The sequence below is a fragment of the Cynocephalus volans genome, chromosome 6 (assembly GCF_027409185.1).
Source record: "Cynocephalus volans isolate mCynVol1 chromosome 6, mCynVol1.pri, whole genome shotgun sequence".
Taxonomy (NCBI): domain Eukaryota; kingdom Metazoa; phylum Chordata; class Mammalia; order Dermoptera; family Cynocephalidae; genus Cynocephalus; species Cynocephalus volans.
Window position 1 is genome coordinate 141,251,575 of NC_084465.1, and position 144,179 is coordinate 141,395,753.

The following is a 144,179-nucleotide window of genomic DNA, read 5'->3' on the forward strand; positions in this document are numbered from 1 at the left end:
TGGCTTTGTGGAAATTTATCATTCAGTAGGGGAGATGCCATATACACAATGACTGAAATTCAAAATAACACGTATTAGGAAATATAAAAGAGGTTTGAACTGCTATAACATCTGCCAATTTCAGCAAGATAACAACTAAGCAATTATACCATTTATAACAATAAGCCAATCTTGATAATGGGTGTCATCCAAATAGAACAGTATAGATTAATTGTTTTTCTTCAATGTAAGAGGAAGACTGATATGAGCCTTGGAGCGGACAGACCTTGAGTAGGCTTGAGAAGCTGCTCAGCAATTTGCTTGCCATATGTGTCAATTAATTGTTCAATCAGGGCAGCAGAACTACTAGCCGTAATACGGACTAAGGGATTCATCATAGGGATTAGACTTTACACAACTGTGGGAGATGTGAATGTAAAGGTCTTTAAAGGAAGAGATAGTTGGAGGATCACAGAAAGTCACTAACCTGGGAACATGAATGGGAGCTTGCAAAGGACTCTATGTTGTCTCTGCTGGTGTCCTGAAGCCACTGAAGATAAGCCAGGCAGGCTGCTGGCCAGGAAAGCTGGACATGAAGTGTTGGGAAGCAAGGACACCTACTTGAGGTACCACAGTGTGGTGGCTTTATACCGCCTCTCATTGCATCTAACCTGGCCCAGGATTGAGAACAGCCAAAGCAGGAGGCGGGCAGGAGCCGAGGGAGCTGTGAAGCCAGCCGCTGCCTCATGCCCACAAGGTGACCGAGGACATCAGTACCTGCGTGCTTTGAGCGTAATGGCTGCCACTTCCCTTTCGCATCTGAAATCTTGCACAGGTATCTCTGTGACCACCTGTAAGTAGGAGCCGTACAATCAGGGAATTCTGGGAAGCATAATTCCAGCTTAGCTCAGCTGCCACAAAATAAAGCCACCTCACAATGTCACCTCAACGCAGAGACTAAAACCATTTTAGCCTCATTTCCTCATGAGTGAAAAAGGAGTAATAGTACTTACCTGGGAGAGTTGTTGTGAGAATGCATTGGTTATAGTATCTAGTACATAGTCTATAACATTGTTTATCCCGTGAAACGAATTAATTTAATGTCTTTAATAGAAGTTTTATGGCATTTCACTCTATTTTCCAAATTATCCTCTTTTGATAAGATTACTATTATGATTTGCTATTTCTAAAAGAAATTACATTTAATTTTCTTGAAATATACTTTAACATCATGTTTAGTGGGTCATTTCCTTTGGTTATAGATGATTTTTAATATTATTCAGAGTAAAATTCAAATGTGGTTAACATTTGTATTTATGACCTCAAACTTGAAAATAAGCATATGATTTGGATAATATGAGTTCTCTTCAGTCATCAACAGCCTGGTCCTCAACCTATACTGACTGGAATTTCGAGATCCCTCCAAAAATTTTGAGATCTTCTCTCATGATGTGGTCTCTTCCATTGAGGCCCTTGGGACTATTGTCTACAAGGAAATCAAAGTACTCAGATCGTAGGGTTGCCAGAATTAGCAATAAAAATACAGGATGCTCAGTAAAATTTGAGCTAAAGATAAACAGTGGATTAATTTTAATATAAGTATGTGAAATGCAATTATTTAGGACATTTTTATAAAAAATTATTTTTCATTAGAAATTCAAATTTCTAATCCTGTAGGCATCCTGTATTTTATATGGCAATCCTCTCTGATTCTTCTTTCCTCCTGGGGCACCCTGACCTCACTAATTCAGGAATCTCTTCTACTGCCATACTTTCTAATACTATTTTTGCTAACAATTCCCATAGCAATTCACTTCACACTCAACACATCCCAAGATGAAGCATGACCTTGACCCCTAAAATGGCTTCTACATCAAGCCACCTGTGTCTGCAGTATTATCACTCTCCCGTCTCTCCAGAGGGAATCTTAGGTTTATTCTTGAGTGCCCCTCTTCATCTTTACCTACTTCCAGACAGTTACTAAGTCCTGTCAATTCCTTCTTTAAAATAACTCCCAAGTGCTCACCTTCCTCATTTTCATTACCACCACCTCTGCCCTGACTCCTATTCGCTAGATAGTCTCCGTATCTCCAGTCTCCTTCTTTGATCCTGTCTAAATACTACTTATCTTCCTAAAACTCTACTACTGCTCCCCCATACTGTGCTGCTTAAGAACTTACATTTCTTACCATTGTCTATTATATTAAGAACTATGAGCAGTGTAAAATCTTTTGCTCTGTGAAAGACACTGTTAAAGAAATGAAAAGACAAGTGGCAGTTCTCTTAAGAAAAAATAGATAACATGAATTGTACTATATCCACTTCAAAAATAAACTCATAGCTAACAACCTTATAACAAAGAAAACTGCAGGGTCATAATACTTCCCTTGTGAATTCTACTAAATATTTAAGAAAAAATGATACCAATTCTACACAAACTCTTTCAGAAAATAAAAGAGGAGGGAGATCAGCATCACTCTGGTACCAAAAGTAGACAAAGACATCAGAAGAAATCTACAGACCAATATGCCTCATGAACACACACACACAAATCCTCAACAAAATATTAGCAGATTACATCCAGCAATATATAAAAAGGATAAAAATCAATACTAGTGGGCTTTATTGTGGCAATGCAAGTTAGTTTCAAAATTTAAAAATCAATCAATGTAATTTACTATATGAACAGACTAAAGAAAATTTTACAGATCATCTCAATAGATACAGAAAAGAGCTTTAACTAAATTTAACATCTCTTCATGATTTAAAAAAACAAAACCAAAAAAATAACAAACCAGGAATATAAGAAATGTTGCTCAATCTAAGTAAAAGCATCTATGAAAAACCTACAACTAACATCATACCTAATGGTGAAAGACCAAATGCTTTCTCTAAAGATGAGGGTCAAGACAAGGATGTCCACTTTCACTGTTCCTATTCAACATCCTAGTGAAGGTACTAGCCAGTGCAATAAGGCATAAAAAATAAATAAAAGACGTACAGATTTGAAAGGATGAAATAAAACTATGTCTATTTATAGAAGACATGATTATCTACACAGAAAATCCCAGAGTCTATTAAAAAGCTACTAGAACTAGTGAGTTTCAGCAAGATCATAAGATATAAAGCCAATATACAAAATCAATTGTATTTTTATATGCTCACAATGAAGAAATTAAAAATCTTAAAAGTATATTTTCAAATAGCACCAAAAAGTATAAAATATCTAGGTATAAATCTAACAAAATATGTATACTACCAGCATGCTCAACTATAAAACACTGATGAGAGAAATCAAAGAAGATGTAAGTAAAAATAGAGATACACCATGTTCATGGACTGAAAGACTAAATATTGCTGTTGTTTCTCCTCCATATTGCTCTATAGATTAAATGTGGTCTCAATCAAAGTCACTGTAGGATTTTTTTTTTTGTAGGAATCAAGAAGCTGATTCTTAAACTTACGTGGAAAAACAAACAAAGTGAAATTGCCAAAACAGCTTTGAAAAAGAACAAAGTTGGAAGACTCACACTGCTAGGTTTTAAGACTTACTATAACTCTATAGTAATCAAGGCTACATGGTATTGGCAAAAGGATAGACACATAGATCAATGGAATAGAATAGAAGACCCAGAAATAGACCCACACAAATATGTTCAATTGAATAGTGACAAAAGTGCAATGGTAATTCAATGGAGATCAAATAGTCTTTTCAAAACATAGGGCAAAATAATTGAATATCCATATGCAAACAAAAACAAGAAAACCACAACTTAATTCATATGTCACACCATATACAAAAACTGACTCAAATAGAATATAAGCCTAACTGTAAAATCTGAAACTATAAAACTTTTAGAAGAAAACATAGGAGTAAATCTTTGTGACCTTCATTAGATAATGATTTTTTAGAGACAACACCAAATGCATGGTCCATAAAAGAAAAAAATTGGACTTAACCAAAATTAAAATTTCTGCTCTTTGAAAGACACTCAAAAAAAAAAAAATACAATCCATGAAATATCTACAAAAATATTTGCAAAAACATATCTGATAAAGGACATGTATCTAGAATATATATAAAGAACTCTCAGAACTCAATAATAATAACAAAAAAAACCCCAGATAACCCTGTAACAAATGGGTGTGAAATTTGAATAGACACGTCACTAATAAATATATATGGATAGAAAATAGGCACATAGAAAGATGCTCAATATCATTAGTCTTTAGGGAAATACAAATTAAAACCACAGTAACATACCATTAGATACCCAAAATGTCCAAAATAAAAATAATTGATAACACCACATATGCAAGACGATGTGAAGCAGGTGAAACTCCCCTGCAATGCAGGTGGGAAGGCAGTATGATGTAGCTACTATGGAAAACAGTTTAGCAGCTTCTTATAAAGTTAAATGTACACATATCATATAACCCAGCAATCTCACACCTCAGAATTTATTTAAGAGAAATAAAAAATATGCCTACACAAACCAGCACACAAACCTTCGTAGAGGCTTTATTCATAATTGCCAAAAAACTGGAAACAATCCATATGTCTATCAAGAGGTGAATGGAAAAACAAACTGTAGTATATCCGTGCAATGGAATACTATTCCCCAACAAGAGGAAATGAAATGCTGATACACCAACAGGGGTGAATCTCAAAAATGTTATGCTGGGTAAAAGACACCAGACACAAAAGGCTACCTACCGCATGATTTCATCTGTATTATGTTCCAGAAAAGGGAAAACTCTGGTGAGACAAAGTTGATCAGTGGTTTCCTAGAATCAAGGATAGGACAAAGGGGAACAGGGAAATTTGTTGGGATCATGGCAATGTTCTGTATCATTCCATGACTGTATACATTTGCCAAAACCCACTGAATCGTTTAAACTCATAGAGTTTAAGCCTCTACATTCTGTGTCCTCCATTCCATGGTAGGTGAGGGTTCTTACTGTTTTTAAATTCACTTAATCTTCTCAATGCCTTATGGAGCACTTGACTCTTTGTAGAAGATGTTTCCAGCAGAGTCCAAGGGACCACAAGTTATGGATCATTCTGTGAAACCAGACAAGGGACATTCCAGAGGAGAATGTGAAACCATCTTGCTCCCTGAGACTCTAAAGAGCTGCTAACCAAAGAAAATTATTCAAGTAAGAACCAACAGAAAGAGAGGAAATGGAATAGTCCACTAGACTTTCTTCAGAGGGAGGTGTCCACAGGTAGGCTGACCATCATGGACATTGGTGGACTCAGATTCCTGATAGGTCAAGAGGTGGGGGGGTAAGATAATTATTGTCATCTTTGGTCTTTGAGGGTATCATATGATTGTTGTTATTGTAAGAGCTCTGTAAAATTCACTGTGGAGTTCCAGAAAGTGAAGAAGGACCAGACAACCCAGAGGTTTTAATTTTAATTTTCTAAATAGAGTCTGATGTTCTTGGGGTCTTCAAATGGCTATATCACATGCACAACAGCTGTAAATTTAAATGAAAAGGAAAACCTATGCCAGTGAAAACAAAATTCATGATCATAGACTTACATTATTTGGTTATAACTGCATGCATGGAACATATGTCTTAGCTCTGAATGCTTTTCAAAAGCTATAGGAAAGAGATGCCATTATTATTTCCACTGCACATGGGAGGAAAACAAAACTTATGGAAAAAGAAATCTTTAGTCCAAGGTCTTAGAACTGGAAGCAGGTGGGATAGGGGTCTGAGCCCAGTTTCCTCTGCTCCGTGTTTTATACTACCTTTATTCATTCAACAAATATTCTTGACTATAATGTATGGATCAGCTACTTGCCTAATAAAAGGACTCTATATGAATAACAAAGTAAAAAAGTAAGGAAGTAACAGCGCATGTTACTTTTTTTGTAATCCATGTTATAAATCCCCTGATCTTCAGTATACTTTAAGAAGGCATTGTAACTTATCTATATAACTTTATTGTGATATTCAGTTATTAAGATAAAAATAAACATTTTAAGAAGTTATAAAAATTTCCCTACCCCCGCCAAAAGGAACACATCTCTAGATAAATGCTTCCCCAAAAATATTTTTTAATATTCCTTTTCAATAAATCTTGTTATAATTGAGCATGGTGTTAGAAAAATTGATATTTCACTTAAAACTAAAGATAAACTCTAATACTTAAATTTGCCACCTAAACCCTTACATTTTCCAAAGTATTTACTCTTATAATTACCCAGATATCTTAAAGAAAAAAGAGAGAAACAACTATTTTCAGTCAAAGAATGGTACAATATTATTACAATACACAAAGTAGTATTAGCTACTCTCCTATTACTATATTTAGCTGGAATGGTCATTTAAAAATTTTGCATGACATATGACTATGCCTGAGATTCTGATGATATGTCTCTATAAACATTTTTATTTTTTTAAAACCATCTTAGAAATCATACTAAATATATTCAAATCTAACCAAGTCTTTATTTTTACACTATTTTCTGTAACTATAGAAACTACAACTGTAAAATAAAAAGAAGCTAAAAGAAAAAGCTTACACAAACACATTTTGATTGTCTTTATACCATTTATGTCACTGGATAGATACTTAAGGCTTATTTAAAAATTTAACTCTGTTGCTTTATGACATATGCTTCCCCCCCTTACATGGCAGGATGTTTGCTTGCAAAATGACTACTTTCCTATAGTCACTCTTGATTTCAATAAAACAAGACTATCATTATGACTCAAATTGAAATTAGTAGTCATCATGGAATGTTATAGTCTCTACAGACAGACAAATACTGATCATAGCAACTTTAAAAAACAGAATAAAAGCAAAATGAAATTACAATTAATTTAAAAGTATTAGTTTGAAAATGCTCTTTTAGGTTTCTAAAAACACTTTAGTCATTGGTTAAAATAGCTCATGAACATCTGTACTTTAGGTTTTTATTTATATCCACCTTGTTACAAAAACTATTTGAGGCAACCTTCAAACCTACATAAAAAACATATATGAAAGAACAAACATATATGGTAAAATATTATTTTCCTTCTATTATAATTGACAGATGCAAAATCAATATTTCCCAATATTTTCAGTGTATCCTGTTGAAAGAAAGAGTTCTTCATAAAGAATAATGCATATTATCTATAGAAATTTATAAGACAAAATGTCTTTATTGAAACATTTGACCTTATCAGACTATCCTTTATTTCAATTCACAAACATTTTAATTAAATTATTATTTTAACAAAATTAAAGTTTTCTTATACCTCTGTCAACTGCTACTTATGTGTCAGAGTTGGATCTCATTTAAAATTTTCTGTCACTTTCAAATTTTAAGAAGCATATGAAAATTCAGTTTTCCTAGGCCTCATTTGCCCACATATTTCTATCTACATTATTATTATTTAACACGTTTCTTCTCATTTCTTGGTCTGTAATTGATAGAGCACAGCAAGTCAAGTAAAAGTTGCCAATTATCTGATTAATTTTGATTTAGAATACTGTTGCTCCAAATGATCCAGGCCAATTTCCTTTAGCATAAAAAAAGGAAAAGAAAAGAAAAGAAAGCTGAGTAATTACCCAGAATCTAGTAACTCATGTCCCAGTTTCTAATTACATGGACTAAATTGACTATATAAATACAATTGTCCCTTTCATCCTGTTACTGGTCATTGTTTTCTTGGTATTTTATTACATTAAAAAGATTTTATAAAACTTGCCCCCCAAAACCCTTTCCATAAAATACAGATTAAAATGCTTACATGAAGAAATCTAATTTTGAAAATAACTTTTGAAAGAGTTAGAACAATAATGTTTATGTTTTAACCTTAATAAAACAGTCAAAGGAAAACAGGGAGAAAAAACTGAGTCTATGGAAAGAAATGCAGTGGAAAAGTTTTATCCATTTTCTGAGTGCTTATTTTCTCAACCGTCTATAAAATTACTCTGAAGATTTACCATGGTGTAAAATCAGTTATGTATAAACAATTCCAAGTATTTTCTAAATTGTTCTATCTATGCAAGAAATGTGAGAAAGTTGGACACAATTAATCTACTAAGGTTTTTTTTACAAGAATCTTTGAGTGAATTTCCATAAAATTGTTTTAAGTCTATATTTTATTTTGCCAAGGGAGATAAAATATATACTTGTTGAAAACAACATATTTATAACAACCATAATTAAAATATTAAATTCTTAACCAATATATTTTAAATGTTATATGTATTTCAAAATATTAAAACACTTTTATCTAGGCCTTTCTTAGCTGGATAAGCTCTTTTAAAATATTAACTTTGGTTTAAATGTTTAAATGAGCTAAAAGTACATTTAGTATAGTCTTTTTTAGTGTTTAGCATGTATTTAATTCAGATCATCCCTTCTTATACACATAACTTCATTCTGAAATGCTTCATTTGGTATGTGAAAATACTCAAATCTTTTGGTTTATAAGCAAGTACAGATTACCTGAGTTTTAATCTGTAAAATATAGTATTCATTTCATTTGTTTCTGTTTCTGTTTTTCTTTGTAAAATTCTATTCCCTTAAACAAAATAAATATGAATATTTGCACATTACATAGATTTCAAGTTTTAATCTGTAAAGAGTATGTTCTCAAAATACAAACTTGTAAAAATTATTCATTATAGACAGTAATATTCCATAGCATAGGCCTATTTGCTCAAATTTTTGCTGGAATTCTAGGATCTGGCCAAAACTTTAATTTGCAAGGTATGAGAAAATACAGTGTTAGAAGAGATATTCTAAATCCACAACCAAAAAAGGAAGGGAATCTGTTAGATATTCTCTGCTGTTGTAGTCTAAATGTAGGACATCTTGAAACTGATTAGATCCTGGACAGGACAGATGATCTTCTAGTCTATTTTGAGCATTACTGTGAAGCTCAGTTGAATTCGCTGTAGCTGCGAGAATCTTGCTGTAATGAATTGTGTCAGAGAGAATCAACAGTAAACAAGCTTTCTGTGATATTTCTCCCCATGGAAGGAAAAAACTTTCTCCCCTTCCTCACTCTCTCCCCCTTTCCCTACCTTTTCTCTCTTTCTTTCTGTACCTCTCTCCTCCTTCCTCTGTCCCTCCCTCTCTCTCTTTTTAAAAACATGCTAACAATTTAAAGTATAGTCTGCATATATGTGTGGAAGAATTTGATATATTCATCAAAGTAAACTTGTTTCAATATGTTTATGCTCCATTTTTACCCTGTTATAACTAAGCCCCTTGGTCATTCTGGACAATACCAGATCAATGATGTAGAAGATGGAAGTGGTGATCTTTATAACTTAAGTAGAGAAGAAAAAAATCAACCTGCTGTTGAGGGGGTAACTGTGCTTGTTATCTAAATTGTCTATTTTAAAGTAAAATTAAAAAATAAATTGTATGTTTGACAGCATTTATTAGATGATTGGTCAGCTCCTAATTTTCACATTAATTCACTGGTGAAGTAGATCTAAATTATGTGATTGAAGGAATAAACTTGCTTTTTATAACCCATACAAAACATAAGTAAATTGTAATCATTTAAATTCCTTACGGAATTTAAAGGCAAATTACTGTTTTTTATTTGTCTATGTAGAGAAATTCTAAGACACATAATTCAATCTGTTCTTTTTTCATTGAAGTTACATGAAATATAATTTCTTCCTAATTTCCTTACCTTTAAATTAAAATTTGCTCTCATCTTCTGCTAAGTTACATTTATTTGTTTTCATTTCTTTTTCTACAAATCAGTTCCTTATTTCTTTCTCGATGAAAACGTCACAATTTTAGTCTGTACAATTCAGTATTCCTATGTGACATTAATTGCTTTGCTTAAAAATAAGGGATCAAAGTTCCTAAAGTGAGTTTCAATATGATACACTAAAGCCCTAAAGGGAAAACATGACTTTTCTCATATGCACAAAATCTTTTTAAAACTATAGACTGGTTATATACTAAGACTTGATATTAAAAATTATAATTTGATTCCTATGAATTTATTAAAATAAATTCTTAATTTTAGAGTCACCTTATTCTGACTCAAGTAGCTAACAAAATCATGCCGTGGCACCACTGGTGATAGCTTCCAAACTTTGCTTCAGAAATTCAAGAGTATACTGCCTGTATCTTGACTATAGAATTTCCTGTTGGCAAAATTTAACAAAATTTTAGTTTCCTAACTTCAGGAAATGCTTTGAGATTTTTCTTTTTAAGAAGGTCAATTTCTTAGTAGCATGATAATTTGACCTTTCAAAACTTAGATTTAAAATATTTAATTTTTCTTACTGTTATATTTTTAAGTTTTATATTTTGTTTCCCTGACACAACTGTATGAAAAATGAAAAATTTTAAATGGTACTCAGTGTTGCAAATATGACTTACATAGAAATTGTACCATTTACTATTTAATCCAAATGTTCTGAGTAAAAATTTTAGGGAAAGAATCCAAAACACCAGTGCAAAACCATAAGCATACATTTTCTAAGTGTTTTAGAGAACATTGTATCATTAATTTTCATACCTCTGGTTCCAGTTTCTTTAATATAACTAGCATTTTCCTTTCTTTCACATATTGAGACACAAACATCATTAAAATGAATTTCAGTTTTATTTTTAAATCTCCTTGTAAAAATTAGGCTATATTATGTGAGAGAAAAAAGGTTATATTTGCCTGAATTAATTATTGGAGCAATGACCATTTAGAAATTATCAGGGATTTGGATTACAGGTTTACTTTGAAAATAAAAGCCTTGTTGTCCCTTTTCAATACCCAATTTGGTGTCTGACAATGTAGGAGATATAAGATGCAATTTGAGACTACTGAACTCTGTGATCGTGAATGTGCAAAAATTTAACCATTCAAATTCCAATCTCAATCTATTTAATTTAAGATATTTATTTAAGATACTTAATAAAAATAATGTAGGTAGGTTTTATAAACTTCACTAAAATGGTTTTTGACCTATACTCTCAAATGTCATGCATAACTCAGTTGAATATTCCTCCCAACTGTCTATTTGTGGTTAAAGTAGCTTAAAAACAGTAAATTCTATTTTCATTAATAAATATCTCTAGATTTTAAGATAACTAGCCGTCAAAGAATCAGTATTAATGGTTAGAGAGAAGATGTTTTCCTACATACAGGTAGTTGTGTTGGTTATTTATTTATTTATTTATTTAAGTATTTTAAACTTTCTTCTCTCTAGAACATGAGCAGGTATTTCATGGACAGGAGTAACCTAGCTCCGCATTAGAATACATGGTATATAGACCAGTGAAAACTGAATGTCTCATTGGCTCTTAGGCAAACTGGTTTTTGTTTTGTTTTTTTTTTTTTTCTTTCTATGGATGTTCAATGGACTCTTCAATTTAAAGTAATATCTTCTTTCAGCTTTCTTTGCACAAAAGCAAAAGTACTCATACAATCTAAAAAAGAAAATATTTTAATTCATAAAGCTAACAAATGTGGCAATGAGGCCTTTGGAAAAAGCTGACCACATGGATCCTGTAAAAGCCCCAGCCCATTTTAATTGTAATCACGGTGAAGGGACTAATATTAAGTTGGTTTCTAAAAAAGTTAACTAGCCAGTTCAAAGGACATAATGTATTCTGAAATTTAAAACATTGTTTAAAATGATACTTTCTAGTCCTTCGCATGATGTCTAGACTCTCAAAAAGAAAGACAGATTTATCAGTATTGCCTACCTTAATATTTGCAATTTAGAAGGCAACACATATTAACATGAACATGTTTGAATATCTATTTTGTTATTTTCAGCTGCACATAATTGTTCTTTTAAAAGGCTCTTTGAGGTCAAATGTAGTCTATTGGCTTTGAGCCTGAAGAGTTTTTTAACGTTTAGTGAAAGTTTCAATGCTGTTTTCAGTGACCAAAACAAAATTTTTAAATAATATTTTTCACACTTTCAGAATATGTTCATACATAGTTTTTCTAATAATATAAAATGCATTGGTTTTATTGCTGCAAACAAGAGAGTCTACATCTGGGTAATCATGCCTTTTAATGATCATGCATCTATATATTTCAATGGCTTGTCAAAGACAAACATGTTCTACATTTAAACAAATAATACTGTGCTTCCTTCAAAGAGAGTTGAAATAAATATACCTGTAGTAAAAAAACTCAGTTTTTCTAGCATTAGAAAACATTATGGTTAAAATTTTTGTGTGAGCTGGAAATGTACCCATCACTTAGGCCTAATACTCGTATATGAGTATATTTAGGTGGAAGAGGACATTCTATAAGAAAAGGTACTTTACATATGGGCAAGAGAGTAACATGACAGCTATTATGGAAACAATGCTTTTGAATTTCCTAACTTTTACGCCCTCAAACTCACAACCACTTGTGTTTACTTTCCTCTTTTAAAGTAACATTTTAAAATTTGTGCTCACACATTAATGCTTTGTCTTTTTTTTTTTTTTGACACTAAATTGTGATTAGAGTTACCAACTCAAATTCTATTAGAGAATTAACAATCAGTGTTATGCTAGGTCATAAAATATATGTATAATAAACACAATGAGCTTGGGTGTTGTTAATATTAACATTTACACAACTCTGCCTTGTAAAATATTCCCAATTTAAATCAGGTATCTTGAAATTTTTCAACTGACCTTTAACTACTGATGAGAAACAAAGAAATTAGAAAGAAAACGAGAGATGGAAAGAAAAGATGAGCATGATTAATAGGTGTTTGTTTCATAAAGACCCCAAGGAATCTTTCAAATCCTTCACTGGGACCCCTCCTATATCCCCACCGAGTAAAGAGATGGTAACGTGCACACGCCTTTCAAAGCTATCACAGGACTGAGTAGAGTTACTCAACCTGTTACTGATGCTACATGACGCCACTTGCGTCCTGTTTTGTGAAGTGAAGTACCTCTATGTATTGGTGCAAGGTTAAACACTGTATTCAGTAAGTACATTTTTTTCAAATAGTCACCTAAATTTTGCCAAAGAAGAGAATGTTTTACATTGAGTCTAACGTTGCAAAAAATTGCTCATGAAGTCAAAAACACCCTCTTGTTCGGTGTCCCTTCCCTACACTTCAAGAACTTGCATGTTTTACTTTCCAAGTTCTTTTGATTAAAAAAAAAAAAAAATGACTAATCTGCTTCGCGGTTTTTTTGAATCACTCTTTTTAAAGAATCACTCTTGTTCTCCAAACTAACTTCGTAGAAATTGAGGGGAAGTTACACTTTGTACAATATTTGAATCTTTAAAGCTATGGGTATCCGAAACAGAAATTCACTTCTAATAAAGATCTTGCCGTTCACAACTGTACCAAGATAACTGTCTAATATATTTATGAAGATTCTGTTGGGTAATTAAAACTGGACCCATAGACGTAGTGAGTACAGTAGCACAAAATGTGTATCGCAGTTTGCTTTTGAAAGATATTTCTTTGCAGCGGCATATAAAATTTTTAATAATCCTGTCAAATAGTTCATGAATAATTTATTAACCTCCAATTGTTGAAGTACAGTACGTAGACACACACACGACATGTGTACATATATGTGTATGTACACACACACACACACACGCCCCGTGCAGGAAGGACTCTATTGCCGTATTCCAAAAATGACAAAGAAAAGTCAGAATAAACAAGAATTTTAATTAGATGTCTACAATCTCACTCATTAAAGGGCAGTGCTGCGGGGTTAATAAGCTGGTATGTTTAAAAAAAACAAAAACAAACAAAAACCGGTTGCCTTAAATCGGGGCTTCCCGCAGGATTTCGCGCTGAGCTACGGGCGGGAGGGCGTATCTGCGGGGCGGTGGGGGCCGGGACCCCGACACCTTCCACCCCGTCCCAGGGTCTCTCAGGGAACGGAGCTGGTGACAGTCCTAGGTGAGCTCCGAGGAGGGGATAGAGAGCCGGAGTGCGTCCACAAAGCGCCCGGGGGCCGCCCCTCTCGCCGACGCTCCGCGGCTCCCGCGGCCCGAGCTGAAGCAGGAAAGGAGGACAGGGAAAGGCTGCGGGCGACGGCGGGGGGCGCGGGGGGCGCGAGGCCGCGGGGCGGATGGAGAGGCCGGCGGGGAAGCCCCGCAGCCCGCGCCACCCCGAGCCGCGTGCGCGCGCGGCCGCATCAGCTGAGCGCGCGGCGCGTGTCACGTGGTGCGCGTGTCGAAGGTCACGGCGCGCTCACAATGGAGCTCTCGGGTTCTGTGCAGAAAGGCTTCCAGATGCTGGCGGATCCCGGCTCCTTCGACTCCAACGCCTTCACGCTTCTCCTCCGGGCGGCTTACCAGAGCCTGCTGGACGCCCAGGCGGACGAGGCCGTGTTAGGTAAGCCGCTCGGCTCCGAGCTGGATCGGCCAGGGAGGAGGGGCGCTCGGAGCCAAGGAGCGAGACCGAGCCAGAGGGGGAAAGCCCCGGGAAGAGGAAGTCTCCGGGCTTTGCCCTTCGCTCCGGACGGAGTGTGGGGACGTGACTCTGCCAGGACCCCGAGCGGACCTTGAGCATTGTTCTATCCCCACTTGGCACCTGCACGTAGCCAGCTACACTTTCCTGGCCTGATTCCCCTCGCAGTCTCTTTGTTCCTTTGTAAAGCCCGTGTTCAAGTCTTGTTTGTGGCCTAAACAATCGGAGGTTTTCAGCCTGGTCTGCTGCAGCAGCTGTTATGACATTTGGACTTCATCTGGGGAGCTCTCTGCAATTCAAGCTTCCAGGGCTAGGCTGGCAAAGGTTTAAAGGAGTCTGTTTCCGAAGTAATTACTGAGTCAAACAGTGTTGACGTTTTCCAACTTGGAGAATATCTCAAGTTCCTGTGACCACTGCAACATTCTAGTTCAGCATGTTTTACACAGGTTCTACGCCTAGAACCTTAAAACATGGTGCATAATGCTTTGTTCTGCATCAGACCGGGAGGCAAGTCTCTTTTAAGCGGCCCGGTCAGTGATTGCGAAGTGCAGTGTCAGTATGGATTGAAGGCATATTTTAAGACAACGCTTTTAGATAATTTTCTTAAATATAAATATTCCAACCGTTCAAAAATTTTTTTCTGTAGTTTCGTGAACTAAACACTTGTACAAAAAGTACTAAAGTGGAAGTTCTTCAAATGAAAATAGTAACCACCACCTGGGTTAATCTCAAGAAAAAAAGTCTGTCAAAACCTGAAAATACTGATATAATTTTGAAATTTGTATTTTATATTCTGAACTCATGCCCTCCCTTCTAACCTCTTGATGTGTTAATGTCCACGAGACATTTACCCTAAAATTCATCATATTTAAAGTGAAAGTTTATTCATTCTAAAAGTTACACTATGTAAAATATTTTTCTGGTTTTTCCTTTGAATTTACTACATCTAGTACTAGAATGACCAGCGTATTGTTATTGGGGGGGGGAGGGGCTAGAATTTTTTTTTTTTAAAACAGTAAAAATATTAAGGGAAAATAAAAGAAGATAATTGAAACCAAATAACAGCAGAACTATTGATATGTTCTCTTTATTGTTTTGCAATTGACCTCGTTGCTAATCTTATTTACTTATAATTGACAGTCCTTACAGTTGAAATCTTTTTGTTATCTTGTTAGGAGTTTTTACCCAAATTAAAATATCCTTTTTAGAAACATGACTATAAAGAATTTATTATTACAGGCATCACTGGCAATTAATTTATTTTAGATCACCCAGACTTGAAACATATCGACCCAGTGGTTTTAAAACATTGTCATGCAGCAGCTGCAACTTACATACTAGAGGCAGGAAAGCACCGAGCTGATAAATCAACTCTGAGGTACAGGATTTATTTAAATATCCATTTGTTTTCAAATAGTACCTTTATGATTCCAATTTCAGTTTTAAAAATGGAGACTAAACTTTGGTTTTGTCTTTTTTTTTTTTTTTTTCCTCTAGCACTTATCTAGAAGACTGTAAATTTGACAGAGAGCGAATAGAACTGTTTTGCACGGAATACCAGGTTACTTACTTTAAAATGTTAAATTTAAAACAATTTTTAAAAATTAACAATTACTATTTTTTTTTCCTACTCTGTTTGCAAAGATGTGTTTTCTTTCTTTTTGTCTTTCTTTTCCTCCCCAGAATAATAAGAATTCCATAGAAATCCTACTGGGAAGGTAGGTACTGTATAAGGTGTCAAGCTGAGGCACTTTTCACTTGCAGGTATGAATAAAGTGCTGGTGTGAAACAAAACAGGGCAGAAAACCCAGGGATCTTGACCCAAAGAGAAGGGGCCAAAGGGCAAGTGAAACAATTGAAATTAAGCTTATGTTTTTAAAGATCAAGTTTATTGAGATGATTTTTAAATGCTCTTTTATTATTTAGAACTTGAAAATAAAGTTTAACAGTGTTTTTAATTCAGAATGGATTAAAATGAGGGGTGGTGGAAGATAGACACCATTCTTAGCAAAGATAAATACTGAAAGTTTTTCTGTAGCTATTGTGTACAAAATTATCATTGTATCTTTCAGTATAGGCAGATCTCTTCCTCATATAACTGATGTTTCTTGGCGCTTGGAGTATCAGATAAAGGTAATGCTTAACAAACTGTTCTCTAGGGAGATTTAGGGAACTTAGAAAAATAGGGTTAGAGGCTGATTTGTATGTGTTGTGTTGTTTTTAGACCAATCAGCTTCATAAGATGCACAGACCTGCATATTTGGTGACCTTAAATATAGAGGTATTTATAGATAATCCCTGTCTAAAAATGAAATGTGTAATAAAATTTAAAATTAACTTGATTTAAATAAACAGCATTTTTTTCTTCCCTAGAACACTGGTTCGCGATCTTACCCAGAGATTAGTTTTAGTTGCAACATGGAACAATTACAGGTACAGTATCAGGATCTGTGAATATTCCTTTTAGTAGATGTTTAATTGAGAATTATGTTTATGGAAATTTCAAAAGAAGAACGATCTAAACAACTGGCAGCAGATAAGGAAGGTTGGTTAAGGATTTCATGGGAAGAAGGCTTCAAAAGCAGTATTTTGACATAGGCTTCATTTTTGAAATTAAGATGTTACTAATAGAGAATTGGTCTGTATTTGCTATTCCCCTGATTAAAGTAAACTTCTGAAGTGTAGTGTTTAGTGTAAATTCCTCCTATTCATGATGAGTTTGATCCAATAAGATAAAGCAGAATGAAGAGCATGGCTTTGAAAATGTCTTCTTTGCTTTCAGAAATTGAATTAAACTTTCAAAACTGGATTTTTTAAACATCAGTTTTAAATGACTTTTTAGAAAGGGAAGTGTAGCTAAAATTCTTAGACTGTTTATATTGCCAACTTAAGACTGGGGAAATTCAAAACTACATGATTAATGGATATGACAACGAATTTATTTCTTACCACTCAAAAAAATGAAGATCATTACTGAAAATTTAGATGAAAATGCATTTTTCAAAAACATCTCCTGCAGAATCTTTATAATGTAGCTATTAATCAAACTTTAAACTTTCAGAACATTTGTATACAGCATAATCTTTGATAGATAACTTGAGAAATTTAATTTAGATATACCTTGCCTGTTAAGAAGATTCGGTTAGAAATCATTTTCAATCTGAGGGCAAATAGCCGATTTGAAGATGAGATATTTTAGAAGAAACGCTGCTTTTCATAGATAGTGGTTTGTCAAAAGTTAAAATCCTTGTGAATTTTAAACTTGTTTAGAAAGTGTCTCCCGACTTTTTTCTTGCATTTTTCTCAAACTTGGATACTCCTTTTCGTGATTCATCCTAAAAAGGTGGCATTATATACGTCTTTTAGGACTTGGTGGGGAAACTTAAAGATGCTTCGAAAAGCCTGGAAAGAGCAACTCATTTGTAACTCGGGGGAGTTCACGATCCACCCCAGTCTAGAGGAAAACCAGAAACGTCTTGCCTTCAGAGGAACCACCGTTTGTGCGAGCCGCATGTCCTTTTCAGCAGAGGAAAAAATTTTCCTTTTGAGTTTATATCACTCATCTATTTTGACATTTTTTTTTACACGTGTGAAAGAGTTGAGGGACATTCTGCCCAAGTATTTGAATCATTTTGTTTTAGCTGTACATTTTCCCTATATTTTGATCTTTTTTAAGTCTTATGAAGCAAAGTAGACAGTATTACACTCTGAATAAACAAGGTGGTGTTCCCACAAAAAGAATGGTGATATTGTTTGGATTTGAGTTTGTGTGTTAATTATTACTTTGTGTGAAGAGCTGCGTACGGTTAGCGTGAACTTTTAACGATCCCCTTTTCTCTGCATTGAAGTTAAGCACAGTGGGAAGGATGCGATCTCGGGGGTTTGTTGCAGACCCCCGCTTCGGGACTCGGGAAGCGGGCGCGATCGCCTCGCGGCGGGAGGCGGCCCGGCCCGTTACCTGCGCCGGGGGCTCGCCCGCAGCCCGACCCCCGGCCGCCCGGCCCCGGCGCGGAGCCCTGCCCGGAGCGAGCCGCTGCCCGCGCGCGCCCCGCCTCGGCCGCGGGAAGACAGGGGCGGGCGCTGTTGTTTCCGCGAGCCCAACTCGGGCGCAGGTTCCGCGCCGCGGCGCCGGAGTCTGGGCCGCGGCCCCTTGGGCCGACCGGTGGTGGCTGGGCGCCCTGGTAGCGGGAGCCGGCGGACATGGGCGCCGCGGGCGGCAGAAAGAAAGGAATAACGGGGGGGGCGAGGGGGCTGCGTGGCTTGCGGGGCCGGAGCGATGCCCGCGCCGAGAGCAGGGTGGCGCGTGTGGCGCTGTGGAGAAATGTCTCCGCAGCCGCTCCAGCGCCGCGGCGCAGAGCGGGGTGGGGGGGGGGAGGGGGAAAGCGGGCGCGCGGCTCGGAGGGGAGGGGGCGGCCACGGGCCCGAGTACACCGACACTAATTCCCAGACCTCCCTTAAGGAATGAGGGGAGCACGTGACCCGGTGGGGGGGGCGGCGGGGGGAGGGGGCGGGCGGACTCTGAGCCATTTTGGAGCCGGTGTCAGTTTCCACTCTGCCTTCAGCGGTGCATTTTTTTTCCACCCTCCCCTCCCCCCTCCTCATCCTTCCTCCCCTCCCCCCGCCTCTCCGCACGCACACACACGGCGCCCCCCACCGCTCTCCTCCCCCCCACAGCAACTATGAAATAACCGTAGTATTAAAGGCAGAGATCGGGGCGAGACAATGGGGATGTTGGCGAGGGAGCCCCGATCCGGATTAGAAACACCTCCCAGCCCCGCAGAATAATACCGCTCGCGCCCCCTCTGCGCGCTCCCTCCCCCGAGTGCGGAGCGGGAGGAGGCGGCGGCGGCCGAGGAGGAGGAGGAGGAGGCGGCCCCGGAGGAGGAGGCGTTGGAGGCCGAGGCGGAGGCGGAGGAGGAGGCCGAGGCGGAGGAGGAGGCCGAAGCGGAGGAGGAGGAGGCCGGGCTGGGAGGCAGCATGAGCCGAGAGCGGCGGCCGCGGCTCCTCTCGGCCGCGCTCGTTGCCCATTGACAGCGGCGTCTGCAGCTCGCTTCAAGATGGCCGCTTGGCTCACATTCATTTTCTGCTGAACGACTTTTAACTTTCATTGTCTTTTCCGCCCGCTGCGATCGCCTCTCGCCGGCTGCTTTTTCCGGGTACGTAGGAGGCGAAGCGCCTCCGGGACGGGGCCGGGGGGCGGCGGGGGCTGCGCGGGGCTCGGGCCGGCCGCGGGTGGACGGGGAGCGGCCCCCCCCCCCCGCGCCTGGCCCGCGCCGGCCGGAGGGCGCTGACAGCGTGGGCGCCGGGCCCCGCGCCGCCCGCCCGCCCGCCCGTCCGCCCCGCCGGCCCCCGCGCCGCTCGCCCCGCGCCCGCCGCGAGCGCGCGCCCGCCGACTCCCGCGGCGCCGGGACCGACCCGCAGCCCGCGCTGCGCCGCCGCCGCCGCCAGCCGGGCTCGGCGCCGCTCCAGCCGCCGCCGCCCGCTCAGCCCCGGCCGCGCCGCGCGCAGCCCCACGATTTAGTTCCTTTCTCCCCCGAGCGCCCCTCCGCACCCTGGCGACGCACATGGCCCCCGAGAAGAACACTTGTATTTGCAGCCTCTGCGGCTCTCCCGGCCGCAGCGCCCTTTGTTGAGAGGTAGATTTTGATGAAACGGGGACGGGGCGCCTGAAATCGGGAGCTGCCTGGGTCAAGTGGCTTCCCTCCTCTCCCGAAGAAAGAGCTTTTGAGGGGTTTAAACGTCCAGAGAACGCCCCCATTTTATAGGGACGGGGTGCGCGGGGGGTAGCGATCCCGCCAAGGTATCTGTTGGACTGCTGAGAGCCCCAGCGAAAATGTTATTAACTTAAGTTGGAGGGACACTTGTGTGAAATTGGAGGGGCTTTGTAAGATGGCGGTTCCCAGTTGTTTGCAAGGTCTCCTGCATTTGTGTTTAAAATGGTAAAGTTTTCAATGTGATATTTATTGGGAGTCTTGGGTAAATACCCTAAACATTACTTGGGACGTGCTCACGAGAAAGTGGGCATTTCAAGTTTGGAGCTTTTCTTGGAGTGAGGATGGTGACTGGACGTTAGTGTTGCTGGAGGTTTCCTTTCTCTTTACTTCTTTTTCCTCTTTTTCTTTTCTGCTCTCTCGGAGACTGCAACTTTTCTCTCAACCTCTACTGTGGGATGCACTCAGAATCATGACTTAGGTCCACTGCGTTTTATAGGTTTTACTAAATGTCAGCTTAGGTCATGTGGTAAAAGGATGCTTTGGAAAAGGAGCACTATAAAGTTGATTGCATTTGTTTACGCAATCATTTGGGCTTGACAGCGATATAGCATGATCTTTTTCCCAGAGATTTACAGTTCATAATTGGAAGTAAACAAGTAGAGAGACTTTGATCATTCCCAATTGCAATAAAAGGATTTGGTGGGCTTAGTGGTCACGGTTCAATATTTGAAAGAGAAGCATACATTAACCCCTTCCCTTAAAGTAGGCAAAATTCTGGGCACATAGATCCAAATGCAAGTGTAGGTTGGTAGTATGCGGAATATTATGAGTAGTTCAACCTATATTTTATAGGAAACTTAACCTCCAAGTTCTGGAAAAACATTATAAGCTATGCTAAAGACTTGATACTTAAGGATGCAAATTGTTGACAGTATATACCAAGTTATGAGATTGTCTATTAACCTTTTAGTTTTAAATAGACTGATCATATATCTCTCAGGTTGATTTTTATTAACAAAATTGTAATTTTTTTATACTTGAGTTCATTCCCATACATCTGTCCAAAGTGCAGTCAGAGGTGTTTGAACTAACCTATCTGTGCAAATTATATGCCTAATAACAGTATCTTTAAAGCCATATAAAAATCACTGTGTATGCATGTGTGTGTATATATACACACACATACATATATATAAGCTTTTGTGAGAAAATCAAGCATTTAATTGTATTTCGAAAATCCATTAATACTCTTCCACTAAGTTCTTGGATGTGCGCTAAGTGCCCAAATAGGCAAACTTTTCTCCAGGAGTCAGGTTAACCCCAACTTTACCCATACTTGTATTGGGCTGTAAGCCCCAACTGGGGTTATGGAGTTCATTTGCATTTCTTAGATTGCAGTAGTCGAGCTGATTGTTAACATAAGAACTTGCTTCTGCGTTCCTTCATTTTGACATTACTGGTGTTAGGCCTCCACCTAGAAACTGACAGCCCCGGTATGTTATAATGGCAAGTTTAAGTGTTGAGTATTTTTACCATTGTGTGTTTGGTGCTTTTTTGCTTGCTTGACTGGCAATTTCTGTGTTGGAACCTAGAAGGTTTTCATTTCTAAGGTGCACGAGGTTGTTTCTAAAACCTTGTCAAATGTTTTGGAAGTCTTCATTAGATGGCCAGTACTTTCAAGTGAGATGAAAAGATAAAGAACTAATTTTTATATAAGTAACAATAATATTTATTAGCATGTTAAATGGTAATAGGATTGTGGCCAAATTCTTCTGAACTGAGGTTGAGGAGTCGTGTGAATTAAGACTTAAGATGAATTTGAAAGGGTTTTGGTCAAGTACATGTGACTTCACTGTTCAAAGCCAAGCAGCAGATAACCCTCCATTGAGGTTTTATTGTTCTCTGTGTTAATATTTGTGTTTGTGTGGTTTTGCTTTTCAATGAGGTAGAGGAGAAATCAAGGCAGCTATTTTTATTTGAGCCCTTTCATGAACTTCATGATTAGTGGCATTAGTGTAATATGCTATGCTTTCATAGGCAAACAGAAGTATCACCTTGCTAACTATATAAGAAAAATCCTGTGGTTTCACAAGGAGAGTTTTCTTAAAGCACCAAGAAGGCTCGTCTTTAATCACCAAGTATGATTGGATTTAAATATTGCTACTCTTTAGGGACACTGTTCCACCTACAACTCCTCTGTGACCCCACTTAGATTGATATTAACATGTTGACAGTATTCTTCTAATGAAATAATCCAAAGAAAACTGAGGAGTCACATGTAAAGTTTTCTGACTGATGTCACTGGTTGCCACTGTGGTCACTTTCGTAAGAGAGAATTTTTTTTTTAAATCATTTTTGAGTACTCAACTCATTTAATTTTAGTCATTGAGGTATGTTGATTGGTATTTCCCTCCTCTGCATTAAAATTCCCTAAGAATTAAAACCACAGGTGCATCTTACTGCAAGTTTCACAAGTTCCTAGATTTCCATTCAAAGTACAAGCTTAGAGAATGTACTTCAGTTAGGTCTAGAAGCTCAGTCTTATTTCAGGTTCTTGAATGAATGAAATGGGGATGGGGGCAGGGTAAGAAATGTATTTTTCAAGAATACCACACGAAGTAATTGACTTTCCTGATTGTCGGCTGGTGTATTTTTGCTGATAGATCCCCACCGTGACTTTTCTATGTGATATGTGTTGGGAATATCATTTCATTGTGTGGGGGTTTATATGGAAGTTAAGCTGAGAAAATGACATTTGTTTTTCTCTCCTATCGTTGCTCTGGGTTGACAAGGTGTTGATTTAGCGTTGGGAATGGGCTGGTCACATGGTTCTTCACATATTGTCACTATCACACCGATTAAAGTAGTTTTTCTTGCCTCCAGCATACTTTGTTCAAATAAAACACAGGGCTCTGCCCCTTCCTCCTCCTGCCGTAAAACAGATTTCAGTTTTCAGCCTTTCCAATACTTTGTATCGCTCATCTAATCTACAACAGAACTTCATATTAGAGAAGGAAGCTTTAAAGAGGTTCGGTTCAATAAACATCTCTGCAATTTGAGCCCTGACGGTTTCGGGCTAAGTGCACAGTTGGCAATTCTTAAAAGATCTCTTCGTGAAATTTTTGACCTAGTGATTGCTAACAGGACAGACCGAAAGAGTCAAGATCTGAAACAAGCCCTTCGCACCAAGTCGACGTGGAAAGAGGCCCCCAAGAGTGTCCGAAATGGCCGTGAGTGCGGTTTGCACTTTTCTTTAGCAGTCGCCGCCCCAGGCTCCGGGGTCTCTACGCTGCCTGCCGGGTCGCCACCACCCGGGATCCTTGTCCCCACCCCGGCAGGCTCTCGGGGCCGCCCCACCCCCGCACTGGCGGCGCCCGCACCCCACCCCGCCCCCGCGCCGGCCCCGCCCCCGTGCCGCGCCGGCCCCTCCCCCGCGCCCGCCGCCGCCCGGCCGCCCCGCACGCCCGCTGAGGCTCTGGGCTCGGCCGGGCTACGCGCGGAGCTGCAGCGGTGGCCGGATGCCAAGTGTAAGTGTAAGTTGCTATGGAAACCCCGACCGAGGCGAGTTCCGAATCCGGAGCGAGACAGAGCCCCGGGCGCCGCCGGATCCGCCCCTCGCATCCCGGCCCCCGGGCGTCCGCCGCGCTCAGGCCCCAACCCGAGGCCGTCTGGAGGTGCTTCTCCTGCGGCCCCGGCACCCAGTTCCGGAAATGCCAGGGATGCAGATAGAGCAGACTTGTTTTCCCTTTATATCACGTAAACACATGCCAGGTTCTGATTGCTCCAACCGTCTAAAACAACAAGAACCCCGGGATTTTAGGTCGACGATCCATGAGGAAGTTTTACGATGAATTTGGAGACCTGGAACAAGCCCTAGTGGTTGGTAAATATCTACGGGGACTGTGGGTCGTCCGCAGCAGCCTTGGAGCTGCGAGGCTGGAAGACAAATGGAAGAAAGAGACCCGAATACACTCAGCTCCCAGCCCCCACCCCAGACCTTTTCTTCTCTATCCAGGAACGACTTGAGAGACCAGAAGTAACGTTAGCTGGATCCTTTTCACCATTTCAGTGGAATTGATTCAGGACTGATTAGTAAATTCCTTCTGTAGAAAACGGTGGGACAGTCCAGCTGTACAGTGTTAAACGAGTTTTATGAACTCCTCGGCGTTTCAGAGTGTACGATTAGTAGGAGTTGGAGATAATCTCGATTCTCGTTCTGTGAATTATGGCCAATTTTCTGTGTCTTGCAGGATCTTTTATCAAGCAGAAATGCATCGAACAACCAGAATCAAGATCACTGAGCTAAATCCCCACCTAATGTGTGTGCTTTGTGGAGGGTACTTCATTGATGCCACAACCATAATAGAATGTCTACATTCCTGTAAGTACAGAGCTTTTTGTGTCGTGTGTATTTTACAGTTCGTCCTGAAATTTGAAAACTGTGAACAATTCCTGCAATCCTTGGGCATATTGGAATAAATGGGTGAAGTCATTTTCTTCTCTTGCATTTAGTGACTTCTTGTTAATACATATTTTATTACAAGTATGCACTATGTGTTCTCAGGATATTGAATTAGTTTATTTAATTGGGAAGATTCTTTGGCATTTATCGTCTTGTTTCTACTAGTTCTTGGTTTCTGCCACTAATTTTAATACTTTTCCATATAATTTCTAAACTTAAAAAACTTTGTTCTTACTTTTAGTCTGTAAAACATGTATTGTGCGTTATCTGGAGACCAGCAAGTATTGTCCTATCTGTGATGTCCAAGTTCACAAAACCAGACCACTACTGAATATAAGGTAGGAAAATGTTTAAATTCCTTGTTTGTAATTGTTTTTGGAGTTGCATGATTCACTGAAGACAAGTCTTTATTTCTTAACAGAATATTTACCCTTGAATCCCCACCTAGTGTGGGTGCTTTGTGGAGGGTGGTCCTTTAATTTCTTGTCATTTTAATGGTGAGGAGGTTAATACAAAGTTCAGTATTATTCAAGTGGTTTTGAGCTTTTTTTTTTTTTTTTTTTTTTACTAACTGTCCTTTAAAAACGGAATTAGTCCTCCATTTTTACATTGCTGGTGACTTCATGACAGGCAGGAATAAATGTTTTTAAAGTGCTTCCATTCTTTCCTCTTTATTTTCTATTCATAATGGCTAATTTAGTAGCTTGAAAGCTTACTTTTTGACTCTGTGAAGAATTTATTAGTGAATATACAATATTTTCCTACTGATTTAAAGGAGTACTACATAGGGAGCTTTTATTTTCAAAATTAATTTTTATCTTGTCAATGTGTTACACACAGTATCAGAATCAAGTAAAATATGTTAGCACAAAAGATCTATAAAAACTTATGAACATTTTTGATTTTTACTATATTCATGGTTTACTTTTATAATTTATTCTTTTTCAGGTCAGATAAAACTCTTCAAGATATTGTATACAAATTAGTTCCAGGGCTTTTCAAAAGTGAGTAACTTGCTTAAAAAGTGAATTTAAAAAGAGTATTCATTGGTTTTACCAGCTATATCAAATGTTTAAATCTTTTTTTTTTTTTTCTCCTTTAGATGAAATGAAGAGAAGAAGGGATTTTTATGCAGCTCATCCTTCAGCTGATGGTAAACTTTTGGGGGGGTGGGGAGGAATACATTCTATTTGGAGGGAGAACTTATTATCCAGTAATTAAAGTAATTAAAATTGAGTTTAATCTAATGTACCACCTTCATTTTCCTATATATAAAATATTTTAATTGTTTAATTTTTTAAAATTTAATTTCAAAATGTCTTTCTAGCTGCCAACGGCTCTAATGAAGATAGAGGAGAAGTTGCAGATGAAGATAAGAGAATTATAACTGATGATGAGATAATAAGCTTATCCATTGAATTCTTTGACCAGAGCAGGTAAATTCTCTAGGAAATCTATTTTATGCTAATGTGCTTATTAGATACATTGTTTCACTAATAAATTTTCTATTTCTTAGATTGGATCGGAAAGTAAACAAAGACAAAGAAAAGTCTAAGGAGGAGGTATGTTCGCAGTTTCAAAAACATAGAAGAAACATTGGATTCTAGATTTTATGAGGGGTTATGCTGCTGTTTAGAATATTTTGGGGTCAGATGATGCTGTAAAGAGAAGAAAATTGTCATGTTTGATATTTAAGAGGGATGTGATGTTTAATAATTAGAATTTATTTTATATATGATTGCTATTCTTACAAAATATTTTAAATAGTTCATGTTTAATACTTTGATATATTTGAAGTTTCCTTATTAGGAATCTGTTCATTTAGTATTTATAATAATAGTAAACTCAAAGTATAGTCGAGACTTTAGTCACATGTGGTACAAGCATCTTTTGTTATAATCAGGCAATTTAATTGAAACTTTTTTCTTACTTGAAAGTTAGAGATATTAAAAAATATATTTTTTAAATGTACTCATAGGTGAATGATAAAAGATATTTACGGTGTCCAGCAGCAATGACTGTGATGCACTTAAGAAAGTTTCTCAGAAGCAAAATGGACATACCTAATACTTTCCAGGTATCTACTTTATAGTCTTCATGCATTTTATGAGGATTTTTAAATTTTTAATTTCTTTTTGGATTCTGAGCCCTAAAATACAATAGAAAAAAAACGTAACTTAGTGCTAAAGTTGAAAATATCTGTTAAAACTTGTGCTATGACTTCTCTTTTATGCTATGAAAACAAATCCCGTAATAATTTTTAGAAATGTTTTTTTATTTGAAGTTTCAAGAGAGATTTTTCTTTGTCCAAATGTTTGGAGAAAATGTTTTCACTTTTGGATTATATTTAGATCACAAGCAAATACAGATTTATCTTTGTTCTTTTGTTACTTAATAATTGAAATATTTTTCAATAGATTGATGTCATGTATGAAGAGGAACCTTTAAAGGATTACTATACACTCATGGATATTGCTTACATTTATACCTGGAGAAGGGTAAGTAGCATATTCACTCTTAGATTATGGGGTAAACTGTATTTAAAGAGTTGAGAGTGATTTTTTTTTTTTTTTTCCTTTGTATTTAAAGAGTTGAGAGTGATTTTTTTTTTTTTTTCCTTTTAACTTTGTAGAATGGCCCACTTCCTTTGAAATACAGAGTTCGACCTACTTGTAAAAGAATGAAGATCAGTCACCAGAGAGATGGACTGACAAATGCTGGAGAACTGGAAAGTGACTCTGGGAGTGACAAGGCCAACAGCCCAGCAGGAGGTATTCCCTCCACCTCTTCTTGTTTGCCTAGTCCCAGTACTCCAGTGCAGTCTCCTCATCCACAGTTTCCTCACATTTCCAGTACTATGAATGGAACCAGCAACAGCCCCAGCGGTAACCACCAATCTTCCTTTGTCAATAGACCTCGAAAATCATCAGTAAATGGGTCGTCAGCAACTTCGTCTGGTTGATACCTGGGACTGTTAAGGAAAAAAATTTTAAAACCCTGATTTATATAGATATCTTCATGCCATTACAGCTTTATAGATGCTAATACATGTGACTATCGTCCAATTTTCTTTCTTTTGTAGTGACATTGAATTTGACTATAAAAGATGGACTAGATGTGATGTTCATATGGACGTTAATTGAAAAGAAAGATTGTTCCTAGAAAGAATTGGTTTCTGGGAAGGCAGACAAGGTTTTTTCTGTGTGTTAGGAAAGATGTGAAATGGTTTCTGTAACCATTGTTTGGGTTTGGAAATATTCTGCAGTGGATATGAGTATTGGGCCATAGTTTGTTAATCTCAACTAACTCCTACGTTACATTCTCCTTGATTGTTCTTGTTATTATGCTGTTTTGTGAACCTGTAGAAAACAAGTGCTTTTTATCTTGAAATTCAACAAATGGAAAGAATATGCATAGAATAATTCATTCTATGTAGCCATGTCACTGTGAATAACGATATCTTGCATATTTAGCCATTTTGATTCCTGTTTGATTTTTACTTCTCTATTGCTACGCAAAACCGATCAAAGGAAAGTAAACTTAAGTTTTACAATCTGTATGCCTACAAGCGGGTACTACCGTTTATTTTACTAACTTGTTTAAATGATTCGCTTTTGTAAGAATCAGATGGCATTATGCTTGTTGTACAATGCCATATTGGTATATGACATAACAGGAAACAGTATTGTATGATATATTTATAAATACTATAAAGAAAATATTGTGTTTCATGAATCCAGAAATGGTTGTTAAAATTCTCCAAACTGGTTCGACCTTTGCAGATACCCATACCCAATGTTGAGCCTTGCTTATCAGCACAGAATATTTTTAATGTGGATATCTAATTCCAAATTCTGTTTCATTGGAAGCAATTGGCAAATCATAAGACTGACTTTTCTCCAATAATATGTTTACTTTTTAAATTGTTGCAGTCAAGAAAAACTTTTAACTAAGGAATATGGAGATAGTCTCTTAATTTTCCATTGGCTGTGATGGAATGAGTGTGTTTTTAAAATGCATATTGAGCACTAATTCTAAAACAAAATTTTAAACCAGCAAACTGCTGGAAGAAGGCATTTTATCTAAAGTTATTTTGATATGTGGTATAGCAGTCATTTCAAATTTAAGAGTTGCTTTAACAGTTAATAGTGGAATATGCCTTCTCTGGAATGTCTGGAAATAGCAATTTATTGGGTTTCTACAGGTATTTTTAAATAGAGCAAGCATGTTGAATTTAAAATATGAATAACCCCCACAATTTTCAGTTTGTGTTTTGCTTTGGTCGAACTTGGTGTGTGTTCATCACCCATCAGTTATTTGTGAGGGTGTTCATTCTATAAGAATATTGTTTCATGTTTGTATGGGAAAATTGTAGCTAAACATTTCATTGTCCCCAATCTGCAAAAGAAGCACAATTCTATTGCTTTGTCTTGCTTATAGTCATTAAATCATTACTTTTACATATATTGCTGTTACTTCTGCTTTCTTTAAAGATGCAGTAAATGACATTTTATGAAGCCACAAAATACATATATTTTTATTTTGACCTAAATTTGTACAGTCCCATTGTAAGTGTTGTTTCTAATTATAGATGTAAAATGAAATTTCATTTGTAATTGGAAAAAATCCAATAAAAAGGATATTCATTTAGAACATAGCTAAGATCTTTAATAAAAATTTGATATGAAAAGCACAAGGTGCAGAAGTTTGGAAACCCTATAGTGGATTACAACAAGTAAATGCTAAAGAAAATACGTTGCTGTCTTATAGTGATGTTGCTAAGAAGTACATGCTTTGTTGTATAATTGCTTGAAAGCCCATTGAAAGATGTATCTGTTTATTTACAATCTTTGAAGTAAAAGTTACCAATGTTTGCCAATTTTGGTGAATTTCACTCATTTTTCTAGGCTTTTTTTCTCAGTTTTCCATGATGTTACTTAAAACAAAAGTTAGTTAATGGAAGCTTTGATTGATATTTTTACTTTGGATGATCTTGTGTATAAGAAATGAAAAAACTACTTCTCAAAGGCTAAAAAGTAAATGCTATTGGATTGTCATTTGACAACACAAAACCAACTTATAAGATCAACACAGAACTCGAAGACTTTACATCTCAGGCTCTATGAGGGACTTATTTTTGGAATTTCTTATTAAAATATCAGATATTGCATTGATGATTTTTTTAGTACTATTTCATGATACTTGAAAACATTTCCATTTATTTTATTTGAAGGGATTTTTCCCCCTTACTCAACTTGAAAATTGCTTAAGCTTAAAAGGATGTTTGAGCTAAAATTTGTCTTTTAATAAAACCGGAGAAAGATTATTCTGCTGAGGGTAACCAGCCATTACGGTTCTATTATGATTTAAAACTTTTGCAAAATTACCACTTTAAAAAATTTCAACCTCCTGAAAACCCATATCAAAGTTCTTAACTTTGTAACTTTTAGCAATCAAAGCAGGATACATAAAATGTCAGTTTTAAGTTTGACTTTTGCTTCTGAAAATACTCTGACTGTAACACAAAGTTAATGCTAACAAAATATTCCACAGAAAATGCCTAAATTGATTTCACAGGTTTTTAGCTTAAATTCAAAAAGAAAAACGAGGCTGGTTGCAGTTGTGTAAATAGTGATCTATCTTGCTTTACACATGCATACCACTTTGCAAGTACTTTTTGCTTTCAAAATTGCCGGCCGTTAATTACACCGAGTTGGAAAAAAAAAAAGTTGCCCTTCAGTTGACTTAACCTGCCAACCATACTGCTTCGTTTCCATATCCATACGTGCAAATGTTAGGGTCTCTGGAGGTAACATGCAACAGGCAGAATATAATGATAGAAACTTTCCTTCATCCTTTCCTCTTCTCCCGGTGTTCAGAGTTGCAGTTCATTTGTATAGGCCCATCAAGATAAAGTTTTGTTATGAAACTTTAGTAGAAACTTAAATACCCATATGAAATGCTACTTGGATTGATTAAGAAGAAAATAAGTTTGAGCTTTTAAAATAGCTTATGAAAATCTTTCTAGGGAGTGGAATTTTAATTTTAGAAACAATCTACATATGGAACCCAGTCTCTCAGGATCCTGGGGTGAAGGAAGTGTTACTTTTTTTTCATTCTTTATATTTTAAAAGTTTGATAAACGTCTTTTTTCCTTCCCATTGCCCCAGAAATGTCAGTCGGAAATTCTGATTTGGTTTAGTATTTACATAAAATGGAGACTCCACCGTATTTTGAAATAATCCTCTTCACATTTTATCAAAACAAAAAGGTCTTAATAAATCACATTTAAAATGACTAGACTTTTATCATTTTAGATTTGTGCATGTTCTAATAGTTAAGTAATTAAACCCTTTTGAAAAACCATATGTGTCTTTAAGACATCAGTATGGTGCAAAGAGTACAGAACCCCACCCCAACATAAAGCTCTTGGGTTAAATAAGTCATTTCACTTGAGGATGTTTCTTCATATATATAAAATCAACACTACCAACAGGTCGCTCCAAAAAAGATTCTGATTCCTCCAAATATAAAACAAAAAAACACCCTTGAACTTAACTGGGACTACAGATTGACGGGTTCTTCATAAGGATAGAAACTATCACATATTCCACCCTCCCAGTAAATCAAACTTGGGAAGCACCCCCGCGAGGACCTTGAGCCAGCCGATCTCCCTGCAAATCTCAAGATCGCCCAGTTTTGATTATGAAAGTCTCCGAAAATGTTTACACAGTCGAGTGTTTCCTGTTTCCGCAGTTAATTTTTTTTAACGTGTTTTTTTTTTTTTCTTCTTTTGGTTCTTGAAACGGATTTCCTTTATTTGCACAGGTTTCTTTTTCTTAGTGTGTAATTTCTAGAGGTCTCACATGAAGAACTTCACTATCAACTCTGTCTTCATCAAGTCGACGACATCAAAAGTCATTTATCACTGGAAAGGCTACTCTAGGATCCTGTGAATTTTCTGAAGAAGTTCAAGTGGAAAACTCATCCCGATGTTTCATTCAGCCCTCCATATAGATAGTGAGCGCTTTTTTTGTTGTTGTCATTGGGGGCATCATAAAATCTAAACTCCACGGTGAAAGAGATTCGAGGTCGGCGCCGATTCGGAGATCTCCAATTCTCTGTCCTCCTAAATTAGCTACAACCCAAAGTAGGAGAAGAGACCTGGAAGGCTGCGGACCAGGGTACTCGGGAAACGCGTTGAAAATTGGGATGGAAGGAGTGAAAATGTTACAGAGATGGATTAAGAGGTTATTGCAGATAGAGAAGTCTGTACAGGAGTCTTAGGTCTAAATGCCCTCAACAAAGCAGAAGAGAAGAGCGCACTGCTCGGCGTGGAAGACAAAGCCGGGGCAAGGGTGTTAGGGTGGGCAGCGCCACGGCTTTCCACACAAAAGGTTTCTTAGGCTCTAGATCTGGGTGGAAAAGGCACAGGGCGCCCACCTGGAGGAAACGACCTCGCTTTTTCCCCGCAGCGCTGCCTTCCCGGTCAGGGGGCCTTTACCAGAAGGACACGTTAAGGAGTAAGCGGCCCTCCTGCCGTCCCTTAAGTTTTAACTAGCAGCTCTCTGAGGAGGAGAGAGAGAGACAGCTGCCACCTCCGCTCGCGTCGGCGCCGCCGGTTCGGCCTTGCAGGGCGCGCGAGCCCAGGCCGCGGGGCACCGGGAGGCCATTTTGCGCCTGCGCCACTCGCTCTGCGTACTCGGATCCCGCCAAATTTGAAAGCTCGATTGTCAGGCTCTACCAGGCTTGAGAGGCGGAGGAACGACGTCGTTCTCCAAAGTGGGACCCCGGGGAGAGTGGCGGCGACAACTGGGGTGCGCGTCACCTCCCAACGTGGCCCCATTCCTGCCGAAGCCTTCCACACTGGCGGCGACGGGCCCTGGTCCCCGAGCTCAGTGGGGCAGGAAGCCGACGGACACCTGGGGAGGCAGCGGCCGAGCTCACAGACGCGCGATCTAGTGGGAGCCAAGCCCGATGATCGCCTGTCATTGTCCTCCTCCCTTCCCTCCCGCTTCGAATCCAGTGCCCTTACTTCTTCGATCACGAGGTGTCCTTGGAGTTTGGGGTTTTGTTGGATGGATTTTAAACAAAATTATTAACAAATATAAATCTGCTATCCTGGAGGCCGAAGGCGACTTCGTGCGCGGTGACTGGAAAGGCGTACAGGACAGGGTCCTCCTGCTGGGCTTGTTTAATAAGAAGAACGTGCACTAATCCCCTGAGAAGGAACCTTGACGGGGTGACAGTGATGAGGCGGTGGCTGCGCGACAGGAATCTCAAGATCTGGGCAAACGATCACGCCTTGGGACTCAAAGGCGACACCCCAGTAGATTCGGGGCAGGGCGAACCTGGGAACCGGACGGACTCGCGTCCGGGCCGGGCAGAGGGGCGGGCGGGCCGAGGCTGGATCGTCGCCTCTGAAAGCAGCCAGGACGCCGCCGGCTTCCTGCAGAGCCCGCGCCTAACGGATCCCCAGGGCGTAAACGCGTCTCTGACTCGGGAGTCCCACGTGTGCTCTAAAACGGGGAGAGGAAGGAACGACTTGCGGAGGGGGCCGGAGAAACAGCGGCGAAGTGAAAGCGGCCTAAAATGGGCGACGCTGGGCGAGTCCTCTTTATCAGTGCAGCAGGCTGCAGGAGCCGCCATTTGGTGGCGGATTTCGGTATTTCAGTAGCACGTTGTGCTGAACGTCACAACTGGCTGGTCTACGTGGCATAGTCATTTTTTAACCACAGTTGTACAAAATGCAAATTTCCCCCATCCTTTCTCCTCTGGGGACACTAAACCTGCCTCCTGCACTCCGGTGGACGGCTCGGCTCGCCCCCTGGGCACTGCAGCCGCCGCGGCCCCTCGACCCGGGGTGGGCTGGGGCCATCTTTCCTCGGGGCTCCACCCGTGCCCCGTGCCCAAGGGCCAGTGGGAAGCGCCGGGGAGCCCAGCCAGCCCTAAAGGGACGTTTTCCGCCCCGGTTTTCCGAGACTGGGCGATGCTGAGCCCGCAGCTTTCCTCTCCTCAGTGCGGAGAATCTCATTTGCTTGGGCTCTTGACGGGCATTGCCTCTTGGCCCCGCCGTGTCCCTTCCCTGGTCTCCCGCCTCGCACCTCCCCGATGTGAGGAGAGGAAACGGCGGGCAGAGGCCTGGCGGGAAGCAGCCGACCCGACGAGAGGCGGCTCCGCGGGGAGTGTGGGGTTAGTTAGGATCCTGCACTGGGGCTTGCAGCTCCGCCCAGAGCCCCCCGGGGACCAGGAGAGCCAGTTATGTCTGTGGAGTGCCAGACGGTGTGGGGTCCCCATCTCGGGCAGCCGAATCTTCGAGGATTTCCATGAAAAACCCCCGAAGCGTGAGGTGCCTGCCGAGTAGAGAACAAAGGGCGGAGGGGCGAGGGCGAGGGCGAGGCGAGTCCGCGAGCGCGGCTCCCTCCGCTCAGCCGGGCTCGGAGGCGGGGGCGCGGACACGGCTGACTCGCGGCCTGGAGACCGGCCGCCGGGCGTTCTGCCGAGTCCGTGCCCCCGCCTCCCAGGAGGACTGAACGATCCCAGTCTTCCAGCCCTAGCTGCCATGTTGCATTCACGGAGGGCGCCAGTAATTTGACGCTCCCGAGACCACGACGCCCCCAACCCGAGAGCCCTTTGGCCCTTCGCGCCGCACAGCTGCGGTCAAAGCCCGAAGGGACTGCGGGGTACGGGCGGGAGCGAGAGCCGGATGGGCGGCCGAGCTGGCGCGGCCGCGGCGCCGCAGCCGCTTCCCTCTCCACCTTCGTTCCAGGGGCTGCGGGCTGCGCGCTCGGCAGAGGCTGGTTGCCAGTAGCAACCACACGACGGCGATTTGCAGCAGGGCCGCCGCCGCTGGTACAGCTGCCTCCTAGTACACCTCGGGGTCGCGCATTTCAAACCCTGGGAGTTGCCTTCGGGACCATCGCTGGCCCCCAACCCGGTCCTCATTCACCCTCCAGTACCCTCAGCTTCATTCGAAAGCCAGCGCCCCCGGCTCGGCCCTGCCCCCAAGGCAGACAATAGGGGCGGCTGGACGCTCACACTGTGGCGCGCGCCGCGCGGAGCAGGCACCTGAGCCCCCGAGAGAGGGGCGCTTTGCTTAGTCCCAGCCCCAGGTGCCCTCTTCCCCGACTTGAGCCGAAATTCTTTTTCAATGGCCAATAAGAAAGCTTTTCTTGATATCAGAAGGAAGGATGGTGCCAGAGAAAGAAGACGAGTCAAGACGCCCACTCCTTTTATAGTAACACCAACACAAAGAAGAGCCTATGGTTATGTCTGCTCTTGGAACAGTGGCTTTCCTCTGGGTTAGAGCCACAGGCACAAGCACACGCTACAATCTTTTCCTCTTCTTTGTCTACCATGAATATTTTGCACCAATCCAGAATGTAACCCTTTGCATTGGCTCAAACATTACATTCAGATTCTTGTGCTTGTTATTCATTAGGGGATGGAGCACGTTTGTTTCCCATTGCATTTGATGAACCACATCAGCCTCTGGCAGTGTGGAATGAGTGGTCTGATGCATAAAGAAAATGATTGACATGAACCCTTAGGGACCTTTCTGCCTCTTCTTTAGTTCTAGGACACTGATTTAACTTTCTTTTTCTTTCTTTCTTTCTTTCTTTTTTTTTTTTTTTTTAACAGTAGAAGTCTTGTTAGTGTTTTATCGAAGAAAAGTCTTCAAAGTATCCAGCTAAGTCTTTTATTTAGCTACTTAGGACAACTGGGGCAATAAGTGCATTGCCAAATTTCTTCATCTTAATAATCGTCCCGGCTTTAAATATTAAGTTAGATGAGAGTTCTTCATGGATTGAAATTTCATGTAAGTCACAGATATGCTGAAATTTCTAAGTTTAAAGCTCCTTGAGGACAAGCACCTGATTATTTTTCTTTGTATGCTCCGGAGTCCTTTGAACATAACTCAACAAATATTTGTCGGATTTCCAGAGGGTTCCACAAGTCTCAACAACCCTTATTAGAAAAAAAAACCCAAGTTACTAATAACTTGCACAAAGCTTGGGTATCTTTAATGAACTCAATGAAAAGCTAAACATCTTCCAACCAAGTAGCATTAATCAGCCTCATTCATGCATATGTTATCTAGTTATATTTCAAATGTGGTGGAATATTTAAAAACTTGACAGATGTTTCTAAAATTCTAAGGAGAATGACAAATTGTACATAAGAATTTGTAACTTTGCTAATTTCTCCCCAGAAGTGTCTGGAAAATTGGTTAAATAGCCATAAACAAGGTGATATTTTAAAGTGACTTTCATTCTTTCATATAGCACAGACATACCATTAACTGTCTTTGCAGTTCAACAGGAATGCGTAAAGAGCTACTATAAGATATGACAAATAATACTAAGACAATGTACTTTGAAATATCCTGCTTTATTTAAATAAGCTTTAAAACATACTGAGAACAGTTAATATATCTTAATCATAAATGATGGTAAACTCAAATTAATAATGCCTCCTATAATGAGTCTTAACTATGTTATAAAGGGGTTCTACCTTTAAGCTTCACAAAATGTCAAGTTCATTAAATAAGACAGTGTACTTCAAAGAACAAAGTTAGCATTACTTGGTTCCTAGAGGCAAAATAACGACCTGTAGCTTTCTCAACCACCCCCACCACCACCTTAAAAATAGGAAAGCAAGGCTTTAGTGAAAAGTTCCTTTCTAAGGTCTTTCAGGGAAGAAAAGCTCCAACAACTTGCTTTGGACCAAGTTAAAGAGATTATCTCCCTTTTTCATTACCACTGTGTCTTTCAATGAATTGAAGGATAAGATCAAAGTGCATTCATATTCATGTGAATTATCGCTATTGACTTGAATAATGATGGATTTCATTGTTTTATTTCAACTGAAACCAGGAACGCCGCTGCTTTTGAGGCTACACCCCTAAGGCTGTAGAATTTCTTCTATGAGGACTCAAAAGCCAAGCAATTAGGTCTGACAACCACGTCATTTCTATAATGTACTTCCGTACAGAGGACTATTTATTGGAATTGGTTACATTTCTATAGAATCTTACCTCTCAATTTTTGACTCCTTTCCAACCTTCTCAAAAAAACTCATAAGTTCAGCAAGTACACTTCCAAAATACTTATGAATAAATTGTACTGGGAAGATACGATGATGTTTAGAAAGCTTTTAGCTGTTCATGAATCAGAAGAATTAGTGTTATCAGTAATTACTTGAGAAGAGTGTTTTTGCTCTGAACATGACTCATTACAGTTTGTTTTCCAGTATAACTGAAGACTTCAAGTCACAGTGAGCTTGGGAAAATGTGCTACCAGTTCTCTTTAAATATGCCTCATGACAATTTTCTTAAAATATTTTCACTTGGGTTTTCTTCATACTGTCCTATCATTTTCTAAGGAGAGTGAGGTCACTAGATTCAATGGAATCTCCCCTACTTTTCACCAAATGATCATTCATTCAGCTCAAATAATTCACTTATTAAAATGACTATCACTTTAGAGAACACTTCTTAGGAAATTCATTACAATAAAGCAAGCTTACCATTGAATACTGTAGACAATCTTTAAAACAGACTTAGAAAAATGCATTTTTATGACTTTTAATACATACAATTCATATAGCCTCTCTAAACTTAAAGGGAGACTCTAGTGCAACACAAGTCTATTATGTTATCATGGTCTGCAATGGGTTCTGGGAATTTCCTTTCCCAGAAATATAATATCAGGTATTTGATAGCCTCTTAAACTTTTGCCGTACGTTTAATTATATATGAGCATCATATATAATTATATATGAGCATCGCATTATATATGAGCATGACAGTCTCAAAAATTTAATGTTTTACTATCCAGTTGGGCTACAAGAGCTTCCTATTTTCACTTTACTCATTACGTGTCCTTAGTATTGCAAGACAGTCTTTAAGCCAGGAGTTTATTAGTAAGTTGTTTCTCTTTGGAATATGGTCATAAACGTGCTGAAATTATCTGTATTTTTCCAACTTTATTTGTAAACTTCCAAGATATTTGCCCTTGACTTACAAATAAAATGATAAGCAATTGCGTTTTATTTCTCCAGGAAAAAAAAGAAAAAAAGAAAAAAAAAAAAAAGAAAGCACTTCTGGCATAAAAAGCATTTCTTTATAATTCATTTCCTTAAGACTAAATCTGTCTTATTAATGGAAAAATATTAGTATTTTCTTAATATAGGCAGTTAATCTTTTATGTTGTTCATAAGAGAACCTTTATTCTTCACTCTAAAAAATAAACATGGGTGACATTGGAGCGGGAGGTAAATTAAAGTAATTCAGCTTTAGCAACATTCAGATCCTTCCTTTGAAATATCAAAAAGCGAGGGTGCAAATATCTCCTCTGAAAGGATGAGGTATAGTGCCACCGTGTCCTCGAATTCAGTCGACGTTTTAGCGGAGCTCAGTCTCCGCTCTGACAATCTCTGTGGGGGAAACGGACGTGAAGAGTGGATAAACAGGAGACTCTATTTTTGTTTCAAAAGTCTCAGAAACCTTGAACACCTTCTCTGTACTTTTGCAGTAATTTGCAGGAGTCAGAGCAATTATTCTTCTGAGTAACCAATGCACAAGACATTTTGGCTTGGGACTTGGTATAGCGAAATGACGTCAAAAATTAAAAAAATAAATAAATAAAAATTTTTGAGGCTCGCACATGCGCAGTGAGGTGCCGCTGCTTTTTTTTTCCCGCCCCCCCTAAATAAGCTATTGGCTCCTCTCCCCGCCTCTGGGCTCCGGCCTGTGCCGCGGGGTCTCAGGGAGCCGGACGCTGTTAGGTGGTACAGGGTTTCCACACCCACTCCCGGCAAAAAGAGCCTAAAACGCTTCCGCACCCTTCCCTTGCCAAGGGACACTTTCTGTAAGTCCCCGGAGGAGGCCGTCAGGGTGAAGCAGGCCGCCCCGAGCGGCCGCGGACAGTGTTCTGGCTGCGCGAGCGCTGCGGGACCTCTGTCCCCGCGGTTCCGGTCTCCGCCCGCTCGGGCTCCCGCCGCACATTCGCTGCGCCTTTCCCGGGCCCGCGGGTTGGCCGCGCCGCCGGAGGCTCGGGCCAGGACCTCTGCCCGAGATCCGGTGCAGCGGTGCGGCTCGGGCGGGAGGCCTCGGTCCGGGAGCCAAAGCGAAAGGACAGAGGCCTTCTCTCTCTTACGACCGCTCCGCCGCGCCTCCCCTCCCGATCCCAGGCCGGCGGCCCGCGGCGCGGAGAGGGAGCCGCAGAGCTCAGCCTCCTCTGGCAGCCCCGCCGCGGCCGGGGAGGCCCCGCGGGAGGGACCCGGCCGAGCCCGCGCCCCGGGGCCGCGCGCCCCCTGCCTCCCTCCCGCCCGCCCGCCGGGCCCCCGCCCGCCCGCGCTCCCGGCCCTGCTCCCCGCGCCGCCTCTTCGGCCTGGGCGTCCCCAGGCGACTCCCGGCGCCCCCTCCCCTGTTAGGAACTTCGCGGAGGCTGCGAAGCTGCTTCTCGGAGTTGGAGACTCTGGACGAATGGGAAAAGCCTAGGAAGTCGGGGAGTACTACATTGTTTCCTTCCCCTCGGCCCGACACTACTGTCAACACTGCACGCAGCTGCCTGCCCGGGCCAGCGCCGTCGAGCCTGGGACCCCGCGCCCACTCCGCGCGGGGACCCGCCGGCTTGGTCTCGGGGCGGGCCGGCCAGCCGCCTCGCAGCCCGGGCAGGAGCCGCACCTTAGGGATGCGTGAGCCGCGTCCTGGGCAGGGCTGGGTGGGCTCTAGGGGTCGTTTCCTACGTGGCACCTTCCATCTGTCTCTCGGGTCGTGTACTGATACCCAGGTGGGAGCGTAATAGCACCTATCTGCTGTAAGACAAGTTCAACAATGCCCATATTTAAAGGGCTGGGAGGGCTGGGGGCGGGGGGGCGATGTTGGGAGGGAGTGACTGACAGACCTCTGTGGCAGGGAGCTTAGGGTTTTGCATCTGGTGATGCAGGCTTTGGGTACAGTTTTTAACTACTTAAGGCAACTCTCGTAAGTCCTTAAAAAGAGGATATCCACATCATTCATACACTAAGCAGCAATAATTTGGCTTTTATGCATGTCATTGCCTTAGAAAATGTTATGCTGTGTTTCAAACTTCGACATTAAAAGCATCGTTCTTTAGTAGCAATTACTTTGTGCTACGTGGTGCCCTTTCTGGAAGCGAAATTATTCGTGTATGGAATCTCCCTAATTACAGTTTTCTTTGGGAGTGGAAAAGTTGAATTTAATCTCTGCCTCCAGTGAGTTACTGGAAAGGAAGCCATGTACAGGTAGACCATTAGGACTTTGGGGCCAGCTAAATCACTGTCATCTTAACATTTCATTGGCCTTGATACTGAAAAGAAACATGAAAACTTTAAACTTTAAAATGTAAAGAGTTGACTTTAAAAGGTTTGAAAAGCAAAGGATAGGAAATAAAGCATGAACACAAATGTTAATCTTTCCCTCTCGGATGGAAGTGTCCAAGTCTCTATTGCTCTGCTGACAAACTTGATGGCATAACTGGATGGTCTACTTGGACCTAATCCAGGTATTAAAAATCCAGGCATTATTTCCCAAAAGAGAGGCAATACAACATTTTAGATAGTCATATGTTTGCTTTCATCATTATAGGTAATATTTTAGGTTCACTAACTTGGCTATGGAGAATGTTATTTTATTTATTTTAAATTCAAGTATGTAAGAATGGAGTTATTTCAGTAATTTTAGATTTTGTGTTGGCAAAAGTATTCTCATAACTTGAATAATTACATACGATTGCCAATTGAATGCCTTTTTTATATGCTAGCACAATGTTTTGATTCTTTAGGGAGGGGGAGAAAATAGATAGTCTTTCATATCTAGCTAAAACTCAGCTAATTTTTATTAAAAGCAAGAAGTCTTTTATTATTTAAATATTTTAGATATTCTCACCTCTTCACCTACTTTACCCACTAAGTCCCTCATCTTTGCTCCCAAAGCACTTATAGTGCTTAGAGCAATTACAGCCCTTAAAAGAGGGTCAGACTGCAGTACATGCTTGTTGAGTGAATTAATGTCTATCTCTTACTACATTTCATGTCCTGGAAGATAGGTACATTCTCTTATTAGCAAAGCGTTTGATACACATTAATATTAAACATGTGTTTGGCTTGGTGGAGGAATATATATACACATGGTTGATTCCCCTCAACAACTGTTTTTCAAATGTGGATGTTAATATCTAATTAACATATATAAAGCTTTGATTTTTAAAATTCAACTAGGAGCTGGAGAAAAAAATACATGTAAAAATTAGCAAAGCCTCCTTTAGGTATTTGTAGTATATATTCCCATGATAATGGAATTTGCTGAATTCTCAAAGGAGATTTGTAAAGAGAAACAGAACAGGATTTTTAAAATTAGCTTTATACTGTTGTCTTTTTCAGTCTCATTTTTTATAAAAAATAAAGAAGTAATTAAGTGAAAAAATAATTGTGAAGTTACATATGATGAGCATTTTACAAAAGGAGCCAAAAGTTTTCAAACAAACCTTTCATGGAAACACTTTTCCAAGTTGTTCAGATAATGTTTTCATTCTCAATCAAATGTATAGTTTTATGTGTCAAGTATGTTGTACATCTCTAAAGTCAGCTGGTACTTTAAGAACAGTAATCTTAGTTTAATAACACTCTTTATGTTTTAATTAAGTATCCCTTTGAATAGTTTTCATTTTCACTGCTTAACTGCTAGCTTAGAGATATGTGTGTAATCATGGGGCATTCATTTAACTTTGTAAAACAAAATGGTATTTTGTTTTAAAGTTAGTAAGTTGAAAATGGGTCAGAAAATATAGATTGGTTTTCTTGTCAGTAAAAATAATCTGTTTGCCATATTTTATATTTGAATTACTAACAATTTTATTACATATTATAATCATTCTATGTTAAATTTCTCCATTTAACTTTAAAGACTTTACCCAAAAAAGAATAGAAAATAGAACAGAATAAAGAACAAAGTTCTACCTTCTTTAATATGTCCAATTTCAGATAGGCATCCTATTTTGTGTCTTTATCAGGAAAAACACAATTTAATTCATATACATTGTTAATGACAAATACTCATTCTGTAGTTTAAATAATTTACATACCATTTGAACTCAAGTTTTCAAAGTTTGTAGTGTCCCCTAAGTAGACTGTGTTATGTTTATAGGTTTAGACCTTTTTTTTTTTTACTATTGAGCTCTTAATACCTTTAAAGTAGAAAATACATAGCAAAACAATTACTAAAAATGGCAGCTGTACTAGCTGAGGAGTTTGAATTGGTTATTTAAGGACTGAAACCAAATATGGAACCTTTTAGCTTTACGGGGATTTTTTTTTTTTCCATAATGCAACAAAGAACTGAAAATAAGATTTCTACAGTCTTTCTGCACTCTTAATGATTTACTTAATCTCCCCCTTCCCCATCTCTAAATGGGGACACACAACAACTTTAATTTTAAAGGACCTGTTCTCTTAGGGAATGTAGAGATCATTGTGGAAATTATGGTTTAAAGTTAAGGGAGCATGGTTATCACTGGCTTCTGAACTGCAGAAACAAAAGATTTGTACTGCTCTGGGAGTATCAGACCCGACTAAACACACTTATTTCTCTCCCTCATTGCTGGTCCATTCCCCAACTATTTGGGACTCCACAAAATTCCAGGACTTCATCAGAGAGGTCAGGTCAGGATGAGATCTCAAAGATTGTTATAGAGGACTCACTCCAAATATAGGAACCAGCTAAGTTTGCAAGCTCCCTTCTATTGAAGAAGAAATACCAAGAGGTTTCCTGTCTTGTCACTACTCAGCAGCAGCTGTGGCTTTCTACCCACTTGACACCTGGTGAAGTTGTAGTTTCTGATGGACAAACATTTAAAGTTGACACCTGTCATTGAAACATTTGGTATATAGTTTTCAAAGAAAAACTAGAAACCAATGATAGACTAAGTACCTAAATTTTATTAAAAGAAACTGGGTAAAGAGTTCAAGTTATATAAGCTAGGGAAGTCTCGCTTTCCAGGTAAAGGTGGTCTCTCCCTTTCTTTTGGAAATGTCATTCAACAACAAAATGAAGCCTGAACTTAAAAGACAAAGTGTTCAAAAAATCACATATGAGTGAGGAAATAGCAAAATTAGTAGTAATTAAGAGAAAATCACGGAAGGCAGGACATTAATATTGATTGCTTCCTCATCTTCTTTTCTCATTGAATACATAGGAGTGCTCACTCAATGCTTTCCATACGTGTCATTAAGTGTGTGAACATGGTTGTCGTGAATGTCCAGGGAGTTCTGAAACCAGAAATGCCAAGTAGATGAAAGGTGGATTAAAAAGGGAAACACTGACTTTAGGGGTGCATTGACAATAATGTATTTATCAGATGACACAAGGCGCGTGAGGTTTCTCTTGACTGGTGAAGCTAAGACAGCTCCACTGCTGCAGTTTACTGGTTTCGCCGCACTTGAACCAGGCGCCCTCGGCGCGAGGAGCTCCCGACGCCGGTCTGGGGTCGCAATGTCTCCTGGCGGGCGCCTGTACCTAGCGCCTGCCCGACGCGGTGGTGACACCCGACGGCGCACGGTCCCTGCAGCGGTTTGGCGAGTCCGGCGCACTGGTAGTCCCCGCAGGCGGGGTTCCCTCGGGCTTGGCCGTCTTCGCGCCGCAGCCCCGCGCGGGGCGCCCGGACACCGTGGCCGTGACGTCACGCCCGGGACCGGCCGTCGCCGCGAGACGGCCACGTTCCGGTTCCGGTCGGTTGCCCGGGAGACGCGGGTACACAGAGGAACGGATCCCGTCCGAGGCAGCGCCGTCGCCGCGGTCGCCCCCTCGGCGGTCTCGCAGGCTGGGCGCGGGCGGGACGCGTCGCCGCCGGGCTTGTCGAGGGCCGAGAGCGGCTGCGGGCGCCATGAGTCACAGGCAGGTGCTGCAAGGTAGGGCCTGGGGCGGCCGGGGCGCCCCGACGGGCGGGCGGGCGAGGGGGACGACGGCGGCGACCGGGCCAGCTCCACCGGCTCTCTCCCCCGCAGTGTTCGAGCAGTACCAGAAAGCCCGGACCCAGTTCGTGCAGATGGTTGCGGAGCTGGCGACCAGACCCCAAAACATCGAGACGCTGCAGAACGCGGGTGAGCCCTCACCCCGACCCCGCGTCACCCCGTGCTCCTGGCCTCGCTGAGCCCCGCACTCCGGGCCCTAGTCCCCCTGCGCCCTCGGCCCTCTCGCCCCTCGCCCGGTATCCCCAGCCTCTCATCGTCCCCCACTCCTGGCCTCGCCCGGCCCCGGGTCCCCAGTCCCCCACGTCGCCCCAGCTGCTGGCCGCCCCGCTCTCCTGCGGCTGAGCTTCTGGGGTGTGGCGGGGTGGAGACGGGAGAACGACGTCTCTAAGTTGCTCCAGCCCACCTGGAAGGCTGTAGAAGCTCTCGGTCTCAGTAGCGGGTGTTTGGGGGTGAGGCCGAGAGGGTAAAACTTCGAGATTGGTGTGAGAGGGGCCCGATGTCCCTATTTCCGTCTTCATTGTAATCAAAGCAAGTATCAGGTTGAAAGTCAAGGTCATACGAATTGCCTGGAAGTCATTTTACGTGAATGGGAATCTACCCCAATCAGACCTGTTTTATCCGGGTGCCGCTGCATGTCCCCCTGCCTTTGATCACCTTCGACTTCTTCACAGCAAAGGAATTCCAGACGGGTGTACACATCACTTCTTGTCTTGCATTTGTGAAGGGAATGATATGCTTGAATCTTTCCCAAGAGATTCGGAGTTGGTAAAGACCTGGCTTCGCGAAATCCTTATGTGCTCTTAGTCTACCCCTCAGTCCGAACTCGTGCAGACTCTAGAGAGCGAGCTGGGGTGGGGTGGGGTGGGGATTTGCTTCTTCTCTGTTCACATAACAGATACAGAAGATGAAGGTGGTTCTCTCTTTCTTTTCCTCTCCCTCGTATATTTTTGATTGAGAATGATTCCACCACCATCTGAACTGCATTTTATCACTACTGTGTTCTGAGAATCTTCAGTTTATAGGATGTGATCTTTAAAACTGATTTAAATCAACACATGATTAAAAGAAAATTAAGAACATATTGACAGAGCAAGAATATTTAGACATATTGTTTACTCTGGGTTTCTTTGATGGGAATCACTATTGCACCTATGTGGTTATTTCTTTTGTCCCTGGGATTTTGGCGTTTGTTCTTTGTGTGTTTTTTATTGGGGGGAGGAGATATATCAAGAACGGAGAAAGTGTATTTTATAATTTCTAAAAACAACCTTCAGTCTGAGATAATCATAGATTCACATACAGTTGTAAGGAATAATACAGAGAGATTCTGTGTACCCTTTACAATGGTAATATCTTGCAAAACTGTAGAACAATATCACAACCAGAATGTTGACGCTGATAAAAATCCATGGATCTTATTTAGGTTCCCCAGTTTTAATTGTACTTACTGTGTTTGTGTGTTTGTTTTGTTCTATACAATTTTATACCAGGTGTATCCACCACCACCACCACAGCCCAGATGCAGAACACTTTCATCATCACAAGGATCCCTTGTGTTGCCCCTTTATGATCATACCCACCTTTTGCTGTCCCTAAACCTGGGCAACCACTAATCTGTTGCTCATTTCTAAAATGTTGTCATGTCAAAATGGATAATATTTTGTTCTGTAGTTGTTTCACATGGATTAATTTTCTTCTGTGTGTGTGTGTGTGTGTGTGTGCGTGTGTGCGTGTGTGCGCGCGCGCGCGCACGCGCGTGCACTCATACTCCTCAAAGTACCCAGAACAATACTGGGCACACAGTGTTTCATATATGCAGACTAATTTAAGTTTATTACAGCATATTGCATTTTTACATACAGTTACTTTTTAAGTTTGTTTTTTCTTTCAATCCTACTCAATGGCCTTTGTGAATTGACATTTACTATTTACAAAGATTTACTTTCTCTACAATATATATACAGCCAAACTAAAATAATTGATGTTATTTTTAAAATGTAATACTGAAATATTGAAGTACACATAACACTTAAGATATGGATTTTGTAGTATAGTAGTAGCAGATTACTTCTTTCCATAAGAGTACAATGTATACTATGGAATTTACTCCAAACTGGCAGGCTATGTGACCACCAAAGTGTAAGTGTCTTACACATGACATTCTATACTTATGGTCTTGTGTTATGAAGGAATGGAATACAAAAGGAATATAACTTGAATGTTTCAAAATTCTCTGTTCTTGACCAATATCTTGATGGCATGCTAAGCTTTTCTTTTCCTGAGGAAATTATTTTTAACATATTTCGTGCTATCTAGATTCAATTTAAACATTCCTTTAGTAATTTAAAATAGAGACAGGTCATGAATATTCCAATATATTTATTTTTTAATTAAAAAAAACCTGAAAGCTTTATTATGAAAACTTTTCTTTCTTAAGAGTCAATTAACTTGACCATTCAAATGGTTTATTCTTTTTTAAAAAAATTACCATGGACTTAAGAATGCTTTCAAGTGAGCCACAATATGTATGTATCAATTATGTATTATGATCAAGTGCTTTTTCAGTCAAGTGCCTTAATTTTGGCAGCATAAGGTACCAATGCATTTTACTCCTGATTTTGACATACTGTCCACATATCTAGGAAGATTTTGTTTTTTCTCATTTTTCCCCCTAATATACTGTTTTAGTAAATATGTATCATGGATCCAAGATAATGTGAAAACATTTTCTATATAGGCATCATGATCAAACCAGTAATTCCCTTGTTAAGAATTTTTGAACTAATTCTATATGAAATGAATATTAAAGATGAAAATTATCAACAGTTTTATTTCATTTAAAATCTCTGATCTTTTCCATTGTGTTTTGATGTGCTAATGAGAAAATTTGCCTTATTAAGTATGTCCAATGTAACTATCAAATCAAAATGTTACAAGAGCTCTTTAGAGTATTTGGAAAAGAATGATTTCAAAATAAAATTGTTACTAGAAGAACTATGTACAAAATGTCTATAACCTTGAGAATTTTTTTTCTCATCGAGGTTTTATTCATTCTAAATCAAAAGAACACATATGAATACATTAAAAAGCTTAACATTTTTATAAAATCTCTTTATGTACACTCAAATCCTGTATGTTTGAACCATTACATCATGCAGCTATTTATAAATGAATTTTGATACTTCCCCTCTCTGAATAATCAGTAACACATGACTAATAGAAGAGATAAAACATTGTTACTTCTACCAATTGTAAAACTTCAGCAATTGGAAGTGTTGGGTTAGTTATAAAATATAAGAAACATGTTTGTGGCATATTGGAATACCAGAACATTCTCAGGTCAGTTCAGGAGGTATTCTGAAATAAGCCAATAAAAGCTCCAAGAAAATTATTTTTAAATTGCTTAGCTACATAAAATATGTTACATTGGAAAGAGCTATTTATATAAGCAGAGATAAAGTTTTAAAATACTATCTTATAATATTTTATGTGTAACCTATAGTGAAAGAATAAAGAATGGCAAATCAGTAATTATGCATATTTTTAGAAAGTAGGAATAAAGAAATTTGCATAATACTTTAAATATTCATCTATACTAAGCTAATTCATAGATGGAGACAATTTAATGGGTTCAGAATTCAAGAAAATAAGTAATATATGCTGTTGACATAAAATGATTTTAAATTACATGTGTCTGGAGCAGGGTGAAAATCTTCAGATTAACTACTAGTACCTCAATATGCTCTGAGAAGGAAAAGCCCCTAGTAAGCATTTATAACATCTTAAAACATCTTGGTATGTACATGTACCATGATTGTCTTACAAAACCTGCTGTTCTAAAGGATATTGAATCTAAAGAGAAAAATAGCAGAGCAACTTCAAAAAAATTAACCAATCATGCTATTTAAATCTGATGTATTTTACCAATATAAAAGGAGTCTTACAATTGTGAATGTAAAAGATAACTCAAAGCACTGACTTTTTTTTTTTTTTAATAGAGGGATAGAGAGGTTTATTACATATGCTTAAATGGAAAATATGCCAGGGAGCTATAAAAAGTCTGAATTTGTGTGCACCTAAGAATATATCTAACACCAAAAGATTATTCAGAAATTTATGCTGTGTTCCAAACCACCGTTCCTAGATGGACATTTATCTGTTTTGCTGTCTGAGCATTGGTACATAGTAGAAAATAACAGACCAAGGGCTAGGGTCTAGTGGGGGTTTTTTTTTTTTGTTTGTTTGCTTGTTTGTTTTAGGGAAAACTGGACAATTAACAAAATAATCCAAGCTATAGATGAGTCTATAAGAAGGTAGGGCTTAAAAATGGCAAGTTTTGTAGGTTAAATTTTAATGTTACAGATTACATTTTTAATTTTTTCAAAAGTTTTTGAAAAGTTATTTAAGTATTCCATAATTCTATTTTGCATTTAAATATTGCTGCAAAGCCTTTACACTTCTGCCTGCAACATTTTCCTACACTTCTCTGCCTAATTTCTACTCATTCTTTATGACTCTGTTATGTTGATTCCTCAGGGAAGCCATCCCTGACCCTCAGAGTAAGTTAAGTTTCTTGATTTATGCTCCTAGTATTTCTCTTTCATAGTACTTATCAGAATTGTAATAATTTAGTTTCTCTTTTCCTTACTAACTGTAAATTCCATGCCTGGCATAATGCTTAGCAGAGAGTAGATGTTCAAAATGTTTAAATAGAATGAAGGAAGGAGTAACGGGTTTTCTAAGTGTTTTTACATCTCTTAAAAATTAGATTCTTATAACAGCTCAGGTAAGTAGAGTAGTGTGGATAATTAAGGCCAAAGAAGGTTAGATAATTGTTCTCATCACAAAGCAAGTTAGTGGTCAAACTGAGACTAGAACGCATTATGTATGTATGTATGTATGTATGTATGTATGTATGTGTGTATGTATGTATGTATGTATGTATTTAGAGATGACCGGTAAGAGGATCTTAACCCTCGACTTGGTGTTGTCAGCACCACGCTCTCCCAAGTGAGCTAACTGGCCATCCCTATATAGGGATCCGAACCCTTGGCCTTGGTGTTATCAGCACCACACTCTCCCAAGTGAGCCACGGGCCAGCCCTAGAACCCGTTTTTTAATTGCTGCCTGGTCTTGTGCTCTCTCTGCTTTACCTTATATGTATTAATAAACTGTATATCGATGATTCTAGGAGCACCTAATAAACCTTAATGTTATCTGGTGAAACAAGTCCTCTGTTTAGGTCTTTGGGTATCAGTGGATGTCCAATAATTGTGAAACTCGGTGGCTTTTGAGGTCTCCTTGAGGTCCATCGTGGGAGTTTGAGTGGAGGCCAGATATGGAGGACTAACTTTAATTGATAAATACCTGGAGGTTTGAGGAAGTAGTAGTAGTAATTAGGGTTTAAGCTGGCCTTAGAGCCTCAGAAGACCTATAGGCTTCCTCTGACTCCTAAGAAAAGTCTTATCAAATCAAGAGATCTTCAAAAACACTGCCAGAAAAGTCTATAATCCACTGGAAGTTGAGAACCAAGATAGTGCTTCACAGAGTTGTTGGACAGAGAACCTGCCTAACTTAAGGACAGTCTAGAGGATTCTTATTCAAAGCCCAGGGTGGCCTGCTGCCCTGTGATTTACTGACCACTCTCCTGGGCCTCTGAGAACACATAAGGTAGATAGAGTACAATAGAGGGCAGGCACTTGATATTTGTTGATTCATTGATGTGTGTGTACTTAAAACTTCCTTTTGTTTTTTTATCTAATCATACTTTGTGTGAAGTACTTTTCATTGTTCATTGGGGGCAGAACATTGGGATTTTTATTGAGTAGTTGTATTGGCCCTAGGAGAAATCCAAAGCTAAATCTTGAGAAAAATTTTAGCTTTGCCTTGTAGTGAGATGGCCCACATAAATACATGTCAGACTCCCCTAATTTTTAGGGAAATACTGGTTTTGCCATATATCCCATGCTCTCTATCATAAAGATGGCTCAATTTAAATTTATTGCTTATTTAGGTTCTGTTAAAAATCTAGCTGAAAACAAGTGATATTTGTGCATGTGTGTGTGTGCATGTGTATGTCTGCAAAGGAAATGATCTCTATTCACTTTTCTAAATATTGTTATGTAAGTTCTGTACCTGTGTCAAGTTAGAATCACTATTAAAGTATGCACATAGACTAGATTATATTAGTTTTACATAGAAATATCTTTGTAGACATTCTTAGCTTAATAATATTCCCCTTTTTTAAAAATTGAGGGCTTATTTTGAAAAATAGGCACTTAGATTTTCTCTAGCTTCTTTAAATCTATCAATTAAGACATTGTCCATCTTGTTGTTAAGTGTTTTTTATATGTAAAGATAACCTTGTTTATTCCACAGATATTAACTATTATATGTCAAGCTAGGTTGGTAGATCTGAAATTTCAGGAAAAAATTGTTTCTGCTTCCTTCTATTTCACAAAGTGTTTCTCTTTTTACTTTTGCTGCCAGAAAACTCAGTGCTATATTTAGAGCTCAGTTGCACCTGCTATCCTTAACCTGTGTTTCTGAAGAAATTATCAGTCCCTCTTTCCCACTACATTGCTCTTAATTATTATCTTTGTATTTATATCCTTTATAGTAAACTATCTCAAAAATTTTACAGTAGTTGAAGTATGAATAAAATAAACAATTATCTGAAGATAGATTTTTTAAACTGTTTCCTTCCAAATATTTCCTTTTCAAATATTGCCCATGAAATTTCTTGGAGAAGATACTCTTTTTGGTACTGTCCGTCTATTCTCTATACTGCTTCATTCCTAGACATTCCAATCTTTTGCAGACATATGTATGTAGTAGGAATATACTGTAAAAGAGAAAACACATTAGTGAACGACAGGACTGATTCAAAATTGGAAGCTCTCTAGAAGACTTCCAAATTAAAAGAGAATTATGTCTATATAGGGTGATTTTAGGTTAGGGAACAGTTTAAATGACCCATCTGAGTTCCTTAAAGCTTTATGAATTTATGCTAATAGTCAGTGCCATTCATCTACCTGACTTATACCTAAAAAGAAAATAACTGAATATAATTGTATCCATTTAGTTTTTATTCTAATTAAAATTTACCTGAAAAGAGAGACATAATTTTTCACAGTTAGTTTGTTCATCATTCAATGAATGTTTATTGAGGTCCAAGTGCCCGATGAATGCTTAGATGCTGATCGTGCAAAAATAGAAGGCATAGTCTCTGCCCTTTAGCAGCTTATTTGCTAATGGAAAGATATATAAATAAATGACTGTTTATCTGAAGATGTGAAGATTCCCTAACTCAACATTTGGGAATGAGGGGTACTGTTCAAGGAAGACATCTAGGAGGAGGTGTTATCATTAGTGCTGAATGTCCTAGGAGTTAGCCAGATGAAACTGCATTCGGATAGAGGGAATGTTATGTGTGAAGACACAAAGGCAAGAGAAGAGGTGGCACTGGGTGGGAAAGGCCAATGTTTAGGAATGGTTGTGGCTTGAGGTGATAGGGTAAGGGAGAGGACAGTCAGTTGTGGCTAGAGCGGAAAACAAGCCTAATTAGGAAGGACCTCCTTAAGTTGATGGAAAGCCATTGAAAGGTTTTAATTTAGAGGAATGATGTGATCTATTCTGTGTTTTAGAAAGATGATTTTAGCAGTAGTGTAGAGAATAGATTGGAGGGGATTAAGACAAGTTCAGGAAGGCCAGGTGTCTATTTCTGCTATAGTAGTCATGTTGGATAAGATATTAAAGAAGTAAAGTCTTCAGGATTTAGTGACTTAGGAGAAGGGGACAGGGTCAGGTGAGGAGAGAGATGAATTCAAGATGACTCTCAGGCTTCTGGTCTTGAGCACATTAGCACTATTAACAGAGAAAAGGGATACAAAAAGCAGAGAGAAATGGTGATTTCACTCTTATACAGTGTTGAGGTTGAAGAGTCTGGGATATCCACGTGTCAATGACTATAGTAAGCAGTTTGGGTACAGAGGCCTGGAGTTTGAGAGAGAGATCTTAGCTGGAAAGAAAGGTTTGGATATATAGAACTTACATGTTCATTTAAAAACTATATTAAAAGCCCATTTTCTATTTCTGCATATAGTTATAAACATGTGAGTTCATATCATTTTATCTAGAGTATAATGTAAATTGAACTTATCATAAGTTTTATGCTTTGCATTCTCACTCACTCACTTTAAAATCTCACAAATAGACCAGTGGTGGATATGATCTAGTCAAGAGTCAAGACAGGTGCACTGAGAAAATGTATGGAATTTGGGTTTAATACAATAATCATGGAAGACAACTGTGATAATGCTAATGGCAGAATAATGTGAATTCAACAGATTATACCCTTCGGTATGCATTCTGGATCTGACACATAGGCCAGTTTTCATTGGTAAATGATTATGTGATTGACAGCAGGGAGGAGAAGAGGAAAGCCTAGCTCTAGAACCATAAATAGTATCTACCTCATAGGATTGTAATGAGGATTAAATGGGTTACTATTTGTAAATTTCTTAGGGGAGAGACTGGCACATGGGAAATACTGTATAAGTATTTGTTAAATAAGTAAGTAACTTAGTAATGTGCTTCCTTGCCTTCCGAGAAGTGTTGCCAGCTGCTGTCACTGGTCTCTGTCCCATCTTCCTCTTACTCCTCCCCGTTCAACAGTGACATAGGTGTGGTAGCCCTTCACTCACAAACAACTGAATTAACACTGAATCATAGAACAAAACTCAGAAGATATGATAGCTAATGAGAATAAATTTGAAAGGAGAAAACAGACTATTCTTGTTCATAATCATTTCTTGAATTATTTACCATTACAATTGAATTCTATGTAGAAAGACCGTCCTTTTGGGGATTTGTTCTGACCCTTTAAATAAATTACATGACTCTGCATATGTTATAAGGGATATAACATTTTAAATCATGGTTGAATTTAGAATTATGGCAGTGAAAAAGTATTTCACAAAAAAACAAGGCAAATAGATAAGTGATACCAAAATTTAGGAATAGTGGTCAGGGGTATATAATTATAGAGGCTGGAAGAAACCAAATCAAGGCCTGAAAATTTTTATTCTAAAAAAGGCGAGGGGGAAACAAATATTTTCAAGTAAAAAATGACCAGTGAAGGAAATGAGAACGTGTTATACAATTCATCGGTATTGTGAAACTTGCTTTTGTAAAAAAATAGTCACATAAATGTAATAATTATTATATAAATAAATATTTAAAAATCTATTAGAGTAAGGCTTGTAAGTGTCATTAGAGTTACACTGTAGTAGGAGAATATGTAATGCTTAGAGTAGTAAAATCAAAGTGCATGGTAGTTTCTAGGGCCAAGACTGCAAGTGTTTTAAATAAGGGCTAGCTGTATATTCAGAACCGTGCTAGGTAATTTGAAGACTAGAAAAGAAGTTTAAAACATGAGCTCTGCTCTAGAGATGTTTGTTATTTTACTTAGGAGATAAGACATTTATTTACCTAAAACAAACCAGAGATCACATACCGTGCTATGTCAAGGATAGCTGCCATGCTTTGCACAACTTCATGGGTGTCATTTATATCATGATCTATGTGAATGGCATCCCCTGGATCTGTGCAGTACACAGCCTGCACGGCCATACATGGTAGACCTAGGCCTTATCCACAGTCTTTGTTGTCATTTATTCACTTCTGTGAGAGTAAGTGGGGCAAACAGTAAAGCTCCCCAATAGCTTCCATTCCATTTAGAATAAAATCACAAAATCTTTATTTGTCCTGCAGCCAAATTTGATCTGGCCCCAACCAATCTTTCTAACTTTATCTCTTGTCACTTCACCCCTCCCTCTTTATGTTTCAGGCCAAAATGGATTTATTGAGGCGTCTTTAACAGTCTGCAGCAATCATGTATCCCTTGTCCAAACCAGAAATTTGAAAGTATCCCTGATTCCTCCCTCTTCTTCACAATAATCATTTTGTCTTCTGTCTTCTTAGACTTTTCACTTTTTTCCTTCCCTTTTATCATTACTATTCCCCAGGCTATCTTCATACCTGGCTCAGTTCCTACAGTGGCTTCCTAAGTGATCTTCTGCCTCCTGTCTTGTCCCTTGTCACCCTTTCTCCCCACTGTAATCAAACTGATCCTTCTTTACAAACTGCAGATTTGATCCTGTCACTGCACTGACATTAATGTTCAGATAAAGTTCAAATAGTTTATTGGATACTTCAGGACTTTTGTCTGTTTATTTCTTAACCTTCGTCCAGCCTCGTGTCTCCTTTCTTGCACTGTAGTCATGCTGCATTCTCAGTTTTGTCAACATATCAAACTCTTTTTGCTTCTGAGCTTTGTTTATACAGTTCCTTCTGGTTGGAATACTCTCTAGTACTTCCCCTGTCTACCCTCTCCAAGTTTTTTAGCAGGCAGTCTGCCTAAAAGCCTTCAGTTCTAAATTCGATGTCACTTCCCTTTGCGTTCCTCCCCAGTGTCCCTCAAAGCCTGTGCTAGATGCTCTGTTGTGTGTTTGCAGAGCACCCTCTACTCCTCCTGTAGTTGCACACATCACAATGTGTTGGGATTATCTCTCACCACCTTTTTATAAGTTCCTTGAGGGTCAAGAACAATTGTGTTTTCAACACCTTGTATATTCTTTGTTTTGTTTTGTTTTGTTTTTTGAGTTATTCATTTTTTTATTATTATTATTTTTATGGGGGGGTTATTTATTTATTTATTTATTTATTTATTTTAACTTTTATTTTGCCGATATACATTGTGGTTGATTATTGTTGCCCCTTACCAAAACCTCCCTCCCTCCTCCCTCTCCTCCCTCCCCCCCAACAGTGTCCTTTCTGTTTGCTTGTTGTATCAACTTCAAGTAATTGTGGTTGTTATATCTTCTTCCCCCCCCTGGTTTTTTTTTTGTGTGTGTGTGTGTGTGTGAATATATATATTAATTTTTAGCTCCCACCAATAAGTGAGAACATGTGGTATTTCTCTTTCTGTGCCTGACTCGTTTCACTTAATATAATTCTCTCAAGGTCCATCCATGTTGTTGCAAATGGCAGTATTTCATTCGTTTTTATAGCTGAGTAGTATTCCATTGTGTAGATGTACCACATTTTCCGTATCCACTCATCCGATGATGGACATTTGGGCTGGTTCCAACTCTTGGCTATTGTAAAGAGTGCTGCAGTGAACATTGGGGAACAGGTATACCTTCGACTTGATGATTTCCATTCCTCTGGATATATTCCCAACAGTGGGATAGCTGGGTCGTATGGTAGATCTATCTGCAATTGTTTGAGGAACCTCCATACCATTTTCCATAGAGGCTGCACCATTTTGCAGTCCCACCAACAATGTATGAGAGTTCCTTTTTCTCCGCAACCTCGCCAGCATTTATTGTTCAGAGTCTTTTGGATTTTAGCCATCCTAACTGGGGTTAGATGGTATCTCAATGTGGTTTTGATTTGCATTTCCCGGATGCTGAGTGATGTTGAGCATTTTTTCATATGTCTGTTGGCCATTTGTATATCTTCCTTAGAGAAATGCCTACTTAGCTCTTTTGCCCATTTTTTAATTGTGTTGCTTGTTTTCTTCTTATAAAGTTGTTTGAGTTCCTTGTATATTCTGGATATTAATCCTTTGTCAGATGTATATTTTGCAAATATTTTCTCCCACTCTGTTGGTTGTCTTTTAACTCTGTTAATTGTTTCTTTTGCTGTGCAGAAGCTTTTTAGTTTGATATAATCCCATTTGTTTATTTTTCCTTTGGTTGCCTGTGCTTTTAGGGTCGTATTCATGAAGTCTGTGTCCAGTCCTATTTCCTGAAGTGTTTCTCCTATGTTTTCTTTAAGAAGTTTTATTGTTTCAGGGTGTATATTTAAATCCTTAATCCATTTTGAGTTGATTTTAGTATATGGTGAGAGGTATGGGTCTAGTTTCATTCTCCTGCATATGGATATCCAGTTATCCGAGCACCATTTGCTGAAGAGGCAGTCCCTTCGCCAGTGAATAGGCTTGGTGCCTTTGTCAAAGATCAGATGGCAATAAGTGTGTGGGTTGATTTCTGGATTGTCTATTCTATTCCATTGGTCAGTGAGTCTGTTTTTATGCCAGTACCATACTGTTTTGGTTATTATAGCTTTGTAGTATAGCTTAAAGTCGGGTAGTGTTATGCCTCCAGCTTATTTTTTTTGCTCAGAATTGCTTTGGCTATGCATGGTCTTTTATTATTCCATATAAATGTCTGGATTGTTCTTTCCATTTCTGAGAAAAATGTCTTTGGAATTTTGATGGGGATTGCATTGAATTTGTATATCACCTTGTATATTCTTAATAGATATTTATTGAATGAGTTATTCATTCCATAGTAATTCTGAAAAATATGGTAAAAAAGACACAATCTATGCAGTCACGGAACCTTAAATATTTTTCCATTGCAATGAAAGGAATTAATTAAGTAATGAGTCATTCACTAATAATAATAAAATATGTAATAACAAAATATGTAGAAAAATACAGTCAACTTAGGAAACTGATTCCTTTAGCCCTTTTATTTATCAAGCACTCAGAGGTGTTTATTATGTCCCACCTAATCTTCCCAGCATTTTAGAAATTTTAACTCTTTTAATTCTCACAACAACCTTATGAGTAGTCCTAGTATTTGTCACCATTTTACATATGAGGAGATGAGGCACAGAGATGTTAAGTAAACTTGCCAAGGTCCCACATCAAGTGGCAGAGCCCTGATTTTAATCCAGTCAGTCTCCCTCTAGAGTCATGCTTTTAAGTCATGCTTACTCTGCTACCTCTCAAAATAGGCAGTCATACAACAAGCAGGGCAAGAGATTCCTTCTATTTCTAAAGCATAAAGTTTCTATTATATTCTCATTGGACCCGAAACAGAATGACTGAGTCAGATGGTAACAGTCAAAGGTGAATCCTTTAGTGTGTAATTGGTTAATTATATGCAAAAATTAGTTCTTCCAAAACTTGAATGAACTATAGTAGCAGTTCATAATAAATGGTCACATAGAACACAGCTTTAGATTAAAATAAAACATTGTTGAAATTTTAATTTTTAAAGCTTTATAAAATTTATGGTAAGAAATATCTAACATGTTTTATGAGTTTGTGATAATTTTTTAATAGAATTATAGAACGTAAAAAAATAAATCATAGAAATTACTTTAAATCTGAAAAAACAAAGAAGGGAATCATTATCAAGAGAGTGTAAAGACAATCCACAGAGTGGGAGAAATATTTGCAAAGCACAGATCTGATAGGAGATTGATATCTAGAATATGTAAAGAACTCCTACAACTCAACAACAAAACAATTCAAATATGGGCAAAGAAGTTGAATAGATTATAGTTTTCCAAGAAGGATATGTAAATGCCCAATAAGCACACAGAAAGGTGCTCAACATCACTAGTCATATAGGGAAATGCAAATCAAAACCACAGTGACATACCACTAACACCCATTAGGGTAGCTATTCTAAAAAAACCAAACCAAACCAAAAAATGACAAGTGTTGATGAGGACATGGAGAAACTGGAACCCTAGGGCTTTGCTAGTAGGAATGTAAAACCACTGTGGAAAGCATTTTGGCAGTTCCTTGAAAAGTTGAACATAGAATTACCATTTGATCCAGCAGTTCCACTCGTAGGTATATATCCAAAAGAAGTGAAAGTAGGGACTCAAATGGATCCTTGTACACCAGTGTTTATAACAGCATTATTTACGATAGCCAAAATGTGGACAAAGCCCATGTATTCATCAGCAGATCAACAGATAAACAAAATGTGCTATATACATACAGTGGAAAATTATTCAGCCTTAAAAAGGAATGAAATTCTGATACATGCGAGAACATGAATGAAACTTGAAAACATGCTGAGATAAGCCTGATAAAAAAAGGACAAGTATTGTATGTTTCCACTTATATGAGGTACTTAGACTAGTCAAAATCAGAGACAAAGTAGAATAGAGGTTACCAGGGGCTGGATGGAAAAGGGAGAAGTAGGGAGTTATCGTTTAATGGGGTGTAGAGTTTCTGTTAGGAATGACGAAGTTCTGTGAATGGACAGTGGTGATGGTTGCACACCATCGGGAATGTGAATGTACTTAACACCACTGAATTGTACACTTAAAAATGGCTAAAATGATAAATTCTGTTATGTATATTTTACCACGATAAAAAATTTAATAAGATTAAAAAACTAAAAAAAAAAACTAAGCAGGTAAGAGGTAACCAGGACAACAGGAAGTCTTTACTATGAGTTAAATGGACCAAAGGCCCAGTTAGCAGTTACTTTTTTTGAAATGAACGAAGCTGAGATGTTAAATATCTTTTAAAAACACAGCAGATTGAAGTAATATGTATATAAATTACATGCATGTAATACGAGAATAAATTGGTGTTTTTCTGTCATTGGAAATGTTTGACATTTCTTCTTGATGATTCCTATATGCGACTGGCATGCAAAATCAAAGTAATTTGGCCTACATTGTGTTTTAAAGAATTAAGTAAGAGAGTTGTGATTATTTTAAGGCTATTTTTATGATCTCCTTCAGTATATTATTAGTCTTTTGACAGTAGGCACCACCTTAACTCATATGTGTATTCCTATTGCTTGCCATTTGGTTAACTCTGATATATTTTTTGATGAATGCCTGTAGACAGGATCACTGAGGATATTTGGTTTTCGGTAATTTTTTTTTCTGCATAACTGGATTGCAATGTTTCCAGTATGGCACTAGAACAAAAAAAAAATAGAAAAAGGGACTCAAGCTATAAGTTGTGTGTGTGGGGGGGGATTGTGGGGGTACACTGTAAAGATTTATTCTTTTTTTTTTTTTTTTTTTTTGGTCTTTTTGTGACTGGTAAGGGGATCGCAACCCTTGGCTTGGTGTCGTCCGCACCGCGCTCAGCCAGTGAATGCACCGGCCATTCCTATATAGGATCCGAACCTGTGGCGGGAGCACCACTGTGTTCCCAAGCGCTGCACTCTCCCGAGTGCGCCACGGGGCCAGCCCGTAAAGATTTATTCTTAAGTTAAATTTAAGAATGTTTTTATACCATTTTATCAGTTTTTATAGAATAGACAGAATTGTCTTACAGATATTAGAGTACAATATATGAACTATTGTTTTTATTATTGGATATAATAGTCGCTAGTATATGTTGGGTCCTTCAGTGGAAATCACAGTGATGTCATTAGCTCCTCACTAGAGGCCTTGTTTATCAGATATTGTAGTACCTATTCAGACTGCTATAATTTATGGACTCTAAATTTTCATGCATTCATTCACCACAGATCTCTGGATTCCTAATGGACTGAGAGGTACAATTTCTTTTTATATGTTAGCTTTCTTCCTTCCTTCCTAACTTTCTTTTTCATTTAGTCATTTTTATGTAGTTCCTCTTGCATCTTTATCTGTATTTTTAGGAACAACCTATAACTAGAACAACCAAGTCTTATGCTTGATCTGTGGCCCTTTAGAGAAAGAGAAGCCCCTGGGGACTGATAATTATGAAGCACTAAGAGGCAACTTAAGGACTAGAAATTTGGGCAGTATTTTATAGAATTTATTTTCTTTTCCCATAAAAATGACTTTATTCAATGTTATTTATAGAATAAGGTTATTCAAACAAAGATATTTCAAACTGACACTTAGCTTTCACTTTTATAATTTTAGAGATTTAAAAAAATTTTTTAAATTTACATTGTGCTACTGTCTGAACTAAGGTATATAGGAAAATTGTGATAGAGCATAAGCAGCAACGTAGAAAACTAACTTTGATATAGACATAAAAGTAAAATAATTGAGTCATTTTATTGGCCTTATATTTCATGAGCCAGATGCAGTAGAAAAATGGAGAAAACATGTAAAGAATAAAATTCCTTTGAGTATATGGACTAGTGAAATATCTTTTTTGAGGGTAAAATACTTTGCTTCTAAATTATAAACTGAAATTTTTCAAAATTGGGCGATTTGTGATGAATTGGTTAAATATCACGACTAACAATAAACACTTATAATTAAATTAAATATTATAACCCCAGATAAATTAATTCACTCTTCAAATTCTTAACATAATAATTCCAAGTTCTTTAGATTTAATTCCAAATATAATACAATATGAATAACCCAGTATGGATTGATTTCCTAATTATATTTCAAGACAGTAAACCACTGCCTTCACATAAATATATCAAGTGGGGGGGGAAGAAGAAAAGAAAAGAAAAAAAAGGAAATATCAGAATCATGAGGGAAAAAAAGTAACATGAAACCTAATTGTGATTTTTAAAAAATTATTCCAGGGGGCTGGCCAGTTAGAGCATGGTGCTGATAACACCAAGGTCAAGGGTTCAGATCCCCACACTGACCAGTTGCCAAAAAATAAAATTATTCTAAGCAAACTTTATGTTTTTTGGCTTCATTAATGCATTTATTATGAAACTTTAAATATATGTTAACAAACTTAGGTTTTCTTTTTTAGAGTATTGGCTTATTTTAATTAAAATGGTGCATATTCATTATAAAAATACCAAGTAATACTCAAAAACAACAACAACAAAAACAACCCAATTCAAAAACGGGCAGAGGACTTGAATAGACATTTATCCAAAGAAGATGTACAAATGGCCAATAAGCACATGAAAAGGTGCTCAGCACCATTAGTGCAAAGAAAATGCAAATCAAAACCACAGTGAGGTACTACTTCACACCCATTAAGATGGCTAATATGTTAAAAAATGGAAAATAAGTGTAGGTGAGCATGTAGAGAAATTGGAACTCTTGTGCTTTGCTGGTGGGAATGTAAAGTGATACAGCTGCTGGGGAAAACATTTTGGCAGTTCTTATATTGGTGATGGTTGCATAACTTTATGAATATACAGTAGTCCCCCCTTATCTGCAGTTCCGGTTACCCGCAGTCAACTGAGGTTCAAAAATATTAAACGGAAAATTCCAGAAATAAATAATTCCATTCTGAGTAGCATGATGAAATCTCAAGCTGTCCCGCTCCTTCCCACCCTTATTTTACTTTATAATGGTCCCAAAGTGCCAGAGTAGTGATGCTGGCATATTATTATAATTGTTCTATTTTATTATTATGTTATTAATCTCTTACTGTGCCTAATTTATAAATTAAGCTTTATCATAGGTATGTATGTATAAGGGGTTTTCAAAAAGTTTATGGAAAGATACATATTATCTTTTTTTTTTTTTCTTGGTGGCTGGCTGGGACAGGCATTGAACCCTGAACCTTGGTGTTATCAGCACCACACTCTAACCAACTGGCTGGTGTGGGGATCTGCACCCCTGACCTTGGTATTGCAAAGCTGTGCTCTAACCAACCAAGCTAACTAGCCAGCCCATATTATCTTTTAATTCTATCCTTCCACAAACTTTTTGAAGTACCCTTGTTTAGGAAAAAGCATAGTGGATATAGGGTTCAGTACTATCTGCAATTTCAGACATCCACTGGGTGTCTTAGAGTGTATCCCCCAAGGATAAGGGGAGACTACTGTACTTAATGCCACTGGATTGTATACTTAAAAATGGTTAAAATGGTAACTTTTATGTTATTTATATTTTACCATGGTAAAACAACAAAAAATCAAATAATAAAGAAAATTACAAGGAAGAAATCGACACTTTTAAACCCAGGTTTCCAGAAATAACCTGTATTATCATTTGGAAGTCATTCTATTACTTTAAACCTTCTTTGTGAGATATTCCAGAAGTTATTTCTATCAAAAAATATAGATGTTAATATAAGCAACGCCCATAAACATGAGGTTTGTTTAACCCAAGCTACGACCCAAGAGAGAGCAGGAACCCTGTGCGCCGGCAGAGCCAACCAGCCTGAGCTGGTTGGATTCACGCTTGCAACTGTGGCGTTATAGATGATGACCTAATCTAGACAACATAGAGATAAAAATGATGACTAAATGACACTGGGGACTAGGAATAGCCACAGGTCACATCATTAAACGTGGCTGTGGTACACCTCATTATTCTCTGCTTATATTGTACTGTTTCTCTTATTTTGGTTTAATTGTACGTGTTATTGAAAATGTTTGTTTTAATTCTATTTCAAATGTTTCTAGATATAACATTGTAAAAGAATATTGATAATACTTGCTTTTATGTATGATTGAGACATGTGTTTAATGAAAAGATGTAATGACACCAAGTTGAATAGCCTGGTGTAAATTAAGTTTAGAAAGCCAAGGGACACTTTGTTCCAGTTTGAATTCTGTCATTACCCTTCTTGTAACCTTAAACTAAAATAGCATCATGAAGCAGAAATAGCAATTGACTATTTTGCAGATTTTATAGTACAGCAAAATTAATATATAAAGAATTGTAATATCCAGTAAAATGAGCAAAATGCAATTATTATTGGTCTCCTTTTCCTTACCTACTCAATTTTCAACAATACTCTTTATTTAACAATTATCCTTAATGTCTGAATTCTAATCTTGTTCTACCATTTACTAGTTGTGTGACAATTTACTTAACTTTTCTCAGCCTCAATTTCCTCATCTGTAAAATGGACATAATACTAGGGCTTACTTCATAGGCTTGTTATGAGAGTTAGTTAAGTAAAATTAATACAGAAAAAAATTCTTGGACCAATGCTTGCACATAAGTGCTTGGTAAATATAAGCTACTTTCATTAGTGTTGTTGTGGTGATGATGACAATATACCTACTATGTATTCACCCCTAGGATGAATATTATGAGAGCTATTAATACAATATACTTTCTTATTTCAGGGAATGTATTGGATAATACTCATGCAGACTTTCATGAATGTGAGACCCTAGTCAAATGGCTCTCCTAGCTCCCTTAGCTCTGAGATAGATCCTGATAAGATTTCTTTAATAAACTATAGTTTAGTTGGAATAAGAGAAAATAACCAATAGAAGACTTCATTGAGAAGAAAGGACCTGAAATGAGCCTTGAACGATAGGATTTGCAAAGGCTGGAGGGAAAAAAACCTACTTTTTTTTTTTCTTTCCTGTCTACTATGTGCTAGGCATTATACCATACACTCTACAACCTATCTCTGCATTCCTCACGACAATCCTGTCAGGTCACATAGCTAGTAGCTGCTGAATGAGGGATTTAAACTCTTACCTAACTCAAAAGCCTTTCTTATTCCTAAGCTATGCATCTTACTCAATAATTACAGCTTGTATTATTCTGTGTCTTGGCCAGTTAGATGCTTCTAAATATACCATTAGTTTTTAGTGGATAACATTTTTGTTTTCACTGGTTTCTTTTTCTTAATTTTCCTTTCTACATATATGCTGAATTCTATGTTTGCTTTTTAATTTAAATATTGTTGAGTTCTGTTTTTTCATAATTTAAATCAGGTGTAATGTCTTTGCTGAGGCCTCTTCTTCTGGATGTGGTCCCAACAATTCAACAGACTGCTGCTTTGGCTCTTGGGAGACTGGCCAATTATAATGATGACCTAGCAGAAGCAGTTGTCAAGGGGGACATTCTTCCACAGCTCGTTTATTCGTTGGCAGAACAGAATGTAAGAATTTTTTTTTAAATAAGTTATGTGTTTTTTTTTTTTGAAAAATTTGATAGTTTGGGTACAGTTGCAAGCTTCTAGGCATTCAAATTATTTGGGTTTTAATATAACCTTAATTCTCTAAACTGCACATAATAATATCTTTGTAGTATTGTGCTTTGGGGCTGATATGTGGTTTTTCTCCATTACTGTTAATATAAAGAGAAAACAGATTTAAAATTTTTGGGGGGGGGGAATTATACATAAAGCAGTATTTCTGTATGTGAGAGTTTTAGACAAAGCTGTAGGATCTGTCTCAGGGAGATGTGTAGGGCCCCAGGCAAATAAATAGTTGCTTTCAGCAATTCTTATATGCAGGTGAAATATGGTCAATGGAAGCAGTGAGGACAGCCTTGAAGCAAGGGGTAGAGAAGCAACCAAAAGCAGGAAGAGATTGTATGTAACAGAAGATCTGAAAAAGCATTTTTTTTTTTTACCAAGTACAAACATGTCAGCTGTTTCAAGCACCTCTAAGAGTGCCCCAATTGTTTTCTCCTCCTATCCAGTGCCACTCCATATTTCTACACAGTGCCACCTATTTGGTTTTCACAATAGTTAAGGACCTCCTGGAGGTAGAGTCTTGGACTGTTCATTCCATTCTAGTGGTTTATCATAACCTAGGGAGCTATCTTTCTTGACATATCTTTAAGCTTAAATCCCTATTTGTGTAATAAAAAGACAAACAACCCAAGTGAAAAATGGGCAATGGACTCGCACAGATATTTTTTCAAAGAATATCCACAAATGGCCAACAAGCATATGAAAAGATACTAACCAGCATGAATCATTAGGAAATGCAAATCAAAACCACAGTGAGATAACACTTTACACCTACTAGGACGGACATCATAATAAAGAAAAAAAGGAAAGTAACAAGTGTTGGTGAAGATATGGGGAAATTGGAACCCTCATACATTGCTGGTAGGAATATAAAATGGTACAGCTGCTGTGAAAAACAGTTTGGTAGGTAGGCAATAAGTTAAACATTGTTACCATATGACTCAACAATTCTACTCCTACTTATCCAAAAGAATTGAAAACAGGTGCTCAAACAAAACTTGTACACAAATGTTCATAGCAGCATTATTCACAATAGCCAAAAGATAGAGGCAACCCAAGTTCATCGATAGATGAACAGATGAGCAAAATGTATATCTTTACAGTAGACTATTATTCAGTCATAAAAAGGAATAAAGTACTGATAAATACTACAACATGGATGAACCTTAAAAACATTGCTATATTAAGTAAAAAAAGCCAGAAACAAAAGGCCACATATTGTATGATGCTATTTATATGAGATATTCAGAATACGCAAATCCATAGAGACGGATGCAGATTAGTGGTTGCCGGGGGCTGGGGGAGAAGGGACTGGGGCAAGAGTGCTTAACTTGTAAGGTGTTTCCTGTTGGAGTGATGAAAATATTTTGGAACTAGACTGCACAACATTGTGAATGCACTAAATGCCACTGAATTCTATACTTTAAAATGGTTAAAATGGCAAATTTTATGTTATGTATATTTTACCAGAATAAAAAAATAAATCCTAATTGTGCAGAAATTTGCCTTATTTTTATAGATTGGAGAGTCATTTACTAATGCCTATTATAGCTCTACAAGGAGTCACAGGAATTTTACTTTTCTTGTGGATATTCCTTCTGTCATCAAATACTGTTAGACTTTCTTCCTCCTGGACTCTTAACTCTTTGTTTTGAGAGCAGGTATATTTTGTTATCCCACATAGAAGGTTCTCAGTATGAATGAATGTCCACTAGCTGTAAAGAGGTAAAAAAAAAAAAGTACTGGGACAGAAAAGTGAGGAGTCAGTGAGAACGGGAAGCATTATTCCAGCTTGTCTCCTTCCCCTACCAGACTTTAAATCATTCTCACAGGAGATGTAATCTCCTGTTTATGAGGTACAAAGTCCTGTGGTTTTGCTTTTGCTTTTTTTTTTTTTTTTTTAAGGTAATTCTTTGGCAAGGAATAGGAGAGAAGAGTGTTAGGAATTTGGGGGAATTGGAAATTAGGAGAAAGAGGGAATGAGATCAGAAAGTGTGAATTATAGGCAATGTAATTAGTAATGACTGTTGATACCTATAAATTGTAAATTTGCCAATTTTGCAGTATAAAAAGTCAAATTAGCTTAATGTAATGACAAGAAATATATCACCATTATTTTCCCACAATTATAGGAAAATAATCTACAGAAATTTAATTCCACCCTAATTTTTACAATAAATTACTAGAAATTTGGTTACTGATATAATTTAAGAAACTAAAAAAAGATATATCCAATTAAAACATCAGTACTAACACAGCATACTTCTTTTATTAGCAACATATATTAATTTTTAGATATAATGTGCTAAAAATATACCTGATATATTTTCTCTCTTCTATAATTTTTGTTGTATCCGTATTTTAGCCTAAGTAAATAGAATGCTTTCAAAACAGGTGCTGTAGCTACTTAGTCAGTTTTTAGTAGTCACTGTAAAGAAATAGAAACTCAGAATGTAAAACGGGATAATTTGGTTTTATTAATAAAAGAAAGAGTTAGGAGACCATCACCGTGTCATTATGCTAACCATAGAACAATAGTGAGTGTTTCAGCCAAAGATTTTCTATACATTTAATTTTTTTTAGCAATATTTAGAGAAACATGTTAGTCTTGTGTTTTAGTTTCATTTTCTCATTCCTTAATTAGATAAGGTTTATATATAGGAAATATTATAAGTTTAAAACTATTTAAAATTTGCGTAATGGTACTTAATTTGCTTTGTCTTTTTAAAGAAGCATTTCTAGAGGGGATATTTATATCCCATTGTTTGGCTAATTTATTTACCAGAAAAAGTTTTTAAATGTATCACAAACATTTTGCCTTTATTTTTATTTGATGATTGGAAAGTACATTTTGGAACATGGTTGTTATTTCAGGATAACTCGGGAAACCAGAAAGATTAGTTGAGGTCATGAAAGGCCTACCATGCTTACCCACTGAGGGCAAGTGAAGGAAATGAATTAGTCAGTTGACAGCGAGGTTAGTTGCACATGCTAACAATCTAAGAGTTGCCATGGGTCAAACAATACATTTCAGTGTAATGCAGATACATAAAATCTCATTATTTTATGAATTTGTGGAAAGTATAATGTTTACATTTTATTTTACAATTTCCAAATGCATGCCTCAGAGTAAACATTTGAAATGTAATTTAACACCTTGTTTTCTGTTTAGTTATTGAGCAAAAGCAATGGGGTAACATAAAATAACCAAAATGATTTTACAGGGGTTTTTCATCATTTTTATTCAAAAGCTGTTGGGCCTTACTTATATTAATGCCATTTTTAAGTTGGTTTTGGTCTGTTTTAGATTTTGGTTATGGAAGTGCTCAATGCATTTTGGGTTTTGTGTGTTTTACCCTTGCAGCGTTTTTACAAGAAAGCAGCCGCCTTTGTGTTACGAGCAGTTGGTAAACATTCTCCTCAGCTGGCTCAGGCAGTGGTTGACTGTGGAGCACTGGATACACTGGTGATATGCTTGGAAGATTTTGACCCTGGAGTCAAGGAAGCTGCAGCCTGGGCCCTTGGATATATTGCAAGACATAATGCAGGTAATGGAGCATACATTAAAATAGGATTATTAAAATTTAGATTTAAATCTGATTTTGTTTGGTAAACCATAGATAGGGTTTTAATGACGTTTCTGCACATTGTGAGAGATATGTTTTGAATAATGCCCAAGTTGTTTGGATCACATGTTCACAAAAATCCTATATATTTCAGTCTTAGCTAGCAGAAGGGAAATTTGAAGGCAGGATGGGGAAGAAAAGAGAAAAGAGGTGCCAAGGGAATGGGGGAGTGGGATTGATTCTCAAAGGATTTGATAAATTGGTGCAATTAAAAAAATTATTTTAGTTTGTCATCCCTTATGGGGTCATTGGGGCTCCACTCTTACTTGTGACAGGGTATTCCAAAGTGGCCAGGAGCCGTATCACATGAATGAGTGATGTTGAAAAGATATGGACATAACTTTCTAGAAAATATTTGTATTCTGCTCATATTGGCAAGAAAGAGGAGGAAGAGAAGGGGTGCCTTCTCCTATAAACTGACATTTCAGTGAAGTCATCAAGAAGGGACCTGGGCCTCTTGTGAGAAGGTTGTGCAGACATATCCAATTAGTAAAACATACAGGGAACAGAATTGGCCCACCACTTAAGAGAAGTTGCTTATGAACAAACAACATAGAAGAAAATAGTTTTTTAACAAATGTATGTAAAAATGATCATAATCAATGAACTGCATATTAAATATAATGAATATATCTTTTTCCACCCATTATTACTGGGGGATGGGGGGTGGGGAGAGTAAAGCAGCAATATAGCCAAGTCGTTAAGAGCACTGTGGCATTAGTTAAGATCTGAGTTTGAGTCCAAGTACTACCATTTAGTTGCTGTGTGAGGTTGGACAAGGCTTTTAAACTTTCTGAACCTTAACTTCCTTATCTGCAAAGGAGGGTAAATAATAGTAGCTACTTCAGAGATTTGTTGTAAGGATGATGAAATAATATATGTAAAGGGTTAGACCAGTGCTTGGCATACAGTGAGTACTCAGTAAATGTAAGATATTAGTATTAATACTGAAGGTTGGAGAGGACATTATGATGTTTATGCACATTTGTGTAGGATTTACAAATTGGGGAAACCTGTGGAAAGCAGCTTGACAAACCTAATCTAAGTCATAAAAAAATTCTTTCTTATCCTAAAAAGCCTGCTTTGGGAATTCATCTTGAGGAAAGTATCCCACAGAATGAAAAGTCTACATTCATGAAAATGTTACTGTAGGATTATTTGTAATATTAAAACACCTCAAATATTTGACAAATTTAGTGGTTAAATTATGGTAGTCTACTTAATGGGATCTCACGCAACAAATTAAAAAAGGAATTATGAATCCTACATGATAACATGGAAAAGTGATTATAATATTAAAAAAGATAAAATTGTATATCATAATTGTTGGGAAAACAGAATAATTTAATCAGATCCCCTCGCCTTGTGGCAGGTTGGGGGTGGTGCAGCATTCTTCGTGGGCAGGTTGTGTGTGGCTGGAGTTAGTGCGCCTGTGCAGTGCTGCCACCTTGGCTGGACTTCACTGCCTTTGGCAGCTGCCGCGGGTGCAGCCATACTTTCCAACCTGCCCCTTCCAAGGACCTGTTTGCTGGTTACCTAGCTCATAGACCTGTGTGTGAGGCGTCTGGTGACCCAGCCTGGCGTGTAAGGGGTCTGGGAACCCAGCCTGGCATGTGAAGGGTTTGTGACCCAGTCTGTGAACGGGCTTGAGGGGTCTGTGAGCTCCAGACCCAGCCCTAGCTCAACAATCGGCCCAGTCGGTGCAAGATTACCCGCAGGTAAAAGAGCACAACAACTGGCGTGGTCCAGTAGCTTTATACATAATTATAAGAACCTACAAATAAGAGTTTTTGAATTCAATTTTATTTATGTTTACTTTTGTGGGGTACAGTGTATTGTTTCAGTACATGCATATCCTGCACAATGATTCACTTAGGGCAGATAGCATAGTTTTGTCCCCATTAGTTCATTCCTAATCTTCCCCCCAACCCCCAGCCCTCCTACCCTCCCAGAATAATAGAATAACCATTATTCTACTCTCTCTCTCTCTTTTTTTTTTTTTTTTTAACACAAAGATTAACATCCTAATTGCAAAAAGGACTCTTTACAATGAATTAGAAAAACCTCAGCAGGAATTTGGTGAAGGACATGAGCAGATAAGTCACACACGTCAAAGAAACACAATTGGTAATAAGTACATTCTAGGATCTGGTTGCAGGGAGGGGCAGGGCTGGCCTGGCCCCTGTCTCAGGATCCCAGGCGTTGGCTAGTTCTGATGCTGGCCTGGACGTGTGGCAGGGAAGCCTAAGGCCCACGGCCTGGCCCCTCTCTCAGTACCCCTGGGCGTCAGGCTGGCTCTGTTGCTGGCGTGGATGTGCAGCGGCGGGGGTGGGGCTGAGGCCCATGGCCCCTAAATCTCAGGACCCGCAGGCAGGCGGCAGGCTGGCTCTGTTGCTGACTCCGTTGCTGGCCGTCATGTTTGTATTAGTAGGGTGGTAGAATTAAGGATTCTTTTTTCATTTTCTAGATTTTTCAGTGTGTGTATATGTTTGTATGTATAAAATAATAGCTACTGGGTATTGAGTAATTGCTATGTAACTGGCTCTGTGCAGTGTGCTTCAGATACATTCTCATTTTGGTTGCAGCTCTCCCTGTTAGATAAAGAAAGTGGAACTTAGAGCGGCTACCTGAGTTATATTAATAGCAGAACAGAATTTGAGTCTAATTCTGTCTGACTCCAAAGCCCATGCTAACTACTATACTATACAGCTTCACTAAATACTTCCTGAAAGAGTATTAAAGAAAAACCTGAAAACAGAAACAGGAAGAGGCTCTCCTACGGTTATGTTTAATTTAGTTCTTAACATGATGACATTATTGGGGACAAAATAGAAATAAAACAGTGTAAAAGTAAGTTGAGAAAGAAAACTATTGTCATACTTATAATGATTCAGAATTAATATATTACAATTATTTCCTTAATGTCCAGATTTCAGTTTTCCAGATAGATTTATCTTAAGACTATTGTTTTGTACATAGTGATTGAGAAAACTATGGCAGTGTTTTAACTCAAAAGTTATTATGGGAAACTACATGAGTGTATTTAATAAGTTTTTTCTATTCACAGGGGCATATTACAGATTGTAACGTGTATTTCAAAGAATGGTGCTTAAGAACTTTGAGGGAACCATACAGATACATGCTCAGACAGGTGCCCACAGATAACCTTTCCATCCCTCCCTTTTGTTGAGTGTAGGGTGAAATGGATTATTGTTCATAAATAGGATCTATCTTAGGTAGCCCATTCCAATTTCTTGCTATAATATAGCTCCCACATGGAATTCCCACTGTAATTTTTAATATTTCACAGTAGTTAGGGGCCTGGGACCCAGAATCTCCCAGAGGAGATTACTGCATAGATTTCTCCGAAGGAAAGGGAATTGTTATCTAGTAAGTAGTAGAAGTCATCATTCACATCCATATCAGCGAAAATAGAGGATTTACTTCCAAATAACCTGATTTGTCTCTCAATGATTTCTTAAAAGTGGAATATATTGAGATTAATGAGAGGACATTCATTTAGTGTTTTCTTCTTAGTGCTAGTAGTAAAATGTTTGATTAGACAGTTTAAGAAATATAATCTTTAGGTGGAGATGGAAGAGAAATAAAGTGTACCTTTAAGGGCAATAGAAGGAAACAGTTTTGTGTGTAGGAAACAAAAATAAAATAAGCATACAGTAAAAGAAGAGAGATGCCAATGGGCGTTATCTGACTTTTTCTTATTTGAAAAACACAATTTCTAAAAGCTACTTCTGTGTATAGATTTCAAAGCATTTTAACAGATAACCAAAGAGAACTGATGGCTCACAAGCAGAATTTTTTTTTCCAGCTCTGTACAAATCATGTCATTATATTTTTATGATTGAATCACCGGTTATTGAATACACATGAGAATGTTTACTTCTCACTTTGAAGATAAATAAGCTGTTTCTTTGTATTTTTTCCTGCTCCTTAGCAAAGGCTGAGGTAGAATTTTTCTCAGATGGGTTGTCTATCTTCTTCCTTCTCACCACCTTTTCCCACTCTGCAGAATTATTCTATTAACAAGTTTATTTACTTAAACAGTGTCGAATCTCTCACCATTTCCAAGGAATAATCTTGCTTTCAGAGATAAAAGGAGGTCCAAGGAACCTGTGCCGGCTAGAAGTGTGAGGGGTGAGGTAGAAGGGACAGTGGGGTTCTGTGGCCACCGTGCTTCCTCAGCTGCTGGCAAGGCCACTGGGAGGTGGTGTGGGGAGGCCACTTCAGGAGGCCCCGGGGCAGCCGCGCTCAGGCCTTGTGACCGTAGCCCCCAGCTCTCTGGAGGAGCACTTCCCATGACCTTCTGTGGAAAGTGTGGCAGCAATTCGAGTACTTGGGACTGAGGGGAGAGCAATAGCCTGGCTGAAGGTGTGAAGAAAGAAGAATCTTCTAAGTGTTTTATGTGAATGGTCTTCCACATTTGGGCTCAAAAATAAATTTTAAATGTTTATTTTGGGAGCTTTCGCTTAAAAAAATGCTGTTTCGTGGTAGTGAACTTTGGCTGTTCTCAAGCCTGGCAAAGAAGAATACATTTGATTAGGTATTCTACAATTTTTAAATTACTGATACAACTGTCATAGATGAGAAAATCGAAGTAGAGAGGTTAAATGACTTATTCTGGGCACACGGCAATTTATGGTGGAATTGCTTGACAACTACTCAAAACTTTTCAGATTCTTCTGCTTTACAGTGCGAGACAGGGAAGTGTACAAGATCTCATCCTTCTTCTTTTTCAGCTCCTAGTAATATCTGAAGGTCTTGCCTGATACCCGTCTTTAATCCCTGATGGCTAGTTTCCACTTGAGTAACTTTTCTTTCTCTCGTGGGCCTGATTTCAGGTCCAGCTCAGCAGCAGTTAGGAGGTGAGCTTGCTGCAGCCAAAGATGAGCGGCCCTCACAGAGACTGGATAATGTGGACACTACAGAAACTTTTAGTGGATTAAAGCCTATTTCCTAAAGAGATCGTGTAAGGACGGAATCTGGACAGAGCTGGCCAGACTGATTATCTTCTGTCTTATATAGAATGACAAAATGATAAGAGGAGAAGAATATTTTATAATTCAGGATTGTTGCAGATGCTCTTTTCATGCCACCCAAGTGCAAATATCAATAGCCTAAATAGTGTAGAACAGGCTCAGGAAGTAGTAATTACTTTTTATTTTTTAAACTTCACATACTTATTTGTGGTAAGAACCCTTCAAATCTACTCTCTTGGCAATTTTCTAAGTAACTTCAGAAACCTAAATATTAGTGATGAATATCTGAGATAAGAGCTATGGACTCTGTACTTTATGTCTTAAAGTGAGGATGAGTAGGAAGGGGACCAGAGCCTGGTAATTAAAAATTATTTTAAAGGCCCTGCAGACAGTATCTTTACTGATGCCTGTAGATAATAATGTTAATTTCTGTAACATCTTTTGCTTCTTTATTTTTCTTTTTGTAACTCCTTTTATCTCAGAGGGGTTGAGGAACACATAAACATAGAGGCAAATGAGGTATATGGGATTATATAATATATGACACCTATTTTGATCCTAACACTTATTTTTACAAATACTTTTCTATTTATTTAGGTGTTAGTGAAAAAAGAATAAAGTGAAAATAAATGTCTCTTCTATGTTCTTTGGGCATAGAAGCCAAATATGTTAAATAAAATAACATTTTAATTATAATCGTGATTTCCTCAGTATTATCTAATTTGTTGGTCATCTTCAGGGTTCAGTTTGTGTGCTGGTAAAAAGTTCGGTTTGTGTGATTCTTCTGTGCTTTTATTTCTTGTGACTTTTTAGTTAGAAACGGTTGGTTAATAAAATCTTCTAAAATATTTTTGCTTTTTTTTTTTTTTTAAGAATTTATAATACAGAATAGCAAAGTACAGTACTCCCATCTTATCCCTGGGGGATATGTTCCAAGACTCCCAGTGGATGCCTGAAACCATGGATAGTACAGAACCCTGTATATACTATATTTTTTCCTATGTGTACATACCTATGATAAAGTTTAACCTGTAAATTAGGCACAGGAAGAGATTAACAACAATAACTAATAATAAAATAGAAAAATTATAACAACATACTATAATAAAAGTTACCACGCACTATGACCATAACTTTTGCAGTTTGATGTGTGACAGCAAACCTAGAACAAATTTCTTTTTCCTTCTTCACAATATCACAGATAGATTCATTCTTACTGTAGATCTTAGCAACCTCAGTAGACAATTTTTTTTTTCCTTATTAAGTCAAGAACTTTCACCTTTTCACTTAAAGGAAGCACTTTATGGCTTCCCTTTGACATATCCGAATTGCCAGCATTACTACTTTCATGCTTTGGGGCCATTAGGTCAAATAAGGGTTCCTTGAACACGAGGAGTGTGATCCCACAGCAGTTGATCTAATAGCCTAGGTGACTAATGGACAGGCAGCATAGACAGCATGGAGACGCTGGACAAAGGGGTGACTCACGTCCTGAGTGGGATGGAGCGGCATGTGCGAGATTTCATTATATTACTCAGGATGGTGTGTGATTTAAAACTTATGAATTGTTAGTTTCTAGAAGTTTTGATTGAATATTTTCAGACCTTGGTTGACCTTGGGTAACTGAAACCTCAGGTAAGGGAGGACTACTGTATAATCATATAACCTGATTCCTGAGGCCTGTAACTTTATATATGAGGCTAGCAATCATCATGACAATCATAAAAAAGTATTTGAGGCACTTATGTGTTACCATATCTTTCTTACTGTATAAAGTAAAATAAATTGGCTAAGATCTCACCTCTAGGACTTTATAATCTAAGGTAGAAAAATTGTTTCTGATGAAGATAGAGGTCAGCCAGACAGCTAGGCAAACACCCGGCAGGAATGTGCAATACTGTATTAAAAAGTATGTTTAATGTGCTAGGTGACTATACATTGGATTAAATGAAAGATGAATCATGAGTTACATTTTTGTACAGTGGCAGAAAGGGAAGCTTTATTTATTTACTTATTTTACGAACTTTGTTATATCCAGAAAACCACTGAACAGACTTTGGGTATAGAAATATTTGTATAGGAGGAAGTGACATGCAGTTGTAAGAGGAAGGAACACTCTCTACTGCACAAAACACCTGTCAGCACCTAAAATTCTTTTAGTCTAAGGTTTCATTTTCAGTTTTGTGCAAGCCTGTTGGAGAAATGTCACTAAACGAATGTGCACTGAATGGATAAAGGAAAGGATATTTTGTATACTAGTGGTTTGGAAATGAACCAAGTATGAACAGTGCATCAAGACCTATTTCTTGAGTTTGAACAAAATTGTTTCTTGAGCTTGGTTTATTTTCTAGGAACTAGTGTATAAATAACACCTTTTAGGTATTGAGAGAAGAAGACATTTTTATTTACATTTGAATTTCTAGAAGTACATTAGGCATACTGTACTCCACTGAAATTTGAAAGTACTCCAGTCGAGCAGATCACAAACATCTACAAGACAGTTGAGCTGTGAAAAGCTAAGGACTTTGTTAGTATAGAATTGTATTTTGAAATAAGACATGTTCATCATCTTATCTTACCATAGATTTTAAAATCCATAGACTACAAGAAAATAGGAAATGTATTATTACCATGTTAGCTGACTGAATTTGCAGTTAATTTTTTGAGCCTATTTTATCTGTGGTTTTAGATAAATGAACCAGCTTACTCTGAAAGTGTAGAGTGAGGTAATTTTTACTCAAGATAGGACCTCTGTTTTGAAAAGGTATTAACTGCAGTTACTTAACCATTTGTGTCCTAATCCTATAACAAGCCAAAGAGTATTTCTCTAAATCTCCTTTGATTTCACACTACAGCTTTATAATATGGTGGCCACTAGTCACATGTGACTGTTTGTTTTAGTCTGTTTTGTGTTGCTGTAACAGAAATACCTGAGACTGGGGAATTTATAAAGAAGAGAGGTTTATTTGGCTTACAATTCTGGGACAGTGGCATCTGGCATGGGCCTCAGGCTGCTTCTACTCATGGTGGAAAGTGGCAGCAGCCGGTGGGTACAAGCAGATCACATGGCGAGAGCAAGCAAGAGTGGGAGAGAGAAGGTGCCAGGGTCTTTTTAAGAAAAGAGCTCTCGCGGGAACTAATTGAGCGAGAATTCACTCATTAATCCTCCTTCCCCCAGGAAGAGCATTAATCCATTCATGAGGGATCTGCCCCGATGACTCAATCAGTTTCCAACTCTGCCACATTGGGGATCAAATTTCCACATGAGTTTTCCATCACTGTTGTACAATTGAACTATGACTAGTGCATCTGAGGAGCTAAGTTTTAAATTTTATTTACTTTTAATTAATTTAAATTTAAAAGTAGATACTCCACTTAGTTATTGGAAAATTTCTAGGTATGATTAGAACAACTTGGGTATGCGAATATACTTTTTCAACTGTAAACCTATTGGAATCTAAATACAGATGAAGCATTTTTTATGAAAATTTAGCAGCTGAATTAAGACATTCTATAAATGCAAAATACACACTGGATTCTAAGACTTACTATAAAGAAATTAATATGTATGAAATATCTCATTAAAATTTTAAACTATTGATTGCATGTTGGAACTACATTTCATATATATTGTGTTAAAATATATTAAAATTAACTTCACCTACTTCTTTTCTTTTTACTTTTTAAATGTAACTACTTTAAAGTTTTAAATTGTATTATGTGGCTCACACTTCTATTGGCCAGCACTGACCTAGAATTATTGCACCTATGCTTTGTGTCTGTTAAAAGGCAATGTGGTGGTAATATTAGGGTCTTTAAAAGTCATATGTAATATTCATGCTTATTAATCATTGTGCATAAACTCTCATATGCAGCAAGTTAAGGAATATGGAACTAAAAATACCATTTGGGGAGAAGTAAATGATGGTTCAACTTCTAGCAATCACTTACTTGATGTAAGAGCTACAAGATAAGGTATGTGGACAAACTGCCAGTCCCATCTCATACATCGTTGATGGGGATATATACTGATATAACCCCTTTGGAAAACAGTATCACAGTATTTATTAGGTTGACATATATGAAATTACCTATATTCAATTGGCTTCAACCAACAAAAACAGCAGTTTCATGTGGTTTAATTTAAAAAATATCAAGAACCTCAAAAAATGCCAACACCTTCCCCCTCAGTAATTTCACTTCTGGGCCCGTAATTTAAGTAAATTCACATACACACACATTGGTATGTATGTATAACCTATAGAGATACGAGTATATATGTATGTGGATACAACCTGTGGTAGCCAGCCTCCAAGATCCTGTGTATAGTTCCACTCTTGTATAGTTCCCCCCCACCACCACATTATAACAGGGTTGGTTTGTGTGACCAGCAGAAATCATGGTTTGTCACTTCTGAGAATAGGTTATAGAAGACCAGCACTTCTGTCTTGGACTCTCTCTCACTGTCTGTCTGTCTCTCTCTTTCTCTCTGTCTCTGTCTCTTACACTCTCACATCACTTGCTCTAGGGGAAGCCAGCTGCCTTGTCATGAGGACACTTAGGCAGCCTATGAAAAGACCATGGTGAAAAACTGAGGTTTACAATAACCAGCAAGAAACTGAGAGCACTTGGAAGCGGATCTTCCCCTAGTTGGGCCTCAGTTGACTACAGCCCCAGCTGACAATGTAACAGAACTTCATGAGAGACTCTGAGCCAAAACCACCCAGCTAAGCTGCTCCTAGATTCCTGACCCACAGAAACTGTGAGATAATAAGTGATTTTGTTTTAAGCTGCTAAATTTTGAGTCATTGTCACATAATAATAGATAACTAATACATAATCTGAATCCAAAAGAAGTTCATTATACTATACTTTATAATAACAAACAACCAAACCAAACCAAACATCAATTAAATGTCCTAAAGTGGCAGGCAGGTTAAGTAAATTATGGTTTATTTACTCAGTGGGATATTAGGCAACTGTTTAAAATGTTGAGTTAAATATAAGACCTGAAATTATGAAACTCCTAAAAAGAAACATAGGGTAAACACTTCAGGAAGTAGGACTGGGCAAAGACTGTGAATAAGACACCAAAAGCACAGGCAACAAAAGAAAAAATAAATAGGATTATATCAAACTAAGAAGCTTCTGCACAGCAAATGAAACAATTAACAGAGTGAAAAGACAACCTACAGAAGGAGAGAAAATATTTGCAGACTATGACAAGGGATTAATATCTAGAATATACAAGGAACTCAAACAATTTAACAGTAAAAAGCAAGTAAGCCAATTAAAAAATGGACAAAGAGGCTAATAGGCATTTCTCAATGGAAGATACACAAATGGCCAACAGACACATGAAAAAAATGCTCAACATCACTAAGCATCAGGGAAATGCAAATCAAAACCACATTGAAATATCATCTCAGCCCAGACTGGATATTATCAAAAAGACGGAGAATAACATACTGGCAAGGATGTGGAGAAAGGGGAACACTTCTACACTGTTGGTGGGACTGTAAATTAGTGCAGCCACTATGCAAAACAGTATGGAGGTTCCTCAAACAACTACAAATAGAACTACCATTTGATCCAGCAATCCCACTGCTGGGTATATACCCAAAGAAGTGGAAATGACCATGTTGAAGGGATACTTACCCTCCCATGTTTATTGCAGCTCTATTTAAAATAGCCAGGAGTTGGAGCCAACCTAAATGTTCATCAATGGATGACTGGATAAGGAAAATGTGGTTTATATACACAATGGAATACTACTACACCATAAAAAAGAATGGAATTCTGCCATTTGCAGCAAAATGGATGAACTTAGAGAAAATTATGTTACATGAAATAAGCCAGGCACAGAAAGAGAAATACCACATGTTCTCACTCATAAGTGGGAGCTAAAAAATAAACAAATAAATTTGAAAAAGAAAGATACAACAACCACAATAATTCGTTGGACTTTGAAAAGGAGAGAACAGAACTGAGGCCACCAGAGGTGGGAAAGTGGGGGGGGGGGTTAGCGAGAAATCGGTAAAGGGCCACAAAAAATGATCACATTGTGTAACGTTGAATATACTAATTATCCTAATTTGAGCATCACATATTGCACACAGGTACTGATATTCAATGCTGTACTCCATAGAAACGTACAATCAATTACGTTTCAGTTAAAAAAAACAAAGTTGCATCAGTTGCATCCTCAGGAATAAAAGCAGACAGTGAAGTCCTTGAGGGGCTTCAAGGAACCACTCAGGGAGACGCACACAAGGAACCGCTGCTGACGAGGGATCACTTTTATGAAAATACATGTAAGTTTTTTTAATGTCCCAGTGTTTTTTGTTTCCCTTTTCTGTTTCTCTCTTTTGCCTCTTCTTGTAGAGAATTATATTAGAGTTCCTTTTACTGTCTAGCCTTCTTCATCAGACCGAGCTCCTTGAAGGCAGGGACTTCTTATCTAGCACTGGGCTGCAGCAAAGAATGAATGCCAATGAAGTTTGAATAATAAAACATGGATTTTCCATACTTTTTAAAGCAGGATGCAAAATTGTAGGTACAGTGACATCAAAACTATGGTTGCAATGCTTTATAAAGCAAGTGGAAAACAAATGAAAAAACCTCAGACTCAAAAAGTATATTTTGTGAGGATCTAATTCCAGTTAATTTTATTCTGTTGTTTCTTTACAAGGGCACTCCAGACCCTCTCTGTAATTTTGCCTTACTCTATTCAGCTTAGTCTGAGCTGTTAAAAGTCAAATGCTAAATTGGGGGTGGAGGTAGGAGTTAAAATTACTTTAAAATTTCTTCTACCTATTGTCTCCCAAGGCCATATCCAAGTCTCTGTCTTTTCCCACTTTCTCTGGTCTCTATCTCTTGACTTTTCCTACCATGTTTTGAAGCTGCTTTTTATACTTGAGACCTGTAAGAGTGCTTTGTCCATCCCAGCTGATTGTAATTTTTTACTAAAGCCCCATTAACTCCAGATCAATGGCTTATCTGAATCACTTGACTTTTTAAAGGAGCCAGAATTATTTTGCCTTCAAAGAAAATATATGGATGTATATTGACCCTTAAACTCTCAAACACTCAACCCTTGTGTTAAGATTAAACCAGTGTCTCTAAAGATCGGGTGGAGAGAAGTGGGGTGGAAATGATGAGAATAGGGAAAAGGACATTTGTGCATTTGGGGAGAAATAAAAATCACATATAGAACTTTTTCATACTAATATGCAAATTCCCTCTATGCTTTTCTCACTTCCTGCTGCAATTGGAAAGTCAATCTCTCGGCTCAGAGCTATAGCTGTAGTGAATCATTGTTAACTCTGGAAGGATGTTGCCTCTCTCAACGTGTTGGTGAAGAACAAAGGTTTTTGTGGCAGCCAGTCTCCTTGATGGCCCCCAACGATGTCTGCCTCCTGTTATTCATATCCGTGTGTAGTCCCCTCCCTGCCCAATTGTACCAATGAAATATAGCACAAGTGATGATACGTCACTTCCAAGGTTAAATTCTATGGAAAAGGCCGCAGCTTTTGTCCTGGCTCCCCTCTTTTGGATCACTCACTTTGGGGAAAGCCTTATCACGAGCAGCCTACAGAGAGGCCCACATGGCAAGGAACTGAAGACTCCTCCTAACACTCCCCTGAGTGTGTTTGGAAGCAGATCCTCAGAGGACTGCAGCCCAGCTCAGTCTTGATTGTAACCTAGTGAGAGCTCCCGAGCCTGAAGCTCCCAGCTAAGCCACTCCCAGATTCCTGACCTACAGAAATTGAGATAAAATTTGCTGTTTTTAAGCTGTTAAGTTTGGTGCGATTTTACACAGAAGTAGATAACTAAACCAGTGGTAAACAGCTGGGTTAGACCACAAACTAAACCAATTTCTTTTACTTTGGAAGTGCTGTTACTAAAATCATACTGGAGTATGGCCAGTAAATAACCAGCTTGGCAATTGCAGCACCATGTTTGTTTTTATTATAATTTCACCCAATCATGCAAAATTTGGTTGAATGGAATGACTGATTATTATTAACATCAGATTAATATCATAAGAGGTAACGGAATTTTAAATGTATTTTTTAAACAGCTTTATTCCAAAAAAATTTTGAAGTGATATAGCTATATATTTTTATGGCCAGATGCAAAAACCAGCCCATCTTTAAACTGATAAATAGGGCCACCTAAGTACAAAGAAATGGCTGATTCATGACTTTCTTGTATTTTTTTCTTATATTTTAAAATGAAACAAAATATAACTTTTGTAGGGCTTGGAAACAGAGTTAAAAGAAATGTTTGAAAAAATAAATGAAAAAGCATTAAACTTAAAAGAATTTGGAATTCAGAGGAGTTTTTGAATCAGTGTGCTAGATATATATTTTTTTCTCCCCCCTCCCCCACCTTTTTTTCTTTTTGGAGAACCTCTTCTTTGAATCCTTTTTATGAGTTCTTATAATCATTTAATTTTGCTCAAATTCTTCTCTTCTACATCTTAATTATGAGGAGAAAAATTAATAGAGTATCATATGTTTAGATTAATTCTTTCCTTGAAGGCCAATTTTTAGGTTTTCATCAATTTCTTGGAATTTATCTCTGAATTTTCTTGTATAACCACTATAGCAATTCTTCCTTTATGACCCCAAAGTATGACTTCAAGGATTAAAAGTAGAATGAACAGCACCTTTCCATAACCAGAAAGCCCCACAGGTTGTTTTAGAAGGCATAACATTTAAGCCTGAGATTGTAAAATGGTGGTTCAGGCTGTAGCTGGCCCCAGATGGATGTGTTTTATTTGGCCTGCACTGTGTTGTCTCACATGGTGTTCTTTTAAAAAATTGCCAACACTTAAAAACCAGGCAATTTCAATTTAAAAAAAGGGTCTGACAATAGTAGGTCTATATTCCTGCATGGCAACACTGGGCTGAAGCTAAGTAACTGCTGCCCTTTGTAGGTGGGGCCTAGACTTTTCCATTTTACTGCTGTGCCCCCAACCCCCATTTTTCTTGCATCCTCTGTCTTCTCTTATTTTAGTTACTTGCTTGACCCCTTGGGCATTTGAGTTTACTACTTCTGATCTAAACAGAAAACTAGCCATGACAAAATTAAGAAGGGGGGCTGAGGCCATAGTGAGCACTATGAAAGCAAAATCACTTTTGCCTAATTTACCTGTGACAGCAATGCGTATTATATGCTGATGGGCATTCTTATCTGCCCTCTTCGCTTCTACTCAACACAGAGTCATTTCTAATGTTCTATTCATCCAGCTTTAGATATTACAAGTTTTATGAATGTTATTGATCTTAAAAATCCTCCCTTTTGTCTATATTCTCTTTTTGTTTTAAACTTAAACCTGAAGTTGTACTGACATTTTGGATTATACTAATTTGAAGATTTTGATTCATGTAGTAAGTAACACTTCACACCTGTTAGTGAGAGAGCAATGCAAGTTCAGCCTTTATTTATTTAGGGAAGAACCAAGCAAACTAAAAAACCCAGTTCCCAAGAACAGCACAGAATGAAATTCTTAAGAAAATCCTGCTGTGTGAGAAGCAAAGACTTGTCACCCCAAATTTTCATGCTATTAGTATTCAAAAAAATTGTACGCAAATAAACCTCATAAATGTTAGAATTTGGAAAATCAGGGAGAGACAGAGAAGTATGATGACACCCCCACCTCCATCACAGTCCCACGGACTAGGCCGCCTTGGTTCCTTCACTCAGCAATGACCTATTCATGAGGCCAAATAGAACTAATTGTTCCTTTACTGGAAACAGCTGTCCATCAGATTTGAGGACGATACATTCAGTTGTCTACATGTATATAATAAATGGCTTTAATTATATTTGTGAATAAGGAAGGTGCTATTGTATAATTTTATTCCCTCTGACACTTTGAAGTCTAAAAAATGGTTAAAAATGAATAATTCCTAACAATTAAAAATGTAATATTTTAACTTAAATGTAATAAGGGCATGAATTAAGGCAGCATGGAAAGTGTGAAAAAGTAAATGAATAATGTCTCGAGTATCTGTTAGTAATTTTTCAAAGAAGAATAATCACACACTCCTCTTTTATTTGAAGCAGACATGCATTTCACCATTTTTGAAATAAGAAACTTTCAGCTATATTGAGAAGTAGGTCAACAATTTTATATTTGTCTTTTTTATAATAGTAATGTTAATATAGTTAGCCCCATCAGTAGCTATATGTATGGACATAAGATATGTTTATATTCCTTTATTTTAAAAAAAATAATGACATTGAAGAAAATTTGGCAAATAGAGAAGAAAAAAATATCACCATAGTACCGTCAACCCAGTATGCTGTTAGTATGTTGGTATAAAATGTTTTTTTCTTTGCATTTTAAAACACAACCACTTTTTAATCTTGCTGTTATCTGACACTATATGATTATGTCACATGTTGTTTTGCATAATAGAAGATATCTTTTTAGAAAATTAATATTGAAGGTTCACTTTTTAAAATTTAAAATGAGGCTAAGATATTTCAACTACTGAAGCTAAATTTCTTCACTCACTGCTTTTTTAAGGCAAACTTCAAGAGCATCTGTGTGTACATATCAATTTTTGATTTCATAAGTATGATAATTAATTGAATATCCAGAAACTCATTTCCAAATTACAGTTTAAAAATGAACTCTGTGAGATTTCTCATATGGGAAGTAATCATTAGATGTGCAGAAGTTTGTATGTATTTTGCTTTCTTTAGAGTAGAAAAGCATAGGGGAAAAAAAAGGGGGGTGAAGGAAGTAAGTTGGGAAGTGCTTCCTGATATGACACCACTGTATACAGTTTTCCTGAACATTCTGCACTTGTAGTGGTGTGTTCATATATTTACCCTGAGCGTGGTCTTCCAGTACAGAACAGTTGTTTTACTCTATTCTCCCCCAAGATCTATCCAAGTTTCCAGCACGTAGTAAGCACTTAATGAAGACTCGATGAGTGAAGGAAGAGAGGAAAATATGTCATACACGAAGTATGAGAGAGGAAAAGAATTATGTCGGGATGTTTTCAGCTGTAAGTTACAGAATATCAACTACAAGTGGCTTAAACAGTAAGGACTCTCTATTTCACAGGATGCAAGGTTCTGACTCATGGCAGTTCCAGGGTTGGTTATGCAGCTGAATAGTGTCATGGATGACCCAGATGTTCTTCATTTTTATACCTCAGCCATCCTTGGCACATTAGTGATTTCTTCCATTATAGCTTCTAGATGAATGCAGGAATTCCAGTTGTCATTTTCAGACAGGACCATGTCCAACAAAGAAGAAGCGCTGTTTCCTCATGTGTATTTCAGTTTATTGCAGAGGAAAACCTTTCACAGATGCTTCCAGCTGATTTCCACTCAGGTCCCATTGGCCAGGATTGGTTCACAAGTCCATGCTGTAGCTGACAAAGGCTAGTGGGTAGACACCAACAGTGACTGGCACAGAAACACCAGAGGAAGCAATAATAGGGAAAACGAAAAAGACATGCCATAGAAAAAGAACAGTGATAGAGGCAGGATGAAATAACCTGTAGTATATGTCATATAATATGCTGTGCATCATTTAGGACTGTTTTATTCTTATCTGTATGTACGCTATCTTGTATATATGTATGAAGCTAGTGGAACAATATTATTTTTAAGGAACACGTGCCAGTCAAGAGTGGATACTGGTTTTTTAGGACCACGGACATTTGGAGATGTAAAGTATGTGAAATTGTGAGTACAAAATTGCTAGGCCCACTCCAGGTTCTTGGGAACTTCATTACTTTAAATCTTTCTCCATGTCATCTCCGGCTTTCCCCACATTTAACACCACTACTCTGGAGAGAATAGAAAACAGCTTCAGATGGGATTGGGTAACAGGTCAGAAGAACAGAGTTTGCTTTATTATTAACATTATAGTACTCAGGGAAAGGAGGATATAACACTCTAACAATTATTCAAGCAAAGGATAAAATATATGGGAATTATAAAGAAAGATAGTGGATGTTTTTTAAAAAAGAAACGTCAAGGGTTCAGATCCCCATACTGGCCAGCCACCAAAAACAAATAAAAAGAACCTTGAAGTTTATTAATAAGTACTGTTAAACACTTGTAGTTTACTGAAAATTCTTTATTCTTAGAAACTATGTGTAAATGTGAAAATGCATGAGTAGATGAACTAATCTTTATACTCTCTCAAAACAAAATGTTCAGCCCGTTATGTATATTCCAGGTGCACTTAAATAAGTACATATAAAGTTGATATTCCATACAACACCCATATAATTTGGATTGAATTAAATTCTTAAGTAACGTGTCAATAATGAACAGAAAATATGAATATTATATTTAGAAATTACTTATAATATCACACTTTATATTTTCTTCCCACTTCCCTTGGGTGGGGGTGGGGGAGAAAAGGTGATCACCTGTTTTACCTGCAGTTTTGGTCTTTGGGCTATTGCAGTAGCACCCCAGAGACTTGACTCTGAGGGAACCTGCTATAATACTGACTCCAGTCAGTTGCTGCCATTGTCTTCTTTTTTTAGAAAAACCATTTTCCTCTTATCTATCTCTGGTTCTTGAAGTTATATGTGAACTTCCTATTGTATACCGTATTTCACAACAGATTTTTAAAATTGAAACATATATTTGCTAATGAATGCAGTGTTAATTTGTCATTGGCACCAGAGCTGTAACACATAGTAACTTTCCATTAATATTTGTTTAATGAAAGAATGAATGAATCATTTATACAATATTGGGAATTCCAAGATAATTGTGATAATTTAAGGAAAACAAATATTAGATACTAACCTGTATTTGTTAATGAAAGGAAGAACCCCAGCCCGAGCACAAAATAAAACACACCAGGAGACAGGGACTCAACCAAAGTGTATTAGGCAGGCAAAATGAACAAGCGGGCTGCCCTCTCGAAAGTGGGAGCAGCAGCAGGGAAAGTCGGGGTGGGCCTTTTATATCCAGTTAGGCTGAGCTGGACTGTTCCTATTGGCTAAGAAGGAAGGGAAGGGAAGCGAGCGGGGTTTAAGCTGAGCTGGGACTTTCTCATAGGCAGGCAAAATTGCGCATGCGGGAAGGTGACGTGGCAGCTAGGGGGTTTTTCTGGGTGGGGGTTTTCCGGGAAACTTTCTCAGGTGCCATTTTGTGTATCTTGGTCTTTAATGCCATTTTACTTTTCTGGCGGAGGGTATATTAGCCAACAGTTAACATTATTTTCTTTCAGAAAATGTGATATTACCAATCTTTTGAAAAATTAAACACTGTATTTTCTTCAAATTAAAGACTTTAAGTGATATGCTGAATAGATGTCTTAGTTTGACAGTTAAGACATTTATACTCATACATTGTTAAGGCACTACAAATTGGGGAAAATAAGAACGTAATTTGAAAGGGAGTGATTGTAGAAATGGGCGTATGTGATTCAGTAAGAGAGGTCGTGAATATAATGAGAATAGAATTTGTAACTATGTATATGGTCCTTTATGCTTCTCAAAAGACATTTTTTACATATATATTATATGGGTCTGCCTGCCTGTTTCCCATTCTCTATAATTTAAAATGTGTTATTTTTATAGCTGTTATTCTTGGACACACAAGTAAATCAACATATGTGTTCAAAAGATATTTACTTGATTTCTGACATGTAACATGGTTAAGATAAATTTACTCTTTTACCTAAATATTAACACTTATATATCAAAGTATGTTGATCAGTTATAGATCTCGTTTTTAAAAGTGTTTTTATATACACAATGGAAACACAGCCTTTTATTTTACATGAAGTTTTAAAAAAAAATCTTTTAAAAGTATTATAAGATGAAAGTAATTTAAAAATCGACATTATTGGCACAAGATTCATGTTAATGTTTACTCACGTAAATAGCACAAAATTCAGCCTAATTAGTGTGGTTGGTAAATTTTTGGTTTTCTCTGTTATTGTAAACCATGCATAAAATGCTTGCCTACTGAGAAATTCAGAATTGTCAGAACTTAAACAGCTGACATCTGCTTACTCTCTTAAAAAAAAAAAAAAAAAAAAAAAGAATAACAAGCCATTTCAGCCTAATCTACCTCAAATGTGTTCATGTAAATGGAGGGCCATCTATTGACCTGTATTCTTTTCAACTCAGGATTGGTCCACATGGTTTATGAAACCAGGAAGGCTGATTTGAAATGCAGATGTCGAGAGAGTGAAGTACACCCTCTGCTTTTTTCTTTGCTGTATCTGTCAGGGTGAAAAATGGCTTGCACAAGGGTCAGTCACCCATACTCACTTAATTACTTTTCTTGGACCCACAGAACTGTCACAAGCTGTGGTGGATGCGGGAGCTGTTCCTCTTTTAGTACTCTGTATCCAGGAGCCAGAAATTGCTTTGAAAAGGATTGCTGCTTCAGCCCTCAGTGATATTTCAAAGCATTCTCCAGAGTTAGCACAGACAGTAGTGGATGCAGGAGCTGTCGCTCACTTAGCCCAGATGATCCTGAACCCTGATCCTAAACTGAAGGTATTTAAAAACAAAGTTAAAGAACAAACAAACCAGACTTCTTTATTAAAAAAAAAAAAAAACGGAAATGTATACAGATTAGTATTATACATCTAGAAATAATTAGCCAATTATCATTGAAAACAGATATGAACATATTATGTATTTGGTCTTTTAATATGTGAAGACAATGCTGTAAGGATCAGACAATAAAGATGTGGTTGGGAAAACTATGTGCAGTGTTAAAAATTAAAACTAGCAGCAGTGTTAACAATTAATGATTAAAATAAGGAATCACATAATGATTGAATCTCAGGATTGGAAGGGACCTAAAGGTTTTCTAGCCCACTACTATAATATCTAAGTTTCTTATGAAAATCGCCATTTTATATTAGTCATTTTATAGCTTTCTAAAATCTGATTTTCCATTAATAGCTACGAGTTATACTTTTATATTGTAATAGTTATATTCTATAAAGTTTTAAAATTGTTACTATTAACTAAGCAATGGTATCTTTGAAATGGCGTCAGAATCATGCTGAAAATTAGATGTTGGTTCTACTTGATTGTTTTTGCACTAAATTACCACATGTATCATAAGTTAACAATTTAATAATTTATAATTCAGAAATAGTGTTCAAACATCACATTCTTTAATCATCTGCAATAGATAGAGTTTTTAACTAGTCAGTATAGAATTAATTTGGAAATTAGGGAATTTTTAAAAACTGAGTGTAAGAATAGGATATGAATGTCTCAAGACTTAGAAATCTTAGGTTATGTTAGATATGTAATTTTTTTATAAAAGAATTTGAACATGTATAAAGTTGTTTAAAATACATCTGACCTCTGTAGTGGACCCTACATAATGTTTTGTTTTGTCTTTTTGCTTAACAGCGTCAGATCCTTTCAGCGCTCAGTCAGATTGCAAAACACTCTGTGGATCTGGCAGAAATGGTCGTTGAAGCAGAGATTTTTCCAGTTGTACTTACCTGTCTGAAGGACAAAGATGAATACGTGAAGAAAAATGCTTCTACTTTAATTAGAGAGATTGCAAAACATACGCCTGAGGTGAAAAATAAAAAGCTTCAAGATATAATAATATGTAGTTAGTTTTAGTGTTTTAAATAAAACATCAATTTGTTTACAGGGTCCAAGGGTTACGCCACATGATCTAGTTAGGTCAGGCATTCTCATGTCAGCACTGTTGACATTTTGGACAAGGTAATTCTTTGTTGTGGCGGGCTACTCTGTATATTGTAGAATGGGTATTTAGTGGCATCCCTGGCCTCTGCCCACTAAATGCCAGTAGCACCCCCCACCCCAAGTGGTGACAATCAAAAATGTCTCCATATATTGCCAAATGTTCTCCAGGGGGTGAAATTGCCCCCAGTTGAGGACCATTGGGTTATATTAATGGAGTGTGATTTTGAAACATCAGTTTATAATCATTTCCAGCTTTTCATTTCTAGATTATGGGGACTGTGGGCCTTTGTCATCCTTATCATTTTATGTCAGCTGGGTGTAGTGAGAAAAATATTATACTTCCAGGTTGGGAGAGACCATAAAAGTCCATTGGCCTGGTGTGACCACTCTAATAGCTGCTCTTATGTGGTCGTTTCCTGCTCTAAGTTCTTTGATGCAAAAGAAATGAGACAAAGCAAGCCTGTGTTGATTCTGAAGTTATATCTTTTTTCCATGAATATTTTGATGAATGAAAGTTCATTTCACTAATCTTTAAAGCCCTCGCTTTATTTCACCTAACATCTTTATTTGGTTGAGCTTTTTCAGAATTGCACCCAGATAGTAATCATTACTAGCAAAGAAGGAATAATTAGGTTAGAATATTTCAAGTCTGACATTGTCTTTCTGCATTCAGAGATTAATCTGCTTCATACTCATGCATTGTGACTGGGGGTAGTAGTTAGCTAGTTATGAACTAGCCAGCCCTAGGCTTAGTGTCTAGGTGAGAAATTTTGACATCAGTTATAATAGGGATAAAAGTTGTGCCATCGATGCATGAAAAATTGAACCACAGAGTGAAGCCCCTCACAGTGAGTATATCTGTGCATTTCAAAGAGCAGCATTATTATATTTTTATATTTCTTTAATAAATATAATAATTTCACTAAATGCTATTTCAATTTCACCAGTTATTTTTAGGTCCTAAATAAAGTGTGAAAATACTAAACTAATATTTAAAGATCATCTTATGCTTTATGGTCCCGATTATCTAGCTCTTATTCTTTTCTCTTAGCTTTCACAGCTGATAGTGAATGCAGGAGGCGTTGCTGCTGTGATTGATTGTATTGGGTCCTGCAAAGGGAATATCAGGCTGCCTGGCATCATGATGCTTGGATACGTAGCAACTCATTCAGAGAACCTAGCGATGGCGGTGATCATTTCCAAGGTTCATTCTTGCTTTATTTTCTTCTAGCTCTTGCAGTAAGGTATTCTAAGACAGAACCATAGATTAAGACTCTCCCATAGAATATAAAATTTAACTGACCAGAGCAAAAGACTTACCTGAAATTTTTTTCAATTATTTCAATGCTTAGTTTCAATGCTCAGTAAGCTTCCCAAAGTAATCTTTAAGTTATGGGAAGTTTAAAGGTTTACTCAATGTTTAATATCAACAAAATATGAACTCTTTTGTGTATTAATATTATCTGTATTTAAAGATTAAGTGTATTTGTATCTTGAAGGATTAACTGTGAATATTTACATATATGAAAGCATATTTTGGTTAAAAACAACTATTATAAATGACATGTCCTGTAGTCATTTTCAGTATTCTCAGAGGTCTGTACATTCCTCCCTTTCCTGTTGTTTGGGTAGGAGATGACAATGGCTAGGACGTCCCGTTTTTATCCACTTTCTCTCTTTCAGCTTTCATGAACTAATTTAATTTCTCTTCTTAGACATAGACAATTCAGAGCACACATCAGCTTAGCATTGTTTTTGTTTCCTTGCTCTGGGGATTTCGCCTTATCTCAATTCACAGCTTTGTATGAACCCACCAGATAGTGTAACCCCAGCACATAGTAGGTGCTCACAAAATATGTGTTGATGAATAAATATTAATCTCCTGAAGAATGCTTCAAAGACTGTGTGCTTACAGTGTGTGTGGTGTGGGTTTCTTATCAGTTTAGAAAACCTGCTGCTGTATGTTAAACAGAAACATTGGTGGGTTTTTTTATCCTTTTTTAATCCTCGGAATGGAAGGAACCTCAGATCTTTATTTTCTACCCATTCCATGTAATTCTTTGCTTCACGGCTTTTTATACTGCTCTTTTCCTTTGTTCTTCTATTACCACAAACTATGATAGTGACTAGAGCAGTGGCAGTGCTTTCTGAAGGGTCACTGTAAGGAGGTTCCTGGGATATATGATCCTTCGTTCTTTTGTGGGTATTTAGGAAGCTTACGCATAGGAAGAATGGTGAAAGAAGCAGCATTGCTTTTGCTCCCCGCATGCCTTCCTCAAACTAACCACGAGGCTCTCCCCTTCATTGGTCTAGGGTTGCCGCTGGCCTCTTCCACCTCGTTTGTTTACCAGTTAGTTGAAGATGGAGGTGGCAGCAGCAGTTTGAGGCAAAGCACACAGTACTGTCACATTCTCTCCTTTTGCTACGTAGTACCATAAGGACTAATAATAGTACCTTACATTTAAATAATACTTTATAATTCTGAAGCACATACGAGTTCCTTACGTCATTTGCTATTCATAACAACTGAGGCCAGTAAGTCAGAACCTTGGGATGGGCTTCTTCTCCTCCTGTTTCTTCAGTCTTGTTGTATACTAGAAGTGTGGACTTTCTGGAAAGTTGCTTCATTCTGAAGACAGGTCTGAACTTTTCTATTGGCAGACATACATTTTTAGTTGTAGGAAAGAAGCCAATGAAGAAATGTGGCAGGTCTCTTTAGGATATTGGTTTTAATAACCAAATTAAAGGGTAGGAAAAAAAGTACATATGATAATTTCAGCCTTTGCTGTGGAAGCATGACCATGTAATACTGGTTTTTTTGGTACTAAATTTAAGGTGGTTACCATAGTCCCAAATTAGTTAGAAAGTTATGCTTATTCAGAATCTGGGTTTAAAATTTGATTTGGTTATTTGATTCTTCCTTGGGTCTATAAACTATGATGTATTTGAGGCTCTTCAGTTAATTCTGTTCTTACCGTTCAGACAAAATCGAAGCCTAAGGTACAAAATGTAAGCATATGCTGAGTGTGCCTACAACAAAAGTCATCATTTCTATTTTGATATTCAATCGTGTTAAAAGGGGGAAAACAATAATCTAAAAGTTGACCAAAATTAATAGAATATTATTTATGTACTATTTCTGGAAAGGTATTAGTGAATATATTTTTATCTAAAAGGTATTTAGGTAGAATTCTTGCTCATATTATTCATTTAATTTCAAATCTATAACCGTTATTTTGTTCCCAGATTTATTATACTTTGCAAAAAGGCATTTTATTTAAAGAGTCTAAATTAACTTTTTTAACAAAGGAAAATAAAAGGCTTTAAAATCCTAAACATTTTTAGTTTGTCACAGTGGAATCTCATTTTGTCTACTTCCTAGTCTATTTGCTTACTTCCCAGTTGTTTGGTTAAATGCCTCTCTGTTTGAGGAGTAAAAGCTAGTGAGATATTCTTAGTTTAGTTCGATTGTTACAGATAATTAAGGTAATTTATTTCTAGTCATTTCATTGACTTAAGAAATGACAGCCCCTGTGATGAGCTCACTTATTGAACCATTTAGGAAAAAAAGAATCAAGGCCAAGATGATTTCTTCTCATGTTTGAGAGACATGGAAGACTCTTTAATCCTGCTCTAGATTCATAACATTTGCTCTTTTGATCAATACTACAGGGTGTACCCCAATTGTCAATCTGCTTGTCAGAAGAACCAGAAGATCATATTAAGGCTGCTGCTGCTTGGGCCTTAGGACAGATTGGGAGACACACTCCTGAACATGCACGGGCTGTCGCAGTGACAAATATTTTGCCAGTTCTGCTTTCTTTGTACTTGTCAACAGAAAGTTCTGAGGATCTTCAAGTAAAAGTATGTGCTTAATTCTTAACTGTTTTATGAAGATTTGTTAGATTTTGACTCATTTAAAAATGTATGTAATTTTAAATATTTTTATTTTCATTATAGACATTATTGTCTTTATGAGTCAAGAAATAAAAAGTTTATCAGAACAACTGAGGTTACTCTTCTTTAAAAATGGGTTACCCTTGTCTCTAAAAATCAGTGCTATATATGAAAGAAAGTTCTCTACAGGTGTGAAGTTGTTTGTAAAATGAATATCTGGTTATTGCATTTTGCATTCCTGTTGGCTTTTCTTATGAAATAGGAACTGAAGGATAATAGAATTTTTGAGTTGGAATTTACTGGAGAGAATTTCAGTCCATTTTATATTAAAAAATTAAGTACAAAGAATTTAAGGTGCTTTCCAAAGGTGTAATCTAATTAGTCAGAGGGTATTCTTGAAGCCATAATTTACCTCTCCTAACTCCAAGGCCGCCTGATCTTTTAATTATATGAATTGTACTTGTTCCTTACAAAAAAAGATTGTCTGTGATTCACTAAATTAAATATTTTTAAATGATACTTTTTTTTGCATATTAAAGGAATCTCTGAATATTTATTTTTTGCCTCTACAATGTCTGATTTTTTTTTCCTCCTAATATCTTTTTATTTATTTATTATTGGGGTTTTTTTTTTACATTCTAAGATGATGTTGTGGAACGGTTGTGGGGGAGGGGGAGAGAGGAAAGGGTAGGGGGTTGGGGTGGAAGGAGAGGAGGCATGGTCAAGGCCCGTGGCACCCCCTTCATTCTGGCAGGGGAGCCCAGGGGGCTTCTGGCAGTGGCTCAGTCATGGCTCGGCTGAATGCAGACTTTGGAGGGGTATGGCTGAGGCCCTTGGCCTCCCCACCCCCAGGGAGCCCAGGGCACTTTTGGTGGTGGCTCGGTGGTCATCACTGGGCTGGGTGCAGACGTCTGGGGGCGTGGCTGTGGTCCTTGGTCCCCCACTGCCCCAGCTCAGGAGCCTAGGGTGCTTCTGGTGGTAGCTCTGTGGTTGTTGCTGGGCTGAATGCAGATGTTGGAGGGGCATGGCTTAGTCCCTTGGCCCCCTCCCACTCCAGCTCAGGAGCCCAGCGAGCTTCCAGAAGTGGCTCAGGGGTTGTCGCTGGGCTGGATGTGGACATTGGGTGGTGTGGCTGAGGCCCTCGGGCCCCCCTGCAAGCTCGGGAGCCTAGGGCATTTCTGGTGTGGCTCAGTGGTTCATCACTGGGCTGGATGTGGACATTGGGGGTGGGGGTGTAGCTGATGCCCTCAGCCTCCCACTGCCCTGGCTTGGGAACCCCAGGGTGCTTCCAGAGGTGGCCTGGTGGCTGTTGCTGGGCTGGATGTGGTCATTGGCGGAGGGTGGCTGAGGCCCTTGTTCCTCTCCCCACCCCAGCGTGAGAGCCTGGGAGGCTTCCAGTCCTTCTAGCTTTTATAAGTGTTCTTTAGTGGTGTTAGACCTTTACTGGTTAATATCAGAACTTTGTCTCTGATGTGGGCTTTTTGTTTTTCTTCCAGTTCTATGTTGGATTATTCGCTATTCCCACCACTTAAACTCTGCAATGGAACAATCTGTTATCTTTTGGTTACCTCTAAAATGAGGGAACTTCCTATGGGGACCAGCACTTGAGCCCTGTGGTTGTGCTAAATTGCTGCTTTGCTGCTGCTTTTTCTGGGGAAGGCTTTTTGTGCTGCTCAGCTTTTAATTTTTGATCTTTTCAGCACTTACCAGTCTTGTGAGGTCTGATACATCTGGGTTGTGTGGAAACTCTGGTGTGGGCCTTAGTCTTTTCAGCAAACTGCATCCCCTCAGTTCTATATTCCTGACCAGTCTACACTGAGTGGGCCTGTGCTGACTGGAAGGCAGATCAGCTGTCCATGCTATGCCACAGTGTTCCCCCCAGTGGGCCTGTCTCCCCCACCCCCTGCACTCCAAACATTTCCCATGGGATGGACCATGTGCCATTCCCTTGCAGTGACCCGCTGGCCTCTGAGTGGCTCCTTTTTTCCATTGTCTGTGGCAACTCGCTCCTATGTGGGTCCATGGTAACCCTGTCTGTGATCTTGCTGGTCTGGGGGCCACCGAGGCTCTCTTCTCCCCTGCAGCCTCCAAGCAACTTCATACAAAAAAGGCACAGGTGTGTTTTTTTCGCCAGCTCTTATTCCATGTGCTCACCAGGGCCAACCCTGAAGTGGTCGGGGCTTGAAATGGTTTCAGTGGTCCATCCTTTCTCTCATTGTAGCTTCTCTGCCTTCAAGAACTCCGTAGGTCTCTCCTCTTACCCTGAGCTCTAGACTAAATCATACATTTTTTTAAAGGCAAGTTTTCTGAAAAAAATTACTCACTACTAAAATGATTCACAAAACATAAACATAAGGTAGGATGGGTTGTTTAATAATTTTAGAATTTCAAAGAAAGAAAAAAATGCTTCCTAGCATACTTACTGCTAAGAAAACATGTAACTTTTTGAAAGAAGCTTGTAGAATTGTCTTGGATTGAGGGAATTTCACAGAAAAGACAATAACTCAAATAAAATTAACAAAAGCAAATTTAAATTACATTAAATTTTAATTAAAATAGTAAATTAACAAATAGGGAAACATTTACTGAAACATAACTTTAGATGGCATATAATGAGGCAGGAAGTTTACTTGAACTATATAGTTGAAGGACTCTGAAAGTTATTTATAACGAATCATTTATTTGACTTATCAACTTTATAAACTGAATTTATGTTTATTTGGTTATACTTACATGTTATTTCTCTACAAATTCATTGACGGAAGTCGATTTCTAAGATTAACATTTTTTTCAATTTTTATCAGACTTTCTAGATCAAAGCAATGTCTTAATAGATTCAGTGCTTCCCTCACGTCTCCAATGTTGAGTGAATTCCTCAGCAATGCTGAGTAGAGAAAGATTGACAATGTGCTCTCTAAAGTCTTTTCTAGTTTAACAGGTCTCTGATTCTTTGACTTTTTGGTGAAAAACCACAACTGAAAACCACAACTCCATTTCCAGTTTTGAGTTGTCCAAGTACAGCTGATTTACATAGATATGATTTTAATCTATATATGTAGTCCTCATTTGACCTCATATTTCGTTAGCCCATTATCATCATTGTCTTTCTCCTCCTCCTCCCCAGACACCCCTTGCCTCCTGAGCTTTCTCTTCTTTCCTTTTCCCTCCTGCTCACTTCTCATTCCTCTTCCTCTTATCTCTAATGAGCCATGGCTCTTGGCCTCCTCTGCAGGCATAAGCTGTGCCAGGCTGTAATAGTAACTATGTTCATTTTGAGATTATAAACAGATAAATTATTAGTATTTAAAAAATAATCTCTATCTTTTCAGATTCCTGCATATAACAACTTTTATTTTCCTTTATGTTTTGGAAATAAAGTAAAAAAATCCATGAGCTAGAGCATGAATCATTAATAGTGGAGTCAATAGTAATTATAGCTTTGGAAACCCTTGCAAATAGTCCCTTAGGTAGCACTTTATATTTTTTTGGCAGCTGGCTGGTACAAGGATCTGAACCGTTGACCTTGGTGTGGGACCACGCTCTAACCAACTGAGCTAACTGGCCAGCCCTTATACATTTTATATACTACTAAGTTTATATAAGATTGGTTTTTAATGAATTATTATAATGTTACATTGTATGAATATCACTGGAGTAAAATAAATTTGAAAACTTTTATTGTGTTTTAGTTTAACAAAGATAGTTTTATTAGGTTAGCTAATAGAAATTAAGTTCCTTCTGCTTATATTTGATACAGTATTGACTTTCAGGATATACTGTATTAAATTAAAAATTGGGATCTTTATCAATAATTATCCTGTCAGCAATCTTTCCAAGACTTTAAGTCCATCTGAATATTTTCTTATTGTGGGAACTTGATTATTCTTTTTTCTTCCCCAAGTTCTCTTGGCTTCTATCAGAATGAAAGTCCATTTAAGTCTGCTTGATTTGACACTACCTCAGTAGGGAAAAGTGTATCCAAAAGCACCAGGAACTGTCTAATGGTATTTCTCATTTGTTACTTTGTGGCAGCTTTCAAATTATAAGGCCATGTTGAAGTTCATTTTGTCCCAAAGGCATGCCAACTTTTGTTAAGCATTCTCTAATTGGTTTCCGTCTAAGAGGACCAATGAGCAGCCACTTGGAATTTCTCTCATGTTTTCATATAGTGTTACTATTTGCCTGCTCCTATGTTATTCCAAATACCTTAATAAAAAATTTTAAAAATATCTTTTATCTGGTAAGCTTACCTACACATATTTTGAAAATATTCAGGCAATTGCATTTTCATTTGTTTTGATTTAGAGGTAGCATATTGAGATGTTCCATCTTAGTTTGGTATTTGAATCAGTTGATTCTATTTAGATATGACTATTTCTAAGATAATTATTTGATTCAGTTATTGTGTTCATGTGGTCATAGTTGTTCCCCTTCATGTTTTAGCAGTTTTATTGTGATATATTTTACATACCATATAATTTACCAACTTAAGATGTACAATTCAGTGTTTTTGTGTATTTACAGAACTGTGAAACTATCACTACAATCTAAATTTAGAACATTTAAATTCCCACTAAAGAAAAGCTGTACCCATTAACAGTCACTCCACATCCCCTCTGCCTAGCCTCAGGCAACCATTAACATACTTTCTGTCTCTGTAGATTCACCTCTTCTGGACTTTTTATTTAAATGGAATTATACAATGTATATGGCCTTTTGTGCCTGGCTTTACCTACTTAGTCTGAATTTCAAGGTTCCTCCGTGTTGTAGCATATATCAGTATTTTGTTCCTTTTTATTGCCAAATAATATTCCATTATATTAATATATCACATTTTGTTTACCCATTCACTGGTTGATGGACGTTGGATTATTTCCACTCTTTGACTATTATGAATAATGTTGCTATGAACATTATTGTACAAATTTTTGTGTGGATGTATGTTTTTATTTCTTTTGGGTATATAAGTAGAGGTGTAATTGTTAGGTCATCGGTAGCTCTGTTTAATATTTTGAGAAACTGTCAAACTTTTCAAAATATAGCTGAGCCATTTAACATTCCTACCAACAGTGTATGAGAGTTCCAATTTTTCTACATCCTTGCCAACTCTTGTTGTTTTCTTTATTTTTTATTAGAGTCATCCTAGTGAGTGTGAATTGGTTTCTCATTGTGGTTTTATTTGCATTTGCCTAATGGCAAACAATGTTAAAATCTTTTCATATGCCTATTGGGCAATTGTATCTTCTTTGGAAAAATGTCTATTCAGACCCTTTACCATTTTAAAATTGGGTTATTTATCTTTTTATATTGAGCTTTGAGAGTTCTTTATAAATTCTGGATACAAGTTCTTATCAGATGTAGCATGATTGGCAAGTATCTTCTCCCATTCTCTGGGTTATCTTATTACTTTCTTAATGGTACTGTTACAGCACAAAAGTTTTAAATTTTAATGAAATTCAATTTATCTATTTTTATTCTTGTTGTTGCTCTTCATTTTGGTGTCATATCTAAGAAGACTTTGCCTAACCAAAGGTCATGAAGATTTACTCCTGTGTTCCCCCTTCATTTTAATAACTATAACTCTTTGGGCCAGAATGCTTTCAGAACAAAATTAACTTTCTGAAAAGAAACATTATTTTTTACTTTAAGCAGTTTCCATTAAGGAAAGCAACAAGGAGTAATATTTTTGTTATTATTTTTACTTTGTGAGAAAAACAAAGTGGAATCAAGTGCATAGTATTGACAATTTTATTTTGTTAATTGCTATTCTTAGTGTATTGTTAAGAGGTAAAAAATAATGTTGTCACTTACTATGTTTTTTACAATAATAGCCCTAATCAGTGTGGGTAGAGTCAGTTTTTAGAAATTATAGAAAAATGATAAATTTAGAACTGTAGATGCTATGCCAGTTCATAGGAAAACCAGGCTCAAACCCTAAGTATGCCCTCAAGAGATAGCCAAAGGACTCCTCTGACATCATCATACTTTGTGTCTAAGGATAAACACTAGATACTAACTGTAGTTACAATTAGAAAAATTCAAAATCTGTTATTCATTAGTACAAAATAAGATATTATTTGATTTACTGAATTAAGTAAATAAAAGGTTTTGTTGACCTCATAAAATTTTCTATACAATTCACAGTATGAAGTTATAAGAATTATTTTATTTTGCTCACAGCCATAAATAAACAAACGTAAGGCACATCCTCTAAAAGCTAACAAATCTTTTCTGTTTTTTTTTTTTTTTTTTTTTTAAAGATGACCAGTAAGGGGATCTTAACCCTTGACTTGGTGTTAGCAGCACGACACTCTTCCAAGTGAGCTAACCGGCCATCCCTATATAGTGATCCGAACCCATGGCCTTGGTGTTATCAGCACCGTACTCTCCCAAGTGAGCCATGGGCTGGTTGCTAAAAAGCTAACAAATCTTAAATCCAACATAAGACATGATCTTATGTAGATCCTAAGGAATGCACACACACACTCACACACACACAAATACTAGAATTGAGTTCAACCAAGTCACAGATATAAAACCAATATACAAAAATCAATTGTATTTCCATATACTAGTAATGAACAACTTAAATATGAAATTAAGAAAATAGTTTCACTCACAGTAGCATCAAAAAGGATACAATACTTAGGAACAAATTTAACAAAAGAAGGTATAAGACTTGTACACCGAAGACTACAAAACATTGCTAAAAAAAATGAAAGAAGATATGAATAAATGGAGAGACATTCCATGTTCATGGATTGGAAGATTCAACATGTTAAGATGGCAATATTCTAAACTGTGTATTCAACATAATCTCTATTAAAATTTCAGCTGGCTTTGTTTTCTTTTTTCAGAAACTGAAAAGCTGATCCTAAAATTAATGTGGAAATGCAAAGGACCTAGACTAGCAAAATAATCTTAAAAGAAGGACTTACACTGCCCAATTTCAAAACATACCACAAAGCCACAGTAATCAAAATGTTATGGTACTTGCTTACAGAAAGACATGTATCAATGGAATTGAACTGAGAATCTGAAATAAACACTTTTATGGTCAATTGATTTTTCACAAAGGTACCAAGACAATTTAATGTGGAAAGATAGTTTTTTCAACAAATGGTACTGGGATAATTGTTATATTCTCATGCAAAAGTATTAATTTAGATCCTTATACCATTCATCAGAATGAACTCAAAATGAACCGCAGATCTAAATATGAGCACTAAAACTATAAATTCTTAGAAGAAAACATAAGAGTAAGTCTTTGTGACCTTGGATTAGGCAATGATTTCTTAGATATGACACCTAAAGCACAAGTGATAAAAGAAAAAATTGATAAATTAAGTTTCATTAAAATTAAAAGCTTTTATGCTTCAAAGACACCATTAAGAAAACAAAAAGAAAAGCCACATAAACTTCGAGAAAATATTTCATATACTCAAGAAAACACCTGTATCTGAACTATATAAAGAGCTCTCTTACAACTCAATAATAGGAAAACAAATAACCCAATTAAACAATGGGCAAAAAAATTTCACCAAAGAAGATATACAGATGACAAATTAGCACATGAAAAGATGTTCAACATCATTAATCACTAGGGTAATGCAAATCAAAAACATAATGAGATATTACTTCACACACACAAGAATTCTATAGTTAATAAGACAGACAGTAACAAGTGTTGACCACCATGTGGAGAACCTTGAACCCTCTTTGATTTCTAGGGGGGAATGTAAAATGTTGCAGTCACATCTAAATAGAATTTCGCAGTTTACCATCATTACCCAACAACTAGGTATCTACCCAAGAAAAATGAAAGCATTTGTCCACACAACAACTTATGTATGAATCTTCCTAGCAGTATTATTCATAATTATTCAAAAGTGGAAACAGCCCAAATGTCCATCAGCTGTTGAATAGATAAAACAAATGTGGTAAACCCATGTAATGGAATACTATTTGACAATGAAAAGGAACCAAGTACTGAAACATGCTGCAACACGGATGAACCTTACAAATATTATACTTAGTGTAAGAAGTCAGACACAAAATTTCACATATTGTGTAATTTCATTTATATGAATTATTCAGAAAAGTCAATGTTATAGAGAATAAAGTAGCTTTGCAGTTGCCTAGAGCTGGTGAGGGTAAGAAGGAGGGAATAGGAAGTGACTACAATGGGCATGAGGTTTCCTTTGGGGGGATAATGAAAATGTTCTAAAATTAGATTGTGGAGATGGGTGCACAATTCTGTAAATTTACTAAAAACCATCGAATTGTGTACTTAAAATGAGTAAATTTATGGTATGTAGATTATATCTCAATGAAGGTGTTAAACCTTAAGCTCAGAAACTGACATGTATGTTATAACACCAAGGTCAAGGCCAAGGTTAAGGGTTCAGATCCTTGTACTGGCCAGCCACCAAGAAAGAAAGAAAGAAAGAAGGAAGGAAGGAAGGAGAAAGAAAGAGACATGTAAACAAAATCTTAATTAACCATCTGATTAGTAATCATGACATACATTCCTATCTAGAAGAATATAGTCAGAAACTAAGTATATTTTTTCCAGATGATGGATAATATAAAGTTCAGTGAATTTCTAGTGTTATTAGAGTTCTTTCTAGAGTTCTTGCTTAATAACTTGACAGTACCCCATCAACTTGGAACTGTTAGGATTAAAGTAAGATTGTCTGTGTGTTACAGTGGATGTGAGCTCTGCTATACAGTTAGCAGACCCAGTCATTTGTTAAGTTAAATTTTGTTGGCCTGCTAAGGTTATCACAATCTTTAAGATGGTTCACAAAGTTATAACCAGGTATGTTGGGAATGGAGAGTTTAATTCCAACTTTTGTTATACTGCTTGTGGAAAAGAGTCGGGCTGAATTTCTTTCGTCCCTTGTTTTATTTAATGTAATTTATAAAACAAAGTTTGAGGACAAATGTTTCAAGAGATAAGAGGTTATGCAAGACTGCTTAGCCTGGGTCTCTGGGAAACCTTAAATTCAAGAGATCCTTTACTGATAGCACAAATGTGATGAAAGTTTTTGCTGAATCCATTTACCAGTTATACAATTCATAATGTCCAAGTCAAAATGCTCCTTGACATTTCAAGACCACTGCTAAGCATTCACTAGCAAGATCATGATCCCAGAAGACCAGGTTGGCTAAGGCCTCAGAGAGAGAATAGGTGAACAGAGGAAAGGCTGTAAGGATGGGCTGAAGCACAAAACCACATACAAGCAGATGTGAAACCCCAGTGGCAAATAGCTCTTGACAAACCCAGTTGCTGTGAAGTTTTCCAAAGTGAAGGGGACAGCCTTTAAGAGAAAGAAACAGAATCATAACCAGCCATGGCCTTAGAGCAGGCTGCAGTGATGTGCTACAGTCACATCAGGGACCTTCTGTAGTCACACTTGTGGCAGGGAGACAGTACCACAGGGTGTCATTTTGAAGTATGAGGGAGTGCTGGGGGCGGGGGAGTGGGAAGGATATGTGTGGTATCTATTCAATTGCTTGATACACTCCCTATTGTTGAGAGGAGCTTTTCTGTACAGTTGAGTAGATCCTATCTATTTTGCTTCTATCTGTGAATGGGAAAATTTCTACCCATGAGGTGTAGCAGCATGTCTGCAAATGCTCATTGCATAATGCATATGATAGACATTTCTGACTGCATATGTATAAGCCATGAAATTCTTCTGGAGCATATAAAATACCTGATAATGACATTCTACAATAAACTACATTATTGTCTTGTATTTGCTCATTGGAAGAAATAGGATATATTAGTTACCTCATGGTTTCATATATACAAATTTTTACACTAATAAAATATAATACATATTAATTTACAGTCTATAACCTTATGATTTATAATTTTAATTTCCTCATAGGCATTTTAAGAGCTCGATAATACGCTGTACATTTTAAGTTTTAACACGAAGCCAGCTGGCAGGGTACTCAATAATAAAACCAATCAAAGATAGAAGTTTTTCGGACAAGTATTTTTAAAAATGAAAAAACTGCAGGTTAGACCGGAAAATTGATTTTATTTTCAAATTCCAGGAACGTGAGACATGAATTGTTGTCAAGCTTTTATCGATTACTCACTTTTGTATGCATTTTGCTTTGTATTTCAATAGAGTAAAAAAGCCTTAAAGAATATTCTACAAAAATGTACCTACCTACCAGCCCTTGAACCATTTCTGTACGAAGCGCCTCCTAATATTCTGAAGCATGTGGTCGGACAGTTCAGTAAGGTAAGAAATGCCCTCTTAGCCTGTAAGGCAGGGAAGAAAATTAAAATGATTTGTTAACTTGTTTTTTTCTGATACGATGTTTTCTATAAGATGGCGTCAGAGTTTTACTGCTTAACTTTCACTGATATGTATTGACAGGGAAGGTAATATGGGCTAATAAAATCCACATCTAAATAAAACACTTCCTCCTTCCTCACATTTTTTCACAGCCTCTGTACTATTTCAGTGTTCTCAGGAAGTAAATAGTATATCAACACATGAAAACCTCATAATACAGATAATTTATATTGATAAGTAACTTTTAGTAATTGTCCCAGTGTCTCACTCACCTGGGAACACTGCAAAGATCTTATAAAGAAAAGGAAAAAGGTCTCTGAGCTACTGGAATATTTTTTACAAAGTCCATGCCCTTTACTGGAGATGCTCTCACACAGTCATTCAGAGCATATTGACTTATTTTATGAACAATTTAAACAAATGTAGCTGTCATATTTCTTATATCATTGCAGATTAAATGATAGTAAATGGTAGTACGGTTGAAAGGTCAAGCTGCTAGAAGTGGGCATTAGCCAGCAGAGCTGACTACTAATAGCAAAGGATGAAAGAGAATGACTGCATTTACCACAGTCATTGATGGTCAGGATGTTGACCCTAAGCTATCAACAACTGGTGAAATTGTGCTCAGGATATTTGAAAATGAGATCTGTGCAAGTGGTATACCATGGCAGCTATGAGTTTAGACTCAAGTTAAAGTGCCTGGATTTCCCACTTACCAGCTCTAATTCTTTAGCAGTATCTTGACTTCTCTAAACCTTAGTTTGGTTACCTGTAAAATGGGAATAATAATAGGGTCATTGTAAAGATTAAATGATAAATTTAGCTCAATCCCAGGCACATATTTTTTTATTGAAATATAATTGATTATACATATTGGTGCATTACAGAATTGAATATCAATACCTGTGTACAATGTGTGATGATCAAATCAGGATAATTAACATGTTGATCACTGCAAAATGTAATCATTCCTTGTGCTCATTAACTTATTTCTCACTAACCACCCTCCCGCTTCCCCTTTCCCACCTCTACTAACCACAGTTTTGTTCTCTCCTTCTGAAAGTTCAATGTATTAGTGTAATTATTCCTTTGTTTTCTGTCTTCCCTTCCTTCCTTCCTTCCTTTTTCTTTTTCTTTCTCTCTTTCTTTCCTCCCACTTATGAGCAAGGACATGTGGTAGTTCTTTTTCTGTGCCTCACTTGTTTCACTTAAGAAATTTTCTCCAAGCTTATCCATGCCGCTGCAAATGGCAGAATTTCATTCTTTTTTGTGGTGTAGTAGTATTCCACTGTGTATATAAACCACATTTTCCTTATCCAGTCATCCGTCGATGGACATTTAGGTCAGTTCCCAACTCTTGGCTATTGTAAATAGAGCTGCAGTAAACATGGGAGTGCAGGTATCCCTTTGACATGATGATTTCGATTCCTTTGGGTATATACCCAGTAGTGAGATTGCTGGATTGTATGGCAGTTCTATCTGTGGTTGTCAGAGAAGTCTCCAGGCTGTTTTCCATAAGGGCTGGACTAATTTACAGTCCCACCAACGGTGTATAAGGGTTCCCCCTTCTCTGCGTCCATGCCAGGATTTGTTATTCTGTTTTTGATAATAGCAAGTCTGACTGGGGTGAGATGATACCTCAGTGTGGTTTTGAGTTGCATTTCCCTGATGATTAGTGATGTTGAGCATTTTTTCATATACTCGTTGGTCCTTTGTATGTGCTCTTTAGAGAAATGTCTATTTGGCTCCCTTGCCCATTTTTTAATTGGATTGTTAGGTTATTTGAATTCCTTGTAAATTCTGGATATTAATCCCTCGCTGGATTTATAATTTGCAAATATTTTCTTCCATTCTGTAGTTTGTCTTTTCACTCTGTTGACTGTTTCCTTTGCGGTGCAGAAGCTTTTTAGTTTGATATAATCCCATTTGTTTATTTTTCCTTTTGTTGCCTGTGCTTTTGAGTTCTTATTCATAGTGTCTTTGTTCAGTGCTACATCTTGAATTGTTTTCCCTATGTTTTCTTCTAGGTGTTTTACAGTTTCAAGTCTTATATTTATGCCTTTAATCCATTTTGAGTTGATTTTGGTATATGGCAAGATGTATGGGTCTAGTTTCATTCTTCTACACATGCATATCTAGTTTTCCTGGCACAATTTGCTAAAGAGACTGTCCTTTTCCCAATGTATGTTCTTGGTGCCTTTTGTTGAAGATCAGTTAGCTGTAAGTACGTAGGTTGATTTCCGGGTTCTCTATACTGTTCCATTGGTCTGAGTGTCTGTTTTTATGCCAGTACCATGCTGCTTTGTTTACTATACCTTTGTAGTATAATTTGAAGTCAGGTATTGTAATGCCTCTGGCTTTATTTATTTACTTATTTGCTTAGTATTGCTTTGGCTATTTGGGGTCTTTTGTTGTTCCATATGTATGTTAGGATTGTTTTTTCTGTTTCTGTGAAGAATGGCATTGGTATTTTGATGGGGATTGCATTGAACCTGTAGGTCACTTTGGGTAGTATGGACATTTTCACAACATTAATTCTTCTAACCCATAAACATGGGATGTCTTTCCATCTTTTGGTGTCCTCTTTAATTTCTTTCAACAGTGTTTTGCAGTTCTCATTGTAGGAATCTTTTACCCCCTCGATTAAATTTATTCCTAGGTATTTTATTTTTTTGGTACCTATTGTAAATGGGCTTGCTTTCTTGATTTCTTTTTCTGTTAATTCATTGCTGGTGTATAAAAATGCTACTGACTTTTGTGTATTGATTTTGTATCCTGCGACTTTACTGAGTTCGTTTATCAGCTCTTAGTGTTTTCTAGTACAGTTTTTTTTTTCCCTGTAGATAGGATCATCTGTGGGCAGGGACAATTTGTCTTTTCCAGTCTGATGCCCTGTATTTCTTTCTCTTGCCTGATTGTTCTGGCTAGTAGTTCCAATACTATGTTGAATTGGAATGGTGAGAGTGGGCATCCTTGTCTTATTACTGTTCTTAAAGGAAAAGCTTTCACCTTTTCCCCATTCAGGATGGTGTTGGTGGTGGGTTTGCCATGTATGGCTTTTATTGCATTGAGATACTTTCCTTCTATACCTAATTTGTTGAGAGTCTTTATCATGAAGGGATATTGAATATTGTCAAATGCTTTTTCTGTGTCTATTGAGATGATCATATGGTTTTTGTCTTTGCTTTTGTTGATGTGGTGTATCATATTTATTGATTTGCGTGTGTTGAATCCTCCTTGCATCCCTGGGATAAATCCCACTTAATCATAGTGTATAATCTTTTTGATGTGCTGTTGTCCAGGCACATATTAAACACTTCAAAAAAAACAAAAACAACTAAAAAGTTCTTTTTAAGGAATTAAACACGCAAGTGGTTAAGGTGAATTTAAAAGTTCTTTAAAAATTGAATGGAGGTGGCAAATTCATCTGAATAGTCAGTTATAATGCCTTGGATTTGTTGCTTCCTTACCTTCCTGATTCTTCTTCTCTGTGTTTAACATCTCCTCTACCTCCATCCTCTGCCTATCCCTTAGTATATTCATTCATTTTTTAAACACTTGTTCAGCATCTGTTAGGCATCAGGCATGAGGGGAACGAATAAATGAATGAATGTATAGTTTCTGCTTTCAATGACATTTATGTGTGACAGACATACAAACAGATACTTAAAATATTATGTGGTAAGCACGCTGATAGTGGTTTAACAGAATGCTGTGAGAAGGGAAAAGTACTCAACACATCCTGGGATAAGGGGATGGGAGTGTCCCAGAGAAGGTTTTTTAAAGGAGGTAACGTTTGAGCTGAGTCTTGAAAGATGTATAAGAGTTAACCAAGCAAAAGGGGAGAGGTTCATGGAGTGTGGAAAGGCATTCTAGGAAAAGGAAATAGCATGGGCAAAGGCAAGAAGTGGCACAGTGCGCATACCTTGATGTTATTTAAACAAAATTTAGGATGGAGATTGGGAGGTAAGGAGGCTGGAGAGGTATTTAGGAGCTCTGGGACCCTTTGTGCCTTGTTAGGGAGCTTTCCTTTAATTTTGCAGGTGGTGGAGAGACCTTGAGTGGGTGTAGCTTTACCTTTTACATTTATGAGTAGATCTCCATTGCCTTTGCTCATGTTCATTGCCTTTATTCCATCTCCACAACATAAAAAGTTAATACACTTGTAAAAAGAATGCATTTCACGTCCAATCATCAGCAAATTTTGGCTCTTTATGTTATACGTATATTGGGCATAAATTTTCTTTTACATTTTCTGAGATACATTATTGCTTTTCAATAATAATAATCTATCTGGTAAAGAAAAGCTGACATTTTTATGTGCTTTACTTTTCAAGGTGCTTCCACATGATAGCAAAGCTCGACGACTTTTTGTAACAAGTGGGGGACTTAAAAAGGTTCAAGAGATAAAAGCAGAACCTGGTTCTCTCCTTCAAGAATACATCAACAATATTAACAATTGTTATCCAGAGGAAATAGTAAGGTGCGGAATATAGATTTTGAGAAGTTCAATATTATAATGTAGATTTTCTGTTTTCAAATCTAGATTTTATATCCACTGTGTCAAAATGTGGACTTTGAAATACTGCATGAAGCCAACGTTTACCCTTACTTCTCTCTTCATTTCTTCCTCTCCCCCAATTAAATAATGTTCTGATTGACACAAACATTTCTAAATCAAACTGGAATGTCATTTAAGACATTTCTGTACTAATTTAACATATGCTTTACTAAAGAGTATCCAGAGTTCAAAATAAACTAACAGTTTTTAAATTGTGAATACCTGGTTTAGAAGGGCTTTTACATTCCAATTTTCATAGTTTCCTGGACATCACTTTTCTACCTTAAGCTCATTTACATTAATGGGAGTCTGAGGGTACTTCAAAAAGTTCATGGAAAGATCCATATTATCTTTTAATTCTATTTTTCATGAACTTTTTGAAGTACCCTTGTATTAAAAGTAGAAAAGAGATGTTGAGTAACCAAAAAAAGTTACTATCTAAATGCAAAAAAATTTACATAAATAATGTTGTTTATAATATGCAGGTACCTTAGAGTAATGTAGCAGGAAGCTATTTTCAAGATTAATATTTTAAAAAATAAAGCTGATTTGCAGAGCATTAAACCTAAGCCATATTCCTTGTAAACCTATAGGAGAACTATACCACTAAACCCAAAATAAATAAAAGCAAAATTACCAAGAAAAGATAGAATGATTTAAACAACTGATCTTGAAAAATGCCCACACAGTGTGTGGAATAAAAGGCATATTTATCTATATTTTTCTAAACCTATACTCAATTCTTATTTTCTCCAATTAATATTAGAAAATATAAATTTCAGTGTTTAAAACTTTCATGTTATATGTTTATATGTTATAAAATATCTGTTCATTCTTTCTATTTAATATCAATTGTTTTCATACGTATGGTAACATTGATTTTAAAAGCACAATAATAATTTTAAAATTAAAATTTGTTTTCTATTCACATATATTCAGCCAATAAATTCTTTCCAGAGTTGTAAGTTTGTGCACTTCTGGGAGGTTTATGAGAACTCCTTGACCAAAAGAGTTTCAATTGGTCAGCTTCGAAAATATTAATGTATATAATAAATTGTAGTAGTATAACATGTATAACTAGGCATATAATATGCAAACATATACCAAAAAATTTGTATAACATAAAATATGTGTGAGACCACTAAATGAAGTAAATATGCAATCTTTTATCAAGAAATGAAAATATAATTGATTTTTATATATGGAATATATATCCCTTTAGGAAGAATGCTATTTGATATGTTTTAAAAACTTTCAATGCAATTTTCTAATATAAATAAAATTATAGAGAAATGAAGGGGAAAAAAAGCAAACTAAAGGGCCCCCAAAATGGAATGACCTATTAGAATCAACCAATGGTAAGACACTTTATTGAACAGAAGTTTTTTTTCTATACTTTTTAGGCATATTTTAACTGAGCACCAGGGGAAATTGAAAACTCTATCACATTAGAATTTAATCTAGTGCTTTGTCAAAATACCATTGTAAATTTTTAACTTCTTGCCTTGGTGGGCTGATATTTCATTAAAAAATTATTATTTAAAAAATTGTCATGAAGAATTTTGGTTAACATTTTCAAATTTCTGATATTTTTTAAACTATTGGATTCTATAAAATGGTGTTTTATAGAAACTTTGAAACATTGTCTTTCTATGAAAATAGACAAATATAATCTCAAAATCGTTTTATTTTTGTAATTATGTAAGTCTTAATCACTTGGTGAAAACTATTTTAGAACTAATTATTCTTTATAAGATAGATTATCAACTGATGTATTCTCTCATCTGTTATTAGCCTAAATATTTCATAGTGCCTTCCAATTTTAGTAATCTTTAAAATTTTCTAATAAAGGTAGGTGGGATAAGAGGGAAGGGGTCCAGACTAGACATTAGAAGACCTAATTTCTAGGCCAGGCCCACTCCACAGCCATAAGGTGTTTTTTGAACTCCTTTGTCCTCTGGATCTCTGCATAAGCTGGGGAGGGGAAGTGGCTTTTGGGAAACATCTAATTTGGGAGGGGGGCCATGCACACATTCTGCCATTCAGCACATTGTGGTATCATAACAGTATCCTACATGGGTCTAGTATAAGGTTACTTCACTTACATTCTTAAAGGCTGCACACAGGTAAGTTGGGATAGCAGTGGTTGACAGCCAGAGGGAGGGAATTTTCCATTCTTTTTTGGAGGTTCATTTTGGTTCATTCAGAAGGAGTATGACTAAAAAGTTCAGGCTTAGGTGTCAAACAGACCTAGGTCCCTACCTCAGTTCCAGCTACTTAGGGTGTGATCTTGGAGACAATATTTAACCCTTTTAGCCACAGTTTCCACATCTGTATAGTGTGGATAGAGATAATTACCTATTTCATAGAGTTAGAATTAAATGCTCAGCCAACGGGCTTACACATAGGAGTGATTCAATTCAGTAAATGTCTGTTATTGTCCTCTTCCAGCACCCCATTCTCATTTTTCGTTCTATTGAGATTAAATGGCATTTTAGGTGGATGAAATTTAGTATCGTAATAATATTGGAGAAACTATGTAGCAGCATTTGGCCACTTACTATTTTTCACTATTTGGTTTGATGATAAGTGCATATCGGGCAAATTTTTGTTTTATTTTTTACAAATATAACAGACATACATAAAGATTATTCTGGTTAGATTTAAACTGCCTTTAGTTGCTAATGTAGGGTTCAAGACTTCTTCCTGATAAGAAGCTACTTTTGAATTCCTTAGCATTAGATAGACTAGTTGAAATGGGGCTTTCTGAAAGTTAATGGACAACTTGATATATTTATTTATGGGTCTATATACTGAAATACACCGTGGTCTGTATGAACTCATGAGAAGTTAGATAGTGCTACGTGTATAGTGCTGATGGAGGTGAGGGGGGTTTAAGTGCTGAGCAAATTTTCTTCCCTGTGGGAATCCTGGAGACTAAGTCTTGGAGGTCTTTGAGAAGAAAGTTACGGCAATTAGCTTGGAAATCAGCCAGTTCAAGCCTCAAGAATTATTGGTAGATCCTAATTTATTTATTGGGGACCTTTATTTTAAAGCAACACTGTCCATCAAATAATATGTGAGCCACATATGTAATTTCAAATTTTCTGGTAGCCACACTTAAAAAAGTAAAATGAAACAGGGTAAATAAATTTTAATGATATATTTGGTTAACCCAATATATCCAAATATTATAATTTCAACTTACAATCAATACTATTAATTAGTTTATTTTATAATTTTTACACTAAGTTTTGAAATCTGGTGGGTATTTTATCACTTCCAGCACATCAGTAATTCAGATGCCAAATTTTATCGGAAATATTTGACCTGTTTTTACATTATATAAAATTTACAGTTAAAAAGCAGACTCAAGTTGTTCCAAACACACCTAAAATTTTCCAGTAATTGAATCTAGGTCAGTTTTTAAGTTTTAATTAAATTAAATATAAAAATTAGTTCCTCAGACATACTAGCCACATTTCTAGTGCTCAGTAGGCATTTGTGGCTAGAGGTTACCATATTAACACAATTTTTAAAGATTTTTTTTTTTTAATCTACCTCTTACATTTATATAAAAAGTACCTATCTGGTATCTGACACATTTATAAGGCCTATGAAGGTGAGACCTACTCTAAAATTTGTGACTAAACCAGAGAAACAGTTGTGAATTCCTCAGTGTAAAAATACTTTGAAGAAATCCAATGTTGAAGGACAATTTTTTCAAAGATAGGAGGCCTTTGGAACAGAAACATTCCCTAAAGTAGCTTTTTATGTATGTATCTGTTTAAACATGACTGCCTATAAGTGCACCACTGAGAAGATACACCTCTGTTTTGCACACTTTAACTAAATAATTCGTGGAAGAAATTAATGTAATATAAATTATGAGTTTTTAAGTCAAGCATAGATAAAGATAACTAACAAAGGACAAAGCAAGTCCCTAACATTAGGTTTTTATCTGGAGAAAATGCCTTCAGAAGCTTAATTATTTTGAGTGTTTTGGAAATTTTAAAATTACACTTCCTTATATTTTTTAATCATTTATTATATTTTAGAATGCCTGCCAAATTTTATTTGACATACTTTTATGTGCATGTAAAATATTTCCATGGCATATCAAGTACTCTGCAATGTATCAATCAATATATTTAATACTTTTATACTAAATCTTTTATAAAATGTTCAATTTATAAAAATAAATTTATAGTACTATAGATGCCTAAGAACCAATGAAAACGATTAATTTTCTAGTTTTATATGATATGAGTATTTATAAACCACTTATTAAATAGTTCTTCAGTGTGAATTATACTCCCAGAAATTTTTGCTTTTATGAGTGATCAGATCTGTTTTAACAGACACTGAAAGTGATGTCTGAGGCAAACAGAATGCAGAAGTTGATTAGTAATGATAGGCTGCGTAGTTTAACTTATGAAAAAAATCTTTTAGCTATGATCCTTCAAGCAACATCAGGCACTTGATATGATAAAAGTGAAGTCTTTGTAATAAAATACTGTCATTGGATTGAAGTCTCTTGCTTGGAAAACATCCCCTTTGCCATTACATTTATATCCTTTAAATGTTTTGCTGCTTCTCTAGCACAGTGTTATTATGAGTTGATGTTATATCCCTTCATCATCTCCCACCACACGCACAAAGCATTACTGGAGCATAATTATTCAGGGTGTAGTTGAGGTTTCACTCACAAAATTATTTCAGATATACTCTTCATATTGAATCTTTTGTGCCCACTGTTCTGAACCTTTTCACAAGTATCTAATAGCAAATTTTCTTTTTCAGGTATTATTCCCCTGGATTTTCAGATACACTTCTGCAGAGGGTGGACAGCTATCAACCACTTACTAACTAAGTAAAATTATATTTTTATACTCGAATTCGCAGCAGAGATTTTAGGAGCAACACTTGTTAATGCTCTTTCTAAGTATTTGAATTAAGTACATTCTAGATTTATTCAATGTGAAATACCTTAAGATAGTATTTTCTGAATTTATATAATACTTTAAAAACTAGTAGCATGAATATGAGGAACTGTTTACGGTCATTTGCATGCATATGATTTGCTCTAAAGATAGATTTTAAAAAACATTAAAGGGTTTTTAGGCATTGGTTATTGTTGTTAAAAACCACACACACTCTTACCACTCCCCCACATACACACTCATCCAACTAGATATAGATAAGAGATGGTGTTCAAAAATCTGTAGTTATTTTGGCCAATTCCTCATAGGCATAGGCAAGGAAAACTGGCCTTGCAAATTACACAGTGGGATATAGAAAGGAAATTGTTGGAAGAGGAAACTGATGACAGGAATACAGGCCACTTGAAAGACTCTGATGCTGTTTACCTAAATGCATTACCTTAACACACAGAATCTATGAGTAAATTGTCAGGTTTTCCTAAGAATTTAGGAAGGCTCTCTTTATTACAAGTTTTCAGAGCTCTCTTCTTTTCACCCTTCCTGAAGTGTTCCTTATCTTTCATGGGGCTGGAGAGTGTAGAAGTCAGTATTAAGTGTTATACTCCTGCAAACATGCTTTCCATTCTCATTGAGGTTTCTTAGTCTAGCTCTGCTCATGAATGAACAAGAAAGCGGGCATGTAAAATCGGTCCTCGGTATTCCCTTGTCTAGCTTCACTTTCCTAAGTTTCAGTAGTCACATTTTCAGGAACTTAAGGAATAATTTGAGAATACCATCAGGCTCTGACTTTACATGCATTTTCACTTAGGAAGCTGTAAAGGGATCAAAGGAGGTTTCAATAAAATTTTAAATAAAAACAGCATTAGACTTGTCCCTTTCATTTTTCTTATCTAGTGTGTTTCTAACTTTGGGGAATATGTGATTGAATTTAAGAGTCTTGGTTAGTTGGTATGTGTATGTCTTTTGATCTAATGGGGGATATTACTCATGGTAATCTCTCCTGGAGGCCTGAAGAGGAGGTGAATAGCCCAAAGAGCCCCTAGGCCACAATGTTTCTAGTCTGGCTCCTTTCAGGTTTCTTTCTTGGACTCTTTCTTTTCTCCCCTCAAGGATCCTACCCATTTATTTTTGGTAATTTCTGGATTCCTCTCTGTCATCATCATTTCTCAACAGTGTATAACTTTGTTGTGTCTTTCAAAACTTCATCATACCCCGAATTGCCCCATTTCTTTTTGCCCTGTGTCAGACTAGTATTGCTAGTGATTTCATTTTTTAATACTTCCTTGGGCCGATTTTGTTTCCTTGTAGCAATTTCTTTGACTCATTGCATAGGAAAATGTAATTTTTATTCCCATTTTTGTGGCTTTCTCTTCTCTTCCTCCTGACTGCCCAGCTTGTCTTATGAACTCTTTAACGATCTGAGAAAATAAAAGTAGTTTTCATCTTTCTTCATTTAGACTATTGGAATGATGAATTTCCTATCATGTATTTTTGCCATTGTACTCTGGTACTTGAATGAGGTTTTTTACTTCACACATCATTTCATACTTACCAAATAGTACTAAGGTAAGAAAGTAATCAAATATTTAATAGTGTTCAGGTGGATGTTATAATTTGATCATAAGCATTTTGGAAAATTTATGCTATAAATGTTTCTTGACATAAAACATTTTAAGCAAAATGAAGCTTTCTTTACTCTTGAAAAGTTTGTTGTGAGATTTTTAAAAAATAAAATCTTTTCCGTTTGTGCTACAGCAAAAATAGTGTCTCATTGATGATATTCTCTGATATTATCACCCCTATTTTCAATTCTAATTCTCTGTGCCCCAAACTAGGCAATTTATTTAAAATTCAGCTATCATTAGGATCTCTTACTTAACTTATATGAACAATAATTTTTAGGATTTCAGAATTGGTTGACCCTTATTATAGATTTGGTCAGTTCAACTGTCATGGAAAGAGGTGAAATCAGTGGTGCCAGGAAAGAGATGCTGGAAACCTGGGTTCTAGTCACTACTCTGTTAGGTAGTGAGGGTGTTAATACTTGCTCAGCTTACTCATAAGATGCTTATAAAAATAACCTGCAAGGATGCATGTAACAATTTTGTAAACTATTCCATTATATAAAATCTGACGTGATTTATGGGAAATCTTATTAATGACAGATTATACATTCTGACCAGCAATTGTGCAGTATCCTCCAGGCCTCACACTCTTAGATAGTGGAGTTTAAGCCAGATGGTTTATGATAAAGGAAAAACACATTTCCTGCCCTCATGGAGTTTTCTAATATAATCACATTTGCTTAGACACAGGAAGTGGAATAGGCACAAGACACTGCACACAAAACAGACATATTTAATTTAGAATGTAAAAGCAAATGACAACCTCATATTTATAGGATGTTGACCTGTTTTTCTAACCCTTTCCTCTCAAAGAACAACCTTTCCCTTAAAGAACGGATGAAAGATTTGCTTGTTTCTAAACTTGATTTGAGGTCCTGCTTAACATAGACCCTGACCTTAAATTCCTGGGTGAGGCCATCTCCAATCTAAGATGTCAAGTTCAGAAACTAACCTTGAAAGAATGAAGAATCTTTCTGTTGTGTTTTCAAATAGCCAACGGTCGATTAAGATAGGTGCTAGCCAATGCTGAGGCCGATGTGCACTGTGGCTTATTCTGCCACAAAAGTCACTGTTTAGAAAATGTTGATTTGTAGCTATTCTGCTTCTTTCAGAGATTGAAAGGATCAAATGACAGTCTTTACTACAAGTATTGCATTTGCCAAGTTGGTTTAGAGACTGTTGATTCATCCATGTACTTATTTTTCTGGTAATATGAATAGTTGTTTTTGAGAGGTCTTGATAGGCCATAAAATTAGACACATATTCAGTGATATTGCTTAAAAGAATTGTGAGTTTTATTATTTTTGTAAAAATCAATAAGTAATCTTTTAAACAATTTAGGCAATATATGAGTGGATAAAGGAAAAACAAAAACATTACTCCAGCTCTCACAACCCAGAAAAGAATTGTCATTAACAATTTAACATAATACCAAATAGCTCTCTAAGCCTTTATACAGCTAGCACAAATTTTGGAAAAATATATTCATGCTATACATGTTATTTTTAAATAAAAACAAAAGTTACAGCAGTTTGCTTGTTTCACAGAAGATGGAGTTTTCACTTTTTTATGTGTTTATGTTAGTGGATTTAGGGAAAAGTATTTCTTCAGTAAATTAGGGATCAGTATAAATTATTTATAAATGGGCTCCTTTTATTCATGACTGATATACTTTTTATAGTATATTTTAAACTGAGTGCTGAATCAAGAATATTATACCAAGGGCTGCCTGGCCAGTTCAGTTGGTTAAACCTCGGTGTTCTAAGGGTTCAGATCTCCATATGGCCAGATGCCAGAAAAAAAAATTATACGAATATATCATTATTTCAAGGTGGTTTGGTATAGATATTTATACATTTAAAAACGCCTCTAATTTTTCCCATGTATATAGAACTTATGGTAATGTACTCTTGCTAATATTATACTAAAATATTAAATTTATAAATTATGGATGATAAATGTTTATTTAAAGTATTTTTGGATATAAAGTCCAACTCTTTGAGAACTATTGTAACCTAGATAGAGTTCTCTTCTTTTCATATTTCTGTAGCATGTATAGTTTAAATCAAATAAATGTAATTAGAGTACCTAAGAGAATGTCATCATTTTTCCATGTTTTTCTTCACTAACCCATTTTTTTTTTCTTCACTTCCCATTTTTTTTCTTCACTGACTGGAGTGGAGGAGACATCATTACAGAACTGGGCTCCTTAATAGAAATAAGGATGATAGGTACCCAAAATAAGAGAGGCCAGGTGGCAGTACTTAACTGTCATAAGCAAGGTGTGTACAATTAATACAAAGAGTGGCCAGACTGATGTGGCATCCAGGGACCCAATCCACAGAGAGCTATGAAGAAAATTCCTTCCAAGCCTTTTTCTTAAATGAGTGAGATGTGCCTTGTTCTCTCCAGTCCCCAGTGTCACCCAGCACTGTGGTAAGCACATAATAGAACTAGTGCAGGTTGGGCTGAGAGTCAGGGTTGCTAATGAATGACTTAGGCTGGGCTAGCCTATGACCACAGTCAAGTCTCTTCAAGTCCCTAGGTCTTAGTTTTCTGAAATATCATAGTGTAGGTGGAAGAGTACAGAGTCTAGAGTTAAAGAGACCTACATTAGAATCCCAAAACTGTTATACACCCTGAGTCAGTGGCCTTGGGCAAATTACTAATAGCACCAATTTCATAGGATCCTGAGGATTAAATGAGGGTGAGTGAGCACAGGACTTGGCACGTAGTAAGCAGTGCCACAATTAGTCTATGTGATATCTTTGTATAAATAGAAAAAGTTGCCCAGTCCTCAAGACACTTTATTTCCACCTGGCAGAAATTATTGTAATAGTCTTATTTTGTTACAGCAAGACACTTTACTGCCATCTGCTGGAAAATTCTCTTCATAAATATGCAAATCTGTGATGTCTCATATGTGAACTATGCCCCCTCCGAAGTGCTGGTGCCCTTGTGTAGTACGCAACCTGCACAACTGTGCCCCTATGTGCTCAATAAATTATATTTGCTACTTTTCTTTTCACTTTTGTAAATGGTGTTTGGAATAAAATTCCAGATAAACAATACTAGCGTATGAAGAAATTCATTAAAAACAAAATCAAAGAGTTAAAGTTGATCTCAATAAAAAGAATCAGCATTTTATTATAAAGCCTGGAAACACTTGTGCCCACTTCTTTCCTCACTTCCCACTTTCCCCATAGAAGAGTATGTTCGATAATAAAAGCGAAATTTAAGTTAGCAGAGGTAATAAGCCATTTCTCTTGCATTTATAAACACTGGATGTAAGACCAAATTAGGGGACATATTTTATGTATGTAAAAGCAAAGCATGTTTTAGAATAACCCATATAGACTTTTCATCTTGTCTTTTAAAATTGGATCAAAAATAGTATACTAATATCAGTATTGCAACATGGCAGATCTCTGGCAAGAATTCTGTTGGGCTCCATTCACCCATCTTCATCTCAGAACGTAGGCTTGGATATAACAAGTGACCCTCTCTTCTAGCCAGATAGTCTTTATTGAAGGGATGATTATAGTACCCTTTTGTACACAAAAGGAAAAATTTGGCTTGTTTTCATACCTAGCAGTACAATCATGGAGGAGACCGAGTAAAGTTGGATAAGAGAGACCTTTTTGATAAAGGGAGCGTTCTCCCAGGATACAGGATTTATCTTTCACCCTGGCAAGAACCCCAGGTACTAGGATGGTTCTTGGCAGCTTGGAGAAAGCAACAGCCCACGGTAAGTAAAGTGAAAATGCCACACACACAACTGCCATGGCAGACTGGAAGATGGTATGGAATGGCTCAGAGAGGTGGGCGTGCTAGAGTGCATATCCTGTGGAGATGGAAAACCCACCAGCTGACTGTGTTCTGAGGAAACCCCAGAGGATACACCATTTACCAAAGTGGTAAGGAATGCATTGTTAAGAGGTTAACAATCCCTGAGAATCTCAGTGGAGGTTCTCTTCTGTAGGCCAGGGTTGACCAGAATGGAGGAGACATGGTTACAGAACTGGGCTCCTTAATAGAAATAAGGATGATAGGAACCTGAAATAATAGAGGGCAGGTGGCAATATTTAACTGCCATAAGCAAGGTGTGTGCAATTAATTCAAAGAGTGGCAAAACTGATGTGGCATTTAGGGACCCAATCTACAGAGAGCTATGAAGATGGTTAATAGAATTCAGTGTTCTAGAGGCAAGTTTAATGGGCAGTCAACAAGGGTATCAATTTATAAGTCAACAAGGATATCAATTTATAAGAAATAAATCAAGAATGAATGGTCAGGAGGCTGAGGGCAGCTGCCCTAGTAGATAGTCATTCACTAGCCTGGTTTTCAGACCTGAGTCAATTCTCAGATCTGGAACCCATTATTTGAAGAAGAGGCTGGTCCCTATGAGAACAAAGTCTTAAACACTTCAGCAAATGTATTCAGTTATTTCCCCAGCACTTCAGAACATCGTCCCAATCCTTTTACCAGTGACAGAGTTCTGCAGTAGGTCTAGACACTATTGCAATAAGCCCTGACATATTCCTCAGCAGATCTTATGGTATTAGAGGGATCTGTGGATGCCAGGGAGAGTTACTGGTAATCCCAGTAGAAGAATCGCAGCATAGTCTCCTGGGATTTCGGAGCAAGGCCATGTCATCTGTGGTAAAAAACTACATAGCATTCAAAAAGAAGTTCTTGCAGACTACTGGGCCCTGATTGAGATGGAGCATCTGACGACAGGACATCAAGTAACTATGCAGCCAGAGATATCCTCATGAGCTGGTTCTGTCTGATCCAACAAGTCATAAAGTTGGGTTGACCCAGAAGAAATCCATCATAAAATGGAAGTGGCAGATACAGGACCGGGCATGAGCAGGGCCAGAAGACACGAGTAAGTTGTACCAATTGGTGGCCCAGATCTGCATGTCATCCACTACTACTGGTTGGTGGCCCAGATCTGCATGTCATCCATTACTACTGCATTGGTGTTTACAACTATCTCAGCTCACAAATATGCCTGCATGGAGGGGTGTCCCTTATGGCTAACTGATGAAGGAAGAAAAAGGTCAACCTTCATTAACAGATGGGTTGGCTCATCAGAAAAGTGCAAGCCAAAAATGGATGTTGCTATATTACAATTCTACCTAGGGTAACCTTGAAAGAGAGTGATAAGGGGAAATCTTCCCAATGGGCAAAGTTCCTGGTGATGCACCTGGTCATCTACTTTGTGTGGAAAGAAGAGTGTCTCAAGATAAGAAACAGGCTTATGGACAATGGTGAATGGAGTGGAAGTTTATTAAGAGGCTTAGAAGGAGAAAGGTTGGTGTGGATACAAAGCATGAAGAACTCTGCGTCACGTTACCACCTATCAAAGCAACCACTACCAAAAAGGCACTAAATAACATGACTCAGCCATGTATATCAGCCTATCTCTCACTGGCTACTATAGTGCTGGCACAATGGGAACATGAATGGAATAGCCATGGTGGCAGGAATGGTGGCTATGGATAGGCCCAACAGGGCTTCTATTCACCACGGCTGATCCAGCTACTTCTGCTACCAGATGTCTAACTGTCAATAACAGAGACCAGCACTGACTTGCCAATATAGCCCCAGCCTCAAGGAGACGTTAACCAACCATTTGAAGGTAAATTGACTTCAGTGGATTTCCACCCTGGAAGGGGCAGGAATTCATCTTAACTGGGATTGTTATATATCCTGGGTATGAGTTTGCCTTCCCTATCCAAGGAACCTCAGCCAGCACTACTACCCAAGGACTTAAGAAGGCTTGATCCAGGGCTGGCCAGTTAGCTCAGTTGGTTAGAGCATGGTGTAATAACACCAAGATCAAGAGTTCAGATCCCTGTACTGGCCAGCTGTCAAAGAAAAAAGAATGCTTGATCCACTGACATAAGATCCCATGTAACACTGCCTTGGACCAGAGTCCTCTAGTCCTGTCACAACCTGCACCATTCCTAAGTCATTGACATGATAGAATGGTGGAATGGCCTCTTAAAGACACAGCTGAGGCTCCACGTTGGAGATGATACCCTACAATGTTGAGATGCCACCTGAAATCAACGACCATTACATGCTGCTATGTCCCCAATAGGTAGAATACATGGGTCCAGGAACTATGGTGGGGAGTAGGCATGACCCTGCTTACTCATATTCCCATTGGTACATCTGGGGAATTTGTGTTTCCTGTCACCTAAATTTTAGATTCTATGGGTCAAGAGGTCTTGCTTCCCAGAGGGGTGATACTTCATCAGTAGATAGAGTCCCATTATACTTTACACAACAGCTGCCACTCAGTCACTTCAGTCTCTTCATGCCAGGAGACCACAGGAAAGGAGCCACTATACTAGCAGAGATCATTGATTTTGATCATCAGGAGGAGGTACGGCTCTGTTACAGAATGCAGGGAGGGAAGAACGTTTGGCACTCAGAAGATCAAATGAGGTGTCTCTTGATGCTTCCATGCCTAGTTTTAACAGTAAACAGACAAAAACAGAAGCCATGTCTGGGGTATGCACGGTGACCAGGGACTAAGACTCTTGGATGAGATGAGGGTCTGGGTTACCCCACAAGGCAATCTGCCTAGACCAGCATGGCTGCTAGCTGAGGCTGAGGTGACACTAGTATGGGGGGTGGGGGAAGGGGCGGGGAGGAAAGTGGTAGATAAGAGGGATGAAATATCAGTTACTTTAGCCTTGAGATCTATTGCAGCTGCTGCAATGATAGTTTTCCCACCAACCTTGTAAGTTTCCCTAGTAATAAAGGCAAACAAGGACCCTGGAATTTCTGGTTACTAGGTGGGTGAACTTACTGTAAGAAGCAAGGAGATCTGAGCAGCACAAGGGATGAACTATAATAAATACTTTAGTGCTCCACCCATATCTCCTCTTCAGGGTCAAGAGCAATGCACTTGTCCTCCAGCTGCTGCGATTTTTCAGTCACACTTTTTATATCCTTACCATAGATATGAACTGAATTAAATCCTCACTCACAACCAGAATGAGTCTTAATAATTTGCCAAATCTTAAAATTAACACCTTAAGTTGAACCAAAAAAAAAAAAAAATTAAGAACACTTAGGTAACTACTTCAAATTGGAATCCAACCACACCAGAACATCAAATTTTCTCAGATCAAACCCAAACCAAAGTTCCAGACCCTTTGCACATAAAACCCTGGATCTCTGTTGCTTCACAGCCTTTGCTAATTAGAAGTTCCTGTCTTTTCTCTGGGAGCTGCTACCATCTCCCAAATTGTGCTCCCACCTGAGGTTAGGAGAAACAGCTAGAATTTTTAAAAATTAACTAATGCTCAGTTATCTATTTGGTTGAGAGGGAGAAGAAAATATCAGCTATTTTTCATAAAGTAAACCCACACCCACCAACATCATAAACCCCACCCCTCCAAGTCACATCGTAAAAATAAGTGACACCTGGCAGTGGTTAATTATGAAGCCATCTCAGTTCTCACCTGTGGCCTAATGAATAGGAGTGAAATCTTAACCTTAACAATGACATTGCCTCACAGTTCAGGCAAAATCCTTAGGTTTCTCATCCCAGGGGGCATGAGAGTTAAAAAAAACTCATATTCATATGAAAAATTATTCTAAGAAGCCCTTAGATTGTTGCTCACATGAGACAGACCTAGGTTTATGCTCCATGAAGGCAGAAACCATACATTATTGATCTTTGTATCCAGCACACTTAATATAGTTGCTGGGTGCTCAGTAGGAGATCAAGAGATAATTATTGAATGAATGAATGAGGCTGCAGAGTTCCACAAGCTATCCTGGTTGTTGGCAACCCTTGAGGAGACTTTGGCCAAGACACTTTTAAAGTGTTGCTTGCCCAAGCAAGAATAAGCTCTTTTCAAGCTCTACTCTGTCAGGGCTGCTGGCACTTTGTCTGTTTACACTGGGCACTGGAATCTGACTGTACTGCCAGCCACATCAACTCAGGTTAGCAGTGCCTGAAGTACTTCTTAGGACATTAAAACAGTAGCAAAAAGGACCAGTTTAGAATGAATGAATCCACACTGTAGATGATTTTCAGAGTTTATTCAACAGCTTGAGTTTGACTACATACTGTTAGGTGTGTGTGTGTGTGTGTGTGTGTGTGTGTGTGAGACAGAGAGTGCCAATCAGATTCTTCCAAGAATTTTAGATTTACACAGAGCGACAGTGATTGGGAGTTGGTAGCTGAGTCATTAATGGCAGCCCTTTGGAGGAAGTGATGGATTTCAGTCTCTGAAGTCCCGGGACCTGCCTTGGGCCAGTTCTTCCTGTAAGAGGGAGGCTTAGTTGTTGAACTCTTCCTTGGATCCCTTGAGACACTTGAGTGTCCTTCCAGTAAACTTACACTTTTACTTAATTTCTCCCCAGATGGTTTTTATTTGCAAACAGAAGAAAGGCATTTGGGAGGAAAACTGTGGATCTGAGTTGGGCTCTGGAAGAATTGCAGTGTTGCTGAGGGAAGTGGTGGGAAGGAGGAAGGGGAGCTGAGCAGAGATGGGGTGAAGGCTAGAAAGACAATCAACTTTCTGCCCAGAATCAGCTCTGGGCAAGAGACTGGAGCTCAGCAAGGTGGGTGCGGGGCTGCAAGGGGCCATACTCAGTGAAGTTGTTTTTTAATTATTCTTTTCAAAAGCAATTGAATGTTCTCTTTCCCTTCTTCTCCGCTTAGGGCCATTTCCTGCAGTTCATGCTCCAACAACTTGAACCTTTGTTTTTTGTCTCCTGCCTTAGCTATCTTTTAAGGTGCCAACTAATGGCCAACAAGAGGGTTATAGGGTCTTCTCTGATTCCAGGATATTTCTGTGAATTATTAGCTTTTTTATTAAGCCCAAGGAAGGAACTAAAATGGTGACTTAATCGTTGTCCCCCCCTTTTTTCCCATTTTCCCAAGTATCCCATTGTGAGAATTTTGGGGATAAACCCTGACTCTGGTTCAAGCCATCTATTTAAATGAATTTATCGGATGCCACTGGGAAGGAAAAGCTAAATTAGGAAAGGGACGTGAGTTGTGAATTTAAGAAAAACTACAGCAAATCTATGTGGAAAGAGAGAAGGAAAAGAGGAGGAATTTGGACCATTTATTTGCGGCATGTTTTACTGACAGTTAAATACAGTGGTTTGTTCTGTTTTCTGCCACTCGAGGGTTATTTAATTAAATTCATGACCTAGGATGCTAACCAGCCCTGCATCTAAAATAATTGCTTCTCTGTTGGTGAGATGTAAAGCCGGGATTGATTTTCCCTGGCCGATAGCTCTCCTTTCTGACTCATGAATGTCTTCTCCACTCCCCTCTCCACGTAATTTGATCTGTGTATTTGATCCCTATTTAGTAGTACCCTTCGCCAAACAGATGTCTGCGTAATTAAAACTGCACATGGGTATACTCATCAGTGAGTTACATCTATTTAATAGTCAGTGTAGAAACTTTTCACCCTCGGCTTTTCTCCCATTGTGGTGTCATATGTCACTGGCCTTTAGCAGGCTTTAAATATTAGAGTTCAAACAGGCTATGTTTGTTTTCCTGTATTCATAGAGCCTCACTTTTCATTTTCTGACTGCATTTTCCTTGCAAGTCCCTGATCTCTTTCTCCTTCAACTCACCTGGATTTTCTGTATAGTCTTCCACCAGCATTCAAATTCTCATTGGATGAATCATCCTATATTTAATTCATGCCAGCACTGGCAATAAAAAAAAAAAAAAAATGTTACAATCATGGATTAAGAGCGCCTTTTATTTTTTCCCCCGAGGCATAGCCAAAATATTTCACTCTGAACAATCCTCCAATTTTTTCTTTTAACTTTTTGAGATCAAATACTGGAAATGTGTCTGGTTGCTACAGGTCACTGAAGGATTTTGATGACAAAAAATTATAGAAGGAAAGAATTCGTTTTTGGAGCAGGCAAGGGAAGTTAGGAAGGGGTGTTACATGGAATTTGCTCACTTTTGAGAGAGGATTTAAATGAAAATTTATTTATGAAAACATTTCTACTAAAGAGGCAATGTTCTTATGATAAATCTTATGACACTATGATACTAACATTGCATAAAACTTGAGAATAATGCTAAAATTATTACAGTAGGAAAAATAATTTCCCTTGTAGTTGATGATGCATATCGATTTTTAATTCCAGAGGACTAAACATTTTGAAGTATGAATAGAATATATGCATCTCTTCTGGTATCTATCAAACCAGATTTAAAATCAGATAAATGAGTAGGTAACAGTCTCATAGCAGAAGGATTCTTATTTTTCTACTTTTTAAATAGATGGAGTTCTAGCGCATTTAACATGAATCATCTTATAAAAATAAGTTTCTCAGTACATACATGTTTCTTGTGAAGTTCCTTTGTATTCACAATATTTCAGAATTAAAAAATAATGGCATAAAAAAAACAAGCAACAAGGTCAGAAGTTAACTGATAGGGTTTTACTTCTATGAAAGCAAATTCTAAAAGTATTTGTGTACACTTCATTATCATGATTTTATTTAAAAACTAGGTGAAAATCCTATTGTTAAATGGGAACTTCATTCTGGGAGGTTATACACACTTCTAATCTTGTTATCTAAACTAACAAACGCCATGTAAATAAAGAGACATAAATTAACGACAGGATTCTTAGACCGTGTCATGAAATAGGAATATTTCAGGAAGATAGATTGGTTCCAAAATAATGAGAATGCTATGGATATGATTTCTTTCACTGTTTATTATCTAGCATCATTATAGACTTTGCTGGCTCAGGAACTGGTATGATTTTTATTCCTGCCGTATTCCTCTTGTCTGTTCCCTAGCTCCCTTCTTCTCCTTATGTTTAATCTATTTAAAATTCAGGGCACTTTTTTCTCTGATCCAAGCTTTTTTAAGCCTTGTTTTCCCTCCAGTCATTCCTTATCACATATCTATCCATGTTCTGTTGTCAGTTTCTTTCAGATCAATTTTAGAAATGATTATTATTTCCAATAATCCATTTCTGGCTTCCTACTACCTTAGTGTAAATTGGGGAGAATATTTCCTGACCTCACAAAGAGGTTGTGAGGGTCAAATGAGCTCCTGTGTGTGAAAGGGCTTTGTACATAGTTATGGGTCTTATGTGGCCAAGAAGTCTGGGCTTCAGCTCCAATTGTCTGCCTGGCTCAAATACACCTTCTACCATTTTCTGGCTGTGTGAACTTCAGCAAGCTACTACTTAATTTTTCTGTGCTTCAGTTTCATAATGTGGAAAGTGGGGATTATCACAGTACCTAAATACCGTGGTTGTTTGCTGATGGTGACATGAGATTGACTCATGCATATTATGAGATCAGAACCACCTTAGAACAGTCCCAGTTTTAAGCCTCCAGTAAGAGCTAGCACACGTGCAGTTATCAGACGGTGTTTCCCATTGAGGTCAGGGTATTTCCTCACAGACTCATATCTGTCCAGCCTGAGGCCTCTAGGACTTGTTCTCATTTGGGCACTGCTGAAAGCTGTGCTTTATCCCTCGGGTGTGGTCTGTGACAGCTAAGGATGGGGGCGGGATGTGAGAATCCTGGCTGAGCAAACATCTTTTGAGATTGGCAGGTACTTTTAACTTCTCTAAATGGTGTTCACTTGCTTGGCTTCAACTTTAATAACTAAAGTAAAAAATAAATTTTGAATAATTTATGTTGATTTTCCAATTTGCTGACTACTTCTGCTTAAAGCCACAAAAAATACATCTTTCCTTATCTGGAAAATGGGGATGGTAAGGGTATCTAACCCTGGTGTTGTAATGAGATCAATCAATTAAACCTCTTCCAGAGGACACAAGAAGTACAATATTCTAGGGGTGCTTTTGAAAAAGAAACTGGACAAAAACATTTGTAATCCAACTGTTTCCAGTGCACAGAAAATGAGGTGGGAACAAAGCAAAACATAAACAAAAACTTAACATTCTAAAAATGGGATAAGTGAGTGATTCTCCCAAATGAATTTTCTTCTCCAAAGTGTTTCCCTCTGAGTTTATGGCCATGACATAATGATGCTGTTGTTGCCCAAAAGGTTTTGTGATTCCTTCTTTCAAAAGTGCTGTTAAGGACCTGGGTGCAAATAATTGCTAACTCTCCCATTTTATGATATTCATGACAAATATACTTCTACTTTGCCGTAATTATTTAATATTGTTTATAACTTTTGACATACAAGTGCTCTATATGATTAGGCAGATAAATATATATATAATTTATTTCATTGTTTTGTGGTTAGTTCTTTGCATCCAAAAGTCACTTAAATATTCACTTATATTTTCTTTTAGTTCTTTTACAGTTTCATTTCCCCATTTACCTCTTTAACCCATATGGGATGTATTTCAGTATATTGTATGATGTGAGAATTTAATCTGATTTTTTTTCTCTCAAATGGTTGGCTTCTTTTTCTAGTACCAGTTATTGAATAATCCATGTCCTCTCCATTAGTGATGCTTCATTTATAGGCATATTGAATTTTCTTTCAGGGTTATCTGTTCTGAAATATTAATCTATTTGTCAATCTTTTCTCAGTAGTTCAATATCATTGTAATTATTCTAGCTTTATAATATGTATTAACATCTGGTAGAGTGAACCTCCTGTTATTACTCTTCCTTTTTAAGAGTATTCTGGCTAGTCTGTATTTTCCTCCACATGGAAATTAATTTTTTCAACTTCTAAAAATGTCTCATTGGAATTTTAGTTAAAAATGTAAATAAAGTAATAGGTATATTTATCTAGGAGCATAACATATTTTTCATTCTATACAAATCCTTTTGCTTTCATTTTTTTTTAAATGTGGATTCCCTACAGTTCTTACCAATATTATTTGTATGTGAATAGAATTTTTTTAAAAAATTCTATTTCCCAACAGAATTTATTGCTGGACCACTGGAAATGTTCTTGATTTCTAATAATTATTTTACAACAGCTTTTCAATCAGGTCTCAAGTTTTCTAGGCCACAGTATTGTCTGCAAATAAAGGCAATTTTTCAACTGCTCTGCAATATTTTACCTATTATTTCTTTTTTTTATGGAATTATTTCAGCATAACTTTAAATAATAGTGGTGACAACAGGCATCTTTATATCTGATTTTAATGAGAATGGCTCTGTCATATCATTAAGTGTGGAAATTTAAAAATATGCACAAAAGTAGACTGAATAATAAAATAAACTCTCATGTGCCCATCACCTAGTCCAACAATGATCAATATTTTTGCATACACTTTTAGTGGGATAACAAATTAATCCAGTCTTTTTGGTATTAATTTGGAAATATCTATCCAAATGTCAATCTACAATTCCATTGCTAGGCATTAATCTTACAAGTACACCAGCACCAATAGGCAAAGACATTCAAGGATGCTCTGTGTAACAGTGTATGTAATTGCTGAAAACTAGAAAACAGTCTAAATGGTCCTAATAGATGAGCAAAAAATTATAGTTCATTCATATTAATTGTACTCAACTGTTATCTGTTGATGTGGGAAGATGTCCAAGGTTCTTTATAAAATATAAAAAGCAAGTGCAGGACAATATGTATTGTATGATTCCATGTTATGTTCTGTTTTGTTTCTCAAAGGAGCTATTCATATGCTTTTACATGCATGGAAATTTTCTGTTAAGTATATGTAAGAAATTGTTAATAGATGTTACCTGTGGGGAGGAAGAATGAGGAGTGGTGATGGGAGGTTGAGAGTTGAGGAATTAACCTTACACCTCTCCTTCCTTACAGTTTGGCAGTCTTACCATTAGCATTATTACTTTTCTAAAATCTTTTTTAAAGATATAATGTTGGCTATTGGTTTAATATTAAGAGGGTTTTATTATTATTTAGTTGTTTTAATCAGGAGTAGGTATTAAACTTTTATCACCTGTTGAAATAAGGTTTTTTCCTTATATGGCCTAAATGCATGATTTGTTGTATCAACTATTTTCCTAGTATAAAAATATACTGCCATTTCCAGGATAAAACCTACCTAATCATGTTAAAAATGACTTTATTGCATTTAATGTACTGGTATTTTGGGGGGAGTTCTGGCATTGGGTTTCTTACGTGAGCTTATATTTTTTGAGTATAATTTTGGACCATTTTTGATAGGTTTTATAATAATTGTTTAATTCATAAAAACGAATTCAATTTTAATATATTTATGAATTTAGAAAAGGAATTATATGTCTTTCAAATTTTGCAAGAATTTGCTTATAAAATCTCTAGGCCTGAAGCCTTTTTTCATTTCCTTCCTGGCTTTTATCTACTTAGTTTTTCTATTTCTTGACTCAATATGGGTGATTTATGTTTTTCCAGGAAAAAATGTATTAGCAAATGGCTAACCTCACATAGTAGTCTCATACAATTTTTTAAAAAGTTTCCATGTCTGCTCTTTCTCCTTCATAATTTTGTGTTTTCTCTTTTTTTTCCCTTTGTATTAAATAGATTTGTCAGCAATTTCTCCATTTTCTTGATCTTTTTTCCAAAGAATTAACTCAGGAATTAGAAATATTCCAAATTAACTTAGGAATTAGCAATATTCCAAATGTTTCCAAAAAATTAACTTAGGAATTAGCAATTAACTATAATTTTACTGTTTTCTAACTGATAAATTTCTGCTTCAATCTTTCCTTAATTCTCTTTTTCTTGAAGTTTATTTTCATTTTTTAAAAAGTATTACTCAGTTCACTTATTTTTATTCTTTGTAGCTCAAATTTTCCCTGCTAAACAATAATACTAAGCTTGTTGTTTCAAATTACTTTTGAGTATTTATAAATAATTAAATCTGCTCTCTGAGGAGGAAGACTTGTTATCACTGATGATGTATGTCATTTAAGAGAAAGTGACTCAGACTCTGTGGCAAAGTTCTAAAGAATTCTAAAAATGAGTAATGGCAATACAGTTTCAGCAAGCTTATTATGACCTATTCTGAAGGGGCCAATGCCTATTTATATAATAAAAAATCTGCACACCTACTCAACAATATCTTCCCTCTTATATTTGGTAAGAATCAAGTGCTAGGATTTAAAGAGGAGCTCTCACATTTGACATTCTTAAATTTTTTTCTTTTTGTGAAATGTATTTAAACACGGGAACAGCTTGGCTTCAATTTTGCTTGCAACTGAAATTAATCTCAGATGAAACATTTTTCAAATACAAAGATTAAAAATGGTTCCCATGGTAGGTAGTATGACAAAGTTTTCCCTGCAAAAACCAATTCACTACGATGATGTGGATAAAGGCAGAACATATTTTTAAAAATAATTTTTAAGTGCTCTGAAAGGCCAGAATTATAAGCAATGAAAATAAATCTCTAATAAAAAAAAATTGAGCCAATAGAAAGGTAGATTTGCAGGTCTGACCTTTGCCAAGGTATGTAGCAGAAATCATCAGATTCATGTGTTTGTAGATTACATAACCATTTTTAAGTTGTCAAGAAAGGGAGGCTTTTGTGGTCAGAAAAGTGGAAATGTCCTGTTTGACATATAACCCTGGCCATTCCTTCTCCAATCACTGTTGATCAAATGACAGATGGCTGGCAAGTCAGGTGGGAGGGAAGCCTAGAGAAAGGCCTGACAAACCTACGAAAAACAGTACGCCACCAAGCAACCCAGTGGTTGCTATCATTAAAAACACAAACTTACTGAAGTCTTTAATACTTAAAATAATGCAAATAAAAATTGTTTTGCAAAGCACTGTGAACCAGAAGTCACTTAAAAGGCTTTAACATATCTGACTCTGATGATTTTAGGAAAGACAGAACATGGTTTTGTGAATGAACCTAAAACATGTAACTAGACCCCCAGACTAACAGCTTTATGATCACAATCCAAAGTGTTTTCTGTTTTGCACCCACACGCATCTCAAGTTTGCCAAACTTCCATATGTTTAAAACATGTAAGAGCCTATACTCTAGGAATTTACTTGAGAGGAACCACCACTAGGAACCAATAAATGGAAGCCCAAACTTTTATCTCCATCAACTTTAAATAGGGACACATCTATAAAAGTTTATGCATTCAGCACTGGTTTCAACTGGCTGCCTTTTAAAATAGAAATTTAGTGGGACAGTAAGCTGGAGCCAAAACAGGAAAAGAAAAAAATTCTAATTTTGTCCGTTACTGTGGTTATGAAATTTTCAGGGAAGCACAGACATAAAACCCAAAGGCTGCTAAAGAATTCCCTAGAAAGCAAAGACTGAGGCCAAGATTAAGTGCTAAGACTTTATTAGGAGGCACAATCGCAGGGCATCAAGGTTGAGGGGAAATACAAAGTGGTGTTGAGACAACTTCACTGAGCTGAAAACAACTTCACAAGAAAATATAGCTGACTGCTCAATCCCAAAGGATAGCTTCCAGACAAGCCAGGCAGAACCACCACAATTTGGGACTGTCTAGATGGGAGGGAGAGGGGTTTATATGCTGGCTACTTCTTGCTTTCTGTCCCCTTTGGTGAAAGATTGCCTCATGAAGCTCTAACTCTCGCACTCCTCTGGGTGCAGCACCTAACCCCTCCAGGCAATTGCCAGGGAAGCAAGAGCATTCTGTACTTTAGTTTCTCACCTGAGCCTTGGGCGGGTGGGAGCAGCCAAAGCATCCCACCATCACAGCGTGTGTCAGGGAGGCAGTGTTGAAGCCTGACCGTTACCCATGGGGAGGCTACCAAGAGGTGAAGCCACAGCAGGGCAGCCCCGGCCCCCAGCAATAAGCAAGAGGCTAAGGCAGGGGTGGAAGTAGCTGATGTGTTAAGCAAATCTGGAGAGATGAGTAAACTGAGTCTGGTACAGTATATCCTTCTTGGACATGAGCTATCCCTAGTGCTGGTGTCACTGGTTCTTAGAGGACCAGAATAAGCCACTTGATTCAGAGAGAGCACGGATTTAACTCTCAGATTTTGTAAGTTGTACATGTTTTCCACCAACGTATCCCTTATTCCTCCACTACTCCTACCCACTACCATCTTTAACTCTCTTCCCCAACTCTTTGAGGAAATTATTTTTCTTATAATTTGTTTATAATAAACTCTACTCATCTAGGGGCTACGGTCCATGGATTTTGACAGCTGTATATGTCATGGAACCACCACTCCTCTCAAGATACAGAATTGTTCCCTCACCCACCAAAAGTTCCCTCCCGCTCCTTTGCATTCTGTTCTGTCGCTGTTTCAGTCCCTCCCCAGGCAACTGCTATCATCACAGTCGCCTCTTCTAGAATTTCATATAAATGGCATCAGACAGACTGCGGTCTTTTGTGTCCCCCACCCCCACAGCATAATGTTTTTCAGATCCATGCATGTTGTTGCGTGAATTAATACGGTGTTAATACTTACTACACGATGGAGAACTTACTGGATTCGTACACTGTTAGGCAATTTTACCTGCATCATTTTACTTCGAAGCCTCACAACCATCCTGTTTCACAGTAGAGGAAACTGAGCCTCGGCGCGCCCAGCGTTTCGGTTTAGGCGGGAGCACCGGGCAGACTCCTGCCAGTCTGTCGACCTGTTGGCACCTGCTGTCAAGCTTGAGGGGACAGGTGGAGCCTGGCGATGTAGCGAGGTACGGGCTCGGGCAGACATGCAGCCCCGGAAACGGCGCGTCGCACACTCCAAGCCCAGGCCCGGGCTGAGGGCTCGGCGGGCGCGAGGCTGAGGCGCACGCGAGGCCGGAGCCGTTGCCCCCTCGGGCGCCCCAGCCGTGCAGCCGGCCTCCGGGGCTGCCCGCTTCAGCTGAGAAGCTCGCAGCGGCTAGTCGCAAGAGCAGAGACGGGACCGCAGCCGTCTTCCGAGGCCGCCACCGAATGGGGACCCGACGCAGGAAGACAAAAGTCTCCATAGCGTTTCTGTGGGTGCGTCACCGAACGGCTATAACCGAGCGCTAGGCTAGCCGCACTATGCCGGTAGTCCCCCTCCGCGCCGCCTCAGGCGTTTCCTTCCGCGCGCGGACGGCGCTACTTCCCGGCCAGGCCGCGGAGTGCCGAAGGGGCGAGGCGTCGCGAGACCGCAGGCGCTCAAGTCCGCCCCTCCGCTGCCTCCTCCGCTCGCTCGAGAGAAGACGGCGAGGCCAGGCGCGGCGCTCAGCACGCCGCCTCCCTGCGGCGGAGGTGGCCGCCAACGCTCCTGCCCGCTCGAAAGGCACAAGCGAGAAGAGTTTCTCCTGCATGTCCCCCTCGTGACAGCGGTATCTGCAGACTTCGTTGTGAGGGCGGAGGGAAACAAAGATGACAGCGTTGCACCGTCCGACCAGGCCGCCGCTATCGTCTGGCCGCCTGACGGGCAGCAGAAGCTTTGGCTTTCTTCTGCCGGACGGAACGTGGTTATTTGGAAGCAGCCGAGGGACGCACAAGGCGGCTTTGTCTGAGGAAAGTGAGCTGTGACGAAAGGGCCGCCCCTGAATGGCCGCGGCCCGCCTTCCACGGAGAGCGCGGGAACCGCTTGGCGATGTCCCCGCTCCAGATAAAGGAAGGCAAATCTGTACTGGTCGTCACTACGTTTTCATCCACGTTCGAGCCTTAGTGCGACGGTAGTAGAAAGCTCCCATCTGCCCTCACTCACTCCGACTCCTTTAGTGTTTTATTCCTTAGGTTTGATTAGATTCTATGCTACCCTCAAATTTGGTATGAATCCAAGTTCTCCGTGGGTCCTTACAACATGATTTCTTTTCCTCTCTCAGAAGTCATTAAGTGAGAAGGTGGTGGGGTACGCAGCCCCCAGACTGAAAGCGCGGGGTGTTCTGCTGAGTCCACCCTGGTGCCCCCACAGACCCCCACGGGCACGCCGGCCTGAGGGAGCTGAGGGGAGAGGGGGACGGCGGGTAGGGCTCTGAGGGGTTAGAGTTACTTTGGGGTCTCGTAATATTATGATTTTTATGAGTAGCCAGTGAAAGTGCCTGTTCAGAGAAGGTAGGAGGACACAACCTAAGAAAGGGGCTTCGCAAGGCACCTGTTGTTTCAGCACCCAACTTGCAAGGACCAAAAAAAAAAAAAGGTTGGGGTGGGGAGTAGAATATTTTTTGATAGCACTGAAGTTTGGGTTTAGAGCTCTTGTTACTGCGCATCTCCCATACTGCGCTTATTACCCTTCGTAGCATTTATAACCACCTGCTATGTTACGTATTTTACGTATTTGTTTATTGGATTCTGTCTCCACTTTGTTATAAACATTTGAGATCAGGGAGTTTTGTTCACTGTTGTTCCCTGGAGCCGACCACAGTACCAGCCAGTGTACTGGGGGCTTTGTAAATATTTGCTTGATCAGTAAATAAAAAACAGGACACACTATTTAAAAATATTGTGAGACAAGCATAAAACCAAAAGCCATATGTTACAGGGAAGTTTCTCACTTTGAACCTGCCCTTTTCTTTTTGGAATAATAATCCATAAAGAATAGCGTAGTCACTCCACCGTTCCTTTTTCCAGAGAATAATGAAAGAAATGAGCTCTCACTGCTAGGATGCTTTCCACTTCATCCTAGGGATTTATTCTCTGAGGTGAACCTACCAAAAATCTGAAGAAAATAGAAGCCCTTTCTTGCTATTCCTTTGTGCCCCTCAGACACATGCTCACCTCTAGTATCTGGGAGTTTGAGTGGCATTCTTGGTGAGCAAGACATGGGGCTTTGGGACATTCAGAACGTATTCAAGATGGACTTCAATGTGCCATAAATATTTTTCTGTGCTGGAGTCTCCATATAGAATACAGTACTTGGAGACACATCTGGGGAGTGGGTTTCAGATGAAAATTGGCTGGCCAGATCCTCCTACTATCCGAACCCCCATTCAAAAATGGCCCCACAGGATAGTAATTCATAAATGTTGGATTAGTTTTGAGGGAACTGAAATGGAGTACTTTATCTGGGAGTGAAAGGGATCAGAATAGCCAGCTCCTCTAAGGATTTACTCTTGTCTCAATCTCCATTTCTTTGGAATATTTGGTAGGAAAGGGCCACACCTTGTCTAGGAAAGTTTATAATACCTGTCACAGTGTAGTTGGAAAGCTCTTCATAAAAAATGTTTAAAATTTCATGTGTTAATGTATCAATCATCCAATAATTATAGCATCCTGGTACGTAAAACTGAAGGTATACTTGGAGGCCATCCGTTCAGTCAACAAGTACACTATATTTATTGAGTATCTATAGTTGCTGTAGATATAGCAGTCAACAAAACAAACATTTTTACTGATCCACTCCCAGTCCCCTTCCATCCTTTCACTATATCTTTTTCCTTATTTTTTGCATTTTTTTCTATCACCACCTTGGCTACTTGATTTCCTTCCTTCACCATTTATTTCAAAACTCATTCAACTCATCCAAAATATGAACATATCAAATAAAAATATATGATGAAATAAATTTTAAAAATCAGGTTCTTTTTAAAAATGAATTTTTTTTTACCGGAAAAATCCATTTCTCAAATTTTCTTTTTATGCCTGTAATTTTTTTAAAAGCCTAAAATGATATTCCTGGTTTCCTTCAGTTGGCTGTTGTGTGTATAATGAAGATAATTACTATACAATCAGCTTTCACCCTTCCAAGAGAATGTTGCCTTCACCCAGACTTTGCCTGACCATAATGAATCTTTTGGTAGCATACAATAAAACACAATGTGGAGAATAGCAAAATTAAACAAACACATTTTGGTGTCCCTTTCCAGGACTTTTTTTTTTTAAGGAGTAAACAATGTTAGTTTAGAGGCTCAGAATGCAAATGTATGACAGGGTTCCAGAGCACAGATATAGTTCCAGGAGGAATTTTTAAGCCTAGTTTATCGCAGTTGTACTATCTCTGACTGTCTTCCACCACTTTTCTCTAAAATTTCTCTCTTTTATTCAGTTTAAAATGCTCGCTGCCCGAAATGTTCCCTGAAGACTATGGTTTGACTATAATTCTTCCTCTTCACCGTTTTACTTTTAAATACATTTTATTTCAAACCTGCTTAAACGTTCTTCTGAACTATCTTTATTTTCCTGCTCATCCTCTTCAGCCTAAACTGAAGAAGCAAGCTGCCCTCCTCCCTTCCTTACCTGCCCCACCCCCCAGTTGATCAAGCCTCACTAGAGCTGGCTGCTAGTGATTCTCAGTGCTGGTTGACATACTAGAATCACTTGCAAGGTTTTTAAAAAGTACTGATTTCATGGCCTACCCCTGACCAATAAATTAGAATCTGTGAAGTGAGATACATAGAGTACCAGCACTGGTATTTTTATAAAGCTTTCCAGGAGATTCTAATGAACAGCCAGTTTGAGAAAAAGTGCTGTGGGCTGCCCAAGGATCTGTCTGAGGCAATGGTTCTCAAACTTTAGTGTTTCAGAATCACTTGAAGGACTTGTTGAAACACAGATTGCTAGGCCCTACCCCCTGAATTTCTGATTCAGTAGATTTGGGGTGGAGCCTGAGAATTAGCATTTCTAACAATTTCCAAGCTTACGCTGATGCTGCAGGTTCAGAGATCATACTTTGAGAACCTCTGTTCTAGGACACCAATAAAAACATGGACACTAAGAAAAATGAGAGAAAAAAATAGCAAAGATTTTTTTTGATATCTCAAACAAAGCTCTGAAATAATTATCATGCTGCAAATTAGAAACCTGTCAGGCTTCTTTACCTTTATTTTATTGTTTAGTATAATTTTTGATTTAAAATTGTATTTGGGGAGAGAAGACTACCATAATTCTTTCATTGTTAGGTAGAGCTTCTAAAGTCTTAATCTCTATAATTAAACTCCCCACAAGACAGTGCATTTCTTTATATAAGCCTTAGCTTTTACTCTTCCATAAGAATGTTTTCTTCACCCATATTTTGCCTGACCATAACAAGTCCTATAGTAGCCTACAACAAAACGTTATGTGGAGAATAGCCTAATAAAACACAAACACAAACAGACTCATCTCTCACTTCTCACGACAAAAAGCTGTAATACAGAAACAGTGTTTATCTTGTCTTCCAGGTGATAGGCAAACGTGTCTTGTATGTCCAAGCCTATGACAGAGAACTTAACACATGGAAGGCATGCAAATATCATTGTAGAGGACCTGTCATAGTTGTGGAAATGAAAGGTACTTTTGCTTTTAAAGAACTCTTCCATCTGTTTTTGCAGTTTATGTTCTCTTTACCAGCCCATGAGATATTTCTATTTTACATGGAGAAAATCAGGTGCAGGAAGCTTTCAAACTTGCCCAAAACCATACAGCTTATTAGGTATGAAGTGAAGGTTCTTGGCTCCCAAACTCTACATTCTTTTCTCTGGAACATGCTGTAATTCGAATGCCAGAATGCTAAATCTGAAGGGAAGAGGCAAAGGATTTGTTATTTTTTAACCCTGTAAAGTGAAATGAAAGTAAAACTCTATATTTTCAAGTCCATGAAACAGAGTTATCACGTAGTTAGAATTTAAATGCAATTTATGATATCTGAGGGAAGAACAACATAAAAAGGGAATAAAGAGAAGTAGAAAAAATTTAAGGTAAAACCTCTGTATATGACTATTATCAACAAAACAGTAAATAACATGCTGGTGAGGATGCAGAGAAAGGGACTCCTCCTACATTGTTGGTGGGAATGTAAATTGGTACAGCCCATCTACTGTAGAAAACAGTATGGAGGTTCCTCAGAGAACTAAAAAATAGACCTACCTTATGACCCAGCTGGCCCACTACTGGGTATATACTCAAAGGAAATGAAATTAGTATATCAAAAAGACACCTAGACTCCCATGTTCATCACAGTGCTATTCTCAATAACCAACATATGGAATCAACCTAAATATCCATCAACAGATGAGCGGATAAAAAATCTATGGTATATATACACAATGGAATACTATTCAGCTTTAAAAAAAGAAATACTATTCTATCATTTGCAGCAACATGGATGGAACTGGAAACCATCATGTTAAGTGAAGTAAGTCAGGTACAAAAAGACAAAAAAAAAACTGCATGATCTCCCTCATGTGGAATCTAGAAAACGTGATTCTCATTCCCACTGAAGTAGAGAAAATAATGGTTACCAGAGGCCAGGGGGCGGGGGGAGGTGAAGTGGTGGACTAATGTGTACAAAACTGTGCTGTCTACCCTAAGTAAATCATTTTGCAGTATATGCATGTATTGAAACAAAACTCTGTACCCCACGAAAATGTACAAGTAAACATTGAAATAAAACAATTTAAAAATTTAAAAAACCAACATCTGTATAGTTAGTTAATAGAAAGAAATTCTGTTAGATCTTAAAGGAAGATGGGGCAGAAGACTCATCATTTTAGTTAACTACTGCTGTGTTACAAGCTACTCCAAAATTTAGTGACTTAAACAAAAAGCGTTTTATTTGCTCAGGATTCATTGGGTTAGGAATTCAGGCAAGTATCAGTGAAGAAGGCTCTTTTCTGTCACCTGTGGTCTTGACTGGGGTCCCTGGCTGGGGCTGGAGGATCCAAGGTGTCCTCTTCCACATGTCTAGACCTGGTGCTGTTGGGTGGAATTCCTTGGTTCTCCTCCACATGGCCTTTCTTTCTCTCCACATGGTTTTGAGTAGTTCAATAGTCTGGTACAAGCGTTTTTATATGGCAGCTCTCTTTCAAGGGAGTGAAAGGGATCCCACAGTATCACTTTCATTGTATTTTATTGGTCAAAGCAAGTAGAGGGCCAGCCTGCATTCAAAGAGTTGGGAAATAGATTTCACTCTTGATAAGAGAAAGGTACAGGCACATCGCAAAAGGGGTGTGGTTAGACTGGATGAAAGAAGCCAGACACAGAAGAGTACATTATGTATGATTCTATTTATATGAAATTCTAGAAAAGGCAAACTAATCTGTAGTGACAGGAAGCAGATCACCAGTTGCCTTGGGCTGGAGGGTGGGGATTGACAGCAAAAGGACATGAAGAAACTTTTTGGTAGAAATTGTTTTGTACCTTGATTGTGGTGTTGAAAAATGTATACACTTTTTCAAAATGTGTAGATTTTATTATAATTATTAGGTAAAGTATACCTAAAAAGTGGGAAATAGGAGGTAGGAGGGATTGTGGTGACCATCTTCAGAAATAAACTACCATACGTAAAAGCTTAGATCTGAAGGGACCTTCGAAGATCCTCTGACTCAGTGTCTTCATTTTTCAAATAAAGATAGTGAGGCCCAAAAAGAGGAACTTGCCAGAGGATTAATGACAAAACAGTAAGTTAGTGACTAAAATAGGATTGGAACCCAGAGTCCTAACAAGTCTTTCTTTCTGTCACTCCTCCCACATTCTCTAATAGGATCAGGGAAAAGGATGCCCTGGGCCTGTGTCCCACAGAGACTCACTTAGATGTGAGCATGCCTGGGAATAAGAGCTGGACCATGTGAGCTTTCAATGTTCCTTTGCTCTCTAGAAGTTTCCAGGGGTCTTCAGGGGTCAGTACTAAAAGTTAAGAGCATATACTTCTGTGCTCTGTTCCTAGTTCTGAGAGACTGTGGACAAGTTCCTGTAACTACTCCATAAGTTAGTGTCTATAATAAGGGTGAATGGAGCAATATTTATAAATAGAGTAGAACACTGTGGGAAAAAATAAAAGAGGAGCAGCTATGCCACATCCACCTGTTATCTACGGTGCTATATTTGGGTTTCCTGAGACGGTATTGGTGGGAAAGGACAAGGAGGGCTATGGAACTATTGAAACACTATTGCTTACTTAGGTTTTACTAAATTAATAAACCCAACTTTCAGGTTTGTAAGGTGAGAATTATTGGTAGCTTTTGTAAAGTATGCCATAGAGTAAGACAAAGTTGAAATTATAATAAGCAGGATTGTAACCCATAGTACTAGGCAAATATTAGTAGCTAGGGAATTAGAAAAACTGAATGCAGTCTACTCTCTTTTTTTTAGTATACTGTCTTTACTCAGGGGGGAAAAAAAAGACTTTGAGCCTTGTCCAAAGTGTCTCAGACATTTATCAAATGTATTCAACTCCTTTGGATGCCAAAGAACCTTTTGAAAAATACATACGAGAGATGGCAGAATGCTTTCAGCTGAAATGATTTGCTGCTAGTACATCAGAGAGCAATACCCTGCTAATCTGGGGCAATTAGCCAGAGAACAATAGACCTGAACTGTGGATGGAATCTGAACTTTTTGCTAATACAAAGTCACACTTGAAAAATAAAAGATTCAGCAGGGGAAGCTTTTTCAAGAGAATATCACTTTGATTTCTGAAGCTTGGGTTTTTCTTCGTTTTAGTTTTCAGTTGTTGTTACTTCCCATTTTTCTAATATCTAGATCTTAAAAATTATCATACAATAAACATTTTACTCAATGAGGGAGGGGATTTGCATTTTGGAATTCTGGCTTCTGTCTCATAGCTGTGGATAGAAGGAGCCTGTTTCACAAATATGAAATGCAGTTGCACAATAACTCTGCTGGCCTAACACTAATGCCAGGTGGAAAGTGGTGCATTTATGGAAATAATTCAAGCCAAAGAATTCTACTGTTGTTTGGATTACCCCAGCTGATTAGTGCTTTGGTACCAAAGGGATTCCCCTCCCCCCTTGCTTTAAGCTGGGTTAAAGAGGGAAAAACCATGGGATGTACAGAAATCAGCCTAGGGCTCTTTCAGAGTTTAACATCAGCAATTCCACAAAATTTAGCTTAGTCTAGGCCAGAAGGTCTCAACTAAAGACCTTTTAAAAAGTTACATTTTCACTCTCAGGGCTGCCATGTTTTGAAATATCTGGACTATACAAAAGGTAGTATTATTCATAACCCATGCAGCTTTTACTTGGGTAAATGCACATTTTGTTTGGGATTTTTTCAATAACATTGGGAACTATGTGCAGATCACCACTACTACCTTAGGAACTTGGAGCTCAGCATGACCTGAGACTCATGAAGGAGATGAACCAAGACTTCTAGATCTTCTATATCCCTGCCTACCTGGCTCCCACTTCCCACCATCACTGCCATTCCTCCTATTTACCGCATTGGAGAGGGAGGGATTCCCGTCCTAGGATATGAGGTTGGCCAGACACCCAACACCTGGCACTGCGCAGATGAGGTTGGCAGTAGTTTCTTAATCACATATACTCATACCAAGTGGAGAAGGATATGGCACACACCAAATGGTGGGTGTACTCAGGAATAAAATGAACAAGCCGGGGCAGTGGGAGGCAAACTTTGTAGTATCAAGAGGGTGGGGTGCCCCCTGGTTCCCAGAGGGAGATGTGATTGGCTTTTTTTAATTCCATGGGCTGGCGGGGAACTGAAACCAGCTACTCAGAAATAAGCAGGAACAGCACCTGGACCATTTGATAAGGAGGATTATTTGGGTGGGGGACCTTATCCACTGGAGCAGAGGGGGAAGAGAACTTTCAGTTAGGCCATTTGAGGCTCTCCCAGTTTTCCCCAGGTACTGTAAATAACATTGGACCTTAATTTTAGGCCTTATACCACAGTAGCAAAGTTAGAACATTATTTCTAGACCACCATCTACTATAGCCTCTTATAACTGGGAGGGAAAACAAAGGTAGAGTGAGGCAAAGGATGCAGGCCAAACCTTCCCGGTTAATACTTTCAATTATTCACTGATTATCTTCACGTGCCAGCACTAGACTAGGTACAGAGACTTAAAGATGAATGGATCACAGTCCCTAACTGGAAGGAGTCAAGTGGAGGAGATGGAGGGATACAGGTAGATGATTATAATATAGAATGATGGATGTAGGAATGAAGATTCGTGCATGTGCCCTTAGAGCACGGTGAGAGGAACAGTTCATCCAGGCTGGGAATGGTGAAAGGCTCTACAGGGATGAGGGACAGTGGCCCCTGAGGTGGCCTTGAAGGATGAGTGGGAGTTTGCAAGCCAGAGAAGGGGAAGGAAGAGAGCATTATATCAGAGAGGACAATCTGGATGTTGGGAGCATTGTGCCAGGAGGGCTGCCCCAGGAACTGTCTGCTTCTCTCACTTCCTTCCCCACCCCTTCCCACATTCACCTCTGGTTCTTCCTTCTCCTTCAGGCATCTTCTCATATTTACAGACTCAAATTCTTCCCTCACATTGCTCAGAGTCATTGTTGGGGGTGGGGCAATGAGAGATGGAGCAGGGAAAGATGAGAGAGCATGTCAGGGGGCTGAGGAAACAACCAGAATAAACTTCACTCACTTCACCATCTTACCAAAGGCTGCCTCTGCAGGCACGTGTGAAATATCTTGCCAATTGGTACAGGTGCCAAAGGTCCCAGGCACAGAGGAGGCCAGCTTTGTTAAAGAGTGCTCACATATCCCGACCATTCATCTTCTATTAATCATTCTCTGAGGCTCTTTGAATCCTCTCCACACACTGCTCCTCTTCCCCTTGGCCAAGATGATCAACTCTTTCTAAAAGCCTTGAACTTCTCTATAGACTGAGGAGGCAGGAACTAAGCAGCCAACTTCCCTGGAGTAGAAATAGGGGAGAGGAAGTTTAAGATATTTTTATCTAGTTCAGGGGCACTATCATTTACCTTAGGTAGATCTTTCAGCTGTATTTATCTGCTTACGCATGTGCTGATCCCTTAGATTGGAAATGCTTGCACTTCCTCTCTCCCTGTGTTCTTGTCTGAAAAAATGCTACTCATCTTTCAAAGCCCAGTTCAAAAGTCACCTCCTTAGTGAAGACTTCCTTCCCTGGCTCCCTTAGGCAAGCTATTTGCTACCTCCTCCTCTTAGCAGCTATTTTAAACTTTAACCCCCGAACACATTGATTATAATTCTGTTTGCACGTATTTCCCTTCACTCTTATCTAAGTTCCTGAGGCATTTTTATTTGCATAGCAACATGTAGTAGGTATTCAGTAAGAACTGAATGAATAAAAGGAGATGAGAGCCAAAGAAAACATTTAAAAACCTTACATATGGATCCAGTTCTAACTATCAATTGACAGAAAATAAAGTACCGGAAAATATGTTAAGTGCCACCCTGGGATACTATCAGCAAGATACCTAGTGGGGAAACTTTTTAGGATAAACAACTCAGTTTCTCGAAAAATAAATTGCAACGGAGAAAGAAGAGAGATGGAAGATGGCCTGTAATTAAACAGAGACTTAGTTTTAGAATCAATCAAAAGCATGTACTTTATTTGGATCCTGATTTAAAAAAAATAATAAATTATGACATTATGAGATGATTGGAAATTTGAACGTGGACTGGCTGCCATTTGATGACATGAAGGACTAATTGTTAGTTGTTTCAGGTGTGATAATGATGTTATGCTTATTCTGACAAGAGTAGTCATATTTTAGAGGTAAGTACTGAAATGTTTACAGGTAAAATTATATAATGTCTAGAATTTGCATCAAAATAATATGTGATGGAGGAAGTAGATAAGAGTGTGAATGGGGCAGGGTTGGCGCTGGGGTTGGTGGTTGCTGCAGCTGAGTGATGCATGTAAAGAATCACTATATGACACCAAGTTCAAGGGTTCAGATCCCAGTACTGGTCAGCCACCAGAAAAAGAAAAAAAATGAAGAAAGAATCATTATATTCATATTTTTATATATGCTTGAAATTTTTATTGTATTATTTAAAACAATTATTTTCTGGTACAGTAACTATTTTAATAACAGAATTAAAATGATTACTCCTTACCTCAATGAGAAAAGTTTAATGTACAGATATGTGTGATTTTTAAAAATGTATTTATATTAAACTGTTTCCCAAAGGGACATCTTCACTTTCAAGAAAATAAGCACAGACAATTAGGAAGACTTCTGTTTTTCAAAGTGTCATACTATAAAATATATCAAGTAGCAAACTACAGATTACCAGTTGTGGGCAGTTCTCAGGTGCAAAGCAAATTTGGAAACAAGGTTTCTAAGTACAATCACCAACGACACAAGCAATAAGGAGATTTTGAAGTTTGTTCACTCCCACAAAGTCCAAAGTTCCGTGAGTAAAACTGAGGGTTTCCAAGGGTGCTTATCGGTGTGGGTAAACAAGGTGTGGTGACACCGACACGGGCAGTGCTTTTAAAGAAAAAAAAAAAAACTTGATTGAATCGGTTTGCACAATATTATTTGGAAAGAACATTTTATTATCTGTATCTTCAACTTAACATTGCCCTCAATGCTTTTTTATGATAAATATTTTCCAAAATATGATATTTTCCAAAACATAAAGATTGCATTTCAAAATCTGTATTATCTTTTGCCAGATTTGCCCAATGTATTCCGAAGCTGAGGGCTCATTACCCTGCCTCCCCGCCTCCTAACCCTCGGGATTATGAACACTCTGAATCAACTGGTCCTTGGAACCGATGATAGCTATTAAATGTATGCATTTAATTAACATAGCAATGTTATATGTACTTGTTTAGTTTTTAATTTAATTAAAAATATTTCTCAGTTGTCAAAGTATTTGAGATTTTTTTAAGGTGTGTGTCTGTGTGTGTTGCTGTTTAACTGGGAAGTATGGGTGGAGGGTAAAAACCTATCATGGCTATTATGTCAGCTACGGTGCTAAGTGCTTCAAGGTGTTGCTTCATTTAATCTCCCAATATACAGTCAGGAAGAGCTTTACTACTTCCGCTCTGCAGATGAGGAAAGTTAAGGCTCAGAGAAGATGAGAAACTTGCCCAAGGTCACATAGCTAGTAAGTGGGGGAGCAGGAAGTCAAATGTCAGTTAACCTGGTTTATACTCTTTTTCCTCTTGTAGCCTGTTTAATTATTTTCTCCTTGAGATTGTGAGCCCCTTCAAAACAGTCTTCTGTTGGTCTTTGGGGGCCTTCCTAGCTCCTTAATCCAAGTGGATGTTTAATAAATATTTGTCAGATAATCTCAGCAAATCATTTAAGTGTCAGCGTCATACAGCTGTAACCTGCTTAGGCCAGGAGTTGAAGGCTCTTTGCCAACATTTTCCAAGTTCACCTTTGGGGCTGGCCATGTGTAATTATCCAGTAACCATTTAAGAAAAATGTTTAAGAACACATCTGGAGGCTTAAAACTACATAAAGAAAAGTGGGAAAAGGAATGATGCCAAAGAGTGGGGTCCAGGTTAAGAAAAACTGAGATTTAAATTTGGAAAATGAAAAATCAAACAGAAAGGTTGATGTGGTTTGCATTTCAGTATGTGATCTTGCTACGGAACAAGTAGACAAACTAACAACCCATAAAGGAAAATTCCTAGAACACTGGGATCAAGTCAAAATGCTTGATGGTTTGAGGAGACAGAATTTTCAGAGATAAAAATACAACCAGGCCAAACCCCTTCCCCAGCCCATGGGTGCCTGTCGGACTTCCTGTTGCCATGGAGGAGCACTTCCCTGATGTGGTCTTACCCACGGTGTCAGCACAACCTCATCAGTTGTGAGGCACCTGACGCAAGCTGCCATACGATTTGACAGGAGAGCCATTAAATAATAGCTAATAATATTATCTATCATTGATTGCAGGCCCAATATGTGCCAGGGGCAGCACTAAGTATTTTACATAAGTTATCTAATTGAATCCTCACAGAACCAGATGAAGAAACTGAGACTCTAAGAAGTTGCGATTTTGCAGCTAGAAGGTCCGTCTGTTGACCTGTAAAGCCCAAGCATGATCTTGCAAGGGCTATGATAGGTGACAGTGGCCAGTATTGCTAAGAAGGTGGATTTGTGTTTAATGAGCTCTTGAGGCAAAAAGTTTGTAAGTATTTAGAATGTAACTGAGGAGCAATGCTCTAGAAATATCTAGAGAAAACTATGGAGGTGACAGGCCCAAGAGTAGAGGATCACTGGACAAGACCTCCAAGGATCTCTTTAGCAGAAACTCAGCATTTAGCAGTCAGGGTAAAAAGCCAAAAAGTAAACTAACTTTAAGGTAAGAATCTGAATTTTCAGCAAAGGAAACTCATTTTCAGGGAGGTGCAAACTGAGTAGGTGAAACTATTGGGAATTTGCCCCACTGTTTCCAGCACCTGTTCCTATATGTCTGGAATGTGGAGCACCTCCAGCCTCAGTTTCTCCCTGTTCCAGTTTGATGTGTCTGGCCTGGCTGCCAGAATCACCCTCCAAAGCACTGAGGTAAATGTAAGCTGTTTCAGCGCATGAACTGGGTTTCTATGAAGTTGCCAATTTGGGGAGCTGCTAAATAAATACTTAGGGACTGCTGCAGGGATCACAACGTCCCTGTTGTCGAGGGAGCACCCTGAGTTAGAACTAGGGTCATCTTCCTTCATGATCTTCTTTTTCCTGTTGCCTAGGGAGCTCAGCCATGGAATGTGGGAAAGCCTGGGGACTGTGGCTCAGCAGACATGCCATACTGGTCCCTTTTTCACTTCTACTGTAGACCGAGAGACCTGGCCTGGCATAAAGACAGACTTAGCTTTTTCCCATGTCACAATTTGTAAG

At 37.9% G+C, this 144,179-nt stretch overlaps 3 protein-coding genes across 6 annotated transcripts; all 3 read left to right on the forward strand.

Annotated features, from left to right (window-relative positions):
* Nucleotides 1-14,113: 14,113 nt before the first annotated feature.
* Nucleotides 14,114-18,103, forward strand: COMMD3 (COMM domain containing 3). The gene is made up of 8 exons (XM_063099821.1): nucleotides 14,114-14,281; nucleotides 15,623-15,734; nucleotides 15,854-15,917; nucleotides 16,040-16,074; nucleotides 16,429-16,489; nucleotides 16,581-16,637; nucleotides 16,730-16,789; nucleotides 17,723-18,103. Exons 1-8 carry the CDS (start codon nucleotides 14,143-14,145, stop codon nucleotides 17,780-17,782), a joined length of 588 nt encoding a protein of 195 aa, XP_062955891.1. The 5' UTR covers nucleotides 14,114-14,142; the 3' UTR covers nucleotides 17,783-18,103.
* Nucleotides 18,104-18,978: 875 nt separating this feature from the next.
* Nucleotides 18,979-29,411, forward strand: BMI1 (BMI1 proto-oncogene, polycomb ring finger). Of its 2 annotated transcripts, none has more exons than XM_063099819.1 (10): nucleotides 18,979-19,512; nucleotides 24,321-24,451; nucleotides 24,774-24,870; nucleotides 25,481-25,536; nucleotides 25,635-25,685; nucleotides 25,860-25,968; nucleotides 26,049-26,094; nucleotides 26,511-26,609; nucleotides 26,950-27,030; nucleotides 27,165-29,411. In XM_063099819.1, exons 2-10 carry the CDS (start codon nucleotides 24,340-24,342, stop codon nucleotides 27,492-27,494), a joined length of 981 nt encoding a protein of 326 aa, XP_062955889.1. In that variant the 5' UTR covers nucleotides 18,979-19,512; nucleotides 24,321-24,339; the 3' UTR covers nucleotides 27,495-29,411. The 2 variants fall into 2 exon arrangements, with proteins under 2 accessions (XP_062955889.1, XP_062955890.1); XM_063099820.1 differs by lacking the exon at nucleotides 18,979-19,512 and adding an exon at nucleotides 19,924-19,992.
* A 14,026-nt stretch (nucleotides 29,412-43,437) lies between these two features.
* Nucleotides 43,438-111,150, forward strand: SPAG6 (sperm associated antigen 6). Of its 3 annotated transcripts, XM_063100727.1 has the most exons (11): nucleotides 43,438-43,462; nucleotides 43,559-43,654; nucleotides 62,914-63,080; nucleotides 66,544-66,727; nucleotides 86,107-86,312; nucleotides 87,189-87,362; nucleotides 88,549-88,701; nucleotides 91,170-91,361; nucleotides 101,543-101,659; nucleotides 106,054-106,199; nucleotides 111,081-111,150. In XM_063100727.1, the coding sequence occupies exons 1-11, from the start codon at nucleotides 43,438-43,440 to the stop codon at nucleotides 111,148-111,150; spliced, it is 1,530 nt and encodes a 509-aa protein (XP_062956797.1). The 3 variants fall into 3 exon arrangements, with proteins under 3 accessions (XP_062956797.1, XP_062956799.1, XP_062956798.1); XM_063100729.1 differs by lacking the exons at nucleotides 43,438-43,462; nucleotides 111,081-111,150 and adding an exon at nucleotides 107,221-107,242 and having other exon boundaries at nucleotides 43,600-43,654; XM_063100728.1 differs by lacking the exons at nucleotides 43,438-43,462; nucleotides 43,559-43,654 and adding an exon at nucleotides 58,818-58,863.
* The last annotated feature ends 33,029 nt before the right edge of the window (nucleotides 111,151-144,179 follow it).

Excerpts from the sequence above, each read along its gene's own strand:
- BMI1 (XM_063099819.1), top strand. The coding sequence starts at position 24,340 with ATGCATCGAACAACCAGAATCAAGATCACTGAGCTAAATCCCCACCTA. Across the intron at positions 24,452-24,773 it reads AATAGAATGTCTACATTCCT|TCTGTAAAACATGTATTGTG; the intron begins GTAAGTACAGAG and ends TCTTACTTTTAG. Across the intron at positions 25,537-25,634 it reads AGTTCCAGGGCTTTTCAAAA|ATGAAATGAAGAGAAGAAGG; the intron begins GTGAGTAACTTG and ends TTTCTCCTTTAG.
- SPAG6 (XM_063100727.1), top strand. The coding sequence starts at position 43,438 with ATGAGTCACAGGCAGGTGCTGCAAG. Across the intron at positions 88,702-91,169 it reads TGGCGGTGATCATTTCCAAG|GGTGTACCCCAATTGTCAAT; the intron begins GTTCATTCTTGC and ends TCAATACTACAG. Across the intron at positions 106,200-111,080 it reads TATCCAGAGGAAATAGTAAG|GTATTATTCCCCTGGATTTT; the intron begins GTGCGGAATATA and ends TTTCTTTTTCAG.
- COMMD3 (XM_063099821.1), top strand. The coding sequence starts at position 14,143 with ATGGAGCTCTCGGGTTCTGTGCAGAAAGGCTTCCAGATGCTGGCGGAT. Across the intron at positions 16,490-16,580 it reads GCTTGGAGTATCAGATAAAG|ACCAATCAGCTTCATAAGAT; the intron begins GTAATGCTTAAC and ends TGTTGTTTTTAG. Across the intron at positions 16,790-17,722 it reads GCAACATGGAACAATTACAG|GACTTGGTGGGGAAACTTAA; the intron begins GTACAGTATCAG and ends TACGTCTTTTAG.